At 37.3% G+C, this 144,179-nt stretch overlaps 1 non-coding gene across 1 annotated transcript; it reads left to right on the top strand.

Annotated features, from left to right (window-relative positions):
• The first annotated feature begins 56,612 nt into the window (after positions 1-56,612).
• On the top strand, positions 56,613-56,718 carry LOC114676506 (U6 spliceosomal RNA). Its single transcript, XR_003727577.1, has one exon. It is a non-coding gene; the product is annotated as a U6 spliceosomal RNA (small nuclear RNA).
• Positions 56,719-144,179: the final 87,461 nt, after the last annotated feature.

Below are 144,179 nucleotides of genomic sequence, written 5' to 3' on the forward strand. Positions count from 1 at the left end.
ATAAAATGTTCATATAAGGCAATCTTTGGCATTTACGCCAACTGCTGTGACACATTTTTATGGTAAGACTGAGTAACACAAGTAACAATAGAGTAAGCTGGCTATTCTGATGTCACTGGAGATTTTCTAACTTAAAGTTTAAAAAACAAGCTCAAACTTTAAATCTTTAGCATAAATAATAATTAAGAACAAGAAAGCCCCGAAGTTTATCCTTAAAAAAATCTTAATGTCTCTTGTAGATTCAGGGTGGGGCTGCTGAAACTGCAAAGCAGAAGTGGAAACTTCTAGGGGTTGCAAAATTATAACATAAACTGACTTTTTAAACATAAACTGATTTATTAGCCTTGGCATATCTCAAAAAAATTAGGAGATTAACTAGGACCCTGAAAAGTGTAATGGGGCATTAGGATGATGAATTATGATGAATCTGAGCACTTACACGCACAAATCATAGTCTTTTTTTTAAGAGCAGAAAAAGTACTTCCTCACTTCTCTGGTACAGAAGCTCTGCTTTGCCTAACGACCTGTAATGACCTCATCTAGGGCAGTTGCCTTGCAAGTGAAGAGCAATTGTCTTTATCCCCCACCTTTGTCATCCCACGCTGTCTCTAGGCTTCTAAGCAGATTGAGATCCCAGCATCCTCAAGGTAGCAAGTGTAAACTTTGAGCTAGGAGGACATAGTTTGTATCATAAGAATTACATAATTTTGCTGATTTATAAACACAGAGAGCAGGGTATATATGAAGACATGAATTTGATTGACTTCATGAATTAAAGCAGTATGAATATAAGAGAAAGTGAAACCCTTCTCCAAATATTCATTCAGAAATAGCTCATTTATGTCTTTTATTGCAATATATCTATTTTTTGATAATTAAGACTTTCCAGATATATGCTAAACATTGTAAAGCAAAATTCTAGGGGAAAAACATATAAATTATATGAAATAGTCATTTTGAGTAAAATATCATGAATACCACAAAATAAAGGAGCCCTCGTTTCTGACTTTGTTGATACAAATAGCAAATCTCTTAAATACTAACAAATAGTATTAAATCATCAGATGATATAACTATAAATGCTAACTGAGAACTGAAATAATTAACTCAAAGAACATCTGACAGACAATGGTTCTTTAAATTTTATAGACTACAATTCATTCTGAAAATGGTATATAGGGTAAATGCACAAAAGTACATGTGATATTTTACATATAATTTTTGGTGGTTCACAAGAATCCCTGCATCTGTCACTGTCACTCCCTATAGTGATATGTACCTTGGAGTAAGAAGCCCTGTTAAGACAGTCTAAATTATTTCCTTGGATTAAGTCATGTTATCAAAGATGAGTGTATATATTTTACTGATTAATTTTGCAACACTTCTCCAAAAAATTTTCATTATAGAATTTTACATACACACACACACACACACACACACACACACACACACACACAATCGGTGTAGAGATATTATTGACTATATTGTCCTTTTTTAGAGGTTATGACCCTATCAGGTCTTAATATCAAGAAAAGTTGTGTAATTAGAGACTAAACGTAAAGATGTTTTTCTATTTCAGTGAACAAAAATCTGATACACTTCCTCTTACTGTAACAATTAATCAGAGAGTCATTCTGAGCTGCATCCGTAGCAATTATACAAATATGGTTTAGATTAACCAGGTTTTAGTACTTTTTATCTCTATTTTGCTTTTACCTAAAATTGTATTCTGTTCTTTATTACATACAGTTTGCAAGATATTGTAAACACTTGGTGAAACAAGAAAATAAGAAAAAGCATGTAAACCTATAAATAAATCTAATAATTATATATTGTGTTTCAGATCACAGAGAAATGCTTTACAAAAATCTTTACTCTAGACATCTTTTTAAATGGACATTCCAGAGTGCAAGATCAAATATGGAGTGTTTATTATTACATATTATTTGAAATACAAATTAAGGATCATATGCATTATATCAACAGCATGTTTTTTTAATAGCTAATCTAAAGGAGCAAATTAAACCAAATTGATATTCTTCACTGCATTATATAAATGATAAGAGACAAGGTCTTCTATTTGATGTTTGGCCAAAATAGTATAGCATAGTCACATTTTTCCTGTACCTTGATCTTAGCCACCTGGTCAAAAATAAAACATCTTTATAGATGTCATCAATGCTTCAAGTACCACTATTTTAAAAAATTAGCTACAGCCTCTCCTGACACTTACCCTCACCTCACGCAACTTATTTCTGGCAGTAACTTCAAATTACAAGAGCAGTACTGCAAAGCTCCCAGCTTTTATCGTCTTTTTCCTTTATTCCATTACTTCTCTTTTAGGAAATATGTTGATCCTAAAGTTCCAGATTTTCAATAAGTTTCTAAACTTTATATGAGTTGATGGCTAAAATGTTAATCTGTATTATTTCCTAGTACCAATGCAGCCTAGATTCTTCCACTTTTATTTTGTATATATATATACACACACATATATATATGTCTATATAAGTAGTCATGCCTTCTACCTGCAATAATTCTAATTTATTTGTTTTCATAATTTTATCTATCTATTGTTCTTTCATATATTCATTCTTTTATACAATAAAATAAAATATATACTTTGAAGAAATCTTGAAATCCTAGTAAAAAACATAGTCCAACAAACCAGGAACCAGATGACTGCACTACTGCACAATAAGCATTATTATAGATCATCGGTCATCTTTGAATTTAGGTTAATATTAGCCCTAAAAATATAGTAACTATTTTGTCTTAGAGTATACCCAATATGTCATGTCTTTTGATAGGTAATATTCACTTGGTCCAAAAAGATAGTTTTATGTAACCCATTTTCAACTGTATTCCCTGTCAAGCTCAATCAGTTTTCATTTATTGAAGTTTCTATATATCAGCTTGTATCTAGTCTTAGACAACTAGTTTTAGGTAGTGTTGAAAGTTCATAAATTGTTTTAAAATATTCGGCCTTAGCTTTTTACCAGCTGTATTTAAGGTTTTTTAATGCAGACTACCCCTGCATGGAGTCTTCTCAATGTCACCAAAGATACAACGTTTTCAACTCCATGTACCTATTTCTATTGTTTTGCAGTCACTAATAAATAAGATTTGGCTTCATGAAATTAAAGAAAACTTTTATTTTTAAAACTCAACTCTAAGCTTTAAGATTTCAAGATTTTAATATACTAATATTATGATGTATATTAGCTCGTAAATGCTTTAGGAACATAATTTGATCTCTTTATAAGATATTCTTATTAAAATTAAATTACTTGCTAAATACACCCATTTCCTATTTAGAAGTGCAAATGCCAATAGTATTTACTATTGTTCATGTATAAATACAGTAAAAAATAAACTAGATGGTAACATTTCACTCAAGCAAAACCTGCTTTTCATTGTATACCTGGTATAGGATGGCTACAATTCAACCTCTAATACATTCAGTGGCCAATACTGTTTACTCTCTTCCTCAGGTTAAGTATAACATTCAAAAGAAGTTCTGTGTTATAGTGTGTTATGTTGGTTACCCATCAGAAGCCATGGTACTTAAAATCACCAAAGTAATATAAGAATTAAATAGACCAATCTTAGCTTAACATTTTGGAAGATTTTTAATTTTTATAAAGTCAGTGAGGCTCATGAGAGCAACCAAATATTTTTAGACAAGACTTTTATAGATCACAGAAACTCTTCCTCTTTTTTCCAAAAACTCTCTCCAATTTCAGTGCCCCACCCTCCCACCATCCTAGTCTATCAACATATATTAAATGAAGACATAAGACCATGTACCATGAAGGTATTTCTGTTTGTTTGTTTCCTTTTTTGGAATGAAAATATAGTACACAGAATTGAGAAAATCATTCTTATCCTATAGTAGACTTGGGTAATGATCATCCACTTTTATTGTATTAAATAATACTTCCTTTTTTGTTTCCTTCCAAGATCCCACTCCCACAAAAGCATAACTTTAGTATATGTAATATAGGACTTTCCCACTATCTTCTAAGTGTTTGGATACAGTTATATACTTAAAATGATATTGCATTATTTCTTGTGGTTGTTTAATCCATTTAAATCATTTTGTGCTTTCAATATTCTAATTTTCTATTGATATGCAGTAATAGACACTATATGCCCTCTAAGCCTTGCTATCACCCAAGCATGAATATGCACAACTTACCACACCCAGAAGTGAGAATGCTAGATAGCATGGAACTTATTTTCACCAGATAGTAAAATTGTTTCCCAGAAAATTTTATACTCCCATCAACAATGCCCTTGGGTTTTCCAGTTTGCCATATCCTCACTAGGACCTTCCAAATTTTGCCATTCTGAAAAATGCAAAGTGTTCTTTAGCTTTAACTTGTATTTCCTTGATGCATAGTGAGAATAAATATCTCTTCAAATGCTTACTGGTCTTGCTGTTTTCCATCCTTCTGAATTATTAGTTGTTTTCTAATTTTGTTTCTTAAGTAACTTACTGCTAAAAGGGTTCCTTAAATATTCTAGATATCTGGCTGGGCTTGGTGGCTCACGCCTGTAATCCCAGCACTTTGGAAGGCCAAGGTGGACAGAACACGAGATTAGAAAATCGAGACCATCCTAGCTAACATGGTGAAATGCCATCTCTGCTAAAAATACAAAAAAAAAAAAAAAAAAAAAATCCAGGCATGGTGGCAGGTGCCTGTAGTCCCAGCTACTCGGGAGGCTGAGGCAGGAGAATTGCTTGAACCCAGGAGGCAGAGGTTGCAGTGAGCTGATATCACGCCACTGCACTCTAGCCTGGGTGACAGAGCGAGACTCCATCTCAAAAAAAAAAAAAAAAAAACATATATATATATCTTCTAGATATCTATCTATCTCATACCTTATTTAGAGATTACAGATATCTTCTTCCTATGTATTACCCTTCTGTATGCTTTTCTAAGGTTGTCTTTGTTAAACAAAAATCTTTGTTAAATAGCAATCAGAGCTTTCCATTTTTTAGTGGTGTCAGATTACAATCAGGAAATATGAAAGGAGTTAAGTCCTAAGCCTGATTTCAGAAGCATGGATACCCTTGAATCTCCTTTCATGTTCAGCATTTTTAAAGAAGATGAATACCAAAATCTGTAATTCTTATGTATCAGCTTGAAGGAAAATGAACAGCAATCTAAATAAATAAGTAAATTATTGTCTCATGACATCAACTGAAAAAGAAATGGATGGCTATAAAAATGTTTGATGCAGAGTGACAGGGCTTATCACAGGACAACAAACAAAAAAGACATTTTACTTGACTTTACAATTCCTGTATTTGAAACAGGAAGTTCCAGATCACTTCCTTAAATTTTAATAAATCTCTTTTTGTGTAGTTGCTGTTTTTGGTTTTTACCTATGAAAACTATGATGAATATCACACTAGACATAATCATGAAGGAGATGTTTCATTTAGTGTCCTGAGCAATGAAAAAGAACTTGGATCTTTAATTTTCAAAACTTAAAAAAATTATTTTGGGACAAGAGAGTTTTGAAATATATTAAGCACTTCTTTGTCTTAAAGCACACACCAAGTGGGTCCTTTGGTTTAGTGTGCTTTAGGATGAGCCCCACATATTATATTTGGCTGGCACACGATGTCATTTGAAGAAGTCACCAAAGGATGCCTTCGCCAACAGTAAATGATTGCACACCGCTGCTTTCTGAATTAATTCACAGGTTAGTTACAATTTTTCTGCCTCTATCCTCACTGCCAGACTGGGAAAAATCACTCCTTTCTCCCTCAGTTTCCTCATTTGTAAAGCAAAGATTACAGTAGTAGACTGGATTTATATATAAAGCGTTCAAGCAGGTCTGCTGATATTAAACACGATGTTAACCACTATATATGAACCAGCTATAAGCTATATTTTATTATTAATAATATAATTGTGTTTTTTTGGTATGCCTGTAATTGTGAGCATTCTATGTAAGATGAAACCAAGTCACCTGTGTGTCATTTGTGCACACTCTGTAATAGGGTGATGTTGGGCAGAATGTATATACATGTCTGTATGTGTGTATATGTATACCCAAACCCATTAGGAAGTGACTAGTATTATTATCTTTGTTTTACAGATGACGTAACTAAGGCAGAAAGAAGTAATTGCTCATGGTCTGACAGTGGGGGGAACTGGTGGGGGAGACATAAGAAAACTATAGCTATCAGGTATATAAATAAAGTAGTGGTCTGCTGTCATTTTCACCCTCACACATGTACACATACATAATACATATATGCATGTGTATGTGTAATTTTTTTTTTGTTTTAGTTTTAGGGTCTATGTTGGGTTCTGAACCATTGTGAAAGTTTGGTGAGAGCCTCCCATATAAGTGAGGTGTTAACATGGCTAATTAAGAAATGATGTTACTGAGATTGCACTTAGCCAGCCCCAAAGAATTTTAGCTCCAATAGCTTCCATTTCACTTATCCAATCAGTTCCACTACCCCAATATATGATTACCCATTTATGACATAATAAATTACAAACTTTCACTGTCCCATCTATTACAGATAATGGTTATAAAATATAATGCTCTCAAATCATTAAGTTCTCCTTTTGCTATTACATTGTCATTATAGAGAGACCCTTTTGGAGAGAGAACTTATTAAAGGCGTAGAATTTAGGGAGCTATACAATGCAATCTTAAGCTAATATAGTCAAACTGTATAATAAAACCATAAAATCTACCACGAACCAGAGTTTAATAAAGTTTTCACTCTAATCTTATTAGCAAACTTGTTTGAGTCCTGAGAGCCTAAAGTGATAAAAGGACACTCTGAGGACATTTATTCATCCTGCATTAAATGGCATATTTCTAGTCACACAGAAAAGATTTTTAGAAGCCCTTCATAAAACTAGCCAGTGATACCAGCTGACAAGGAATGAAATCTGAGTTTAAGTGTTCTCCTTCTTCTTAAATCAGTTGGTTGTATCTAGATATCACTGTCCATATGTTCAATAAGATTAAGTACTTTTATAAAATGTCTGAAAAGAAAACTATAGTCTGTCTGAGAAAAGAGGGTTCTGAAAAACAGATATGGTTATCTCCTTCTAAAGACAAAACAGCAAACCTATGAGCCATTAACAAAGCCAGTTTTCCAGACAGCTGTTGTGTCAACAATATTCGAACATTGCCCAAGGCTCTAATCTCAGCTCAAGCTACTTTTGGTATCTGGACTGAAAAAAAAAAAAAAATCCAAGGGTTAAATGAGCCTCCATTTCCTCTAGTAATATGTCCAACCTTAGTCTTCTTCCTGCGCCTGGGAGGCGGGATGATTCTAAGGTAGGCAGGGCTACATTAAGCATGTGTATGGTCAATCACATAGAAATGACAGTAAAGGAATCTCTCATCCACACACTGCACATACTAAATCTCTCATCCACACACTGCACATACTATAACCAAAACAAGTAGCCCCAGTGATTATTTCCCCATGCCTTCACCAAGAGGCAGGAAAAAAAAAAAAAAAAAAAAAAAAAAAAAGCTTAAAATTTTATTCTCCTTCCATGTAACGGATGAAGAAAATTTTAAGACAATAAATACACAAGAAATAGAAGCCAAAGCTACAAAGGATCTAGCATAATTCCCAGACTTCCAGTACAGAGTTTATTAGAGAAAAAAAAAAATACTTTATTCTAAGAGATTCTAATGTAGTGGGTCTTACTGGTAATCCTCCTGTAGGGAGTAGAAGAGCCATATTATGCAAAACACTTGTCTAGCAGACGTTCATTAGCATGGTCATTATATTTAGGGTCATATGGTTGTAAGTTAGAATGTTTAAAGTCAAGTATAGACTTTTAGTTCGCTTAAAATAAGCCAATACTCACTGAGATGAACATGAAGATGAACGATTTTAGGGAATTTGAAAAAAGAAGGTGGATCTATTTGAGCCATATCATGCTATAAAAGTGCTGGCCTTATATAATTCTGAGCAAAACCCCTTAAGCTCCATGCAGCAGATTCCTCTGCTTCCACATTTTGGAGTCCCTCAGTCAAGCTCTGGCCTCACCCACAGCTCAGACTCATCTGAAACTTGCTGCTGGCAATGCTCTGTCAAGGATGTTTGGAGGATCATCTCACTTTCTTTTAGGGACCTTATCCAAGATCATGGAGCTCCCTCAATCCATGTGTAAATTTAGCCCAGAAGTATGAATGAAGTCTCCGGGATAGTCCTCATCCTGCCAGTTCCTCTCTCAGCTGGTTTGTTGCTGAGGTAGTTCTCAATGCTTCTTCGGAGGTCCTGGAGATTTGGCCCTCAGCATCTACAGTGGCAACCTCGAAAACACACATGTATAATGTTTTCCCTGTATTATTCTCCCCGCTCCCTAATTTCTGTTTCCTAAGGAAGCCAAGGCATTGTTACAAGCTCTGATTTCAAGAGAAAACTACAATATCTCCCCAAGCCTTTGTTCTGCCTTCTGCCTCAGGTTATCCATGCGTGGTTGCAGTAGCAAAAAACAAGCAGGTTACAGCAATCTATGTCTGCATACTACTATCATTTCTGGGTTCCAAGTGATTGTTTATAATCTTGTTGAGATAGTACTCTGGTTATAAGCTGTTTTTAAATAAAATTTAACATCTATCATATGTCACCCATGTTGCTACCCATTTTGTATGTTATTATTATTCAGTTGTCATAATATCCCATGAGTTATATCTTAGTTTCATTTTATAGACAACAAAACTGTGATTCAGAGAGTGGAAATAACCTATCTGACATAACCAAACTCATAAACAGCATAGTCAGGATTCAAATTCAGGACTGTATAGCTCCAGACCCAATATTCTGTAGACTTCTTAGGAGAAAAACACAATGATTTTAAGTGAATGAGATGGCTTATGTTGTCTGTTAGGTTTCACCAGGAACCTGATAATTTTTTCTAATTGTCAAATGTCTCTTAAAAATCTGTTCTACCTTTGTCTGGATGTAGGGTGCTGATTTATCTCAGCATATGTGATATCAGAGCTAGCATAGCTGCCAACAGGTAGAATTAATCCTCGTGAAAGAGAGAGAAGTTTTCCTGGTAGACATGCTACAGGATGATCCAGATGGCTTCAAAGTGATTGCCTGATTTCTGTGATGTTTGGCACATACTTTCTATAGCTGCTGCTATAGCAGGTCCTGAGCAGAAGAGGTAATTCCTATCAAACAGGATTCTAAACAACCAATCTAATATGCCACACAAATTTGTATTTTATTTGTATTTCACACAAATTTGTATTTTACAGTGGCTGTTCGGGTTTATTCCATTATGTTACCTGAATAGTAAGAGAAAGAAATAAGGGTTTTTTTTTTTTCTTTCTTTCTCCTTTTAACACTATATCCTTCCAGAAATATTTGAGTAACTAAATATGATGCTAATTCCAGTTTAGCAAAAAGGGACCCGGGGCCTAGGAAAGTTGCAAAATTTGTTCAAGGTCTGAAGCCTAAATTCTGGCAAACTGAGGCTGAATCTGATTCCCAGGTCCGCGAGCTTATACATTGATTAAAATAGACACATAACTGCTTGTAAACAGCATAATCTGTATAAAGTCAGCAACCTCACCTGTGCACACTGTTGCATGTCAAACATCCATCACAGAACCTGGCAAATGAAGACTCTCAACAAATCAGTCTTCAATGACTGAATGAAGGTCAAATAGGAGCTGTACGCAAAATACCAACAGTGTTTCCAAGCTGTTCTGGAAAGAAAACTACATCTACATATGTCTTTAATCTCTGAGTCTGGAAGGGCAATATGTGGTTGTTTTTCAAGCAGATCCTCCAAGGGAGCAAGGCAGTACTTTTTATGAATACCAGATTCCCATTGAGCAGTACTCCTCAAAGTGTGATCCCCAAAAAAGCAGCCTTGGCATCATCTGAAAACTTGTTAGAAATGCAAATTATCAGGCTCCACCTAAGGTCTACTAAATCAGAAACTCTAGAAATGGGGATCCAACAATCTGTGTCTTAACAAGCCTCCGAGTGATTCTGATGCATGCCAAATATGAGACTCCTTGCCATAGATTACCGTTGTCCCATGTATCCTTGAGGGATTGGTTCCAGAAATTCCAGAGGACACCAACCTCTACCAATGCTCGAGTCCCTTACATAAAATGGTGAAATATTTGCAGATAACCTATGCCTATCCTCCAATATACTTTAAAAAATCTCTAGATTACTGATAATACCTAATACAATGCAAATGCTATGTTAATAGTAGTTATACTCAATTGTTTAGATAATAATGACAAGAAAAAGCATCTGTATATATTTAGCATAGATATTTTCCTTTCCAAAATTTTCTGTCAGAGGTTGGTTGAACCCACAGATGCAAAATCCACGGATTCAGAAGGCTGACTGTACTACAAAATCACTCTCTAAATTATAACTTGGAGTATGAAGCCACCAAAAATAAATCATGGTTAGGATATGGGAATCAAATTAGCACTGTAAGATTTAAAGGGATTTTAAGGTATGTGTGCAAATGCTCGTAGAACTCAAAAGGTTATTCATGGTAAAATTTTCAGGATACTTGAAATCCAAGAGTAACTTCTAGTTATATGATATCAAATTATGCAGACAGTAACAAACAAATGGAACCCTAGCCATCAATCAGCACACACAGTCTTCTACCCTAATCCAGCCACAGAAGGCTCAACCCCCTACACTCCTCCTAACACAACCTAGACTGTAACCTAGCTGCTGCCCAAGTTTGGAATGCATCCAATTTGGTAAAGATGAGATATACTATTGACTTTCATAATAAGAATTCTATCTTTCTTTTCAGTTTGCTGTCCTTCTTTCTAACTAGATTGCTATAGTGCAAGTGAATTTTTAATATATATCTCTAATATTTGCTAATTTTTTAACAATAAAGAGACACACCAGTTCACGTCTTTCCATAGACACCACTTTGGCTACTATTTAATAATATTATTGTATGTATTCCATATCTTTGTATGCACACTTTTTAAGAATATAAGCTTCCTTTTTATTTATAGTTGTAAACACATATATTTGAAAAAAATTGAACAGATTGATCAAAAATATTTTTTAAAGATTTTAATAACAGAGATGCTATCAAATGACTAGATTTAGGAAGCAATCTTCTGACTGCTGTTTCCTTTATTTTGACACTTCACACTTGTAATAAACTAAATAGTGTGCCCCTAAAATGTACATGTTGAAGGTCTAACCCTAATATTTTGGTGACAGGGTCTTTAGGGAGGTAATTAAGGTTAAATGAGATCATAAGAGTGGGGCCCTAATCCAATAGGATTGATGTCCTTATTAGAAGACAAAGAGATACAGGAACTCATGTGCACAGTGGAAAGGCCATGTGAGGACATAACAAAAAGGAGGCCACCTGCAAGCCAAGGAGAGAGGCCACAGGAGAACTGATAAGGTTTAGCTCTGTGTCCCCATCCAAATTTCACGTTGAATTGTAATTCCCAATGTTGGGGGAAGGTCCTGGTGGGAGGTGATTGGATCATGGGGGTGGACTTCCCCCGTGCTGTTCTCATGACAGTGAATGCATTTTCATGAGATCTGGTTGTTTATAAGTGTGTAGCACTTCCCCCTTCACTCTTTCTCTCCTGCTCCTCCATGGTAAGATATGTCTGCTTCCCCTTTGCCTTCCACCTTGAGTATAAGTTACCTGAGGCCTCCCAGCCAGGCTTACTGTATAGACTGCAGAACTGACTCAATTAAACCTCTTTTCTTCATAAATTACCAAGTCTCAGGTAGTTTTTAATAGTAGTGTGAGAACAGAGTAATACAAAAACCAAGCCTGCTAACACCTTGATCTAGGACTTTTTGTGTCCAGAACTATGAGAAATAAATTTCTCTTGTTTAAGCCACCTAGTCTGTGGAATTCTGTCATGGCTGCCTAAGAAAACAACTATTTTTATTTATTAATTCATTCAACTAAGATTACTGAATGTATCTGTGCCAGAAATCACATCCTACTAGGTTCTCATGCCACTTACATAAGTCTGCTAGTCTCAGCTCCCTTCCAAAGTCATGGGAAAAAAGAGCAAAGAAAGAGTTAATGAATGTTTAGCATCTTTTTATTATTATTATTATTATACTTTACGTTCTAGGGTACATGTGCACAATGTGCAGGTTTATTACATATGTATATATGTGCCATGTTGGTGTGCTGTACCCATTAACTCGTCATTTACATTAGGTATATCTCCTAATGCAATCCCTCCCCCCTCCCCCCTCCCCACAATAGGCCCTGGTGTGTGATGTTCCCTTCTTGTGTCCAAGTGATCTCATTGTTCAATTCCCACCTATGAGTGAGAACATGCAGTGTTTGGTTTTCCGTTCTTGCGATAGTTTGCTGGGAATGATGGTTTCCAGCTGCATCCATGTCCCTACAAAGGACAGGAACTCATCCTTTTTTATGACTGCATAGTATTCCATGGTGTATATGTGCCACATTTTCTTAATCCATCTGTCACTGATGGACATTTGGGTTGATTCCAAGTCTTCACTATCATGAATAGTGCTGCAATAAACATATGTGTGCATGTGTCTTTATAGCAGCATGATTTATAATCCTTTGAGTATATACCCAGTAATGGGATGACTGGGTCAAATGGTATTTCTAGTTCTAGATCTTTGAGGAATCGCCACACTGTTTTCCACAATGGTTAAACTAGTTTACAGTCCCACCGACAGTGTAAAAGTGTTCGTATTTCTCCACATCCTCTCCAGCACCTGTTGTTTCCTGAATTTTTTTTTTTTTTCTTTTTTTTTTTTTTTGAGATGGAGTCTTGCTCTGTCACCCAGGCTGGAGTGCAGTGGTGCGATCTCGGCTCATTGCAAACTCCACCTCCCGGATTCACGCTATTCTCCTGCCTCAGCCTCCTGAGTAGCTGGAACTACAGGCATCCACCACAACGTCCGGCTAATATTTTGTATTTTTAGTACAGATGGGGTTTCCCCGTGCTGGCCAGGATTGTCTCGATCTCCTGACCTCATGATCCGCCCACCTTGGCCTCTCAAAGTGCTGAGATTACAAGCATGAGCCACCACACCTGGCGTTTCCTGATTTTTTAATGATTGTCATTCTAACTGGTGTGAGATGGTATCTCATTGTGGTTTTGATTTGCATTTCTCTGATGGCCAGTGATGATGAACTTTTCATGTGTCTGTTGGTTGTACGAATGTCTTCTTTTGAGAAGTGTCTGTTCATATACTTTGCCCACTTTTTGATGGAGTTGTTTTTTTCTTGTAAATTTGCTTGAGTTCTTTGTAGATTCTGGATATTAGCCCTTTGTCAGGTGAGTAGATTGCAAAAATTTTCTCCCATTCTGTAGGTTGCCTGTTCACTCTGATGGTAGTTTCTTTTGCTGTGCAGAAGCTCTTTAGTTTAATTAGATCCCATTTGTCAATTTTGGCTTTTGTTGCCATTGCTTTTGGTGTTTTAGACATGAAGTCCTTGCCCATGCCTATGTCCTGAATGGTATTACCTAGGGTTTTTATGGCTTTAGGTCTAACATTTAAGTCTCTAATCCATCTTGAATTAATTTTCATATAAGGAGTAAGGAAAGAATCCAGTTTCAGCTCTCTATTTATGGCTAGTCAATTTTCCCAGCACCATTTATTAAATAGGGAATCCTTTCCCCATTTCTTGTTTTTCTCAGGTTTGTCAAAGATCAGATGGCTGTAGATGTGTGATATTATTTCTGAGGGCTCTGTTCTGTTCCATTGGTCTATATCTCTGTTTTGGTACCAGTACCATGCTGTTTTGGTTACTGTAGCCTTGTAGTATAGTTTGAAATCAGGTAGAGTCTTAAGTGTGACTCTTCACAAGTCCAGAGAGTAATTTGAAGTGATTGTAAGAGGGCATGTCACCCACACTGGTGTTTAAGGACAAGTTTCATGAATAATAGTGGCCTAAGCTAAGACTCAAAGAATGAGTAAATGGGAATTGTTGTGAGTGAAAGGATAGGTGTTGAGAATAAATACTCACAGTGTTAAGAAACAGCACTGTGAATACACCTTGTAATCCTAAATACTAGGAGGAATGGATGAGCATGATGGGAAAAAGCTGGGTAGGAAAACACTTTGTCATGTCAGCAATCTTTGACTTAATCCTGTTATAATGGAGCAGGCCTACACCAGGGTTTCCCAACCTCAGCACTATTGACATTTTGAGTTTCATAATTCTTTGAGGTGGGAGTCAAAGAATTAGAATGTTTAGCAGCATCTATGACTTCTTCTTACTGGAGGCCAATAGCATTCTCAAGTTATGACAAACAACAAAAAAAATCTCCAAATACTTCTAGATGGGGGACCATGGAGAAAGGAGAATTAACTCTGGTTGAGAACCACCGCCCTAGATAACCCATAAAACACGGACTAGAAATAAAATGGGGAAATCTGCATTTTATCTAGATTGAGGAGTTCTATAACATAATAGTTTACAAACAAAAACTCTGAAGCCAGTATGCCTGGGCTCAACCCTGGATGTGACACTTACTAGTTGTGCAAACTTGTAAAAGCTACTTAACTTTTGTGCCTGGGTATTTTCACCTATACAATGAGATTTTTTTTTTATTTTATTGTTATTTTTTTATTTTTTGAGACAGTCTTGATCTGTTGCCCAGGTTGGAGTGCAGTGGCACAGTCTTGGCTCACTGCAACCTCTGCCTCCTGAGTTCAAGCAATTCACATGCCTCAGCCTCCCAAGAAGCTGGGATCACAGGTGCATACCACCATGCCTGGCTAATTTTTGCATTTTTAGTAGAGACAGGATTTCACCATGTTGGTCAGGCTGGTCTCTAACTCCTGGTCTCAAGCAATCCACCCGCCCACACCTCCTAGACTACTGGGATTACAAGCGTGAGCCACCTCACTCTGCCTTTGAAATGAGATCCTAACAGTATAGCTAGTTCACAGAGTTGTTTTGAGGTAAAATGAGTTAAGATATGTAAAGGGTTTATAAGAGTGCTTGAGAGTAAGTGCTATGCAAATGTCTGTTAAATTAATAAAAGAGGTTTGTGAAGAGACTGGAAATAAGGAGAACAGACCAGAGGCAAAGACGTATGTTAAATTTATAATAGTCAAACATTGAAGCCTTCTTCAACACTCTTAGCAGAATGTAGTTTTACTCTCCTTTGAATTCACATTGGCTTCTGATTACTATGTTGTTATAGTTTACCTTGCACTGTAGGTTATTATGCAATTGTCACATAACCTTTGCATCCATCCATAGTGATTTATTTATAGCATATACCCAATAAATGTATCTTAAAGAATAGAGAAAAATAGTATGCCCAATAGCAGGCTTCTCTACTAAACGTAGGTTTCAATTTTTCAAGATGTATGAATGCCCCAGCTCATTTTAAGTACAGCACCAGAGGGATGTAATGAGGCCTTGGATTCTAATTGTTCTTTTCTTCACTCCTGCAGCAAACAGAACTCTAAGATGCCCCAATGACTCTCACCTTATGAAAGCTCTTCCCCTTTCAGTGTGAGCAGAGTCTATAAATACGATGATGTATTATGCCTATGATTATGTTACATTATATGACCAAAGAAAAGAGATTTTTCAGTCAGACTTAATCTAATCACATGAATCTAATAACTTGAAAGCAGAGTTTTCTCCAGCTCGTGGCAGAAGAGGATGTCAGAGAGATTGAAAGCCTGAAATGTGATTTGTCCTGGCTGGCTTTGAGGATGTGCAGAGCCACATGGAAAAACCTGAGAGTAACTTCTAGGAACTGAGTTTGATCTTCTGCCAACAATCAGCAAGAAGATGGTACTTCAGTTCTACAATTGCAACAACAATTCTACAATTCTACAATTATGCCAACAACTTAAGTTAGCTTGGAAGTGAATTATTTCCCTAAACTCCAGATTAGAGACTAGTCTAGCTAACACCTTGATTTTGGCCTAGGGGACTGGGAGCAGAGAAACTAGTCAGGCTTACTCGTATGACCTCCAGAACTGTGAGACAGAAAATAGATGTTGTTTTAAGCTGCTGATTTTGTGGTAATTTGTTATGCAGCACTAGAAATTAATACAATTCCTTTAGGAACCGATGTGTTTTTATCTTAACTGGGATTATGTTCAGAAATATTATCTAAAATATAGATCCACTTGTTTACACATCTATTCTATGATGCATGTGTGTAATGTAATATCCATTCGAATGATTTCAAAAATAATTGCAAAAACCACCAGCAATACAACACTGTGGATGAATCTCATAAACATAACATTAATTAAAAAAAAATACAGGCACAGAATACTCATCATAGAATTCCATTGCTACAACACAAAGAAAACAAGCAAACCTATAGTATGGTGCTCATGGAATGTGTATATAGTTGCCAAATGTATAATAAAGAACAATAAAGTGATTACCAAAAACTCAGGATAGTGGTTACCTTTAGGAGAGAGAAAGCAATAATAATGGAATAGACACAGTCAAGGGTAGAGCCGCAGCCTCTGTGGTACTGGCAATGTGCTATGTTATGACTTTGGTAGTAGTTTTATGTGTATTTTCCTCGTGATTATTTACTAACAAAGTTTTTTATGCCCCTTTTATATATCATATTTTAAAAATATTTCAAATCCAATAAAAATCTGCAGGGCATCGTGCTGCTTCATTTTATTCTAATGCATATAGTTGGAGGCTCATGAAAGCATCAAGAAGAAAAATGCATGGGAATCACCATGCAATGACTGTTGCAAGCCCAGAGCCCTGGCGCTTCTGTAGACAGAAATGCACCTCTTCTGACACATCTGACATACCTTCTTTAAAACCTCTATATCTTTTCTTATGTACTCTGGAGTCATGAAATGGACTATTTTCTCCCACTTTTATTTATTTCATTAGTGCTTTTTAGGAAAGAGTCACCATCTTTTGAAGAATGTAAGTTACATGTGAGTAAGGCTCTGATTTACCATTTCTGCTATTTTCTTGAATCATCTCATTTGCTTCCTGTTCGTTGCTTCTACCCAGAAGTCAGGTAAAATTTTGTCAAGAATGGTGGTGCTAATGCATTCTGCACTATTACTTTACTGATGTGCTGGCCCCTTTTATATCAATGTGACTGGGCAGAGCAATAATAAAGACAAACTGCTGATTGCTTTGTTCCTTCCCTAAACCAGTCCCCTTGATACTTGAAACAGTCCTTCTCTACTCCGTATGCCTATCAGATATTTTTTCCTCTTAATAATGTCTACAGTTGGAACTTCATTGCTGTTAAAGACATTTACTATCAGAGGGTCCAAGCTATTTGGCAGGAGAGAGAGTAGCTATCATTAACTCTGACATCCCGAGCTGAGATTCAGGTTGGATGGATAAGAGCTTAGACTATTCCATATGATTTCAGCAATAGAAATGGAAAAAGATGACTTTATTTTAAACTTACAGATACATGGGTATGGGTTGCTAAGGAGGTTCTGAAATAAAACGAAAATAGTAGGATTTGCAATACCTGTAAAGCCTAAACACATTCTGATCCAACCTTAACTACACTCCAATATAAGCCAATACTGTACAATGCAAGCCCTGTTCATCTCTATCTCTAAGAGGACTCAATGAATTTCTTTGATGCCCCTCTAACTTACTGTACATCGCCTCATTCCCTTTGCCCATTTAAATTCTACCAACGCTTCAAATTCTAGCTCATGACTTACTCCCCAACCCAAACTCTTTTTCAAACATATCAACATACCGTTATTTCTTCTATAAACTCTTACCACTCTTTAATTGTACTCCATTTAATTGGCATCATACCATGTTACACTTGTTACAATAAATCATCACCTTCTCTAAAAGGAAAACATTTCTTTTTCTAATCGTGTGCATCATTTGAGGACATGATATGGGCTGAAAAGGGAAACAGTAGACAGTCAGGGGACCCTTCGACTTTTAAAAGCAGCTTTTTGTTGGAGGGAAAAATAACCTCATCCAACCTTAAAACTATAAATTATAAGAATGCAAGGGAAACATGATTGAGCCAAGTGATTCCTGGCACATGTATTAGTGGGTAGTTGGTAGATGGTCAAAAAGTGCTTGTGAATTTGATTGACTGATTTAATATGGGAACAGGAATATGACTGGCTTTCCTGGAAACACACAAAAGGCAGAAGGTTTATTATCTGGGGGACGTGAAAGTAGAAAATGATGAAAACAATGTAAAATCAAATGAGTTATAAATAATCCTCATTTTTAGCAGTGGTTAAGGTGCTTCCCAACTAGAAGTAAAGTCGTGTTATTGTGATAATCATCATCACTATCTTCATCAGCAGCATATATTTAATATATACTCATATGTTTTATATGGTATATCTCATTTGATCTACTCAAAAATCCTAAGAAATAAAAATCACAATTATTGTCATTTTTAAACAAATTGAGATCTGGAGAGGCAGTATACACTTCCTATTGATGCTCCAATGTATTATCACAAATATAGTGCTTAGAACAACATAAACATAAACATACATAAAAAACTTACTACCTTACACTTCTGAAAATTAGAAATACACACTAGTTTCACTAGCACAAAATAAAGATGTCTGAAGGTCAGTGTTCTGGGGGTTCCAGGGAAGAATTTGTTTCCCTGCCTTTTCTAGCCTCTAGAGGTCAATTACATTTTTGAGGTCCTGGTCCCTTTCTCCATTTTCAAGGTCAGCAGCCTCTCCTCTTGTCTTGTCTCCTCTCCTCTCCTCTCCTCTCCTCTCCTCTCCTGTCCCCTCCTCTCCTCTCCTGTCCCCTCCCCTCCCCTCCCCTCTCTCTCTCCCCCCATCCTTCTATTATCACATCCTTTTACTGACTCTAACACTGTAGTCATTCAGATAATTCAGAATATCTCCCCACCTCAATGTCCTTAACTCAATCACGTCAACAAAGTCCCTTTGCCATGTAAGGTAACATATTTACAGGTTCTGGGGATTCGAATATGGGAAAACTAGGGAAGCATGATCTGCCTACCAGTTTAAATAATTTGACCAGGGTCTCACAACTGGGAGATAGCAGTACTGAAATTTAAACATTTGAATCCAGCCAGGCACCATGGCTCACACCTGTAATCCCAGGTGTGATTTTGGGAGGTAGAGGCGGGTGGATCACCTGAGGTCAGGAGTTCGAGACTCACCTGATCAACATGGAGACACCTCATCTCTACTAAAAATACAAAAAATAAGCTGGGCATGGTGGTGCACACCTGTAATCCCAGCTACTTGGGAGGCTGAGACAGGAGAATTGCTTCACCCAGTAGGCAGAGGTTGCAGTGAGCAGAGATTGCACCACTGCACTCCAGCCTGGGTGACAGAGCAAGACTCTGTCTCAAAAAAAATAAATGAATAAAATAAAATAAAAACAAAAAGATTTAAATACCTTGGCAGTGTATACTACCCAATAAATGAGAATTCTTGTGAATCATTGGTGTTAAATACAGCCAAGAGGAACCTAAATAATGCCAACTCTTCTTCTGCAAAGTAGCATTGTTCACTGTGAAGCCTATGAACAAAAAATGCTCTTTTCTGATTATGACCACTCTGCTAAATAAATATTATGTGAACATAAAATGCTCTTTTCTGATTATGACCATGGTGCTAAATAAATGGATTAAAAATAACCTAGTTTTAACTTGCACCTTCCTCTGAAGAACTCAGTATATTAAAGGATACTATTGAGTTGCTTTCCTTTTAATTCCAAAGATTTAAATGGTAGACCTCAATATTACCATAGCTCCTTGAAATATGTTTATCGCTAGCAAATATTGTATACTCATACGTGCAATACTCATGACAACTTTACTCAATAATTAAGATTGACAGGCAACCTTCAAGAATAAGGCCTTAATTTCTTCTCTCATGTTAAAGGGCAACCCAGGTTTATTCAAGGGACAGTTGAAAGTCGTCAATTACATATTCTGAAAGAGGCATAAATAAATTCTTACATTTTAGGCTAAATGTGTCAGTTCAAGGGACTTTTTAGTATGTCATGTCCTTAAAGATGAACCTCATATATACAACCTCATAGCAGATTGGAAATTTGTTCTTCTTTAAATTTTCCAAGTTCTTACAAGCAAGGTTTCAAAACAAAGACAAATTCTTAATAATAGATGCATGGGGAGGGGGGAGGGGGGAGGGATTGCATTGGGAGTTATACCTGATGTAAATGACGAGTTGATGGGTGCTGACGAGTTGATGGGTGCAGCACAGCAACATGGCACAAGTATACATATGTAACAAACCTGCACGTTATGCACATGTACCCTAGAACTTAAAGTATAATAATAATAATAATAATAATAAAATAATAATAGATGCAGATTTTTATTAACTTTTTCTTCTTTCCTCCTCTTCCTTCTTTTTCTTTTTGGCTGCTGAAGAGATCTACTTAATTCCAAGTCACAGCAAGGTCTCTAAAAGCCATACTCAGACCTTTCCCTCAGAACCTCAGGGTTTCTCAATGTGGGTAACTGCCAAGGCCTATTAGGAGCTGAGCAAAAGAACAGGCACAGTGGTGGTTTGGCAATACATCCAGTAACAATTTGAGGGGGTTATGCCACTGTGATAGTGCTACAGAAAATTCCTTTTTTTGCTGTAGGAATTCCCTTTATCTATCAGCTGAAAGACAGAAGCAGAGATTAAGAGAGAACCAAAGATATTATATATATTGTGTCTCCAGTGATTTATTTTCAGATGTGTTCAAGATTCTATTATTTCTTAATGAGGTAAACACTTGCAAGAGCATCAGTGTGTTAATGGCTGTGTTATAACTTGATAACGTGGTACTGTCGTGTACCAACTAGGCCTATGTTGCTGATCTCAGCAGATATCATCACAAATTATGCCATTAAATAAGCCATCTATTATTGTTAGCTGTTCTGCTCACCAGTGAAATAGAATTCATATTCTAAATTTTGATATAACTTCCTCCTTAGTCCATACCAAGGAATGTAGCCCTACAGAAAGGGTCAAATGTGAAAAGACCTAAGATCCATATAAGCCATATAAGCCAAGTCAATTATGAAAACAAGTGGCAAAATCACGTGACTGCATTTGAATAAAGAGAGAGTATTCATCATGTGAGACGTCGATCTAAATTCTGAAAAGCAACAAAACAGTTCCCATACCTAGACCTCATAATTGCATAGCTGCATTTATAGATAAGGGGAATGGGAAATTACTAAGTGGTATGATTTGAGGACTCAGAAGCAAATAAGAAGAGATGACCCTCTACTTACCATGGGGTTACATCGAGATAAATCCATTATAAGTTGAGTACACCCCTTCATTTATGATGGTGGTGTCACCTCATTGTTAAGTCAAAAATTATAAGTCAAGCCACCATAAGTGGGGCGTCATCTGTACAACGGTGATTGAGTTTCTCCTATGTAAGAGTAATTGGACATTTGTTCATTCATTCATATAACACTGTTTGAGATTTACTAGCTGAAGTTCTCTTTTTAGACACATAGAATACTACGATGGGCAAAACCGGCACACTCCCTACCCTTAGATTCCTGGCTTTCCCAAGGCCTTAATAGCAACTATCTCTAGAAGAAGTGTGGTTTAAGTCATAGCCAAGTATTAATGAAAAGAATCGTTTCCCAATTGTATTTAAAAAATAATAACAACACAAAAACTTTTGGAGTAAGAACACTTAAGAAAGAGACATAAATGTGCAGGGATCTGGAGAATAATGAGCTAGATTTACAATGGTCTAGGCTGAGCTAAAGGCCTTGCACATTCCCTGCCAGCAGCACTTAATCAGCAAAGTCAAGCATAGATTTATATGGTAGAACATTTCTTTTAGACTTCCAATAAAGTAGATTGACTGTTAATACAATTCACCAGAAATAAATTAGGAGAATAAAAACAATTTTCTTGCCAAATGTTATGTGTAACCACCAATGGAGCTAAGCCTTCCTAACTGATGACTAAGTCAGGCTAAGAAGAAACCAGTTCACATACATGCAAGGCAATTCATCCCTTAAAAATGGGGCTTAAGTAAAGATTCATGCATTATAACAAATACCAGATTTAGTATAAGCCAGAAGATCATTAAATCATCTTTATCTTTTAGTTTTCTATAACATTAAGAAGTGCATTTCATATAGATCATAGTTGATGATCCCTCATTAACCTCATGTGTATGATTAGTATAAATATATTACATACCCTAATAAAATCACACAATCAGGTTATCCTACAGCAGTTTGTGGGTTTTAATAAATAAGAGAGAACTTCTGGGGGCCTTAGTGGCACAACAGGAAGGTGTGATTGGAGATTATTGTATCTATTTGCACTCTAAGCATTATATGTAGACTGAATAAAATATGCCTTACATTGTACACACTGTCATATATATGTGTGTGTGTGTATGTGTGTGTGTGTATGTGTGTGTGTGTGTATATATATATATATATATATAAATGACTTGGTGATTAATAAAACACATTCAAACTCTCTATTAGCAAATGTCATTGTACATTTTTTCAGTTAGCAAATGTTAAAAGCATAACTATTATACCAAGAAGGGAGAAATGTTGTTTGGAAATTTTATTCATTGAGATAAAGGACCTCATTTTTCAGAGCATAAAGAATGAATTACAAAGCTGTTTACACATTGAAACTCAACCATAGACATTTACACCATTCACTTAACTGTAGAAGAGAACCTACTAGAAAAGAGAGAATAAGGAAACAAATAAATATGCTAGGACTGCACAGTTAAACTTTGAAAAATTAAAAGACATTCCAGCGGAGTTTGTAATTGATTTTAAATATCTGGCACAGCAAATCAGAAAGACTTATCACCCTTTGCACTTGGATTCTTTGATATTTCAGATCGATATGGTTCTTGCGATCTCAAATTAAAGTACAGTCTGATACTGCCTGATAAGAACGGAGCCATCCCCACTTGCAAGTTTCTCCTCTCCTAGAATAAAGAAAAACAATGGAGAGGAGCTTCCGGCACCTGAAGTTTACTGAAGACGACTCTGCTTCAAGAAAAGCTACGTCTAATAAGGGATGGAAAAGAGGAAAAAATACAAATATTGCCAACCCAGGCACTCGGTGGTTAAATAATAAGAGGTCCACATCTGAAACTTCCCAACATTTACCAAGAGCCAATATTTGCAATATTTACTCATTTTTAAAGAAAAGTTGGTATAAAGTAAGGAAATAGAAAATGATAAGATTTGAGCAGAAAGGGGAGGGCCAATAGAGGTAGCAAAGTCTTGTTGAATTTTTTAAGAAAAAAATGTGACAGAAAAGTGTGAAAATGTTGTAAGGTCAGAAATCCAACTTTTTTGTTGCTGAGATTAAGTTTTGTCCAAAATAGCATTACAATAAGTGATACTTAGTGTTTCAATCCACATTCTAGATATCCTCATTTTCTTCATTCTAATCAGAAAGAAAACAAAGCATTAGAAACGTAAGGGAAAAATACGAAACCCTCTCCTCCTCCACAGGTGCCCAGGAAGAGAACCCATGTGGGTTTTTCAGCAGGGGAGATGCACACGTTAGTCTGACAGGAGCCAGCAGGAGACCAAGGGATGGTATGTGTGATGTTGCCCTGTGACACCAGGAATCTTACCTCTCCAGAAAATAGCACAGTAATTACTGCAAATAATTACTTTCAGAAACAAAGCTTTTTTGTCAAGGTGGACAAAGACTTGAAAAGTCTCTAAAAGTTTAAAAGTTTTTGCTGCCACAGTGCACATTACCAAAAAGCATGAAGTAGAAGGAAAATAAAACAATGGGTTGAATACAAAACAACTTGAAAATTTCAGGTTCAAGAAATACTGAAGTCGTTCAGTATAAAGTGGCTCCTCTAATTAAACGCAGCTCTCAAATTACCATAAAGCATGACACAAAATAGTATAATTTCTAAAATAAAATGAAAAAACAAATCAGAAGCCCAAAATACATAAATTAGGTAGTCCTCAGTATATCAACAATTGTGTCACAAAGCACTTCCATGTGAGGCTACAGCTTCATCTCCTCATAAGTAGAGTTATTTTATCTTTTGATTCTGAACAACTGGTGAGCGGTTGTCCTGAGACACCCTTTCTATCATGTAGATACAGAATTGGGTTGAGCAAAATAAGTTCCTTGATAGTTCCTGAGTACATCCACCAGCCTAGCCCCAGTGAAGCCTGGCTCTGCATCAATGCTGGGCATGGCTGCTACTATTGAGAGGGAAAGGCATAGAATTAAGAAAGCAATTATCTCTTAGAAATAATGGCACAGATGGTGGCTACATGTATTTTGAAACAATTCCAATACATTTAGGTACCTTATGTGTTAAAGTGACTTGCAAGACTGGTCAGGGTACATCATAATCGTTCCTTATGCTATTTGTATAGGAAATGTCTTCCAAGATATAGAGCAACTCACTTACAACTGATTTTTGGAATGGTACTCACTCATCACTTGAGAAGAGTCTATTTAGATAATAACAGAATGGCTTGGAACAAAAGAAATGATTTAGGATGCTTCCCTGCTGGCAAAGAGTTATACTAATATATCTCGATCATTCATCTTCATTTGAAATGTTCTAATTTCCTTTGAGGAAAACTTTGATATAGTTTCTTTCTTTCTCCTTTAGTTCTAAATATGTACCAAGTTTGTTTTAAAAAACGTAATGACAGATAAGCAAAGTGAGAGACAAAGCAAGTGGTATCATTAAGATGAATTTACATAGTGCAGGGGCTCTGCCCTAGAGACATCTCACTGGGCAAGTGCTGGGGCTTGATCCTCTTCATGTGTTAGCTGAATCATATAAACATGACATTTTAAAGGTCAAAACTGATCAAATATTGGCTATTTTATTCATTTCTGCACTAATGAATTAAGATTTTATTAGAAAGGCTCTATTATCCTTCCCAGCCCTGATATTCTGTAGTTCTGAGACCATTCATGGTGAACTCTAAGTAACTCAGAGAGCCATAGAGATTGTTTTGCACTTTCTGGGGAACAGGGTTAATCAATGCACAAACAACTTTTTCAGAATGCATTCTTTCCAATTGTTCTATACTTATTGATCTTCACTGATACTCAGGATAAGAAGATGAACCCCAGAAAAGTGATCTCTTAGCATGTTTGATTCATACAATAGTGTAATACGGATGTTAATAAACCATCTGCTGTTAAAAAAAAATAAAAAGATAACTGGGCCATAGCTTCAGTAGATCTAGAAAACTGTGAAAGAAGGTACTAGAAGTAAGTTTATCATGGAGCCCACGTAAATACATAAAAATTTAAACCCTGAACTAAGGCATGAATGCTTTATGATTAAAGGCAATAGGACTGCAATATTCCTACAACAATAAAGAAATAATAAGGCAGCTATTCTATTGCCAATTAGTAGGAAATACTGTAGATATCTTCCTGAAAAAGAGTGAATCAGCAACATTTTAATATAGGCCATATCTATAAGTGTGCTAAATCAAAAATTACGATGGTGCAGTTGTCATTTTTTTACTCTCATATTGTCCAAGCATGAAGCAATAGGTCATTTGCAGTTGACATATTTTAAGTCTATTAATCATCAAATTAAAGCAACTATTAAAGCAATAAAAATTAATAATTGGGCATTCAACATGAGCAATTGATTATCAAGATGCGGGCTCTAGTACAAAAAAATAAATAAAAGGGAGCAATGCCTATAAAATATAAACATTGGCCTTTTCATTTGGAAAAATCTACCAGAAAAATTACTGAGTTGGATGATCACTCACAGGGGTAAGTGAAAATCAAGGGGAGGCAAGTCTGTTAAGGATTAGTTAAAAATTAGCAGTAAAGTAGTAATTCTAAAACAAATGATCCTCTGGAGTCTGTGCACTGCCAAATACCAAGGGATAAAATAAGTAAGAAACAGGAAAGAAATAAGTGAGAAATAAAGTGAACCCAAATACCAGAGGGCAAGTATGGCCAAACCAAACCAAAGTCAAAAGTCAAGAGTTCAGGAGATGATCTTAAATTGAAACAGAAAAACAGTTCAGGTTGGTGGTAACACCAATGTTATGGACTTGAATCATCACAGAGAGAGGCTTTTTTGCTCTCTATGAACTAAGCTGAACAATAATGGAGAATAGCACCGGAAAGGGAGATGGAAGAACCTAGAGTAAGACATTTCCTGACTGTACGCTCACTTAAGAAAAACTCAAAGGAAATGTTGGATGCACTGGTTTCTATTCAAAATGAAGTTTAGGCATTTGTAAAAAAAGAAAGACATTACAAAGCTGATCTTTTTTTTTTTTTAAATTAAACTTTACTTCTCAACATAAACTTCATCTAAGTCAACACACTTTTGTAAGTGATCATCCCAGCCATTTAGGTCACCCCTAAAGAACTGAGGGTCCTGGGAATGTAACCATATCAATACAGTCTATTTTATGTTATTGACATAATTTACGTAATTATAAATGGGTGCCGTCTAAAGATTTTTTTAAAGATTTTTAAGATTAGGAAACAAAAAAAAGTCAGAAGGAGCTGAATCAGGTCATTGAGAATCATGTAAGCTGAACCAATTGAGATGTCTATGGTGTTGGCTATTGTTTGTTCTGTTAATCACCAATCCTCTTAAATTAGGACATGAAGAGGATTAATTTTTTTCTTGCAAATTGATGTGGATGGTCAGTAAAAAGCTGATCTTAACATAAACTTGTTTTATTTATTTTAGAAATTAAATAACTGTTAGAATCACCAAACCAAGAATAATGGTGTAGGAGAATAAACAATTAACATGGGTATTCCAGGCCCATCTCTCAAAGAACATATACTTTTCTGGTCAACTAAGATAGAGACCCTAAATAAGTTTACAAACATGGATCCAGTGAAAACAGAAAGTGATTGATGGATTAAAACAGAGACATTCTGTTATTTTCAACTACAGGAATAAGCACTGTTACTACATAACAAATCTCTGCAAATCTCAATGGTTTAAAATAGTAAATATTTATTAACACATATATGTCTTTGCAGTTCTTTAAAAGTATAACTGCTAGGACAGAAATAAGTAGGAAAAACAGGACAAAGAAAAATAAATTGTGTTGTGTTCATGCAATGGAATCTGTGTACAGTGAACATGAATGCATTATACTTACAAGTATTAATAAGAAAAAACTTCAAAAAATAACATGAAAAAATTGTTTCAAAGAAACAAATATATTGTGATTGTATTTATATGCTTTAACAACATAAAAAATAAATATTATTTCAGAATACATATATATGTGATAAAAGTATAAATATCATTTTGATAAATAACAAAGATGTCAGTTACTTTTAGAAGAAGAAGAAAATGGAAGAGGCAATAATTGAGCAGAGGGAGTTAAATGAATCTTTGTTTAATTAAAATATCAGAAGTGTATATGACAAACTATTATGACTCGACAAAGTTGGGTGGTGGTAGGTATTATTATTTTCAGTATACTTTTCTCTATGCTTAAAACACTTCTTGGCTATGCACAGTGGCTCACGCCTGTAATGCCAGCACTTTGGGAGGCCGAGGCTGTTGGACCACGAGGTCAAGAGATCAAGACCATGCTGGCTAATATGGTGAAACCCCATCTCTACTAAAAATACAAAAAAGCCGGGTGTGGTGGTGGGCGCCTGCAGAGCCAAGATCACGCCACTGCACTCCAGCCGGAGCAACAGAGCAACACTACGTCCAAAACAAACAAACAAACAAACAAACAAACAAAAAAAACACTTCTTAATAAATAAGATGTTAAGTATACAGAAACATTTTTATTCAAAGAACAGTATTATTGACAGAATAAGAAATTTAATTAAAACCGTTAAAGGTGCTGTTAATGAAACTATTTTTTCACTTAGACTGGCACTGCTCTCTATGTAGGCATAGCTATTGTTTGTTCTGTGGTAATCAAACACGTCACAGAGTTTTTTTGGGGAGAGAATTCTAAGATGTATAGAGAGCTTAAAATCAAGTACTGAAGAAAATAAATTCCAAGCTGCTGCAGATGTCCTCAGTTTGAATAACATTTTAATGAAAAATTGTGTGTTGGCGAGAGCCTGAAGCAAGAAAGGATGGTTGAATGGATTTGCATCATGACTTTAAATAAATAAATAAATCGGTGCAGTGGTGTCTGTCCCCGTGCTTTTATTTTAACAGATATTTTAAATTTAAATATAACTATAAACTAAACAGGATGTTTCAGATGAGGCAAAACTCTGTCATCTGTACAATTTACTATGAATATTGAGAAAATACAATGGCTATCAGGCTATTAAAGAAACAAGGAAACAAGATTATGTTCTTTTTTTTTTTTTTTTTTTTTTCTGAGACGGAGTCTTACTCTGTCGCCCAGGCTGGAGTGCAGTGGCGCGATCTCGGCTCACTGCAACCTCCACCTCCTGGGTTGAAGAGATTCTCCTCCCTCAGCCTCTAGAGTAGCTGGGATTACAGGCACCCAGCACTGTGCTCGGCTAATTTTTTTGTATTTTTAGTAGAGACTGGGTTTCACCATGTTGGTCAGGCTGGTCTCAAATGATCCGCCCATCTCAGCCTCCCAAAGTGCTGGGGTTACAGACGTGAGCCAACGCACCCGGCCGAGATTATATTCTAAATTCTTAGCTTTGAGAAAACACCACATTCTAATATATGCTTTATGTCAAATAAAAACTTTAAATATAGTATACTCTACTTATTCTCAAAAGTGTTTGGATCTCTAAGGCAGGCCTTAAAACATGAGTGAAATATCATAAATATAAGGCATAATATGAGCAGCATTCTCTGAAGAGGTCCTGTACAAAATCTTCTCCTCTATTGGCTGGTCTCAGCTCTGAAAATCCCTTCAAGCTATCAGTACCTTCGGGATTGGTGGTGGTAGAGTGAGGAGACCCCTGAGAGGAAATCTCTGTTCTACAAAAAAAAAAAAAAAAAGCAAAGTCTAATGCAAGTAGGAAAAAGAGAAATACTTGGAAAGGGTGCTAGAGAAGGGGAATAAAAACAAAGGTGCTCTTGTAATGATGAGGTCAGAACATTTCAGAGGGGAAAGATAGCACAAGTATTTAACTCACTCAAGGAGTACAGCAACCATCTATAGTTACTTCTGCCACTAAGGAAGAGGGTTAATTTCCTGCAGGATGGATGACCCTATATCCAGCACAACAGGTTACTTTAAATGAGAAATTACAAGGTTTTAGCTGGAGATGTGAAAATTGCTAAATTGCTTTCCATAAGAAAAAAACAAATAAATAAGGAATTTATGGGTGGAGAAAGTCTAGTCGAGACTGGAGTTCAGGGGTTGGGAGGCCCAGAGGCTTGCAGAATCATGAGGAATTTGGAAGCAAGATCTAAAACAGGACTATGAAAGCTCTTCGTCTCATTATTTTGACACCAACAGGTTTGCCCTGGAGGAATCTGTGTGTTTCATAAGAGCTACTTAGCCAGAGAAGTAGCAAGTCTTTATTCCTCAGTGATCCTATTTGTGTACCTCACTTTTTGCCACCCAGCTGCTGGTTCTGTATCCATGTGTGCACGTTCTCTTTCATTTGAAACCACAATAAACAGTGAGAATATTCCAGCCAAAGGCTTATATTGTTTACATATGTAAAAAAAAATGTTGTGAATTATTAAAATTGATAACTATTTTAATGTTAAATGCAAGCCCTTACTCAAATTAAAATAAACATTCTGCATAAACAATCAATAAAAAGCTTGACAATGACCAACAGTGCACATATCAAAACATGTCATTCATTAAAAACTTTTGAAAAACTCAATTTTTGAACACATTTAAATTTGGAAAATTTGGCTTGGGAAAACTGACATTATTGTTAAACATAAAGAGCCACAAAACAAAAAACAAGAGCTGAAATTGATGAAATTTGATATGAATAGAAGTACTAATTTCTGAGATAATTTTTTCTATTAAAGATTAGCCTGTAAAAATCTACCAGTTTTTTAAAAACTCAATAAAAAAATAAAAATGATCAAAATAGGCTGTATAGAAAAGAGATCAATTATAAATACATTTTATTAATTATTTTCTCTATTTTACTGCAGAAAAATACTAAGTAAAAATCCATTAGCATTAAAATAATTCTGATTAAATAATTTTATTCAAAAGGTCTTCAAAAACAGTGAAGTCAAAATATTCTATGCCCAAAGGAAGCCATGAAGGAACATTGCCAATTGGAAATTTCTAGGTGTTGGCACAAAGAATGGAGTGATAAGAAAAGAACTTCAAAGGATAGGCATATTTACCACTCACTTTTAAAATGAATTGCTATATATTACTGCAATGAACCCTCTACCACCCCTATCACTTTAAATCTTCAGTATAACATACTATGTCTACAAACGCTTTGCATGAGTGGTATATGAGAGAACTTAAACACGTGAAGAATGTTCCTTATTTGAGTAGCTGATGGACAAAGAAGTTAGAAGTAACCTATAGGTAGGTTAAAGTCAAAGTAAACCAGAAATTGAAATTAGAAGTGACTGTGAGAAGGAACACTCCTGGGAATTCACAGAAATGTTGGAGAAAGCATTGGATTTCTTATTGGACATAAAATAGGAGATGCAAATCAATTTTACATGCATCTCAAAGGAGAGAGTAATCTCTAATGATGTCATAATTATAGTCGGGACCAAGAAAATCTATCTACTTCCCAAAGTAGACCTAATGGGCTCCAAAAATATAACTATAAAAATAAATAATAGTCCTATTTTGCAAATGTTGCTTATAGCATAGCTACTTTTGGAAGGAAAAATTATAAATTTCTCCACATAACTAAGTCTTTTTCCATATCCCAATAGGAAAACATCATAAATATGTAAGAGTTCTACATTTCTGAAATAATTAAAACTTTACTACTGAGACCACAGCCCATATGAGGATCATAAATAAGCAAAGTAGCTATACAATCTTTGTGTTCAGGAAGAGAACTAAACCCAACAGAGGGTCTTATTAATTTGGTATTTCCTCTTAAACAAAAGAGTGACCTCAGTTTTACCAATATTCAATATCCAGTCCTTTAACAGTGTTATAAGAACACATTTTATGGAGAATGTCTCTTTCGATTTTAAGGTTGGAAGGCTGATATTTTAAGATTTACAAATCTTACATCATATTCTCAAATAAAAATGGTTTTTGTTCTTAGGAAAGATCTCCCTTTGATCTGCTTAGGGGTTCACTTAATTGAACCCTTTAGTTTATACATATATGTAAGAAATATCTCTTTCAAATTGCTTTTGTTGTTCTTAAAAAACAAATTGAAATAGAGGGACTTGATCTTGGTCTATTAACTTAAGTAGATATCCTCAGCAGAACACTACTTATAAAACTACTTCAAGAAATGTTTTTGTTATTGTTGTTTTTTAACTTTTATTTTAGGTTCAGGGGTATATGTGAAGGTTTGCTATATATGTAAATTGTGTGTCACGATGGTTTGGTGTACAGATTATTTTGTCACCCAGGTAATAAGCATAGTACCCAATAGGTAGTTTTTGAATCCTCACCTTTCTTCCTCCCTCCACCCTCAAGTAGGCCCAGTGTCTGTTGTTCCCTATACTCAATGTTTAGCTCCCACTTTTAAGTTAGAACATGCGGTATTTAATTTGTGTTCCTGTGTTACTTCGCTTCGGATAATAGATTCCAGCTCCATCCATGTTGCTGCAAAGGACATGAACTCATTCTTTTTTGTGCCTACATAGTATTCCATGACGTATATATCACATTTCCTTTATCCAGTCTATCACTGATATGCATTTTAGGTTGAGTCCATGTCTTTGTTATTGCGAATAGTGCTGCAATGAGCGTACACATGCATGTATCTTTCTATTCCTCTGGGTATATAATCTGTCATGAGATTGCTGGATCTAATGATTATTCTGCTTTGAGTTCTTTGAAAAATCATGAAACTGCTTTCCACAATGGCTGAACTAGTTACGCACCCACCAGCAGTATATAAGCATTTTCCTTTTTCCACAACCTAGTGAGCATCTCTTCTTTTCTGACTTTTTAGTAATAGCCATTCTGACTGGCAGGAGATGTTATCTCACTGTAATTTTGACTTCCATTTCTGTAATGATTAGTGATGTTGAACATTTTTTCATACACGTGTTGGCCATGTGTATGTCTTCTTTAGAAAAGTGATTGCAACAAAAGCAAAAATTGACAAATGGGACCTAATTAAACTAAAGAGCTTCCACACAGAAAAATAAACTATCAGCAGAGTAAACAAACAACCTACAGAATGGGAGAAAATATTTGCAAACTATGTATCTAACAAAGATCTAATATCCAGAAACTACACGGAACTTAAGCAGCAAACAACAACCTCATTAAAAAGTGGGCAAAATCCTGAGGCAAAACAAAAGGAGACATGTTTTATTAAATTATTAATTTATTTTGTGATTCCCTCTCAAAGAAATCTGGATCTTGTAAAGCATCTCTACATGGGGTATACCTGTGTCTTTTGGAGGAAGAATATGTATGCATATTAGCACCCAAGATTAGATTTTTTCCAAAGACATAATCCTGATGATACTTTCATCTCATGTAATGGAAAAAGTTGTGTGAAGGAATAGGCACAAGCTTGGCACAGATGCAAACTAGACTAAGACACAATGAATAACATAATTTAGGGTCCTATAACTCAACTTTCTAAATATACTATAGAAAAGGATGCTTAGTTTATCTGATGAATAAAACCCAATCCACATATTTGTACTAAAAGGCAATAAGGGGCATGAAGAAATTGGGGAAATTTCTCCAGAAGAATATGTCAGTTTCCTGTGACTGGAGAGGAAATGGAGCTTAGACTAGAGGAGGAAAGAACTTCTGTGTTTCTCAGAAACACAGAAAGCGAGTATATACAAGAACTGAGATGTATGAGTCTCAGAAGACTCCCATTGTGGGGGTTGAGCTTGTCCCCACTAGCACAAGGAAACACTGTAAGAGCTGAGCAGAGATCCTGACAACAGATTTGAACAGGTGAGTTATTATGAGTAATTATGTCTAGGACAAATTTCTAGTTACTCTGTTCATTGTCCAGTACTGCAGCTTTCGTAGTCTTGCTGAAATTCTTATCCTAGTCACATTTGTGCTGTAGTAAAAGAAAGGGAATGAAATTACCTTCCTCGAGATCAGGCAATGTCTGAGGTAAAGAGACAGGATTGAAGGAGTCAAATAACCCAGAAGGCTATCTCATATATCAAATTGGGTGGAACAGGTGAGGATAATGCAAATCGTAGGTCATGTGTCATCAAAGGCAGCATATCAGAATAACTACCAACGGAGTAGCTTTGCTCACACAAAAGCTTACTCACAGAATCAGCAGCAGTTGAAGCCACTGGTCAGTGACACAGTTAGAAGATGTAAGACCAGATCAGAGGAAATGGATGGTCTTTTTCAGAGCATAGTAGGGTCATTACTCCAGGAAACTTCTAGAAATAAAATAACAATATCATTAAAAGGTGCCACTTTCCCAGAAAGAGATCAAGGATGAATCATTCCCTAACCATTTGGTGGAAAAGAGAAACATAATCTCATTTTTTTTTTTTTGAGATGGAGTCTTGCTCTGTTGCCCAGGCTGGAGGGCAGTGGCGCAATCTCGGCTCACTGCAAGCTCCGCCTCCCAGTTTCATGCCATTCTCCTGCCTCAGCCTCCTGAGTAGCTGGGACTACAGGCACCTACCACAGCGCCCGGCTAATTTTTTGTATTTATAGTAGAGACGGGGTTTCACCATGATCTCGATCACCTGACCTTGTGATCCACCCACCTCGGCCTCCCAAAGTGCGGGGATTACAGGTGTGAGCCACCATGCCCAGCCAACATAATCTCATTTTATAATACCAGGCTGGTGAAACAGAAGCAGATGGCTAAACAAGGAAAGGTAAATACAAGCTATCCCTGGATGTGCATTTGCTTTTAACTGACACATCACTCCCACAACAGAACTGAGTACTTCTACAAGGAATGGTCACATTTTACTCTTATCTGACAACTCTCCATACCTCCCCCTTCCCTACCCTATGGGTAATCCTCCTGGATCAGGCATCCATCCCCAAGTGGCCCTTTATACTCAAAACATGAGTTTACTTGCAGCTTTCTCGGTTTTCCAATTATGCTACTCCTTCCTGGGTATTCTTCCAGAGTGCCTTCCCTTTGCTTCAAACTCCAGGGATCCTTGGATGTAAATAATATCCCTAACAGTAGGGACCCAGCCCAAAGAGAAGAACCCAAACCAAAATCATAACTGACCCATACCAGAGCTTTCCAAATAAAAAATCTGTGTAATTCCGGTTTTATTATAAATTCATTACTAAACAAATACAATGAATAGAAATTCATTACTAAATGTACTGATATAACTAGATGTTTTCCATAAAAATCAATTCCAATGACTGTATCTTTAGGAGGTCAGATAGAAAGAAAGTCAGGCAATAGGGCAAGAAGCCCACCAGCACACTGCCATCCATAAAACAGTCTCTTTAAATGGTGATTTCATTCATGAAGAGGGGGTATTTCTACAACTTCTGACGGAAATCTCATTGAATCCCTGACTGAATTCTCAGATTAATTCTAATGCTTAACTTCACAAATATTCTGAGGCAATGTTTTACTCTATATGTTTGTATTTAATTTTGGAGTTTAAAAATCTGATACTTTTTCCTGGATATTGTTTGCACTGGGTTTGCTTTCATTCCTCTTTTCTTTAGCCTAAATGCTCTTGGCTCATTTCCCTCGTCTTTATAGTTATTATTTTTAATGTTCAATCATCCTTATGTCTCTTTTTCTGCGCTCAAATACATTTAGCCACTTTTCAAAGGATGTTATCCATAATTGAATGTATTATTTTTTGTTAGATCGGTGATAAATAATCCTCACCTCAATTATTTAGTTAAGTTCTATGACTCAAAGGGTACAGCATTAAATCAATTTGGTCTTAGAATGAATTTTTTTTAAAGAAATCTACTGATATCTAGTATACAAGAAATACTTTTATAGAATACCACTTCTAAGAAAGTGTTAGCAACAAACACCAATGCCTTACTGTTTGACTTTATTTGTTCTTACTAAATCCATGTTGTTTCTTGGTTGACTTTTCAACACCATTAGATAATCAGAGATTTTCTCTTATGTGCAGCCCAAATGGGATGGCGGGAGAGCCTCAGGAAGTATATGGACTCGTGGAAGGGAGCAGGAAGTAAGAGGAATTGTGCAAAGAAATTATTGGTAAGAAAAGTAGGAGGAATCCTTCTGTCAAAGGGAATTTATTGAGCAATTTATTGGCAAGATTTGATTTGAGTCATTTAAGAGTTAGACCCAAAAAATGTTTCAGAGACAAATTCAATAAAGGTGAACAATATGAGGAGAGGGCCAAAACAAAAGTCTAACTCAATCTTAGGCTACACTAATTTAAGGACAGTGTCAAGTACAGAAAGGTGACAGCCCTAATGGCTCTTGCCACAGGTAGATCCTACTTGAAGTATCTTCAGTCCCAAGTCTCTAAGTCATTTTATAAGGGTGAGATAGGGTGGGGAAAGAATTAAAGTTTATTTCTTACTATGCACCGGCCACTAAGCTAGATATTTGCACAAACTACCACATGGAATATAATACTTATATTAACCATTTGACATAGGTTTTACTTTTTAGGGTATAAGTAAATTCAAAGAGGTTAGGTACAGAGCTTGTAACTGAACTAAAATCTAATGATCAAATCCATGTTATTCCTTTTTTTCTAGAAGTACAGGAAAATTAAAGCAACTCACATGTCCAAAAATGAATAAGTAAAACAATTATTATAAATGTGTTCAATCGACAAATTAACAGATCCCCCTTTTCAAGAATTCCTCTTCTCTAATATCCATTACAAAACAAAAGCAAATTCTCATGTCCCTCTTAATTGGTGGATTTGGAAGTCATTAGGTGTCCTCATGGTACATCCTAGCCCTGTAGTCACTTTCTGTGTGATAGTCAGCCATCAACCTGGTTCTTCTAAACTTCTACCCACTGGTCCTTTCTCTCAATGGGTAACAGCAGAGGATAGGTGAAGAGCAAGCTGCACACTACTAAGAAGAAATGAGCCACTTTAATAAAACATTGATCAATGGAACTCTAAGAGGAAAACATTAAAGGTATTTGTTCAGTATTACTATTTCTATATTATAAAGGAAAAGAACCTCATAAGTTAAACATATTTCACTATATATTCAAGCATGAGCAACCCTTCCTGGGAAGGGTGTATGGGTACAACAGCTAAACTTCAGAAGTAAATTTATTTTGGCAACTCAGTTGACTAATGTATTCGGGACACAATATAGTTTGTTATACTTCTATCATAGTAATAGTGAATAAAAGCTTATGATATAAAGATTTCTAAGGCAGCCCTAAATATAATGAATATTTCTATTTAAATATTCTATTTAAATATTTCTATTTAATTTGTTGTTAGCTTTAAAAAAGAAGGTGATTTTCAAATAAGTCTTTTATTGAGGCAGAGAGCATTGAAATAATATTTTATGTCATCTTTTTAGTTCTTTTTTCCTTTAGATTTACTTTTTCTGAATTTATATTACTTCTCAGTTTTATAATTCATAAGACCTGATGATAGTTTATAAAATTTCAATATTCTCTCTACTATAAATTACAACTGCTTCCATTTCTAATTATTATTTATCAATTTCTATGGCTTCCATATCCAACTTCATCTAAAAAGATCTATTTCATCTTTCTCATATCTTGTTCCTCTTAAACTACTTTAAAATGCCCTTCACATTCTCTTTAACCTCTTTCCTGGCATTTTCTTTTTCCTACCACTTATAAAGAATGTCAGCTATTTTTAAATTACCTACATAGCTTTCCTATCTTCTGTCATCACCATTCAGGTTAATCCTATATATTTTTGTCAATGCAGATATTTATTCTCCTGTTGATTTCTGATAATTTCATGGTGAAGACATATTGGAAGTTTTCGGTCCTTTATTGGCAGAATTGTAATCTGTTCTGCTTTAGTTATGGTGTCCTTTAGCATACTCATGAATTTTAATATTTCGTCTCAGTGAAACATAATAACTTGATGCTTTAATTCCTGCAAATTTGATTTATTGGAAGCTAATGGCATTGAAATGCTGCTGTATGTGATCTTATTATTTAATATCCTACATTTTAATATCTTGTAGGCTCCAAGAGCAAAGCTTGCCTGATTGCAATAAAAGTATCCTGACGTGAGAGGCTTTAGAGGTCATCTGTTCTCTTTTCCTGCTTTGGTAGGATGATGATGATGCCATACTGGACAAACAAAAGCTACCTTATCCCTTCAGCTCTCCAAAGGACATCCAAATTATAACTGGGTAGTTTAAAATCTCTGTGTGTGCTGCTGAATTATTTAGAATTTGACACAATAATCCCTAACATTCTTTCACACTAAAATATCTAGTTAATTCAGATGGCACCTTGTTATATCAATATTGACATTCTAAATAGAAAATAGCCAAGTCGTGTACTTTTTCATTTATATCCACTCGAATTTTCTTGTGTCTGTTCAATCCATACAACTTGAATTTTTGTGTCTATATTAGACATAATATGCGTCTTTCTCACTTCTATTTGGTACATCTTGAAATCCTTCTGAAGTCCTCTGCTGAAGAAACATCAACATTCAAAATGAGTGAAGTAAGATATTTACTTTCATTATATTGATGAACAGTATTTCCTCCTTCACTGCACCTCCAAAAGCTGACACATGATGTATTAATCAGGCTTCTCCACAGAAACAGAACTAACAGGATGTGTGTCTATGTATATAGGAGATTTATTATTAGGAATTGGCTCACGCAATTCTGGAAGCTGGCTAATTCAAATCTACAGTGTGGCCTAGCAGATTGGAGACCCAGGAGAGCCAATGGTGCAGATGGAAGTCCAAAGGCAGTCTGCTGGATAGTCTCCCGCTTGCCTGGAATAAACAGTCTTTTTATTCTATTCAGGCTTTCAATTCATTGAATGAGGCCCACTTATATTCTGGAGGATAACCGCTTACTCAAAATTCTCCAATTTAAATGTTAATCTAATCTACAAACACCTTTCAGGTCAACACATAAGTTAGCCATCATACATACACTAAGATATTAATGACAGATGGTATCTATCTCAGATGTGATTTATCTCAATGTTATCTCAGATGATAAAGATAAAATTGCAGATATGATCTATAATTTTCCATCGTGGCATCATTTTTTGTGGTAATCTGGGACAATTTCCCAGTCCAGACAATGTCATAGTACACAATCCAACCATTCTATCACATTATCATCAGTTCAGATTTCAGACTGACATTAGTGCCTTACTCCAGAAGTAAGTAAAATTGATCCATATAGAACTTTGGAACAAAGAATATTCTTACAAAAGCATACTTTTTAAATTAGTCTATAGAAAACTTTATTCTTACTGTTAAAAATTGTTTATAATTTTTTTGTTATATTTGTAACAAATGTTACCTCATTTTGTTACTTTGTACTCAAACCTGAATATTCACATTGCCTCATTTGGTTTTCACAGCAATTACATAAGGTGAGCAAGAAAAAAAAATGGGATTATGACTGCTTTAGTTTGTAGAAAATGGAAACATAGAAAGTCTAATAATTTTCTCAATTTTATGTATCTGGTGACAGAAGCATAACTAGAACCAATGGCCTTGACTATTAGTTTACTTATCCCTTTTGACTACATTATACAGAATGTCAACTGATCAGTTGAGTTTTAATACATTGATCAGGTGGACTTGCTTTTTTACCTTGTACTCTATATGAAAAATAAATGGTTTAAGAAACTGAGTTTCCATCTTACCTTCTAATCATCAATCAAAAACAATTTAATATATTAAGCATCTACCATGCACAAAGCATTAGGTTATAACAACTATTTAATGGCCACCCCAAAATATTTTGAACTTCTGATGAAATTCCAGCAGTCAGGTCTCTACTGATAAGTGGGAAGCTAAATTGGAAATACAGAAGTGATTACCACTAGAAAGTAAGTCTGCCTGGCTCAGCTTTCTCAGTATTGTTCCAGAATTTTCAGTGAAATGCTCAGTCAGAAGAATTTATCTACAGTAGCATATTCCTTTCCAATTTTTAGAAGGTGAGTTGTTGATATAGTAATTGTGTATGTGTATCTGTGCATTTCACCCACCCACACATTCCAACAAGTCGTCATATATTATATTTCCTGGCTTCAAGAAGTTTCTGAAGGACTGAAAAAGCAGAGGCTGTCTCATGGCATAATTAATTTCTGTATTTAGTTAAAGACTATTCTCATTAAAAAGAGGATGCTGGGTTTTGAGGAGGGGAGCAAAGAGTGAAAATTGTCTCTAAGGGTAGCAATGTGGAAACAAGGCTTCCTAGAATGGAAATAAAGGAGGGAGATTCTCATCATAGTGAAGAACTCTCTAGGTCAACTCCCTCAGAATGTGAGCAAACCTCCACAAGAACTGAGTCCATAGTGAGGCAAGGGAGTTTGGAGCCTAAAAGTCTGATTCATCTGCTCTGTGCATATGAACAGCAGAAAAGCAAAAGCTGTTGAACTGTAAGGGACTCTGTGGCCATGCACTGAGCTGCAGTTGATGCCACAGTGCATGGAGTAGATCATACAGACCATATGAGCTCTCCATAATCAATACCAAAGTTGAGAAAGAAAGGAGACCCAAATATTAACTGAGATTGAAGGTACATCCAGCATCAAATCAATTTAGACCAAATAAGCCTATATTTCCTGCAGATCTGAGTGGAACAGTTACAATTCAGTCCCATTCTACAAATTGGACTCTGGGTAATACTGCAATTCCATAGAATGAGAATAAAAAACCGGGTGAGTGTCTCTAGTTTTCTTTATTTTTAGCTTAACTGTCTGAGAATGGGAAATGAATATTAGGTTTCTGGGCTTGTACTATGTATTTCACTCTTAGTTATTCCATTTGGTATACACAGAGGAACTCTGAGGTGTCTGTTGGTGTTTCAGTTTTACAAATGAAGAAAGGGGCTTAGAGTAGATAATTAAGTAATAGAGCTTGTAAGTGACTGAGATGTGATGTGAAGTCAGACCCAAGTGCCCAATCTGGAGTCCAGATTCCCTTCATAAAGCTCTGTTGCCTCATTCTGAGACTTTTAAACAACCAATGCCTGTGTTCCAACAAGGTCTGGCCTTGACTGAGGCTGAGCTTTCATGGCGTGGCTTGACACGATCTCTTTTGATTCTTTTTAAAAACCAAAATTTTCCAAGCACTGTGAACGCATGCATACCTCATGCCCATGAACACAGCTCCTTACTATCTATCTGGCTATCTGCTTTGTAGACTATTTCCACTTTTTCCATTTTCCCTCAAAATTTGTGTCACTCACAATATCATCTGTAAATATAAAAGAATGGCATTGTCTATCTACAGAGATAGAAATAACGAAGCTATTTGGTGAACCTGGATTGGATTAAATAGCCACTTTTTAAATAATATTTATTGATATATAATTCACATACAGTAAAACCTATTGTTATTTTCCAAAGTTTTTATAAAATCAATTTTGGCAAATTTTGCTAGTGTCTTCATTGCTTTTATGGAGGCATGAATTTTCGGAGTTCCTTACTTTGCATGCCTGACACTTTGTTTTGAAATGGACAGTTTTAGGTATTTATTTTCCTGTCTGCTTTTCCTTAGTAGATTGGAGGGGTAAAAAGGCATTCCTAATCTCAAAGAGCTAATGATACAACCTACTTTTTAATCACTAAGGAATGTAATATTTAAATTCCCTGAGACTCAGACAGGAAAAGTATAGCACAAAATGTTGATAATTGTATAATTATAATATTACATAATTATAATACTGTAATTAATTTGTTATTCACTATGTAGATATGTAAATAACTTATCAAATAGTATTAATAATATAAAATGCCAAGTAGTGAAAAATTTAACACCACTTTGTATAGCTTATTTTTTTTAGTTTAAATTTACAAAATAGTTAAATTATGCAATGGGCACATAAACTAAAATTTCTGATTGCCTTGTCATCTTATTCTAATGTTCTGTATAGATAGCAAGTGTTATAAGATGGCTGCCTTCTCTGAATCATGCAGACAGATGGGATACCTTATTATGACCAATGAATGAGAACTGAAAACCTGTGGCCCTAACCACAACCTATAAAAATTTTATCCTAATACCTTCTGCATAAGTTAAAGTTATTAAAACCTCATTTTCCTAAATACTAAAAAAGATCTGAAATTTTTGAATATTATTATCATTTAAAAATTGAGTTCACCAAATATAATGGGATTAAAAATGGGAACCGTTTTAATCTTTTTTAACTTTCACTTTAGGTTGAGGGGTACATGTGCAGGTATATTATATAGAAAAACTGAGGGGAACACTTCTTCATTGTTTCTTTCCAATATCAGCAGCCCCAGGAAAATAAGCTTATGACAAAATCAGTAAAATTGTCACATGCTAAATCCTAACATAAAACTAGGTAGCATGAAATCTCTTGATGCGGAAGCTATAATGCACTCAACAGGTTTTAGTTTTGACCTCAAATATAATGTTTCTTACTTAAAGTTAAAATGAATGTAGACGTACCTCATTGTATTGTGCTTCATTTTATTACATACTTGCAGATACTGCATTTTTTTTCACCAATTAAAGGTTTTGAAGGTTTGTAGCAACTTTGCATCAAGCAAGCCTATTAACATAATGTCAACAGCATGTGCTCACTCATGTTTCTGTATCACATGTTAGTCATTCTTGCAATATTTCAAATGCTTTTGTTATTAGACCTGTTATGATGATATACAATCAGTGATCTTTGATGTTATTAATACTATTGTAACTGTTTTGGGGCACTGCAAACATCACTCATCTAAGATAGCAAACTTAATAAGTGCTGTGTACATTCTCACTGATACACTGACTGGTCTTTTCGCTGTTTCTTTTCTTCTTCTAGGGCCTCCATATTTCCTAAAACACAACAATACTGAAATTAGACCGTTACAATACCATTTAGGATGTAGTCATGGGCAATGATTTCATGATGAAAATGCCGAAAGCAATGGGAACAAAAGCAAAACTTGACCAATGATATCTAATTAAACTAATGAACTTCTGCACAGCAAAAGAAACTATCAGAATGAACAAACAACCTACTGAATGGGAGATAATTTTTGCAATCTATCCATGTGACAAAGGTCTAATTTCCAGAGTCTGCAAGCAACTTAAACAAATTTACAAGAAAAAAAAAAAATTAAAAAGTGAGCAAAGGACATGAACAGACACTTCTCAAAAGAAGACATTCATGCAGCCAACAAACATAAGAAAGCTCAATATCACTGATCATTAGAGAAATACAAATCAAAGTGACAATGAGATACCATCTCACACCAGTCAGAATAGCAATTACTAAAATGTCAAGAAACAACAGATGCTGGCAAAGTTGCAGAAAAAAAAAAGGAATGATTTTACACTATTGGTGGGAATGTAAAGTAGTTTAACCATTGTGGAAGACAGCATGGTGATTCCTCAAAGATTTGGAAGCAGAAATACCATTTGACCCAGCCACCCTATTATAGGATATATACCCAAAGGAATATAAATCATTCTGTTATAAAGATATATGCACATGGATGTTCATTGTAGTACTATTGACAACAGTAAAGACATAGAATCAACCCAAATGCCCCTCAGTGATAGACTAGATGAAGAAAATATGGTACTATACACCATGGAATACTATGCAGCCATAAAAATGAATGGAATAATGTCTTTTGCAGGGACAAGGATGGAGCTGGAAGCCATGATCCTCAGCAAACTAATGCAGGAACAGAACACCAAACACTGCATGTTCTCACTTATGAGGGGGAGCTGAATGATGAGAACATGTGGACATGTGGTGGGAAACTACACACACTGAGGCCTATCCGGGGTACAGGGTGAGGGAGAACATCAGCAAGAATAGCTAATGGATGCTGGGCTTAACACCTAGGTGATGGGTTGATCTACTGCGGCAAATCAACATGGCACACTTTTACCTGTGTAACAAACCTGCACATCCTGCACATGTACCGCAGAATTTAAAATAAAAAAGATGGTCACGCCTGTAATCCCAGAACTTTGGGAGGCCGAAGTGGGCAGATCAGGAGGTCAGGAGATCAAGACTATCCTAGCTAACACAGTGAAATCCCGTCTCTACTAAAAATATAAAAAAATTAGCTGGGCACGGTGGCAGGAGCCTTTAGTTCCATCTACTCGGGAGGCCGAGGCAGGAGAATGGCATGAACTCGGAAGGCAGAGCTTGCAGTGAGCTGAGATCACGCCACTGCACTCCAGCCTGGGTGACAGAGTGAGACTCCGTCTCAAAAATAAATAAATAAATAAATAAGATGGAAAATAAAAGACTGAGAAGGAAAAAATAATATAAAGAATTCAAGAAAGGAGAGGATTCTCATAGGAATGCAGGTTTACAATGTATTAAACATTACAGAGCCTTAAGAGTGTATAATTATTTTGTTATATGTTATTTCTTAAATGTATTATACTTTTATGTAACTTGTAAGAAGATGAGATGAAAAAGAGTTATTATTTAAAAACAAAAATAAAATAAGAGAAAGTAGGCCATTATTTAATAGCACTACAATGGCATCTAAGTGTTCAAGTGAAAGGAAGAGTTACAAGTGTCTCACTTTAAATCAAAAGCTAGAAATGCTCAGGATTAGTAAGGGAAGGCGTGCCAAAAGTCAAGAGAGACCAAAAGCTATGCCTCTTGCACCAAACAGCCAAGTTGTGAAAGCCAAGAAAAAGTTCTTAAAGGAAATTAAAAGTGCTACTCCAGTAAACAGACAAATAAGAAAGCAAAATAGCCTTAATACTGATGTAAAGAAAGTTTCAGTATCTGGATAGCAGATCAAACCAGCCACAACATTACCTTAAGCCAAAGCCTAATCCAGAGCAAGATCCTAACTCCCTTCAATTCTATGAAGGTTGAGAGAGGTAAATAATGATAATAATAATAAACTACAGAACAAAAATTTGAAGTTGGATCTTGGTAGGGATTGGTTCATGAGGCTTAAGGAAAGAAACCATCCCTATAACCTAAAAATACAAGGTGAAGCAGCGAGTGCTGATATAGAAGTTGAAGTGAGTTTCCCAGAAAATCTAAGATGAAATGCTAAAATTGGCTACTTACACAGCAGATTTTCAATGTAAGCAAAACAACATTTTATTGAAAGAAGATGCCATTTAGGACTTTCAGAGTTGGGATAACGAAGCCAATGTCTGCCTTAAAAACTTCAAAGGACAGCCTGACCTTCTTGTTGGGGGGGTGACACCTGGTGATTTTAGGTTGAAGTCAATGCACATTTGCCATTCCAAAAATCTTAGAGTCCTCAAGAATTACCAGAAATCTACTCTTCCTTTGCTCTAGAAATAAAGCAACAAAGCCTGGATGACAATACATCTGTTTACACATGCTTTACTGAATATTTTAAACCCACTCTTGAGACCTGGTGCTCAGCAAAAGAGATTCCTTTCAAAATATTACTGTTCATTGACAACGCACCTGGTTACCCAAAAGCTCTGATGAAGATGTGCCAGGAAATTAACGTTCTTTTATGCCTACTAACACAGCATCCATTCTGCAGCCCATGGGTCAAGAAGTCATTTTAATTTTCAAGTTTTATTATTTAAGAAATACATTTTATAAGGGTATACCTGTCATAGATGGTGATTCCTCTAATAGATGTGGGCAAAGTCCATTGAAAACCTTCTAGAAAGAATTCACCACTCTAGATGCCATGAAGAACATGTGTGATTCAGGGGAGGAAGTCAAAATGTCAACATTAACAGGAGTTTGGAAGCAATTGATTCCAACCCTCCTGAGTGATTTTGAGGGGTCCAAGACTTCAGTGGAGGAAGTAACTGCAGATGTGGTAGAGATTACAAGAAAATGGAATCAGAAGTGGGGCCTGAAAATGTGACTGAATTGCTGCAATCTCATGACAAAACTTTAGTGGATAAGGAGCAGCTTCTAAATGAGCAAAGATGGTGGTTTCTGGAGATAGACTCTTACTCCTGGTGAAGATGCTATAAGCATTTGTAAGACGACAGGAAGAGATTTAGAATATTGCATAAACTTAATTGATAAAGAAGCAGCAGGGTTACAGATGACTGACTCCAATTTAGAAAGAAGTTCTACTGTGGGTAATACGCTATCAAATAGCATCACATGCTACAGAGAATTCTTCTTTCATGAAAGGAAGAGTCAGTTGATACCACAAACTTCAATGTTATCTTATTTTAAGAAATTGTCGCATCCATTCTAACCATCAGCAACCACCACGTCAGTCGGGAGCCACAGACATTGAGGCAAGCCCCTCTACCAGCTAAAAGATTATGACTCGCTAAAGGTTGAGATGATAGTTAGCATTTTTTAGCAATATTTTAAATAAGGGAGGTATATTGATATTTTTAGACACAATGCTATTGCCCACTGACTAGACTACAGCATAATGTAAACACAACTTTTACATGCACTGGGAAACAAATAAAAAATTTATGTGACTCACTTTACTGTGGTGGTCTGGTACCAACCCCACAATATCTCTGAGGTATACCTGTATAAGAGAATATAACTTAGCTATGTTAATACAGTATAGTCTCCCTGCTCAAAGAAACTGGGCAAATCAACAAATATCATTTCACCTCAGCACCCTAATTTAGACTCAGTTTGTGCGAATTATTTCTCATTTTTAATAACACAGAATGGTGAAGCTAAGATAATGGAAAGAAAATTGCTCTAATAGTAATAAAATATCTGTAAACTAAAAAACATTCATTTTGACTGCAGAAGAGACATTTAAATAGTTTAACTGCTGTGAGTAAAATTGAAATGGGGCTGTAATTACTCAGATTTTCAACATCCCTTCCTTTATGAAGAGAAAGAACTGCTGCTGGTTTCCCCGTCACAAAGACTTCTATCCTGCCAAATACAAAGATTAGAAATATGTGCCAGCTGTAGGGAGAGTGAGTCTGCAGCAAATTAACAAAATACAGGTGACACTTTTCCCAATCGCTCTTTCTTATTAATGCGGTGTCTTGCAAATATGTATTTCATTAACGCTATAAGTATATACAGGAGGAATACATCAGCCTTAGGTGAAACCTGGAAAACAGCTAATATTTTTCAATTTTGAAAATCCTTCTTCATTGGCTTGCTAGAAAATACTAAAAATAATTTTAAATAAACTCTACAAGCACATGGTCCCAAAGTTACCTGACTAGTTTTCCTACTTTTCACTGGGACACCTCCCAATCATCTGGGATCCATGAATATCAAACTCTAGGGTCTAGATAGGCAAACAAAGTGAATAATAATAAAAACTATTATTATTTTTGAGACAGGGTCTCATTCTGTTGCCTACGCTGGAGTGTGGTGGCATAATCTATGCTTACTGTAGCCTCAAAAACCTGGGCTCAAGCAATTCTCCCTCTTCAGCCTCCTGAGGAGCTGGGACCACAGGCATGTGCTACCACAACTGGCTAATTTTCATACTTTTTGTAGAGGCAGGGTTTTGCCATGTTGCCCAGGCTAATCCCAAACTCCTGAGCTCAAGCAATCCACCCTCCTTGGCCTCCGAAAGTGCTAGGATTAAAGGCATAAGCCACCACACTCAGCCAAATAATTTTAAGTATCATTGTAATGCTTTTTTCTGATATTTCCACTCTTCTGATCACAAAAACAGTTTTTCCTTAAAATATACTTTCTATGAATGACTATTATCCTGTAGTCTTTATTCTGTATCCTCCCTCTAGCCATTGATATTTTCTTTCCTTTCTTCATGTTAAAGGCAAGTCTGTCTCCCAAATATTTGCCACATGCAAGCAGCAAAGGATGAGTGTTATTTTAATAGCCACTGTTTGATCTCTCTTAAATTCAGGTGGCTAACTTAAACCTCAGAAAGAAATATAAGAATGTATACATTACTCAGCCTCCCATAGATTTACTGAGGGAGTTCGCCAAAGCTGATCCAAATCAGGAAAAATGTCTATCATCATCATTATCTATTCACAAGTTGGTGGGGTCCAGATGTCAGTCTCCCAGATATCAGACAGGTCAGGGATAAAACTGGGAGATCCTGAGCTACACTCCACTAGCAACAATTCATAACCTGCAATATCAATACGAATACTCTTATCTTGTCAGTACATATAACTAGATTTCTGACTCAATTTTCCAAACTTGCTGCTGATACAGAACTGATTCTGATCCATTTTGCTGGTACCTGACCTCTAGCTCTTGCCAACTCCTCCTCCTAGGTGATCTATCCACTACTTTCCTCCCCTTAACCAAACACTGCCTTATGGAAACTCATCATAAAGAATTAAAGGGCCAAAGCTCCTTCATTTTAAATAGCACATAAATTCTTTGTCCTTCCCAGTATTCCACTTATTTTGGGGGGGAAATAAACACTTCCCTCTGATGAATGGCTTTTTCTCTTCTAATACAATTATGTGGCTCCAGTGGTGGCTTCCAATTATTATGTTTTTCTATGATCCAGCCATGACGTTCCTACATATCCCATGCTGACCTAATTATAATTACACTAAAGCCTACAGCATTAGTCAAATAGGTGAACACTTCCTTAAGCTGATGCAATCAGAGCCATTTTTGAAGGTTTATTTTGTTGCAATATTTATTGTGCTTGTTTTGTTTGTGTGAGTTTTGCATTTGCAAATAAATCTCTAGGCAGATCACTTAGTCACAAAGCCATGAGGTTTGACCTCAGGAACCACCAGTTGACACAATTCTGTTTTGTGTAGTTTAGTGTCAAGAGGTGTTGAAGCCACTATGGAAAGAAACAGAAAAGAGATAGAGGAGATACTGACTATTGTCCCTGAGGTCCTTAGATATATCATGGCACTTACCTACCTTAAAAATATATGGAATGGTCACCTGTATAACTCCAACAGTGACAGTCATGCAATATTCAGTTTAGAGACAAATTGGTCGTTCCCAATATTTAAATAGGGCTAATACCAGGTACTGTTTGCTTTCAAGTATCAAAATTAGTCCAATTCAAATCATTGGTGTTAGTCATAGAATAATATTTAAATACTTAAAGCCATACTGAGAAATTATTAAACTTATATATATATATATATAATGCCTCAACTAGGGATTAAAAATCCCTCAACTGGATTAAAAATCCATTGTCAACTCTGACTCATTCCTAAAATAGTTGTATAATGAGGGTTTCTATACAGTTAATTCATATTATGAGACAGGCTTACTAATATTATACAAATGAATCCATAGTCAATTTACTTTAAAACATAGTATTTCACCAATTATATCTTAGGCATAATTTAAGCCTTTCACAAGAAACTATAATATAAATGAGATTTTAAAAATGAGCATTAGTTTGCATTTGTCTTTGCCAGTTTCTATAATAACTATTGCTTAAAGCCCCTACAACTAGCAAAGTCTTTTCAAAATCTTTTGTTAGTGTTTATAATTTTAGATAAACAATACTAACTACCAAAATGTTTGCAAATAAAGGGTTTTTTTGACAGTGTTAGTGACCTTCCCATAAGGATAGATATAAATAGCTAAGAAATTTTATTTTCATTTTATTTGGCATTTGTTTTAATTGTCTACATGTAATACCATGTATACTAAGTACTGCATAAATTCAAAGAATCCGAGATGAGTTCATGGAATAAGGGGAATATTAAATTTGAGATTTACCATGTGGGTAGAATCCTTTTGGATATACTTTAGAAATGGCATGGACAAAGATACAAAAGCCAAGTTCAATGAATTGTAAGCACATGAGTTTGGTTGGAATGGATCAATTTGTTATACACGGACATCCTGAAAAAATAAGGCTAAAAAGATTAGAACAATTCAAATTGTGTTGAGAGCAGCATACCAGAGGTCAATCATTCTATTAGTCGATCAAAGTCAATCTTCAACACGTGTCTACTGAGTATAACCATGTGCCAGATGTTGTGTTTAACACTGATAATATAAAGCTAAATATGGTTTCTCACACTATTAGTAGAATTACAAGTAGCTATCATGTGATTAAGTATACTGAGGACTGGAAAGGTTTTCTGGAGGAACCCTTGACTGAGATGAGTATTGAAAAATGATAACTATTAACCAAGTAAATAAGAGGCAAGATTAGAAGTGAGAGAGATGTGTATGATAACTGAGTATCAGGAAAAGGACAAAAGGAAAGACTCAGAGAGAACATGACATAAAGAGAAGTGCTAACCCTTCCATAAGCTTGAAGTTTAAGTGTAGAAACAAAATTCAAGAGCTACATTTAGAAATTAAATTATTATACACCACTATTAATAGAAAATCAAAACATAAATATCAGCTCACAATATTTTATTCTTACAAAAATTGAAATCATTCTGTGGATTTTCTTTATGTAATTATTTTGCATAAGCAACACATTCTTCATGATACTCTTGAGTCTAGTTCATAGTCACATTATCACAAATTGTTAATTAACCTAGTTTATGTGGTACGTAAGCATCACGAGGGCAAAATCTTTATCGCTTCTGCTCACTAATGTATCTCAAGATCCTAGAACAGCACCTGGTACAGATAGAGTATTTACAAAATATTTAGTAAATAAAATTAATGATATATTAATATATTATCAGAAATAATTGTTTTATGTACTAAGTGCAGAGAACTAAAAGAAAGCCTATCATTGATTCTCTAAGTTCTGAGATTCATAAGTATGAACTCTGTGGGAGAATAATGGTTTCATATGTCCTTCTGAAATTACCTTTTGGAAATGATTCCAGGGAGCAAAACTCCTTCCCACTCTGAGTGTTCCATATTGTCTGGGAAAGGCTTCTTACAGAAACACACTGAATAAAAATCTGGATTGCATAAGAGCTCAGCCATCTCTCAGCTTTGAACGTATTTAAATGAGTCAAACGCTTCCTCTGAAAAGCCCTAATGTGGGAGTACTCAACTTCTGATACATTTTGGTTGAGCGCTATCAGCTGCTAGTCTTTTGCTACTAGTGCTCTTTCGTTTTTCATAGAAATACAAGCTTGAAATTTGTATAAGTTCAAATATCAAATTTCTGCAGTTATCTTAGCCTCAAACTCAATATTTTTAAACTCTGAGAGTGGGGAAAATAAAACAATAACTTTTTGCATTTGTTCCTGAAAAATTAAATCATCACAATATTTATGATGGGTGACAGAGCTGTACAATGTGTATAATTGCCAAACAACCGAAGTCCTATAGTATACATTGTAACATTTTCTGAGAAATATAATGAATACATTCAAGACTAAACTATCTGAAAGGTCAAAATAAACTTTACTGTAGCAAGGATATATCTTTTACAAGAAAAATCAATCTCTGTACTTCTGGTCCTCTTTTCTTTAGTTAACTAAAACACTTCAAGCACTTATTATGAGTAAAGTACTATTCATTTTCTCTTTCTCAAATATAGAAGAAATTCTTTCACAAATAGCATGTCAATCAAGGGACATCCCTTTGAAGAATAGATTGTGATAGCTGTTGTTTTCCATTTATTTTCTTTTCCTAAATCAGTCAATAGAATCTAACCTATCCTCTGCCTCTATTTAACCTATGATTATATTATACTTGGTTTTCAATATCCATTTGTTTATCATAACATAACTATGACTTTTTTTTTTTTTTTTTTTTGATACGGAGTCTCACTCTGTCACCCAGGCTGGAGTGCAATGGCACAATCTCGGCTCACTACAACCTCGGCTTCCCGGGTTCAAATGATTCTCCTGCCTCAACCTCCTGAGTAGCTGGAATTACAGGTGCCTGCCACCACGCCAAGCTAATTTTTGTATTTATAGAGAGACAAGGTTTCACCATGTTGGCCAGACTGATCTCAGACTCGTGACCTCAAGTGATCCACCCACCTCAGCCTCCTAAAGTGCTGGGATTACAGGCCTGAGCTACCATGCCCGGCCCAACTTAATAAACCCTTAGATGTAGGATCCATATATATACCTTCTGCACTGAGCCTTAACGGTCTCTAGGTAAGTACGTTGATATTTACTGATTCCCTACTATGTGATCCAAACTGGAAAATAGCATTTAATAACTGATTTATAAAGCCTCTGTGCATAGCTCCAAATTTTATAGGTGAGATGAGATAAGACGAAATGAGGAGATGAAATAGGATACCAAATAAATGTCTTTTAATTGTGGACAATATTATGTTGTGATCAAACTAGATTGTGTGAGCTTGAATAACTCTTAGACTTACTGTCTGTCTTTGGACAAGTTTTTTAAGTATCTTAGAGTCTCCCAGTATCTCAGCTTTCTCATCTGTAAAATGGAGTTAATAAAAGTAAAGAGTTAATACATTAACCAGCTGATTTAGTCAGTTTAGGCTTTTATAAGAAAATACTACATATTTGGTAATTAATCAACAATATAAATTTATTTCTCATAGTTCTGTAAGCTGGGAAGTCTAAGGTCAAGCTATGGCATGTTCAATGCCTGGTAAGGGCTGTTCTCTACTTCCAAGGTGACATATTGTAGCTGTATACTCCAGAGGAGAGAAAGCTATGTCTTCACATAGCAGAAAGGACAACAGGGTGAAAAGGGACCTATCTCATTCTCTCCAGACCTTTTACAAGTGACTAATCCCATCCATGAGGGTACAGCAATCATGACCTCATCAACTCCTAAAGACCCCACCTCTTAATACTATCACATTGGCGATTAAGTTTCAAGCCATGAATTTTGGAAGACGGTCAAATGATAGCATTTCATCCCTGGCCCTCAAAATGCATGTTCTTCTCACATTCAAAATACATTCAAGCCATCCCAATAGCCCCCAAAGTCTTAACTTGTTCCAGCATCAACTCAAAATCTACAGATCTGAGTCTCATCTAAATCCAATATGGGTGAGATTCAAGGTATACTTCATCCTGAGATGAGTTCTCCTCCTGCTGTGAGCTTGTGAAATCAAACAAATTATGTAATTTGAAAATACAATTGTGGGACAGGCATAGGATAGACATTCTCATTACAGGAAGGGAAAAATAGACAAGAGAAAAGAGGTAACAGGTCCCAAGGAAGTCCAAGACACAAGTTGAACAACCTCAAATCTTTAAGCGTGAGAATAATCTTCCATATCTGGCTTTTCATACACACTGGGGCATGGGTTGGGCCTCCAGCACTTTGGGAGGCCCCACTTTCACAGCTTTACTGTGGGTACAGCTCACACAGCCACTCTTCAGGAGTTGGAGTCGAGTGCCTGTGGCTGTCCTGGGCTGGTTTTACACTACACACTGGTGGCTCTACAGGTCTAGGGTCCTGGAAGTTGCCCTGTCCCCATGGCTTCACTAAGTACTGTCCTAGTAGAGGCTCTCTGAGGTGGCCTGTCCTATGGCAGCTCTATGCCTGGACCTGGAGGCTATCTGGGACATCATTTGGAATCTGGGTGGATATAACCATGCTTCCACAGCTTGTACACTGTGTATCCCTGTAGAGTTAGCAGAACACACCAAGGTTTTCCAGAATCCTCTCTGGAGTGGAGGCCTGAGCCATACCTGAGCCCAGCTGAGCCACAGCTGAGGTGACCAACGAGCACTGCAGAGGGATGCAGGGAATGGAAGCTCGGGGTGGCCCTTCCAAGAAAGTGCATTGCTGCTGCATCCTCCAGAGAGAACCAATAATATGCCCTCACATGAGAGAAGGGAAGAAAGGGGTGAACTCATCTCCTCAAAGTCTTTTACAAGGTCACTAATCCTATTCAAGAGGGCTCCTCCCTCATGACTTAATCACATCCTAAAGACCTCACTTCTTAATACTATTGATATGGACAGGAGACAAGTAAATACTGGGTAGAAGAAGGCAGTTCCCAGCAAAGGCCCCACCCTCAAGCATGGATACCCACAGCCCTACATGGGAACAGGCATTCCTGTTTTCACACCCAGAAAGTTGCCTTTTGGCCCACCACGCCCACCTATCCTGTACCCATATAAACCCCAAACCCCCAGCTCCAGGTGAGTAGAAGAGCGGAAGAGAGGCAGAAAAGGAGAGAAAAGTAGGAATGTCAGGAGCCGTTCAGCTGGGGACCACTGGCAAATCAGCCACTGGATGGCCAAACTCCAGGGGAAGATCATCTTGCCTCTCCATCCCGTTTCCAGCTCTCCCCATCCCTCTCACTGAGAGCTAACTCACCAACCAATAAAACCCCTGCATTCACCATCCTTCAAGTTCCTGTGTGACCTAATTATTCCAGGATGCTGGACAAGAGCTGGGGATACAGACAGCTGTCACATTGGCACCCTGCCCTTGCAGAAAGGCAGAGGGTCCACTGAGGTGGTTAAGACTTAAGTCATCCACGCACATCAAGGCTAAAAGAGCACACTGTAACACACGCCCACTAGGGCTCTGCAAGTTGTAGGCTCCTACCACTGGACGCTCCTGTGGGGACGGAGCCCAGGGGTGCTCGCCCCAGCTCCTGCACCTGTTCATCTGCATGTTCCCCCTCCCATAATGGGTTTGAGTATCAGCAGCAACTGAACAGATGAGCCACACCCATGTCACATCCAGTGAGGGGGATCAGGGAACTCTCCTGTTTCCCTATCACATTGGTGATTAAGTTTCAACACATGAATCTGGGGAGACATTCAGACCATAGCACTTGCTTAGAACATTGCTGCCACATAGGAAGGAATTAATAAGTAGCTATTATTAACAAGATTATTCCCACTGAAAAACCACAGAGCTCCTCATTGAACTTTGCTCCTGGTACGTAACAAAAATTTGGGGAGAAAAACAATCAATCCTTTCTCAGGTGATACAATTATCAGTTAAGCAATTCACAATTTTAAATAGATAAAATAAAGCAATTGCTCAGAATATGAACAATTCATCTTGGTGGTCAGATCAGATGACAATTTCTTTTAAGGCTCCTGATATTATATGACCACTGTATGATGCAATAAAAGTATTCTCCACAATAGCCAAATAGTAAATATAATGACAGCTTCAATTCTCAATATAGGATGATGGCATCATACCAGGGCCCAATTCAGAAAAGCAATTCAGAAGGAGCAATTTTGCAAAGGGTGCTAATGATCTAGATGACCTGCTTTCTGCTGCTTTGGCTTCTTCTAGGCACATAATTTATATTTTCTGTAAAGAGGAGAGGGAGTGCTTGACCTTAAGCAATCCTCCTTGAATATTCCTTCCTTCAAATTATGTTGTGAAAAATGAGTGTCAGAATTCCATTTCACTCTTGGCAAAGAAACCTAGTGGGGAAGTATTCTGTGAGACCATATGAGCATAATTTTTTTTTTAACCAAACAAAATTGTGAAGTAAAATTAGTTGGTAGAAACTAGGGTGTCTAATAGGGATAGCTACATAAATATAAGGCCGTCCCATCCTTATTCTGTTGTAGTAATGACAAGTGTCCCTTACAGAAATATAAATTAAATACAGCCCAATTCATAGGCAAATTGGAGGTCAAGTGTCCAAGATTCTACTCCATAAACATAAAGAAAGCTTTTTTAAAAATGAGGTAATTATAAACAGAACTGCCTCAGGCAAAATAAACTCTCAGTAGTACATCCATAGAATGCCTGCTTTTGAGCAAAATCACTTTAGATAAACTGCTTATGAAAGAAAACCAGAATAACCAAAGGAGGCAATTTATTTTACAACTTTGTATTTTACAAACCTGTTAAAAGCAGGGGACAGTCTATCAAAGATAATTGGCTCTGTTTTAAAATCAGGTGTGTGTTTTTCCCGAAAAAAAAAAGAAGAAGAAGCAGGGTAGACTACTTCTGAACAAATAAAATTCAATCTGATAAAGTTATAATAGACATTTATGTGCCCACTGATCAAAAAGTGTGTCAGATCACAAAGAAACACAATTTTAAGAAGGGAAAACAGAACATACGTTTTACCCCTTTGAAAACTTAACTAGTTTATAGGATATCAGAGGACTGGTTCCTTGAACTCTAACTATTGCATTACCCCTGAAGTACAACTTACCATGAGAAGCAATTAAGTCTACAACTATAACCGCAGCCAACCTACAACTAAGTGTTGGCTGCAGAGGTAAAGGTTTAAAAAAAAAAAAAGATTTCATTTTCTGGTAGATGTTCCCATGAGGTGATAAGGAATGCAATGAGAGTAAAAGTTGTCACTAAAGCCTGCCTACTACTTGGATAAATATTAATGTGAATATTTAAGATTAGACTAGTATTATGCAAGTAGAATCGTCTGTTGGGGATATCCAATCAATTGCTCTGTACTTTATTTGGAGCAGAAGGCTGCCCTTTTGAAGGACATGCTTTTTGAAATAACTATACTCTTGTATAGTCAATCAGACCATGACTGTTGAGTTAATAAATATAACACAATTAATAATGATCTGCAAAATTATTTTTCAGTCTTGTAGGGATAGAATGAGTTTTACTTGGATGCTTTAGTCGGCCAAGTATTTTAAGATCAGAATGAGGACATTAATGGGATCCATTGGAAATTGCTATTGAATTTATGAAAATGTATACCCCTTTATCTTGTTTTGCAAACTATAAAGAGTAAAAGTCTTCACGGTATAATTAGAAATGTAAAATTCCATACTCTCAACTTCTAGTTTTAATGCCAGGTTTAAAATCTCTAATCATATTATACAAAAAATAATTTGTTCTAGATAAATTTTTGAAGCACTCTGATACATGCAACACACATTAAGTGTTATAAGGCCACATTTTAATTTTATTTTTTGCATGATGCTTCACTAACCTCACTAAAATATTTTGGCCATCTGGTTGTCCTTGTCAAATTAAACATCCATTAAAGCCTTGAAGGAAAGCCTATGTATTGTTCAGTGTTTCATCTCCAACACATTGGCTAACAATGGTAGAGTCTCTATCTATCTATTCCTTTGGGAACAAAAACTACAATAATGGGATTTATGCTTGTCTTCAACTTTTGGGATTAAGAATTGTTTCAGTGTATATGACATTTAAAGTAAAGAAACTTCATTGTCATGTCACCCAAGTAGAGTTTTATGTTATCTTTAATCCAACAAAGCAGTCAGAAACCTGCAGGACATTATGCCAAATGAAATAAGCCAGCCACCAAAGGACAGACACTACATTTTTCCACTTACATAAAGAATTTATAATAGTCAATCTAGCATAGAGCATAATAGTGGTTTCCAGGGCCTGAGAAGTGAAGGAAAAGGGAAATTGTTCGATGGGTATAATGTTTCAGTTGTGCTAGATAAATATCTTGTAAAGATCTGCTGTACAACGTAATGTCTATAGTTAACAATACAGAATCGTGCACCACAAATTTTTAAGTTAAGTGTTCTTATCAAAGAAAAGCCAAACATACAAACAAAGGGTCGTAGAGAAACTTTGGTAGATGTTGAATATGCCTATTACCTTGATTGGAATGATGGTATCACAGGTGCTTGCCTATGTTGAAACTCAGAAGTGTACATTTTAGACATGTGCAGTCCATTGTATATCAATGATACCTCAATAAAGCTGTTTTCCAAAAAAAGAAAAACACTGCTTTGTTCGTTTGGCAGCAGATATACCAAAATTGGAAGGATACTGAGAAGATTAGCATGGCTCCTGTGCAAGGATGACAGGCAAATTCATAAAGCATTACATATAAAAATTTCTTATTTTAAAAAATGTAAAAAGAAAAATGATAATTAATTGAAAAAATTATGATAATTCCATGACCTTTAAAAAATTTTGTCAAAGTATTAAAAATTATCTTACTGTTGATTATAAATGTATATTAGATAAAAATTAGTAAAACTAATATACATTTAATATGTTATAATTTAAGACATTATAAACATGAAAAGTTTTAATGCTTTATTTCTCTGTTTAAAAAAATAGTCCAGCCTGGGCAACATGGTGGCATCCCATCTCTACAAAGCATACAAAAACTAGCTGGGTGTGGTGGCACATACCTCTAGTCCCAGCTACTCAGGAGGCTGAGGTGGGAGCATTGCTAAAGCCCAGGAGGTGAAGGTTGAAGTGAGCCAAGATCATGACACTGCACTGCAGTCTGGGCAACAGGGGGAGACCCTATCTCAACAACAACAACAACAACAAAAAACAAAAAAGGAGTCACCAATAGAGGTGAATACTACTTCTAATTCTAATTTATTTTAATCATTATTTTTCCTAGCTTCTATCATTTATTGATTTGTCCTGGTAGTACTCTGACACAGAAATGAGCAAGCTTAAAATAAGGGTAAAATAATCTTTTTTAAACTCAATACAATATGCCTTTTAAAAGTGGCATGGAGTAATAATGCACAGGATGGCTGTCTATAATAGAATCTATAAGGCTGCCTTTCTAAGTCAATATGTGGGTAACATTTCCCTTACATCTATCCTATAGAATATTTTATACCACCGCCAGTACTAATAAAAAATGAACTTGCTGAGAAGTTCCCTATTGATAATAATATATACGCTTCTCTGAATGTATGCCTTACAGTGAAGCAATACTTCCATTCCTGCCCAAAGCAGAGCACTTTCAAACCTGACACCAATCCTGGTACTTAGAAACCTATAAATGATTATCTCAGCCACGGGCTACATAAAATAAATTAAGTTTTAAAGATCATAAAAGTAAAACCATGTGTCTAAACATATGGCATGTTCATTGGCAGTGTGAATGCTCATTATATGAGAAATCTCATCCAGTTTGTCAGGAAACTGAATCAAATATTTCCTGCCATGTAAGCCAAAGAGCTCAAAGCAGTCCCCCTAAGGTTTATGGTGAATTCACCTACTGAAAATACTTACTATTAAGGGTAACACAGAGGTAAGAAGCTAAAACCATAAATGAGGAAAAACAAAAATTCTAAAATCAGTATTTATAAGTCCAAACTTCAAACGATGCTCTTACCCTACTAGGAAAAAAACTGAACAATCCTGGTAATTAGCAGGTTGGACGAAGACTAGAATAAAAATGGTACCAGGCATTTAGCCACAGAACATCTGTACAGTCTCCTATTAATGTTTCTTGGATGTTTTAAAACCATCTGGTTCCACAGCGAGGTCAATCCAGGAGGGAAGAAGCTTGGACTTCTACTTGCCACTTCTAAAATGTTTCTACCCTAGAAGTGATATATCACATTTTCCATTTATAGTTTATTAGGCACGTCAAGTCACCTGTGATTATCATCTTCCCACGTGTGTGAAGTAGAGTGGAACTCGATATTGGTGCACAGTTTGATGCAACGACTAGATAGGAATTTGAGACAGTGGGATTAGATAAATCCACCTCCTCCCCCTCAAAGTACTTAGCTACACCCTTGATTTATAAGAAAATGGAGTAGTCTCTTTGGGAAAATATTCAAACTATGTCCACAATTGTATATGAACTCAGTGGACTTAAAAATACTTAAATCGTGTAGATTGGGAAGGACTCAACTTGTGGTGAGGGACAATGAAAGGGGAATAAAGCACATGGCATGTTTGAGTAAATCTCAATAGTCAGGCCTAATGAATGGGGGCAAGTGATGGCTCCACAAATCGCTTATGGTTATCCGATAATGAACATGATTTTCTTCTATAATAAAAATGGTTTTCTTTAAGTTTCCTAGTAGCATAAATTTCTGTGGAGACAAATATCAGTGTTTCCCATCCTATATCAAAAAGTCTTTAAAGATACTGCCTTCTATAACTTCAGCGCAGTCAATAAGTATTTGCCCTTCCTTATCAAGAATTCAATGACAGCGGCTTATCAGTACTGATCTAGCATGCTCTCAAATACAAGAAAACATGTTAAAATCCCCTTCAGCTCATGTTTCTTCAAAATAGACACCAAGGTATCTTTATTTTTTAATTTATTTATAGTTCTTTTCAAATTGAAAACTAATAGAATATAATTCTGAGTATAAAATAGAATATGATTTTTCTAAGTGTGAAAACCATGGTAAACTTAACACAGAATAGACTTATTTTCTCAAACTGCTCTGAAGTTTACATTACTGTTTTTTTCTTTTAAAAGCCAATATAAGAATCCTAAAAGAATTAAAATAATCAAATAAGTAGATAACTATTTTAATCCTCTTAGGGGAATTTTATGTCCAGCCTTCTCTAAAATGTAATTTCATGAGAAAATAGCTCAAATTCTAACCTACTGCAAGAAAGTTGTAGCATAGTTGTTTACATCACAAGAAATCAACCTAATCAGTCTCAAAAGATAAGAAGATTTGTAAATCTCTTAGTTCCTGTTTAAAATTCCATCCCTGATATTTTAATGACCTTAAGTTTTCAAATGCAAAAGATAAAATTAAGCTGTTTGAAACTTCACACAAATAACTAAACAAATAAACAGAATAAACAATAAATGCTAAATTTCTGCAAAGTACTGCAGCCTTTAGGGTTGAATCTAAGTTCTCATCTCATAAAATTCAAGTAATGCAAGCAGAATTAAAATCATTTCTCTCATGCATGCAATCATAAATAGTATGATAAATATGCTACTTTATTCCTTTTTTTTTTTTCTCTTAAAGACTTAGTTCAGAAAATAGTTGGGAACTGAAACAAAATGATAGTGTCTCAGCAGGAAAAAGATGGAGAAAGGAAGAAAGGAAGGAAGATGGCAATAGCTAACAGTCCAGCAAGTGACTCTTAAATGGCCTCATTTATAATTCATTTAAGATCATCTTGATAGCCATACTATGCTGAAACAAGTATATTTGTTCTCTTTTCTATGATGCTACCACCCTCAAAAATCTTTACTGCAGCCTTTAAAATTCTGTCCTTTTAAAAAAGATGGTGGAGGTCCATAATTTAGTGGTACATTTACAAAAAGGGTTAACAATCAAACAGCAAAAACTTCTATAGATTTAAGAGAGGGATAGTTCCAGTTTGTGAACATTACTTGTCATTCGTTCTTCCTCGAAATTGTACTACTTTTTTTTTTTTATTAAAAGTCATTATAAAAAGTTATTTTCTCTATGTTCAAACTGGAACAAATGAGCTTACATTAAAGCTTATGGGATTTAAGTTAGATATCTGGAAGGAGCTGCTGACAGAGGAATCTGTTAAGCTCTGAACTGTAAACTTGGAAAATCTTTTTATTTGCTAGCCTTTAAAAGAAATATAGGGTGGTTTTGTCAACTAAGTTTGTTGAAAGACAGAATCTAGACGAGCTAACATTTCTTGGAACATTTTCAGCACTAATTTTCTCTGATTTGGTGATTATGTAATGAGAGCCTCATCATAAATATTTCCTTTCGTGCCCTTCCTATATTTTCACCCATCACCACCATTATTCCCCACCTCTGCCAAGTCTTGGATTTTTTTTTCCCCAAAAACAGCTCCAGTGTAGAAAAGATGACAAATTTCAATTATTCTGATAGAGAATGTATTATAGAAGGTATACATATTTTCAGTAAGGGAAATTAATGAGATTTTCTATGACTATCAATATTTAGAGACATATAAATTAATAATCTCCAATGATGAAAATAATTGAGGAGCCTCATTCATTTTTTGTAACTGTAGATTTTTTTTTTTTATTACTCTTTGCCCCACTTGGCCATCCTATCCATATTTTTTAAATAATACATGTATGAATTGGGAGATTTTGCTTTGCACTTCACAGCAACTGATTTCCAAATGCACCTGAGTGATTTTGTATACAAACAAAGTTGCTGCCTGTGTATTTCACTTGAGGAGTATTTTGGAAAATCTTTTATAATGCTGAGTTGAGTTGGGCCTATTTAATTTGGTCTGGTCTCAACTTTCATGAATTTTCTATTTGAGTCGGTGATTTTCAAAGCCCTTTTAGGGTTTCTGTAACCTTCTCATCAACCTTGGAAAGAAATCTTGTTTACTAAAGCTTTATATATTACTTTATTTCACACTCAGAGTGCTGAGGATTTTTACCAGGCAGAAAGATCAAACTTATAGTCACTCAGACTACATTTGATTTCAACAAGAAAAGAAATTTTAACTTTTATTTTGTACATGGTTGACTAAGTGTAAATTATCTTTTCCAAAGAGTTCTCAGGTAGCCAGTTGCAATGCAGTTTGTGATGGGATGTTATATTATTTCAAATATCTTATATAATCCTTTAACATGATTAAGTGCTTATTTCTGATCTAGGTAAATAAATCTATTCCACAAATTTCTGCCGTAATCTAGAAGGTAGTGATATTTCTTTTTCTTCTAAAATTTGATAAAGCTGACACATCATATTTAAACTCAAAATCTACTGTCTTCTCTCACTCTTGATAAAATAATAATACCCTCAAATGATATTTCTCAGTTTCTTTTTCATAATCCACAGTGAATCTTTTTGTGTACTTCCTATTTAACAAATTTGCATCAAACAGGTTCAACTCATCATTATTTAAATCCAGTGAGCTGCATTTACACTTACGTGGATTTACCTGCACTGACTATTCCCAACCTGAATTCTACATCTATCTTTAATTTAGTTTTAAACTTCAATTTTTGGTGTCCTTGCTGTAATTCTAAAAGTGAATGCTAGTTTTTGGTGCACTGTTTACATTTAGGTTCGTTCAATTTGTCAGTCATTGTATATTTTCATGTGTAAATTTGAACCCGAGCAAATCACAAGGCCCAGATGTCAGCTATAGAATGGTCCCCAAGCAGAAGGGGAAAATAAAGAATGGTTTATCTCTTTCACCTCTTTCTGAAAACCCTGTACATTGCCATCAAATGCAACTCTTCAGTCTAGAATGTTACTCCTGAGACCATATAGCCCTGATAATGTTAGGGACAAATTGGATTGGAGAAGCCTAGAAAAGGAAGGGGAGAAGAAGCCAAAGATACTGAGTCTGTTATAACATGCCTCTTTGGCCTCCTCTCCTGCCATAGACTTCAACTGGTATTTCATCAGTTAGCCTAAGTACACAGAGGGAAAATACAAATCTGGGCACAGCAAAAAAAAAAATGCAGTCATGGGGATAACTGAGTAATTCCCTGAGTGTCAAATGACTTTAGGCAACAGAGGAGGCTGTTAAAAGTAACTCTGCCCCACATCCTCTCCCAGGTGCTCTAGCTGTGGATGAAGTCCGCACTCAGTGCTACAACACAGTATTAGGTGCATTATGTGTGCTTCTACATTCCTTAGGACATCAGAAGAATCTTGACTCTATCCTAATCTCTAGTTAGTTAAAATAATTAATCTTTTTATTTATAGCAAACATATTCTGTGAATGTCAAAATTAATAACAAATTGAATCACTGAATGGCTGGTAAAAACTTGAAATAGATTTCATAGTGAATTTTTTATTTGTCTGCTTGACCAGGTACTACCTGATGTTTTCAATTAATCAAATAAATTGCATACCTGCAGACACCATTAAAAAACAGAGGGCCTTGAATATTTCCCCAGTATCAATTAAATAATGCCTATGTGACTTTTGTTTGGTATAAGAAAGACAAAGGTATCTTGGTTATACCAGATATCTAATAGGAAAGGTTATAAATTTAATTACTTTATGGAACTAATGAACAGATATGTATTCATCTTCAGTTCATCATTTTGGTTTGGGTTATAAATGAAATAAATTTATTGCAACTCTAATTTGAATGGCTAATCTTAGTCAACCCAGAGAATCTGTTCTTTCCCTTAGCATCTGACTCTTAAGGGAAAAAAAATTGTTATATGCAAGGTTGACAAACTTTTTCAGTGAAGAACCAGAGAGCACACGTTTAACTGTATAGAACACCTGTGGATTCTATCAGTGATGCTGCTCATCTTCTTCATCTTCCTTCTTATCCTCCTCCTCCTTCTTTTCTCAGCAACTCTCTCAAAACATAAAATCCATGCTTAGCTTGTTAGCCATATGAAAACAAGACTCAGGCCACATTTGTCTTGCCAGCACAGCTGAAACTTGCTGACCCCTGTATCAGGCAGAACATGATTGTTTCTATTCAGTTTGCCTCCCTTCCTCCTTAAGAAGCTTATAGATACTTAACTGGAGAAGCTAATACTATTTCTTATTATCATAGAGTAAGTAATTTCTCACATTTTGGGAGAGCAGGAAAATATTTTTAACAGTTTTAACTCATGAATATGTCCAGAGAATGAACGGTTCCTTCCTCATTTACCACATAAAACATTCTTACATTACTTCCCTGTTAATTAAGAATCCTATTAAAAACTTTTGTGTTAATTTGATCATTCCATAAAAAGCTTACATACACTGACAAGGGGATTCGCAAAGGGACTATGAAATATATTAGTTTCTAATATCTGATCCTTCACTCAGCACAGTGAAAGTACTAGAAATACTAGAAAAAATATATATATAACCTGGTTTATGCTTCAGTAGAGTTAATAGATTAGTAGAAAGGACGGGCAGGTAAATAATTTAAATATTTAAGCCAAAGAATTTAAAATTTGAGCAGAACTTGGATGCATTTCCAAGTCACAAATTTCAGAAAACAGAAACAGTTGTCAAAGACCCAGGAAACTGATGTGGTCTGGAGAGATGTATTTGAGACTCATCAGTATGTAACTGTGCTGAAAATTTAGGTCTACACAAGACCTTTCAAAAACAGCACAGAGAGACAAAGAGTGGCTGGAAGAACAGCAATAAAAGAAATAGAGGAAAAATATTGAAAGAAATAATGATCCCAGCCTGGCCAACTTGGTGAAACCCTGTCTCTACCAAAAACAAAAAACAACAACAACAACAAAAATTAGCCGGGTGTAGTGGCACGCACCTGCAGACCCAGCTTCTCTGGAAGCTGAGACCGGAGAATCGGCGGTTGAACCTGGGAGGCGGAAGTTGCAGTGACCCAAGATCCCGCCACTGCACTCCTGCAGGGGCAACAGAGTGAGACTCTGTCAAAAAAAAAAAACCCAGAGAGAGAAAGAGAGCCAACATGGTCAACAAATTCAAAGGCTTCAGGGAACTCAGCTAAGATAAGCCTGAAAAGTAGCATTAGAGTTTGCCGATTGGAAGCCGTTCAGTGAAAGGACTCTGAGAGAATTATATTAGCTGGGAGGCATTGACAAAGATAGTGATTCTCATATGATAATCAGGTCAGAGGTATTTTTCAAAATTAAAGTACCTCTTTCCCAAAGGAAATGTCAAAGTAGATTATGGTAAAGGAAGTGTGTGCTTTGAAATAAGGTTTTTGTTTTTCTAATACCTATCCTCCTCACAAGCTGAAAATTAATGGAAAGTGAAAGATTTGAGACAGAAAGGGTATTTTATTTTTCAAGAACAATGGTTTTGTTAGAAAGGAGAATAAACAACATTATGAAAACAAAGATGGGGTTTGGGAAGAGCTTGTTTTTGTTGTTGTTTAGGATAAGAAAAGATTGGAGAAAGTAATAGACCAAGAGCTAATACAAGAACAGGAGTTAAAGATAATGGCAGAGAAAAGAGACTGAATGTCTTGCCCTGTCCCAGGGGCAGTGAGATATGATAGGACCCAGAGAAAATGTGGAAGACCAAGTAAAGAGGTTTTCATATAAGAGAAGGCAGGCAAGCAAAGTGGCCCAGACACCTCCTTTCTTTCCTTCTTTTTTTTTTCTTTCTCTTTCTCTCTCCTTCCTTCCTTCCTTCTTTCCTTCCTTCCTTCTTTCCTTCCTTCCTTCTTTCCTTCCTTCCTTCCTTCTTTCTCTCTCTCTCTCTCTCTCTCTCTCTCTCTCTCTCTTTCCTGAGACAGGATCTCACTCTACCTCTCAAGCTGGAGTACAACAGTGCAATCATGGCTCACTGCAGCCTTGCCCTCTTCAGCTCAAGCAATCCTCCCACCCCAGCTTCCCAAGTAGTAGGGACCATAGGCATGCATCACAGCACCCAACTAAACTTTTAAACTTTTCGTAGAAACAGGGTCTCACTATGTTTGCCAGGCTGGTCTTGGATATTTGGGCTCAAGGGAGACTTCCGCCTCAGCCTCCCCGCAGGCATGAGCCACCACGCCCAGACCCAAACACCTTCTATACAGCTTCAATACTAACCAATTTCCTCCACTTTGTCGTACCTGTACTTGAGGGAGAAAAATAAAAGGGAGTAGTGGAAGGGACCAAAAGCTAATTACCAGCTGGTCTGTATAAAGTATTTCTACCCATTATTTTTCACTGAATAGCAGCCTTTTAGGATTTTGAGATGTTATTATGATTCTAATTCTTCGTTGCATTTGAAAGCCGAAACAGAGAAAAGGCAGAGATGAAGTTCACAGTATGGATACCAATAATAAAATTAATAGGAGCATCTCATATGTGTAATCTAAATATTTAATTAACCAAATGAAAGGAAAGCTGCAAGTCCTGATGCAGCAGGCTTGGTGACAAGTGTGGCACTCTGCTGTGCCACTGAATGTGTATAAACAGGAAGATGCTGATAGAAGTTTTCTAACCAAAGAAAATAGAAATTTTTTTTGTTCATTTGTTTCATTTGTTTCTCGTTGACTGAGAATCGAAACTTTTACATGGAAAGCGGAATGGCAAGTGTTAACACTTAATAGTTTTCTCATTCTAAATGTTTGTCCTTGGGATGAAAAACTCACTTTAAATGAAATTTCAAGATCTACCATATATTTGAGGTACGTGTATTCACCTATCAACTGTCGATACACTTGAAAAAAATGGTATACCTGTTTTTATGTCACCCACAAGTATATTTACAGAAAAAACAAGCCATTAATACAATGATCAAGAATGTAAAAGTGCCATCTAGAGGCTGGAGGAGCACCTTATAGGTCTATGACCCTTAAAATTAATGTGGGTTGGAGTTATAAGGAAGATGCAAGAAGGGCCTTCCCCTGATTTAAGTCATTTAACATATGTGCTTATTCAACGCTCCCACACTGCAATTCAACAAACTACTTGAAAGTAGAGATGCTACTCCAGTTCTACTTACTTTGAAACATTAACTCATGTTTTCAGCCAAGTGGCAGCACTGAATCTGCTTGTGATTATGGACATTCAACATTTTATGTGCCATTTAAGTACCTTCAGCATCAATTTTGCAGCTGGCAAACTATTGCTATTTATGTTTTCAGTGCATTTGAAATAATCTAGAAGTTATTTTACCGCCATCAGACATTAAGAAAAGAACCAAATGTAAAATCATTACTTTGCCAATTTACTGCAAAACCCAAAGGAAATATCTCAAATGTATCATTTATTAAATGTAAAAATGAAAATAAAAAGCAGTTCTTGGAACTTGTTAACAACATTTCGGTCAAGTAGATTTATCTAGAATATATTAAAGATTTTCAGACTTTTCCCATTTATAATACTATAAAAATAATATAAAATAGCTGATTAAATATCTCCTATATGGCAAGTACTAGCAGTAATGTTATATGTCTTTGAATTCTAATTACCCAATAAGTTGATCATAAACTCTCTTTTACACATAAGGAAACTAAGGTTGCAATTTTTTTTAAGTTACATGACTGACTAATTAGTGATAGCCAGAATTCCAATACAGGAATGTCTTCCATCAAAGAGAGAATTCACAGTCAATACTCTTATAGTCTCAAATTATCGAGCCCTTTTAGAAATTCAGATATATATTTGTAAAACTCTGGAGCTAATAGATCTGTATATACAAAGTATAATTATAAAATAGAGCTGCAATCCTCTAATTGAACTGCTAAATTTTCTTAACTCCTAATGTGTGAGGACCTGACGAAGAACAGTATGTAAAACTTCAGTACTCTAATTATCAGCATATTATAAGGTACTTAGGCCACTCATCAAAGCACTTCAAATCGGTTCGCATCCCTCCATCTCTCCTGAGTGCTCTTTTCCTATTTTCTCCTTGAGCTGAGCATCGTTGAGGGAGTATTTTGAACCATGAAGATCTGACCCACTACACACTGATGCTATTATCATCAGGATGCTGAGTATTATTAGTCATCCCCTTATGCATCTTTTTAAAAATTCTCTAAGCCCCCAAATGCTATTGAAGACTGCCTGCCACCCGGAGCCTCCCACCCCACACCTCTTCCCCCTACACTGGCTCCTTCAGTGATGGGACATTCCGAGCTTCAATTTGTACCTTTACTTTCCATTTTAATAATTCAGCATCTATGTTTTGCCTTCCTTCCTTCCATTTGCAGAAAAGATGACCTACTGCTTCTGAGTCAAGTTAACTTATCCTTCTTGACTGCTGAAGCCACTTGTTGCTATACTTAAATTTCCCCTGTTCAGCAATTCAGTCTGTTTGTCTTTGCCAAATTCTTCTGCCTCAGTTTACATACTGCTGTAGGTATTGTTAAACAGACAGAATAATGGCTTCCATAAGATGTCCACATCTCAATCCCACAACCTGTCAGTGTTACCTTGCACAGCAGAAGAGACTTTATAGATGTGATTTAATTAAGAACCTTGAGATGAGAAGTTTATCCTGGATCATCCAGGCAGTCCAGGTGTGCCCAACATAATCACAAGGGTCCTTAAAAGTGACAGAAGGAGATGGAAGGGGAGGCCCAGAGAAGAAGACGTGACAACACAAGCAAGGTCAGAGCAATACCACATGAAAGAGACTTGACTTGCCTTTGCTAGCTCTGAAGCTAAAGGAAGGGTGCCACAAGCGAGGAAATGCCATGGCCTCTAGAAACTGGAAAAGGCAAGGAAATTAATCCTTCCTAGAGCCTATAGAAAGGAATACAGCCCTACCTACACCTTAATTTTAGCCCATTGGAATCTACGTTAGACTTCTGACCTACAGACCTATTTTAAGTCACGAAGTTTATGGTAATTTGTTATGGCAGCAATAGAAAGTATAGAGTCTTTATCGATAAAGATTACTATTTTATTATTTTAAGGCTACTATTTTATTTCTCTAATTCATTTTGTATTTCAGAGTATCAAATTCGTAGGCTATATCTACTACTTCTATTAATTTTTAATTTATCTTCTCCCTTCTTAATGTGAACTTTTTATTTTCACACTCAATAAAAATTCTTCTCTTATACGCCTTTAAGGACAGTTTTCTTACCAATCTGATGGAAGCTTCTCTCTATTTATTCCTTTGACATCTTCAGAATATTTTATTATGTTGACTTCCCCTTACGTGTAGCAATTACTTCAATCCTTGGTTTCTCTGATCTTCCATAGGCTCCTCATTTTTCCCTTGCCTACTGAGGCTCACCCCATTTAGATTATTCAGGACATGTGTGGCTATCTTGGGCTGTTGCCTCAGCAAAAGCCAACATCCTCCCAGAAACATTGGGAATAACAGCTTCTTGTTTTTCTTATTATTTATTTATTTATTTATTTATTTATTTATTTATTTGAGGTGGAGTCTCACTCTGTCACCCAGGCATGAGTGCAGTGGTGTGATCTCGGCTCACTGCAAGCTCCACCTTCCAGGTTCATGCCATTCTCCTGCCTCAGCCTCCCAAGTAGCTGGGACTACAGGCACCCGCCACCACACCTGGCTAATTTTGTGTAGTTTTAGTAGAGATGAGGTTTCACCGTGTTAGCCAGGATGGTCTCGATCTCCTGACCTTGTGATCTGCCCGCCTCAGTCTCCCAAAGTGCTGGCATTACAGGCGTGAGCCACCACGTCCGGCCTGTTTCTCTTTCCGAGCACTGCTTCACTCTTCAGGAGGGTGAGATATGCTCTCCATCCTCTGTCTCCATGGCTTAATACCTTTGGCTTGCTGGCATCTGACCTTCTCAGGTGCTTCCTATTTGCTTCAAGACTTCTGGCTAAAGCTGTAATCTGGGAACACTCTACAATAAGTAAGAGTCTGAGAATTTAAGCATGGTTTCCTAAGTTAGTTGTATTTTTCTAAAAAAAAAAGAGAGAGAGAGAGAGAGAAGGAAGGAAGGATGGAAGGAAGGAAGGAAGGAAGGAAGGAAGGAAGGAAGGAAGGAAGGAAGGAAGGAAGGAAGGAAGGGAGGGAGGGAGGGAGGGAGGGAGGGAGGGAGGGAGGGAGGGAGGGAGGGAGGAAGAAGGAAGGAAGGAAGGAAGGGAGGGAGGGAGGAGAGAGAAAGAAAGAGAGAGAAAGAGAGAACGAAAGAAAAAGAAGAGACAGAGAGAGAGAGAAAGAAAGAAAAAGAAAGAGAGAAAGAAAGAAAGAGAAAGAAAGAAAGAAAAGAAAGAAAGAAAGAAGGAAAGAAAAGAAAGAAAAAGAAAGAGAGAGAGAAAGAAAGAAAGAAAAAGAAAGAAAGAAAGAAAGAAAGAAAGAAAGAAAGAAAGAAAGAAAAAAAGAAAGAGAGAGAGAGAGAGAGAGAAAGAAAGAAAGAAAGAAAGAAAGAAAGAAAGAAAGAAAGAAAGAAAGAAAGAAAGAAAGAAAGAAAGAAAGAAAGAAAGAAAGAAAGCTAGAAGACCGGGCATGGTGGCTCACACCTGTAATCCTTTGGGAGCACCTTGGGAGGCTGAGGCAGGCAGATTACCTGAGGTCAGGTGTTGGAGACCAGCCTAGCCAATATGGAAAAACCCCATCTCTACTAAAAATACAAAAATTAGGAGGTGCAGTGGTGTGCACCTGTAATCTCAGCTACTTGGGAGGCCGAGGCAGAATTGCTTGAACCCAGGAGGCGGAGGTTGCAGTGAGCCAAGATCACACCACTACACTCCATCCTGAGTGACAGAGTGAGACTCTGTCTGTCTCTCAATACATAAATAAATAAATAAGCTGAATCAGCTAGATTATATATAAGGAGGAACTTTTACTGATTTAAATTAATCTTTGTCTTAACTATACTACTGAAGATTATAAAAAGCAGGTGAATTTCAAATGTTAAGAGTTCTGAATAATCTACAAACTAGATAACAATTCATTGAATCTTTGCATTAGTCAAATAGTCTTAATGGATTTTGTTGATAAGTATATAGTCAATAAAAAAATGTTTCTAAAGATTATAAAGCAATTGGAAGCATACTAGTCTCCTAATGCCAAGTGAAACAACAATATTGAAACTGTATGATTGCTATTTAAATAAGCCTAAAATTACAAAAAGTTCTTAAAATAAATTGTCAGGTTCAGGGTTAGGTTCCAGGCCAAGCTGAGGGCTGAGGGGAATGGGTGGACGTGAGGCGGGGAGCTGGAAGAACACTTGAGAGACAGCAGGTAAATGAGATATGGCTTTATTCAGCAGTCCCTCACAGGGTCAGTGTTACATTTATACTCTACACAAAAATAGTGACTGAGAGCCAGGTGGGGAGGTTCTGTGTGTTGTGTCTACATGGCTATGATTACATAAGACATGGGACTGTGCGCCTGCACCCCGATCCCGCTGAATCATCCAGGCTGTTTACCCTGGCCTATGCCTGCTGCCCAGTGCCTGTTTGGCTGCAGCACAGCCATGTTCCTTCCACCCTGCCCCCTAGGCCAAGCGGATCCTCTTGTTGGGGACCTGTGCACATTCAGCAGCACCTTGGACCCATAGGTCACAGCGACAATACAGAGAACAACAACCCACCACTAATATTCCTGCTATGCTACCTATGATTATAAGAGCCCAACATAGGCCAGAGCCCAGAGACACCCACCATCTTTGCAGGGGGTCATCAGTAAGGTGTTCAATCACCTTAATCTCCTGTGACACCCCCTTGGAAAGCTGTCATTATATTCCCGTGGTTGTCAGGGGTAAATGTACAACATTGTATCCCTACAAGGGCACAGGCATCACCTTGGGCAGCTATGACTATGTCTAAGGCCATCCAGTTTTGCAGCACCACCTTCCTGATCTGGTCAACTTCCTCAGTGAACAAAAGGAGAGCAACTTGGGTGTAATTCAGAGCCCGAGCTGCATGCTCTACAAAGGCTACAGCCTGCTTTTCCACAGTAATGACACCTGCCCCAGGGATAGTCATAGCCAAGGGATAAAACAACCAGGGGGCAAGCTGCACTCGCAAAAAGCAGGAACAAGTGCCTCCCAGTTATGCGGGTGACCAGGAAACGTGGGAAGCACAGTGGAAGGGACATAGGGCCTCTCCCAAGAACAACGTCCAGTCCAATTGGCTGGCAGATATGGCCATTCTGTGTCCCCACAGACCCATAAACTCCCAGGGGGCACAAAATCCGTGGGGCCCCAGCCTTGGAAAATCTGCTTCTTCCACCACACCCTTGTTGTGGTGACACGTGTTGTGTTTGCACAAACCTCAGCAGGCAACCATCTGACAGTGACTTTACCCCAATGTGCTCTATACATCATGGTATCTGCCCATTGGCCAATCTCATCCATCATGGACACTATGAATCAGCCAGGGGGCAGGCTTGCCATGGGTTCTGTGACGCCCCTTGTTCAAAGCCCACTGTGTTGCATCCTACCTATTGTCTACGGGACCCCAAGTCACTAGCCATGTCCACTTCTGCACAGAAGCTGGATGCACGTGCCAGAGCAAGGTGTTCGCAGCCGCTGCTGGAAGAGTTGTGCAGATGCAACAGTTGGAGACATTGGTCACCTCGGTGTAGGTATGGGCCCCATCCATGATGCTGTTGGAGCATACCAACCTACAGCTGGAATGACAAAGCAGGCACACGTACTAACAAGGGCAAATCACATCCCTCAGGCAAAATACAGGCTAACTTTTCATGCCTGGATAACAATGCAGCTGCCAATGGCTTTTGCCCTGGGTGATGATACCAAACATCTTCAGCTCCCTATGGTTCTTTTGGGTCTTGTACCCATTACAAAGTCACAGGAGAGCTCATAATAGGCCACACAGACAGTACATATGTCTCCCAGAGGAGGGTTCCTTCCCTGGCCGTTCCTCTATGAACAGTCAATCATGGAGGCCACACATTAAATACCCAAGGAGTAACATGTAAGTCATACAGCAGGCCCTCCCCTCAGGGGGCCAAAATAGCCAACCATTGGCAATGAGGGGTTTGGAGCGTCCATGGCCAACACCAGGTTTTCTGTTTCCCTGCCTTCAGAGGCATTGGGGCAGGCAACAATAGATTACTGTTTGTCCCCATACCTGATTGGAGGAGCTCATCGTTGGTGTGTATCTGTAGCTGGGTGGGCATGGAGGACTAGTGTAACAAAGCTTCCACTGGGGCTGGGTCACCTTTCCGTGGCTGCTCATTCAAAATTTGAAGCACCAGGTCCAACCTGGAACTCCATCCCTGCCAAGAAGGGGGAGTAACATGCAACTGTGACCCATTCTTCAATAGTCTGTTATATCGCTCAATCATGCCAGCAACTTGTGGGTTATAAAGAACATGAAACCCCCATCATATGTCCATCTGCTGTGCCCACTGTTGTACCTGCTGTCCAGTGAAATGTGTTCCCCTATCACTTTCAACAGCCAAGGGATGGCCACAAAAGGCACGTAAGTGTTGCAGGGCTCGAATGCTGTGTTGCTGCTGGTTGGCCACCCTGCAAGGGTAGGTGAACAACAAGTCAGTGACTGTGTCTATGCCTATCAGTGCATATGTGTAGCCCTGTGATTTTGGCAGTGGTTCAATGTAATCTATTTGCCATGTGGTTAAGGGCGTCTGCCCTACCGTCGTTCGCTGTGTTACACTGGGCAGTTGTCTCTGGGGTATGCCTGAGCACATGCCGGACGCTTCCCACAGGCCTCTAAAATGTCCTGCGAAGGCAAAGACAGACCCCGGGGCTTATTGACCTGCCTGTTGCATCAGTTTACTCCCTGCATGTCTCAGTTTCCTGTGTAGCCACAAAGCTACATCTTGGGTAGGTGCCGACTCTAACCATTGGAACTTGGCTAAGGCATCTGCCTCATCATTACCGGGGGTGGCCAAAGGCACATGACCTGACACATGATAGACAGTTACATCTTTCTGGTGACCTATTTCCCAGAGGTCATGCCACATGGTTTGGCCCCAAATGGGCTGATGGCCTACATGCCAATTGTGTAATTTCCAAGTAGTCAACCACAAAGTTAAACCTCGATAGGCTGCCCAGCTCTCTGTGCAAAGTACCATAGGTGACTCCTCCTTAGTAATCACCATCCACACGGCTCTAAGTTTAGCCCATTGGCTGCTTTGTCTGCACCCAGTATCAAACCATGTGGTGTAAGTGCTAGGCTGGACTGCTACAACAGTCCAGGCAACAGTAGCACCCTGGTTGGACCCATCTGTATACCATGCCCCATCAGGAATTGGAAGGTGCCCTTCTTTAAATGGTGTCTAGGGCTGCCTCAGGCCCCATGGCCTTATCTTGCATTAGGACTACAGGCCCCAAAACTTCTTGTAACTCTGCTGCTAAGGGACTTGTACTCAGCATACTCCATTGTTCTAAGTAGGCACCCCACATCACTAACGTGGATGTCTGTGCTGTCCCAGTCAGGGGGGTTGTTACCCATGAATGCACCCATGCTGCTGTTGGGTAAGTTGTCCGCAATATGACTGTAGCCTGTCCTGTCATACTGTCACAGGCCTGAAGAGCAGCACATATGGCAGCTAATTGCTTCCCTATCAGTGAATACCGAAGCTCAGCTCCCAGTAGGACCAAAAGCCTGCTGGCATACTCAGGTGTTCCGTGCACTGCTATAGGCCCTAACTAAAACTATCTATGGTCACATGCACATCCACTTTAAATGGGCACCCCTCGTCAACTATCCATAGGGCTTGTGCGCATTGAATAGCCTGCTTGGCTACCAGAAGGGCTCTTTCAGCCTCCTCAACCCAATCCCAGGCAACAGGGGCATTGCTACCTCTAAACCTGTAAGACAATCAGAGGTTAACATAGAATCATCAACGTAATGAAACAGGCAGACCCCTTTTGGACATTTCCAGGCACTTAAGTCCATGGCAGCAAGACCGTGACAAATGGTGTGGCTACGCACATAGCCCGGCAGCAACACTGTGAAAGTCCATTGTCATCCTGCCCACGTGAAGGTGAACAGTTCCTGGCTCTCTGGAGCAATGTCTATGGAGAAGAATGCATTAGCTAAGTCCACTACAAAGTGGTACTGTCCCATTCTGCTGCCAAACAGTCCATAAATCCGTGATGGAGGGTACAGTCACATGCAGAGGGGTGTTACCTTATTCAGATCCCAATAATCCACTGTCATTCACCAAGTTCCGTCAGGCTTCTGACTGGCCCTATGGGGGAATTTAGGGGCTATGGGTGCCATGCACTATTTGCACCTCCTCTCATTTCTTAATAGTCTCAGTTATCTCTGTATGCCCCACTGGCAAACGGTATTGATGAGTGGATGTAACTGGTCAAGGTTGTGGCAGAACTTGGAGCTGGTGATGTGTATGTCCACACAGTACCAGATTTACTACATGAACCCGGAGACTGAATTCTCCAGCCATGGTGTGCAAGTCCGGACCATGCAAAATGTCCACCCCCAGAATATGTTCAGGTATAGGAGAAATATACACCGTATACAGGCGGGGAGCCAAGCGGCCAATAGCAAGATGCAGAGACACAGGTTTCACTTTCACCGACTGGCCCCCCAACCATCAGTGAATGCAGCTTTGCCTAGAAACTTATCCGTGTTGCTATAAGCGAAACTGCTATTTTGCCCCATCCTGGACATTCTCTGAAATTGCTGCTCCAGGCCGGGCGAGGTGGCTCAAGCCTGTAATCCCAGCACTTTGGGAGGCTGAAACGGGCGGATCACGAGGTCAGGAGATCGAGACCATCCTGGCTAACACGGTGAAACCCTGTCTCTACTAAAAAATAGAAAAAAACTAGCCGGGCGAGGTGGCGGGTGCCTGTAGTCCCAGCTACTCGGGAGGCTGAGGCAGGAGAATGGCGTAAACCCAGGAGGCGGAGCTTGCAGTGAGCTGAGATCCGGCCACTGCACTCCAGCCTGGGCAACAGAGCCAGACTCCGTCTCAAAAAAAAAAAAAAAAAAAAAAAAAAAAAAGAAATTGCTGCTCCAGGAATGATTGCCTCCACAGAGCCAACCGGCACCTACCAATGCTAGGACCTGCTGTACATCGGTGGGGGACCAGTTGCCAGTTCCACATAAGGCCTCCAGTCATCCACTCCCCGCCCCCACCCTAAGCCAGGCACCTCGGCCAGTTCCCTAATCAAACAGGAAGGTCTCTTCACCCACCTGCAAATAGTCCTTGAGCTGTAACATCTGGGCTGGGCTGGATTGAACAACAGTATTTGGCCCATCTTGGACATTCTCTGGAGTTGCTGCTCCAGGGACAATTGCCTCCACAGAGCCAACAGCATTCCATTGGGTTGCCTGTCAGTTTTCTCCCGAGCAACCCCAGCTGTAATTAAATCAATCCACATCTGCATGCGAGTCACCCACTGGGGCTCCTTTTTATCTCATGGGGTGGTTACCTACAGAAGGGGCACCTTCTTTTCTTTATGGCATGGATTCCCCAGTCCCACTGATGGCCTTCTGCCTCCTCCAGGGCTGCCATAGCGGTAGTCACTTCATGTATATGGCACCCCACATACGGGATGAGAACAGCAGTCAGAGAGCCAAAAGCACTTGGGGGCACTGGGCCCAGTGCAAGATCCCTCATGTGGGAGGTAAAACGTTCATTATCTGGCCCCCGTGTATTCAGATCAAACACAGCCTGCTGCATAGCCATCTCCCAGAGTACCTGCACCAAATCAGTATATGACTGCCATTTACTCACAATTTCTGGTTTCTCGCCAACATCATTCTAAACAGTTCATATGGCTGCCATCAGCCACTTGATTAACATGTGGTCACCTTGCCCTTGCGCCAACCGTCAGCACAGCTGCAGCCGCTGATGAAGGGAGGGGTGAGATGTGATAGAAACCAGCCTCTCCATCACCCAGGCAGAGTAAGAAATGCTGTCAGTCCCCTCATCCCAAAGATGGAGTAGCCAGACTGGGAGGGCCTCCCCTGGGTGCTGCCAACACTGTTTACCCGACTCCTGCAACTCAGTGAGGGTATAAGCACAATAAGAGGTGTGGTCCACCACTGTGGGGCGTCTCTGGGCTCTCCCATGGGGTCCCATCGGCTGCTCATGTTCTATCTTCTGATTGATCACAGGACGAGTCCACAGCAGAAGAGCCTCCTCCTCCTCAGGATCAGGCCATGCAGGAGTGTCCGGCCTGGAGGACAGGCTCAAGGTCACACCGACAGCTGTTTCCAACTCCTGCTCCAGGCTGTTTCTCTGAGCCTCTAAGTGCCTGGCTTGTGACTGGAGGTCCTTCACCCCCAGGTTTTGCTCCAAGCTGTGCATTTGAACCCCCAGACACCCAGCTTGCACCTGAAGCTCCTGCACCTGTGCCGTGCCTGCAGGGACTGAGCAAGTACTTCACGCATTGCAATCAGAAGCGCCCATCCGATTCTGCCTGCGAAGGTGAGGTCTTTCTTGGTGCTGTGAGCTTCCATCTGCTTCGGTGCCTTCTCACACTCACAGGAGACCCATCCACTACCTCCCATGTTTCCACTGGGGCCCATTCAAGCAGCACCTCTGCCACCAGATACCACAGCCCATGCTGCGGCCACATAACCAACCGAGAGTCCCGAGGACTGACAACCCATTCAACCTCATCATGCCGACTATGCCAAGTGTCAGGTTCAGGGTTTGGTTCCAGGCCAAGCTGAGGGCTGAGGGGAGTGGGTAGACATGGTCCATGAGGCAGGGAGCCGGAAGAACACTCAAGAGACAGTAGGTAAATGAGACATGGCTTTATTCAGCAGCCCCTCACAGAGTCAGTGTTACATTTATACCCTACACAAATAATAGTGGCTGGGAGCCGGGTGGGGAGCTTCTCCATGTGTCTACATGGCTATGATCACATAAGACATGGGACTGTGCAGCCGTGCCCCAATCCCACTGAATCATCAAGGCTGTTTACCCTGGCCTACGCCTGCTGCCCAGTGTCTACATGGCTGCAGCACAGCCATGTTCCTTAACATACATTTACCAAAATATTAGCGATTTATATTTTAATACAGTACGATAGTTTCCTTTAATATTCATGTGTTACTTTGTTAAAAAAATTGAAAAGCAAAGATTGGTTTTAGCACACAAGTAAAGTTTAAATGGAATCTACAATCAGGTACCTTGCTCTCAGCTTGGAAAACCCTGGTGTTCCTTCTCCATGGCATCTAATATTGATCATGTGTCGCTTATTTTATTCCATAGGCTAAGTTAAGATGGAATTCTGATCCTACATCATGGCTATCCCCATGTTATTTATACTTTAGGAAGCAAGGTACATGTGGAATTGTTTTCAAACTAATGCAGACCAATTTTGTGTGTTCTTAGGATATGCCAAGTGCACTTTTATGAATGAGAATTTCTTATAATTAATGATTCAAACAACACTAAGACATCACCAATATGTAATAAAGTATAACTTGGCACAAGCTCCTTTTTTTCTCCTTTGGAGACAGAAATGCATATTGACAGGTTCATCTTTTTTAAAAAGACCAGCATTTAAATTTCTAAAGACACCAAATAATCTCTACACAATAAAAAATAAGTTGTAAGAATTGCATGTGAAAGAAAGTCATCTTCTAAACAAAAAGCCCACCATTGTAACTGCCCAGCAGGTTCACTTTGCTTGCTGCCTAGACAGAGCCAATTTGTCAAGACAGGGGAATTCCAATAGAGAAAGAGTTATTTATGCAGAGCTGTCTGTGTGGGAGACCAGAGTATTATTATTACTCAAATCGATCTCTGAGAACTCAGGTATCAGAGTTTTTAAGGATAATTTGGTAGGTAGGGTGCCAGTGAAGTGGGAGTTTAATGGGTAAGGTTGAAGATGAAATCACAGGTAGTTGAAAGTGTCCTCTTGCACTCAGTCAGTTCCTAGGTAGGGCCACAAGACCAGATGAGTCAGTTTATCAATCTGGGTGGTGCCAGCTGATCCATTAGGTGCAGGGTCTGCAAAATATCTCAAACACTGACCTTAGGTTTTACAATAGTGATGTTATCTCTGGGAGGAATTTGGGACATTTAGAATCTTCAGCCTCCAGCCACATGACTCCTAAACCGTAATTTCTAATCTGGTGGCTAATTTGTTCCTACAAAGACAATCTAATCCCCAGGCAAGAAGGGGTTCATTTTGGGAGGGCTGTTATCTCTTTGTTTCAAACTATAAAGTAAGTTTATCCCAAAATTAGTTTTGCCTACACCCAGGAATAAACAAGAACAGCTTGGAGGTCAGAAGAAAGAGGGAGTTGGTTAGGTCAGATTTCTCTCACTGTCTCAGTTATAATTTTGCAATGGCGATTTCACAATCACCACTGAAATATCATGATAAATACGTGCTAAATAGCAATGACAGATGCAGACACTTTCTAAAATAATACAAAACAAGGATTTCAGGAATGTACAATTTAATTTGCATCTTGGGGGATATATTATCTTCTTCTCAAGAAATTTACATTCATAACTTGCCATGCACAGTTACAATATAGAGAGGTCTTGGATGTTTTGTAACTGCCCAACAGGTTCACCTTGGGGTCTGGATTGGAGCCCCCTTTCTGGTAACATAAGGATTTTTAAAGAAATCCTTACAATATTTCTTTAAAAAAAAAAAAATAGAACAATAACTTCAGAATGCTGACCACAGTAAGCAAATCATTTGTAATACCTCTCTTGTCATGCTAGCAAAGTAAATAGTGAATTTGCAAATTCCAGAGGTTTCTGGGATTACAGCGGTACTAATGTTTTGGCCCATGGTCGCTGCTGGCTCATACCTTTTCAAATCAGTGTTTTTGTAGTCACTATTCCTTCCCACACAAATACTTGCACACAGTGAAACAATGAGACCCCTGACACACCGATAGGTTTTCTTAATTCTTTTTTTGTTCTGTTTCTGCTTTCCAGCTAAATGACCGAAAAGGAGATGTTTTACTGTGGATTCTTGGCTCCCCTACCTTTTAAATATTTTTTTTCTTCTTTCTTTATTTTAACATAGATGTTTTTAAAGCTAAACATTTATCTTTTCTTTGAAATTACCTTTTCAGTTCATTTCCTTGCTGTACATTGATTTCCATTCTCACGTCTGTTTGCAGACTAAACATGGTACACAATTTTTTGCTAGAAGAGTGGGGTACAATATTATTCAAACTTGATCCTTCATCATGTATTATAACTAAATGGGCTGATTTCTTTAATTAAGCCCTCCCCAGTGGATCACATAGTTCACAATCTTCTAGAGCTGTACTGTTCAATATGGTAGCCACTAGCCCCATGTGGCTCATATCTAGATAATTTAAATGTAAAGTAATTATGTTACCAGAAAAGGAGTTCCAATCCAGACCCCAAGGAAGGTGGTTCTTGGATCTCATGCAAGAAAGAATTCTGGGTAAGTCCATAGAGTAAAGTGAAAGCAAGTTCATTAAGAAAGTAAAGGGATAAAGAATGGCTACTGCATAGGCAGAGCAGCCCTGAGGGCTGCTGGTTGCCTACTTTCATGGTTTTTTTCTTGATTATGTGCTAAAAAGGGCCAGATTATTCATGGATTTTCTGGTAGAGGGGTGGGCAATTCCAGGAGCTGAGGCTTCTTCCCCTTTTTAGACCATATAGGGTAACTTCCAGACTTTGCCATGGCATTTGTAAACTATCATGGTGCTCGTGCCTGTGACTCTTAGTATGCTAATACCTTATAATTAGCATATAAGGAACAGTGCGGAAGACCAGAGTTCACTCTCCTGGCAATCTTGGTTTTGATGGGATTTAGTCAGCTTCTTTACTGCATAGTGTTTTATCAATAAGGTCTTTATGACGTGATTCTTGTGTCTATCTCCTATCTCATCCTGTGACTAAGAATGCCTAACTTAGTGGGCATGCAGCCCAGCACGTCTCAGCCTTATTTTACCCAGCCCCTGTTTAAGATGGGGGCACTCTAGTTCAAACGCCTCTGACAATTACATTTAAATACAATTGAAAATTTAGTTTCACAGCCACACTAGCTACATTTGAAGAGCTCAGTCACTATATGTGGCTAGTGGCTATGATCTGGGACAGCATAGATGATCTAGCAAATTCCCATCATTGCATAAAGGTCTATTGAATGGCACTTATTTAGATGAAGCCACATAGTCTGAGGAGCTGGAAATCTAATCTGGCCTTCTTTAAGTGTAACATGTAGAAGGTAATACAGTTCTCCCTCAGTGTCAGTGAGGAATTGGTTTCAGGACGCCCATAGATACTCAAATTTGTGGATGCCAAAATTTAAGTCCCCTATATAAAATAGTGTAATATTTGCATACAAGCTATGTACATCTTGTAGAGTACTTTCAATATATAATATAAATGATGTGTAAATAGTTGTTATACTGTATTTTTTATTTGTATTATGTTTATTGGGTTTTTAAAAAATATTTTTGATTCTCGGTTGAATGAAAAGATGGGGAGACTGTGGATACTGAAGGCCAACTGTACTACAGGTCAGAAATTCTTTGTTCCTTAATCAATGTAGCAAATGTGAAATACATTAGGTAGAATATGTTGATTAATGTGCAGGTGAAAACTAGAATAACATATTAAGATTATTCATCAATAAGACCACATTACACAAAAGGGAAAATAAAGCATCTATGTGATATACTTACATTTCCTGCTTGTGATTAAAACTCTACTTGTTTCTTGTAAACAATCCTGCACTACTGAAGCTCACTTAGTCCGAAATTTGTCACACACTGTGATGATTTTGATATGATTTGCTTGTCCCCATCAAGTCTCATATTAAAATTTGATCCCCAATGTGGTGGTATTGGAGGCGGGGCCTAGTGGGAGGTATTTGGGTCTTAAGGGCAGATCCCGCATGAATGGCTTGGTGCCTTTCTTGAGGTAGTGAGCTCTCACTGTCTTGACACTGGATTAGTTCTCCCGGCAATAAATTAGTTACTGAGTGAATGGGTTGTTATAAACCCAGGGGGTCCCTCAGATTTGGTCTCTCCGCACACATGTTTTTTCCTTTAATCTTCTCTGCCATGTTTGGACACAGCACAAAAAGCCTTATCCAGAAGCCAAGCCTATGCCAGTGCCATGCTTTCTGTACAGCCTAAAGCACCATGAGCTAAATAATCCTCTTTTCTTTATAAATGACTCAGTCTCAGGGACTCCTTTAGAGCAAAGCAAACCCATCAGATGCACACCTGCTATGTGCAAGTTGATGATTTATACATTTTGTTGTAGGAGGGGTATTTTCAGGTTTTGTGGGGTCTTGAAACTTAGGCAATTTGCAAAGTACTTAAAAAAAGAAAACCCAAATTGCAAACACATAAAACAATGATCATGTGAATACTTTGGCAAGACATCTTACAGAATTTTGGAAGGAGCCTGTGCAAGCAAGGAATCCTGAAGTTTTTATTATTCTTTTTTTTTTCTGATGGTTCATTCTGAAAAGCCCTGAAGTTTAAGCTTTACTAGTTTATTGTAAAGCCACATATGAATATAAGACAGAATGTAACAAAGTGCTATGTTGACACAGCAGGAGGAAATAACAATTAGTGGAAGGACTGGAAATGGCATTTTCATAGAAAAAGGACTAGAAAGAAATACTTCATATTGTTAAAATAATAGCACTTACTCCTTTTTTGTTGTTTTTTGAGACAAAGTCTTGCTCTATCACCTATAGTGCATGGCATGATCAAAGCTCACTGCAGGCTTGAACTCCTGGGCTCAAGTGATCCTCTCACCTCAGCCTCCTAAGTAACTGGGAGCCCAGTAATAAGCTGCCATTCCTGGCTAATTTTTTGTTTGTTTGTTTGTTTATTTTTGGTAGAGACAGGGTCTCCCTGTATTACCCGGGCTGGTCTCAAACCCCTGGACTCAAGCAATCCTTCCACTTTGGTCTCTCAAAATGCTGGGATTACTGACTGGGGTGAACCACCACACCTGGCCAATGCTTACTCTTTATTTGTTTATTTGTTTGCTTTCTTTCTTTCTTTCTTCTTTTTCTCTCTTTCTTTTTTTTTTTTTTTTTTTTTTTTTTTTTTTTTTTTTTTTTTAGACAGAGTCTTGTTCTGTTGCCCAGGCTGGAGTACAGTGGTCTGATCTCAACTTACAGTAAACCTCAGCTTCCCAGGCTCAAGTGATCCCCCCACCTCAGCCGTCCAAGTAGCTGAGATTACAGGTATGTGTCACCATGTCCAGCTAATTTTTTAAGAAAAATGTCTGTAGAGACAGAGTCTCACTATATTGCCCAGGCTGGTTTCAAACTCCAGGACTCAAGCGATCCTCCCACTTTGGCCTTCCAAAGTGCCAGGATTACAGGTGAGCAGTGTTACTCTTGACGTGAGAAATTTGTTAGGGCAAGGAAGTTGTTTTCATATTTTACTTTTCATATTTCTCACAACTTTTATAGTGAAAATATGCTGTATAACTTGTGTTTAAAAATAGTCTGCCTATTTTTTTAATACACCCACATACATACACACAATGCAGGGGTGGGGAGTGGTGATGCTTAAACTAAACATTTAAGACTGGCTTGAGAGTAAAAGATGAGAAAGTGTTTTAGTCAGTCTGAGATGCCATAACAAAATGCCACAGAATGGGTGGCTTAAAATCAGACATTTATTTTCCACAATTCTGAAAACTGGGAAGTGCTAGGTCAGGGTGCCAGCCTGGTGGGCTTCTGGTGAGAGCTCTTCACCTGGTGTGTGGACGGCGGCCTTCTGGCTGTATCCTCACTTGACTGGGGTGAGGAGCAAGTTCTCTGGTCTCTTTTTCTAGGGCACTAATCCCATCATGAGGACGGTACTTTTGTGGCCTCCTCTAAACCTAATTACCTCCCAAAGACCCCATCTCTTAATACCATCACATTGAGGGTTATAGTCTCAACACGTGGATTTTAGGGAGAACACAAACATTTAGTCCCTAATAGTGAGGTCCAATCTTGAAGGGGAAAATAGAAGGTGCAAGTATATGGAAGTGAAAGGTGAATCAAATGTTTGACATCTGTTATTAATAGAAGGCAGTCTGTTTTCATGTCTGAGCGGTTTCACATAACAACGCTTTCCACACAGTATAATGTAACCCACATCTACAAGCTCATATCTTGGTATTCTAGGAAGAAAAGAAGTTGTGATCACCCAAAATATACTAAAACTTAAAATGTAATTTAATAATTACTTTATGTAAGATGTAAAATACAAGTCCTCAAGCTGGAACCAAATAAAAGAAAATCACTACGTGTTCTTATAGATATAGCCTTCAGTCCCTGTGTCAGGGTGAAACCTTTTCAGGTGTTTATTTTTCTTTCATTAACATTAAATAAAGAAGATGAAAAATGCAAGCTCTAGAGTTTAGGTGAATGGATATTTTGGATAATGCATATCGAGTATCTTTTGTTAAATTTACAGGACTCCTTCCGTATACCTTGTGAATTCTAAGATTTTCTCTAGAGATGTTTGCTTTGTAGTTCGCATGGTTCTAGAACCAAAACAAGCATTGTAAATCAAGATAATGTATTTCAGCCTGACAGATCTTCCAGAGAGTTCCTGCTGAAAGAGCTTATCAATGAATAAATCAATATGCCACTGTCATCATAGGAATGGCCTCCCTGAGCCTCTCGATTAAAGGTTTAACAGCTTCTGTTGTCTTTGTTCTGGAACACTGATATTCCACAAGCAGAATCAAGATTTCAACTCTAAATACTAATTTTACTAACATTTGCAAAACATTTACTTTGTAAAAGATACTTTACTACATTGATAATACAAAATAATAAAATAGAGCCTTCAAGAATAGACTTCTCCAAGAAGTCAGTCTTAGTTGAGAAACAGAATAAGTAGAGAGTTACCGAATAGTGTAAGAAGTTCTGTGGTAGAAATTAGCACTCTGTGTTTCTACAACCAGGTATACAAGTGAGCTCTGTCAGGCAAAGAAATATGTAAAGTAAGTGTAAAAATCTAAAGAGAAAATTATAAATAAAATGAGTTTATCATATTTTTAAAATATTACTCCTGACAATCATGGTTTCATGTAACATATTCATTGTATATTCATATTTTTGCAGGAAGTTGTTCCTAGTGCAAAAAATACAATCAACCATTTTAACACATTTCAGTACTCACTAAAGAACATAGTGTTCCACTGAAAACATCACTAACTCTAGTTGTTCCCACCAATTATATTCAAACTTGGAATTGTAAAACTCGTTTACTAACTTACAGGTTTCCAAAAATGTATATGTAATCCAAATAGCATATATTTTGCTTTATGCTTTTCCCTGCTTCCATTAGAAATTCTTTTTCACCAAATAAATTATGATATTTATCATTTTATTGAAAACACTTGTGATCAAGGACAAATCCCACAGTCCATGAGCCACGATATTTCACTAAAAAAAATTCCACTGGATATGAGTCTTCCCCTAAGACACTTATGTTGAGCACCAATCAGTGTGTCTCCACTTTCATCAAACTCACCATGCAGCAGAGCATAGTTCAGTCTTACTCTTTTCTTTCTCCTTTTCCATGCAAAGTAGGTTTCTTTTTATGCTGAAATGTAGAAGGCCAGAACAGGGAATACCCATTTATACCACCGAGAGAGCTTATTAAATATCTTCCCAAATATTATCGTTAGGATAATAACTTCTTCCTATATCATTATACAATGATGAAGCCTAATTTAATTAAACTCTCTAAATATATAGAACTATATAAGCCTACAGCTCTAATAGTATTAAAGGAAAGCAATAATAATAGCTAATAGTTAATGAATATTTATTATGTGCCAGGTGTTGTATTAATAGCTTTATATATATAATGCCATGTAGTCCTAAAAATAATCTTATAAGTTACCTAAGAAGGAGGTGAAGATGAAATTTTAACCAGAAGCTCTGGTTCCAAAGCACAATTAATCACTTTACTACAGTGTCTCAGCCAGTAACTGGACCCTCAGTTGTCTTCTAATTTAGTAGGTGATACTAGCACAAAATTACATGGATTCACAAGGTAAATGTTTAATATCTAGCACTTCTACATAAGTTCTCTACACCCTTGTACAGAAAGGTTGTTGAACTAGATAAGCAGTTGGGTTAGAGAAGTACCGAAAAAGAAAATATGAGAATTCATGTTATCTACAATATTTGTCATTAAAGATAGGTGTTGTTTTTTTTTTTTCTCACTGTCCTTACGCCATTTAACTAATATGTGACATCTTCCAGTTAACACAAGGACATGCTTTTAAATTGTCTTCTGTCTTTCAATTTCTGAAACATAATTCTTCACAAATAAAAACATCTGTAACTATCAGAGAAGGAAAAGGAGGGATGAAGACAAAAGTGGAGGAATGAAGACAAATGTGGAGTCATATGAGAAAGAAATAATAGTAAACATAAGCATAGTTAGCATTTGTTCAATCATTTTCCTTAGACCATGCCCCTCCAGACCTTTATAATTTAGTTCTAGTCAAGCAAAGCAGTGCTTACAATTTACAATAGAAGACATCATAATATCCAAAGGATATTTGAAAAAAAAAGTTTATTCTCAGTTGTAATCAAGGGAATGAAATAACACATGAGATCCATTTTATATGAACCAGACTGTCCAAAAAAATGATAAATATTTAATAAGGCAAGGGTGTAGAGAAAACAGAAATTCTTAAAAGTTGGTAGGAACATAAATTAACATACTTATTATGGAGAACAATTTACGATTATCTAAAATTGAAAAGGCATAAACCCCATGACCCAACATTTCCATGCTTAATATACTAATGAGCAATATTCCCACAAAGAAACAAAGGTATGTGTATGATACATTTTTGAAAAAATTGTTAGTAATAGTAAAACATTAAAAACAAAGTATTCAACAGTTGTTTCCTTCGATTTAGCAAATAGATATATTGTTCCTATGTGCTGGCTATATTCTAAAGGGTTGGTAACTTCTTTGATCCTCATAGCAACTCCATGATGTAAGTACAATTATCATCTCCATTTTATAGATGAGGAAGCTGAGATGCAGAGAGATTTCCTGAAGGTCCAACAGCAATAAATGCCATAGCAATAGCAAGCACTATGCTATGCTGCTTCCCATGCATTAGAGAATTAAATAACTTGTAAGATGTTATATATTATCAAGAATAGATCTTGAGAACTGTGCAGAGATAAAAGGCAAGTATATTCGTCCATTTTCATGCTGCTAATAAAGACATACCCAAGACTGGGAAGGAAAAAAAGCTTAATTGGACTTACAGTTCCACATGGCTGAGGAGGCCTCAGAATCATGTCAGGAGGCACAAGGCACTTCTTACATGGTGGCAGCAAGAGAAAAACAAGGAAGAAGCAAAAGTGGAAACCCTGATAAACCCATCAGATCTCTTGAGACTTATTCACTATCATGAGAATAGGACAGGAAAGACGGACCCCCATAATTCAACTATCTCTCACTGGATCCCTCCCACAACATGTGGGAATTCTGAGAGTCACAATTCAAGTTGAGATTTCGGTGGGGACACAGTCAAACCATATCATTCCTCCCCTGGTCCCTCCCAAATCTCATATTTTCACATTTCAAAACCAATCATGCCTTCCCAACAGTCTCCCAAAATCTTAACTCATTTCAACATTAACCCAAAGTCTACAGTCCATAGTCTCATCTGAGATAAGACAAGTCCCTTCCGCCTACAAGCTCGTAAAATCAAAAGCAAGTTAGTTACTTCCTAGATACAAAGGGACTATAGGTATTGGGTAAATACAGCCATTCCAAATGGGATAAATTGGCCAAAACAAAGGGGTTACAGAGCCCATGCAAGTCCAAAACCCAGCAGGGCAGTCAAATTTTAAAGCTCCAAAATGATCTCCTTTGACTCCAGGTCTCACATCCAGTTTACGCTGATGCAAGAGGTGGGTTCCCATGGGCAGCTCCACCCCTGTGACTTTACAGGGTATAGCACCCCTCCTGGCTGCTTTCATAGGCTGGCGTTGAGTGTCTGTGGCTTTTCCTAGTGCATGGAACAAACTGTAGGTGGATCTACCATTCTGGTATCTGGAGGATGATAGCCCTCTTCTCACAGCTCCACTAGGTAGTGTCCCAGTGGGGACTCTGTGTGGGAGCTCTGACTCCACATTTCACTTCTGCACTGCCCTAGCAGAGGTTTTCCACGAGAGCCCCACCCCTCTAGCAAAACTTTGCCCAGGCATCCAGGAGTTTCCGTACATCTTCTGAAATCTAGGTGGAGGTTCCCAAACCTCAATTCTTGACTTTTGTGCATCCACAGTCTCAACAGCGTGTGAAAGCTGCCAAGGCTTGGGGCTCCCACCCTCTGAAGCCACATCCCGAGCTGTACATTGACTCATTTCAACCATGGCTAGAGGGGTTGGGACACAGAGCACTAAGTCCGTAGGCTGCACACAGCACAGGGATGCTGGGCCCAGCCCAGGAAATCACCTTTCCCTCTTGGGACACTGCATCTGTGAGGGAGGGGCAGCCGTGAAGATCTCTGACATGACCTGAAGACATTTTCCCCTTGGTCTTGGTGATTAACATTAGGCTCCTTGATAGTTATACAAATTTCTGCAGCCAGCTTGAATTTCTCCTCAGAAAATGGGTTTTTCTTTTCTATCACATTGTCAGGCTGCAAATTTTTCAAACTTTCATGCTCTGCTTCCCTTATAAAACTGATTGTCTTTAACAGTACCCAAGTTACCTCTTGAATGCTTTGCTGCTTAGAAATGTCTTCCACCAGATGCCCTAAATCGTCTCTTTCAGGTTCAAAGTTCCACAAATCTCTAAGGCGGGGGCAAAATGCCACCAGTCTCTTTGCTAACACCTAATAAGAGTCACCTTTGCTGCACTTCCCAACAAGTTCCTCATCTCCATCTGAGACCACCTCAGCCTTATCCTTATTGTCCAGATCGCTATCAGCATTTTGGGCAAAGCCATTCAACAAGTTTCTGGGAAGTTCCAAACTTTCCCACATTTTCCTGTCTTATTCTGAGCCCTCCAAACTGTTCCAACCTCTGCCTGTTACCCAGTTTCAGAGCCGCTTCCACATGTTCTGGTATCCTTTCACCAGTGCCCCCTCTACTGGTACCAATTTACTGTAGTCCATTTTCATGCTGCTGATAAAGACATATCCGAGACCGGGAAGAAAAAGAGGTTTAATTGGACTTACATTTCCACACATCAGGGGAGGCCTCAGAATCATGGCCGGAGGCAAAAGGCACTTTTTACATGACAGCAGCAAGAGAAAAATGAGGAAGAAGCAAAAACAGAAACCCCAGATAAGCCCATCAGATCTGGTAGGACATATTCACTATTATGAGAAAAGCACAGGAAAGACCTGTCCCCATAATTCAATTACCTCTCACTGGGTCCTTCCCACAACACGTGGGAATTCTGGGAGATGCAATCCAAGTAGATTTGAGTGGGGACACAGCCTAATCATATCAGCAAGTTTCAGTGTAACATGCACTTTGACAACATCTGTGTAACAACCGTATAAGTTTTAAAAAATTTTAGGTACATAAAATGTTTTGTTGACACGTACATTCATACATATAACTGCAAGAATTCATATTAAATTCATTAAATGACTGATTCTGAAGAGGTGAGAATGGAAACAAGATTGGGGCTAGAAGACTAAGAAGCTTTCAAGTTTACATTTAATGTTGCACTAAAGAAAATGTTTAATGATGTGTATGTTCTTGTGTACTCCAATTTATTGATGAATATGAGACTCAGAACTTGTGACTTGCTCAAATACATAGAGTTACAAAACAGTAGAACTAGAAACCACACTCATATTCTAAAGTGTTTTATTTAACTTCGGCCAACCAAGAATTTGCTGTATAGATATAAGCTATGTAAAAGTAGTTAGAAAAGAAGATTAATTATATGAAAATATAATCTTCATTTACTTCAAAAATTTTGCCTATCAATTTTTCTATTAGGTCATGCAACAATATGTATAGAACAATGATTTCATACCAGCCATTATGTTTAAATACTAGAAGTAGGTTGAGACTCTAGTGAAGTCTGAGCTCATGACTCCTGGTTTACAAAACCAGGGCTCTAACCACCATCAGCAAAGGGAGCTTTGAAAGCTAATGAATTGTTCATTGTTTGAGCTTCTGGAAGAAAAGTTTTATAAATCTGACAAGAAATTATATTTACACATATCATTCCTTTTAATAGTGTAATAATAATTTCAAGCATTATTATTGCTATTATTCTCTGTAATTATGTAATAATTGCGATGCCTCATTTCTAACTCTCCAGAGAGAAGAGAAAAAAAAAATCCACTGGGAAGATGATGAGAGAGATTAAACCAAATGGTCTTGATAAATTTTCTATTGTAATTTTAAACAAAGCCCTAGATACCATCTGACTAATTGCAGATATTTCTGGAAAGCTTGAAGGTCTCCGAATAATTAGGTTGGGAAGAGGGAGGAAATCAGTTAGGAAGCTGGTATCTCCCTGGACACTGTTAAAAACTGGCAACTGGCCTGCAGACCATGGTGGTGCTGACAGTGTGAGCACCAGGCAGCCCATCTTGGAGGCTAATTTGGTCTCAGAAGCAATGGCGTGTCCGTTCAATTTGGGAAAGCATTTTGGCTGTGAGAAGCATTCTGAAATAAAAGGTTCATAGGGAGAGAAAAAAGGAAACTTGAAATTAAGTTTAAATATATTTGTTATCATCTGTACAAACAACAGTTTTATGTGCACTAACCAAAATGCTCTGTCATTCTTCATCAGCAACCATTACACTCAGATTCCATGCTAAAGAGTAAAAAAGTATCTGGGGGAACTGATAAATCTTTATTTGCCTCATTAAGTCTGCTCAAAACAAAACAAAACCAAAGTTGATAAAGGCATCCTAAGAAGATCTGGCTATTACTATGATTTTCATCCAACAAAACAAATCTGATATAGTGAAAGGAGCATTAATAGAAGTGTTTTAAAATTTAAGAAATTTAAAATGATGAGATGATAATATCTATATTGGCAGCAGGCAAGATGTATTTTAGCTGTAAGATCTAACAGGAAAACTGTTCTCCATCACCAAAATGCTTCATTTCTTTATTTGAAATTCTGAATTTCTTGCTTGGATCTATTTTTTTTTAATTCCTGATGAGAATATTGATATCAGCTTTTATAACAGCCATAGAAGAATGATATAAAAATCTGGCTTTTATACTCAAAAGATTTCAATATGTGCTCTAGCCTACATTCTAGTCTGCATGTTTCAATGCAGATGTATTCGTTTTCTAGGGCTGCCATAGCCAACTGTCACAAACTGGGTGGCTTAAAACAACAGAAATGTATTCTGTCACAATTCTGGGGCCAGATGTCTGAAATCAAGATATTGGTAGGGCCTCACTTCACTTCCTCTGGAGTCTTCAGGAAAGACCCCTCCGAAGCCTTTCCCAGCAGCTGGTAGCTGCCGGCAATCCTTGGCATCCCTTGGCTTACTGTCACATCACTCCAGGCTCTGCCTCCATCCTGGCATGGCCTTCCTACCTCTGTGTATTTCCAAGTCTCCCTATCCTTAGAAGGACACTAATCATTGGATTTAGAGCCCACCCTAATCCATTATAACCTCATTTTAACTTGATTATATCTGTAAATACCCCATTTCCAAATAAAGGCACATGCGCAAATACCAGGGGTTATGACTTGAATGTGTCTTTTTAGGGGACACAACTCAACCCATTACAGTAGATTAAGTGCACATCTGATTCTCTGAATCTAGAAGGCAGAAACAGATGGGAAATTAGCTGTCAGAACAATAGTTACCTATTCAACTTAAAAATAATAATAGGGTTACAAGAAAGAAAATCCTTCCATGTGGTCACGCAAAATAAGAAGAGACATACAATCCCATGAACCCTGGCATCTTACCTCTAATAAAGGTGAATAGAAGTGTATATGTGCAGGTCAAGCAGCAAGGTCCTAGCAGGTCTGAAACAGTATACTTAGACTATGGAAATTAGTGTGGGGTATGTCAGTGGGGAATAGGAAGGAGACTGGATGCTTCTCTTCACCTCCATCTTTCTTAGTAACATCACCAAAGAGGATATAACATTAAATTGTCTTCCTGTCTTTGGAAGCCTATTCTCCCTCTGTCACTCTTCAATGTCTTCTTTTATAGAATCCTACCCACACTCACAACTGGTGCAGTGAGAAAACCCCTTTCCTTCTTTCAGAGGAGGCAACTTGCTACTCACTTCTACCCAGCCAGACCCACATCTATGCATACCCACAAATCTGTACCTTACAATACTAAACTACTGCCAGTTTGAAATAAGAGAGTATCTGGCTGTCTGCTCTAAGTCTTATAAGAAAATTATTCTTTTCTTTCTTCATTCTGTTTTTTCTTGCATTCAAAATTGTAGATTAAAGGAAAAAGACACTGGACGGCTGCTTTGCCTACTTCTAGTGTTCTAAGGTTTGGCTCCACCAAAAGCTGAAGAAGCTATAATGCCACTTGCCAATGTTTACATAATGCTCATATGGTGCTTGCAAACTTTAGCAGGTAATCTTCTGAGTGTTTTAATATGTGGTAACTCATTTAGTCTGCTAAAAGACTTTGAGGTGAAGGCTATATTATACCCATTTCACAGAAAAAGAAACTGAAGAACACAGAGGTTACATACACTGATCAAAGTCAAGCAACTAACAAGTGGCAGGATTGGGATTCAAGGTCTTTCACTTTGGCTTCAGAATTCTTAAGTTCTTCTGAATTTTATTTTGTACTAAAGAAATAGTTCAGAGGAAATTCTTCAAATTCTGCATGGCAATACAATATCAGCTATCATTAATAAACTAATAAACATAACTGCCTTTGCCTGGATCTTTCCAGGGTGTTTATTTCCTATGAGAGGAGATCTCATAGAAGATGCTATGGTAGCTGAAATTCAGTATTCCTGTTTCTGGATAATTCTCAACCTCTTTACATGAGTGATACAGCCAATAAGCTCCTTCATGTCACATTGTAAATATCTGGGCACAGTTCTGCTCCAGACAATCTTACTTACTTGCATTTCCCCCAAAGCCCCAAGATCCACAGACTACTGCTCTTTGCCCCAGCTGTCCTCTTCCCTTATAAGGTTCATCACACTTTTCTACTAAGGTTTCTCAGCTAAATCTTACTCAGAATTCCAAGCTACATCTGAAGTGTTACTTCCACATAAATTCATTTCCTGATCCCTTTCACAAGACTCAGGTTCAGTATAATTCTTCTCTCCTGTGACTCCGTTTGGACCTACAGCAGTGAGCATTCTTACCAGCCAAACATTAATTCCTTCTAACAGAATCTGGAAATTATTAAAATAACCAACTCTATCCAAAAATCTAGATACATAGGGAAACTAACCCACCTCCAGCTCAAGAGATGTACTTGATTTTTCTAGAGTCAATCGCAGTTCTGCAAAGGCATGTGACTCAATTAAAGTCAAGCAGATGTTAGAATAAATTTTCTGGGACTTCTCCTATGAGTGCTTCTGGAACCAACATATTTTTTCTCCCTCTGGACATTGTTAGGCATAAAAGCAAATTCTAGAGCTAATGTAACCATTTCATTACCAACTTAACGATAGCGCTAAATCACAGAGAAAAGAGACCAGAGAAATAGAGTTAAGGCCATGGATTAAGTCAACCCTGAAGCTGCTCAATTTCTGAACCTCCTACTATAAATGGCAATATGTATTTTTTATTGCTTACTCTAGTTTTAAATGTGTTTTTCTGTTATTTCCATCTAAAAGCACTTGAAGGAGTACATTTACCAAACATTTTTTGCATACCTCTTTAAAATTAATTTTTCAATTGTTGAGCAATCAACCATGAGCTCCTTGAGATTAGGAATTATGTTTTTGTTCTTTCTATATCCCCAGTACTTAATTCAGGTTTGGTACATGGTAAGAATTTAGTAAAAATTTAATAAATGAATGGCTAAGTGAAATTACCACTAACTATTCAATAAATAAGAATTAACCTCAAAAGCATAGACAGCAAAACCAAAAATAGACCAATGAGACTATATTAAACGAAAATGCTTCTACACAGCAAAGGAAACAACTGAGTGAAGATACAACCTCTTAAATGGGAGAAAATATTCAAAATGATTAATCTGACATGGGACTAATATGAATATGCAAGGAACTTAAACAACAGTTAAAAACCAAAGAAAGAAACATACAATCCCATTAAAAATGGACAAAAGACATGAATAGATGTTTCTCGAAAGAAGACACACAAATGGCCAAAAAGTATATAAATGCCCAACATTACTAATCATCAGAGAAATTCAAATCAAAACTGTGATATTATTTTACCCCAATTGAAATAGCTATTATTAAAAATACAAAATGTAACAGATGTTGGTGAGGATGAAAGAAAAGGGAAGTCAAACGCTATTGGTGGGAATGTAAATTGGTACAGCTACTATAAAAAACATTATGGATATTTCTCAAAAAACTAAAAATACAACTGTCATATAATCCATCAATTTCACTACTATTTATCCAAAGGAAAAGAAATCAGTGCATCAGAGAAACACCTGCACTTGCATATTTATTGCAGCACTATCCACAATGGCGAAGATGTAAAATCAATCTAAGTGTCCACGAAAGGATGAATGTACTTTTTTAAAAATGTGGTATATATACACAATGGAATACTATTCAGCCAAAGAAAAGAATGAAATCTTGTCATCTGCAGCAACATAGATGGAACTGGAGGTCATTATGTTAAGACCAAGAATAAAAAGATAAATTTTGTATGTTCTCATTTATACATAGAAGCTTAAAAATTTGATCTTATGGAGGTAAAGAGTGGATACAGAGGCCTAGAAGGGTGTGTGAGTGGTAGCAAGGAATGAAATGAAGTTGGTTAATGGGTACAAACATACAGTTTGATAGGTTATAAGTCCTAATGTACAATAGCAAAGTAGAGTGAGTATAGTTAGCAACAATGTGTTGTGTATTACAAAGTAGCTAGAAGAGAGGACTCAAAATGTTCCCAACACGTATAAATGATAAATGCTGGAGGTGATAGATATACTTAAATGCCCTGACTTAATCATTACACATTCTGCATGTAACACTCACATGTACCCCATCAATGTATAAAATACGATGTATCAATAAAAAAAGATTATAATGAATTCTGTAAGAGAAACAGAGCCAAATTATAAGAAATAGTATGTTAATTAAATAATTTTGAAGACAAGTTTTAAAAATAGGCCTTCTTCTACCTTAGTCACAGAAAATTCAACCTCTATCTCAGATCATTGTTCTAGCAGTATGTTGAAAGGCACATAAGTTAGCTGTAATTGCAGGTGCAACTGATAAGACAACTGATAAAATAACAGATGTCCCACAATAAACTAAGGTGCAATACAAACATTTAGAACTTACAAAAGCAAATTGTAGAAACAGTTTTGTGATCTTAGATGACCATTGCCTTAGCATAAATGGAGATTGGGGAGACAAATAAAATAACTAGAAATTTCAGGAGAACTTTTCAAAAGAGTTGTTGAGTATTTATTATGCACTGGATATGCCAGCATTTATTACTAAGTTTAGTGAGGGCGGGGGTAGGTTACTGAGGGATTTAGGGTCATTTGATTATGAGGTGAGATGGTCACATGGAGATGAAGTAATTCTTTAACATAACATCTGTTTGCAGAACTACAGTATATAGAGGTAAGAATTTACAATATAGTGTGTGCATCAGTAATTTCTAACAGAGCCTTAAAACAGAAACACAGTCTTTCCATAACCTATGATTAGCAAGATATTAATCAGCAGTAACAGTTGCAGCAAAAGCTGGTTACAAACAATCCATAGAAACAGGACGTGAAGCTAGACAACCAGTTAGACCAGAAATTCTCAGAAGGGAGTATGTCTTAACCCTAAAGAGACCTAGAAGAGCCGTGGCAAGATGAGGGCATTTACAGCCCTATCTTATCCATATGGACAGGCGCCCCACCCCATGCATCCATTTATAGGCTCTCCACGAGGGTCACATTCCATTCCCAGAGCTATGAACATCTGCTTCTCTGGAATAGGAATCTTGGTGATTTGAAACCTCCCTGACTGCACGTCCATTCATAGGCTCTCTGCACGGGGAAGCACATCACGCGCTGTTGGCTCATTCTGGCAGTCCAACCTGGCATTGTCTTTACACAATCCTGCATGCAATTTTGTATTTACAATAATCAGGAGCATTTCATCTTTTATTCTGTAGCAATAGTTTCAGGTGATCTCCCTACAGAATCTCATTCTTTTCTAAGGGTAAAGACAATAGAGTGCATTTCATCCCTTTACCTAAACTCTAGAGAGAGCTTTGCGGGGTATGGATGGTCAAGCTTATTATACTTCACCTGCACTTTGGAAGATGTTGAAGACTGGTGATGAGCTCATACTTTCCAGGTCTGAGGAGTGAGATGCACTTGGATAGCTAACTAGCTGAGTAAGGAGTACAGAGCTAGCTGCTGCAACTGAAATTAGTCTGCACTTTCAGGGTTTATCCAGGCAAAGAATGAGCCATACAAGAGAAGGAAATTTACATGGGTCTGCCTGGAGAAGTAATTGCAATTCAAGTGTGAAATTCCCATTTCACCCAAAGTAAAAGCTAAATTATTTACAATAGTATACAGAATCTGGGTTTTGCCTTCCACAACCCTCCCTTTTCTCCTAGTCATCCTACTCCTCTCCCTTCCTCAACCCTATAGTCTCCCTTCTGCTTTAGGGGATTTTCACAGGCTATTTACTGTATCAGCCATCCACAAGGCACACACAGTGACTTCCTCCAAGCCTTTTAAAAATGTCAGTGTATCAGTTAGCTATGGATAACCACAAATTTTGGTGGTTTAAAGCAATGACAGTTTGTTTTTGATCATGATTATGTGGGTTGGCTACTTCTCTTCTTATCCATGACTGCTCAACTAAAGCTGGGTGGTCTACAATGACTCTTAGTTGGAAGTCTTTAGCCTCAGCTAGAACCTCAGCTGAATGGGTTTGGAAAGCCGAAAGTTTTACCTCCAGTTGGGCTGTCATCTTCCAGAATGCAAAATGAGATTTCTTTACTTGGTGGCAGAAAATTCCCTAGCAGCAAGAGAGGATGAAACCCCAATGCAAAAGCAATTTGTATGCCTTTGCTTTGTTTTAATTTAATTTTTTTTTTTTTTTTTTTTTTTTTTTGAGACAGAGTCTCACTCTTTCGCCCAGGCTGGAGTGCAGTGGTGTGATCTCGGCTCACTGCAAGCTCCACCTTCCGGGTTCACGCCATTCTCCTGCCTCAGCCTCCCAAGTGACTGGGACTACAAGAGGCTAATTTTTTGTATTTTTAGTAGAGATGGGGTTTCACCATGTTAGCCAGGATGGTTGTTTTAATTTTTAATGTGTGTTACCATAAGCTGATCACATGTCCAAGTCCATATTCAGGGGATGGAAAGTGAGTTTCCACCCTTTGAGAAGCAAACCAACATTGCAAAGGGTGAGCATGTAGGAATGGAGAACCTGCAACCTACCTTCTCAATAAGAACTACAGTGATCACCCCACTTAAAATTTTGACTTAGTCCCACAAAAGCACTCCCAGTCCTCTTTAATCTACTTTACTAATTCTTCTTTCCATAGTATATGTCACTTTCTAACATACTATGTTACTTATTATGTCTATCGTTTATTGTTTTGTTTCCTCCTTTAAAATATATATTTCCAAATTGGAAATCCGCTTAGAAGAGTTTCTGACACATAATGGGTGCTCAATAAATATTATTTGAAATATAAATGAAATACTCATTAACAATTTGAAGCCAATGAGAACCTCATATTCAGCCAGAGAGAGTACTTCATTCACATCAAAGAGACTGAAGATATAACATTTCCAACAATGGGACTGGGTGGGAATGATTCCTGAAGAGTCCATTAAAACTATTCTAAGAGATAAAATTGCATCCTAAAATAAGTAAAACAAAACAACAATAATAATGTGTGAGTCAGGCACCAATTCATGATAGTATTAGTCACCTGATAATTTTTCTGTCTCTAGGGTTAGAAGCATAAGTCAGTGGAAGAGAGAAAAGGCCAATCTGCTTCTCCACCACTCCATTAGGAAATGACAAAACTGCAACTATACTGAGCTGAGAAAAGGGAAGTAGCTGAGACTTATATAATGTTTGAACTTTTAATTCTTACATGAAATGAGACCTATAAACTGCTGACCAGAGAACTTTGATTGTGTTGAAATGACAAGAAATACGGAGTTTTCCTTAAATTTCACCTAGGAGAAGGGGAAATACTGATCCCACTGAATAAATTTTAAAAAACAGTATTGGGGGGATGGGGATAAACTGCTTTATGATTATAACCACAAGCCATACCAAACATTATAGTTATATTGCCTTTTCAGAAGTGATAGTTGCAGTTGCAAAATGAGTGACTCATTGTGTGTTCTTGGGAACACCTTTTACGTGGCGGAAAGGAATGTTTATCAGAGATATGAAAGAAAAGAGCTGAGGTTTATTGAATATATGCGAGGGGATGGGAACAGTTAATGAATTATTTCCTAAAATCTTTCCCAGATGATACGAGCTAAGTATGATTATTATTCCTTTATATATAAGGAAGTCAAAGCACAAAGAAAATTAATGACTTGCTGCAGTTCAAATGGTTAGGAAGTGGCAGAGCTTGGCTTGAAACCGGGTTCTCACTGATTCTAAACTCCACGCTCTTCTATTTTAAACTACTGCTTCCAGACTGAAGCAGGATCAGATATAAATCCTCTACTCAATTACTTTATAATTTTGCAATACCGTAAGACCCTAGAGAACATTTGTAAATCACGACAATACAAGGCCTTAAGTGCTTTAGGAGAGGCACTGGAAAGTCAGAGGAGGAAGAAATTACTTCCAGCTGAGGATCGGGGAAATCTTCCCGGAGGAAATTGAATTCTAATTTAATCTCATAATTATGACAGAGCTGAAGCTCTGGTTGGTGTTCCTAGTCTTCCTTCCTATCTTTGAGAATGAGCCATGTTTAAATTTTTTTTAATATTTAAATAATTGATAAGTGTTCAGATCAAAAGTAACTCAAGTCTTCTTTCTCTTTCTCTTCCTAAATTTATCTTTCACACACGGAAAAACAAATGTAAGTGAAAAAAGAAGTAAGTACACTCCCTACCCCCTATATCTTTGTATGTAAGACACATCCATTCTTAAAGCAGTTTGGTCTCTCATTTACTGTTGAAATTATCTAAAAATGAGCATGTGGACCTAAATCATTATAAATTGTATTAATTTATGTTTACCTATGTTTTGACAAATATATTTGTTATTTCTAGTATTTTCTTCATTCTAAATCTGTAAGCTGTTTAACACGCTAAATTGCCTATATTAATTATATTCTTGCAAGCTAGAGAAAAAAGTAAACATATAATAAACTTCACTGCACATATCATAAACTATGATATTCAGAGTCCAAACGCCAAAAAGCATATAGTTAAACATGAAATTTGAAATTATTAAAAATTATACAGTAAAACAAACATTTTATTTTGCCTAAAAATACATATTTAATGATACAAATGACAATAATCATTTTTATAATTATATACTACACCATTATAAGTTAATACACAAGAATAGTGGTGCAAATTTATGTCGCGTCAAAAATAACTTTGTAACTTGCATCACTTTTTATTAACCAAGAACCTCAAAGCCCACTATGGAATACTAGATCAACTCTGTTCTATGTAAATTGATTAAACACAGAATCCAGAATTCTGTTTAGCCAACCTAACTCTCCTCAAGAGGCTAATGCATCTGGGTCTTAAATTGAGTCCAGCTGAGCAGCGAGAATCAGATGAATTCAACACTTTAGCTTTGCCCAATTCGGATCCAGTCCATAAATGTGATTTATAAATCACATTAATGAAGATTTACTTCTTCAACCAGATTAATTAAGTAGAATAAGGAAAACATTTGTTTGACAGTTACTGTGTACGGACATTTTACATATATTATTTCATTAAAATTATGCACGATAAAGCTGGGCTTTGAACACACATAGTCAGTCCTAGAGCTAAGCACTTAACTACCATCCTATGGGTCTAATACTAGATGGTAGCTAAACCTTTACACGAATTTAAAAAATGATTGATTCTACAATTTGCAAGATTTTGGAGTTGTTATTTTACTGTTTGTAACATAGTTTGAAAATGTACAAAAAGTGATAGAGGAGTTTGAACCAGAGCTGTGATTCACCCTGGATCCCTTTGAATTTCAACATTGCTTCATTTTTAAGAGCCTTTCCAATAGTTTACATTAAACCTATTGCCTTAATTCATGTAGTGATAAAACCAGACTTTTCTTTCTCACTTTCCCTTCTATTGTTCTTTTGTAGATCCACAGTTGCCAGTGCAAGACTGAGAACAACGTGATATTCAGAGTCCACAAAATTGCATCTCCCCACTCCAACCACAGGGCTCCAACTTAAGCAAAGATCCTCCTCCCAGTCTTGTCAACGTCCCATTCATGCCCATAATGACTTCCTCTCTCCGTCTCTGCCAATACTTCTAGAAACTCAACTTTCTTCAACACCCGCAACCAGCCCCTTCCCCATATTACATGAGTCGCAATGACAGTTCAGTGATATCACTGTCCCTGTCATGTGCAGTTTGTGGGCTGCCACTGGAGTAACTGTTGCTGCCACTTTGCTAACTTAACTCATCCATTCACCCAGTGTTGTACACCTCCAGGACATCCCAACTACAGTTTCAACAAACATTCTCATACTTGTCCCTGTATGAACCTTGGTAGTAATTTCTTTGAGATGCAGACCCCAGAATGAAGTTGCAGGGCCATAGTATATGTGCCTATGTAGTCTGACTAAGCACTAGAATGCAAGCAGTACATGAAAATTCTTACTGTCTACTTTTATTCTTGCTTCTAACTTAATATCTAGACTTACTAGTTTCCTCTTGTTTTTCATTGGTTTCTTAAATATAGCAATATTTGTACTTTGCAAGTTCACACCATTTTGACCTTTTGTTGTCTCCCAGCTTCAAAACAGTGTTGATGCTATTTAGAATGTACATATTTCGCTTCATCCATGCTTTTAAAAATAATTATAATATCCTCAAAATGTGGGGACCAACATCATATATTCCTTATATATTTATGTATCTTCTTATTTCACAACATTCCTCAAGAGTTTCTCAAAGTGATTCTTTGTATGGTCAATATTCTGAAGGCTGATTGCATCTAATGTCCTTAGTTTTCAAATGTAATTACGATGTTAAGAAGCCTGGGATCAATATAAATATTTTTCCTTGGCAGGTGATATGCTCATTCTCTAGAAGCATTTCCATTTCTCTTCATTGTTCTAGAATTTAATTGTAATATGTCTAAGTAATAATAATAATAGCTAATAATTAAAGAGTGATTATGTGAAAGGCACTATTCTAAGGGTTTTCTTATATTAACTTACTTAATCCTCTCAATAATACTTTAAGATAGGCATTTTATTATCCCAATTTTAGTGATGAAAAAACTGTAGTACCAAAAGTTTATCTTATATGTCATTTCAAAAAAGAGATCTGGTATTTTTCTTTATTTCTGGGATATTAATAATCTTCATTTATTTAATATGTCTTTTCTTTGCCCCTCTGCTCACCAACACCACCACAATCTTTTTTCTGAGAATCCAAGTAACTTGATGTTGGCATTTTTTATTTCTATTTTCCAAGTCTCTTAGTTTATTGTAATATTTTCTCTAGTTTTATGTTTTTCTGTTATCTTCTGAAAGTGTTCAATATAATCTTCTGACAAACTAATTCTTTCTTCAGCTGAATCATTTGGGTCTTCAGATCTTTATGTTTTTTAACTATTATAGTTTTCATACTTACTATTTCCACTTGATTCATTCTTATGACTTCTTCCACATTTTAACCTTTTTTTTTTTTTTTTTTTTTTTTAATGATGGAGTTTCACTTTACTGCCCAGGCTGCAGTGCAGTGGTGTGATCTCAGCTCACTGCAACCTCAGCCTCCTGGGTTCAAGTGATTCTCCTGCCTCAGCTTCCCAAGTAGCTGGGATTACAGGCATGCACCACCACGCCTGGCTAATTTTTGTATTTTTAGTGAGACAGGGTTTCACCATGTTGGCCAGGCTGGTCTCAAACTCCGGACCTCAGGTGATCCATCCACCTTGGCTTCCCAAGTGTTGCGATTATAGGCGTGAGCCACTGCACTCAGCCATTACTAACTTTCTTGTTCCTTAGAATATTTCGGTTAAACTTATTTTAAATTCTTAGTCCATCTTTTCCAATAATTCTCTTTCATATGATATTATTTTTAGCTTGCCACCTTCCTTTTAAAGAGTATTGACCCTAGTATCTAGATGTTTTATCCCTCATGAGCTCATGACACTGCCTGATAATATAAATTAGGGAAGAGCCTACATTGTATTTCTGCTGGTGAGTTTAATCACAAAAAGGATGAGACTAAGTGGGGAGCCTTGAAGTACCAAAACCTGTTCCTATTACGTCTGCTGCCACTCCACCATCAAATCTCCTGAATCATTTTTTTCAAGATGGTGCCATCTTTTTAAAACAAAATCTATTAGTTCTAGCATTTGAAGAGAATTTTTACAGTGAAGTAAGATCCCTGACAGCTGGCATCTGTTTTATTAGTGTCTCACACTAGCAGAGATTTTGCAGACCCAAATATTACGCTCTTGGGATTTCGAGGTCCAGGTTATTGCTACAGAATTCTGTGACAATTGTGAGGTAAGAACAGTCCCAAAGTGATGGACCAACTAGTAAGAGGGAAGAGAACTGAAAGCCTCTCTCCCTACTGTCTTCTGAGAGCTGTGGTTCGACCAGGCAGCCCCCTAAGCCACTTACAGACCCAGGCTTCTCTCTGCTTCTAGATTTGAGGGGGCAGAGACTTAGGAACGAACTAGCAGTGTATTCTAGTTCAATCTCTCATTTTAACCTTCCAGCTTTCTGACTCTCTAAGCAGTCAGAGTTTCCTTTCCAGCTGTAACAGTCTTCATAACCTTCAAGCCCTTTTTCTCTAATCATTGAAACTTCTGGAACCGTAGACAATAATATATAGATACATTATTTAAATTATTCTAAGTAGATGACTAAAACATCACAATCTGGAACTTAGATCCCAAATTCCCCATTTTGCAAGTTGTTTTCGGAGCTACTTTGGATCTGACATGCTTAACTGGTTCTTCAATAACAGGGCTCCATAGCTTATATAGTACCCAAAATAGTGTCCTAATATCTTAAAAATAAAAAATAAATAAATAAAATAAGAAAGCCCCTTATAAAATCTGCCAGACTCTTAAGGTTGCTTCTGATAGGCACAAAAGGATTTTCTCACATTTTAAATTTGTTTTGGGAAACCGCAAAAGTCTTACCACAACTTTGGCTATTACAAGTTGGAGCTCAGAATAATCTAAATTCAGCAGTTCTTCCTTCAGAACAGTATTACTGTTAATGAATTACGTGGGTATTGTACCTTCTGTGCCTTTCTGTTCAAAAGGAACAAAGCTGCGCTTTTCATTTGGAGCAGAGTCTGTGATTATGGACCAACTAATTAACTTGTCTGATATAGGAGGGATGATGCAATTTTCACTTCTAGCTTTTCTCTCTTCCATATTGATGGGGTTGCTGCTTATAAATGCTGTGATGACAGTTGTGCAAAAGCTCGTTCTAAGAACTTGCTTTAAGGCCATTTTTATATCTATCATTAAGCTCCCTTAGCAACAGAGAAAATTTTAAAAGCTAGTCAAACTAAGGTTACCAAGTTGAATTTCCACATATTCTTATTTACAAAAGGCAAGATTTTCTCTCAGCATTTTCTGAGCTTCCTTTCAGCCCTTAATATTTTAATAAAAGATCACTGTTACTTAATAAAGAAATTATGGCATAGGAAAGAGGTGCTACCTATTCTTTCTTACCACAGCTGTACATGGCACAACCACAGGAGAAAACTAAGTCCTCCAAAAGTCTCGGGTGCTGTAAGGGGACAAGGGGTAACTTACTTTGCCATTTTAGTTAATAGTTGATTTCTGTCTTGCAAAGGAACAATTCCTATTATTTTATTGATTAGATATGTCCATTAGTCAAAGTACAAAATAAATTAAAATTATAACCACTTAGTGACACTTAGTTTAAAAAAAAAAAAAAAAAAACCTTAGCAATAAACATTCAAACATTTTGCAGAGAAAGAAAAAGCCAGCAGTATGCTTCTCATTGATCTGAGAGAAACTTGTCCAAGCCAGATACGGCTAGACACATATACTTCATCTAAAAAAAAAATAATAATGGCAATTACATTAATATTGATAAAAATAATAAATTGCTTTTCAAGGAGGAAAGCATAGGCTGCAAAGATATCTGTGATATATGGCTCACAAACTCAAAATTTAGATTCAGTACACGAGGGTGGTTGGCTGATTTATAAAATACCTTCACTACATTGGGTTCAAGTGCCAGTAAGTATTTTAGATCATCAATACCATCTTCCTTAATATATGCTTTTTAGAACATTTAAATAGTTGATGCAATATTTCATTTATGTCCATCCTGAGTAGGGTTGCTTTATAGAGTTTATAGACTCGAAGGAGGGAGGAAGTCTGGTTGGTTGGTTAAATTCATGTGGGAAATGGGCAGTGTTTCTGACAATGCCTATACCTGTACTGAGACCTTGAGGAACTGTCATGAAATCCTAATACCTAGCATAGACCTTAGAAAAGTCTAATTTAGTCCCCTCCAGAATTATCTCCCTCCACCAGGGAGTGAACTGTTGTAGGGCTTTGGCTTTTATATCAGGCTTGGCCAATAATTCTAATAGCCAACTTATTAAGCGCTTACAGTATGCCAAGAACTGTCCTAAATGGTTTATGTGAATCTGCTCATTTCATGTTCAACATAGTCCAATGAGGAAAGTACTATTTCTGTTCTTTCATAGATGAGAAAGTCAATTCTGAAACGTTTATTTAGTTACTCAAATTTATACCATAACTCCAGGCCTTGAACCTTAACCTATTAACTCTACATTGGTAGAGTTACTCTTTCCAAAAACTAAGTTCATGGAGGGCCAATATTGCTTTTCACATTTGAAATACCCCATTGCACTTAACACAGGGTTAGGTAGGCATACAAAAATACTAGTTAATACATTCATTTATAAAATGTGAATGTACTAGGTATTCTCTGACCCAGATATTCTTTGACCTACCAGATTTTCTTTCTACCATTTTCTACCCTGCTTTGGGCACCAGGAAGTTGATCCCTATAGATTGTTTCATCCAGGTCCCTCGGGCCACTCTGACTTCTAGTTGGGTTTGGCCAATGGAGAGAAGAGAAGACTGAAGGGAGAGCGAAGAGCGAGATCTGGGTTATTTTCCCAGCTCCGTCACTGGGGTTGAGGGTTGGCAGTGTCTGTGATGCCCAATGACAAGCTGCGGCTTCTGACTGGTCATCATAGCTATGGCTCCAGCTCCAGCTCCAGCTCTTTTTGGGTTCCAGTAAGCTACTCATTGCCCTGGCCCTTCAGACCAAGTGGTGATAATGGGGTTCAGCCCATATCTTTTTAATATCCTTTCATCTTGTTTAGGGGTACCATGAGAAGTTATTCTCCTACCCTTGGTGTGTTTAAATGATATATGAGAGAGTGTTAAGATGAAACAAAATATTGTAGCATCATAATACAAAATCTACCTAGTCTGCATCTTTAACTTTATTCTGACACCATTAAAGTAGTTCATCTCTGGCCTCCTTGTTGTTCCTGTAGAATAACAAGCATATCTCTTCCCAAGGGTTTTGTATCTGCTCATCCCTCTGCTTGAAACACACTTTTCCACATAGAGCTACAAGATGTATTCAGGTTTTGAATGTCATCTTAGAAGTTTTTAAAGTAACAGCTCCCATTGTGCTGTACACACAGCCTGCTTTATATTTCTTCAAAGTATGTATTCTCTGACATGATATTATAAATACATTATTTGTTTATCAATGTCATTTCTATAATACATGCTCAAAGCTTGGGCACTCCTAATTCAAAAATCTTGAAATCCAAAATGCTCCAAAATCCAAAACTTTTTGAGTGCTGACCTGACGTCACAAGTGGAAAATTCACACGTGACCTCATGTGAGAGCTGGCAGTCAAAACATGGATGCAATACACACAGTTGATTTAACATATCCAAGGCAAAAAAAGACCCTCCCAGCCCTGTTCATCTTGATATATCTTTTAACACAAGCCCATATTCCCCCACACAAGCATGCCCACAATAAAATGTAATAAAATGGCATGTGTGCAGGCCAGACACGCCAACAGCAGGTTACCCATGTTGCTCTACATGTGGCGAAGGCCTACATGCATTACCCACTATGCTTTTTTTTTTTTTTTTCCTTATTCTCTGTTCTATGGTATAAAGATATTGCTGGAAAATGTCACCAAAAAAAAAAAAAAAAAAAAAAGTCCTGCAAATATTCCCATGACTAACAGTGGAAAGAGAGAAGATGGTAAACTGGACATGGTCACGGACACCTGTAGTACTCAAGAGGCTGAGTCAAGACAATCGCCTGAGCCTAGGAATTTCAGTAAAACCTGGGCAACCTCATGAGACTCGGTCTCAAGAAAAAAAAAAAAAAAAGAAAAAGAAAGAAGAAGTAGGAAGTATTTAAATGGTGCTTGAGATAGCCATGCTTTTGCTTTCGGGTGGTTCAATCTATGAAAACTTTGTATTTCGTGCAAATTATTTCTTAAATTGTATAAAATTACATTCAGGCTATGTGTATAAGGAATACATGAACCATAAATGAGTGTTGTGTTTAGACTTGGGTCCCATCCTCAAGATATCTCCCCTTAGGTGTATGCAAATATTCCAAAATCAGGAAAAAAAAAACAGAAATGTGAAATACATCCGGTCCAAAGCATTTTGGATAAGGGATATTCTACCTATACATTGTAAGATCTGGGAGGGCGTAACTTTTGTTGATTTTGCTTTTCGTTATATTGTCTGTGTCTGCACTAGTACCTGGAACACAGTGGGGACTCAGCAAATATTTGATGACTGACTGACTGAAGGGATGATTCATAACTGCCTTACATTTTGAGAGTTCTATGTCGCCCAGGCTGGAGTGCAGTGGCGTGATCTCTGCTCACCGCAAGCTCCGCCTCCCAGATTCAGGCCATTCTCCTGCCTCACCCTCCGGAGTAGCTGGGACTTGACAGGCACCCTCCACCACGCCCGGTTAATTTTTTTGTATTTTTAGTAGAGACGGGGTTTCACTGCCTTAGCCAGGATGGTCTCAATTTCCTGACCTCGTGATCCACCTGCCTCAACCTTCCAAAGTGCTGGGATTACAGGTGTGAGCCACCGCGCCCAGCCTTATTCATTATCTTAATAGCATTGGGTAGAAGAATACCAATTATATACTTACATAAGGAATAATTCCTAGATATTATAACAAGGCAATGGGCCAAATTCTTTATATCTCCCAGACCTCATCAGATCATTCAGTTCCTCTTAGATCACTAAAAAGGTGAGTTTTAGGCCAGGCGCGGTGGCTCACGCCTGTAATCCCAGCACTTTGGGAGGCGGAGGCAGGCAGATCACAAGGTCAGGAGATCAAGACCATCCTGGCTAACATGGTGAAACTCTGTCTCTACTAAAAATACAAAAAATTACCTGGGTGTGGTGGTGCACTCCTGTAATCCCAGCTACTTGGGAGGCTGAGGCAGGAAAATAACTTGAACCCGGGAGGCAGAGGTGGCAATGAGCTGAGATCGGGACACTGCACTCCAGCCTGGGTGACAGAGTGAGACTCCGTCTCAAAAACAAAAATTTAAAAAAAGCTTAGTATTGCGTGAGCTCTTAGATGAAAGAGCTATTTAACAGTGCAGAGGAAGATGCTTATGTGACTCTGTCTTCTTTCAGGACTCTTCCTGTTCTCCCTCATTGACAAAGGGCAGTGGATTTCTGGAAATCTATTTTCAGTAGACTTCAGTAACTCAATTTTACCTCTCCACACTGTATGATATAGTATCATCATGTAAAACTCAGAAACATCAAAAATCAGACAAACCTGGACTCACTCCTCAATTCTTTTACCATGTAACCTTGAGTTAATTACTAATCCGTTTTAAGTTTCAGCTTCTAAGAGTAGTATTGGAATTTATCAAAGGGTTATTATGAAGATTAAAGATATAACGTGTGAAGTGACACATGGTAGGTACTCTAAAACCCTTTTATTGTTATTATTACTTCTTAGAAACCACCTGCTATGCATGCGGTAAATCAGTGATGCTCACACTGTGGACCACAAATCCCTCAGGTTCTGTGAAGCAGCCTAACTGTTGAAAAATGGGGAGAGGGGTTGAAGTTGATGCCAAGTGGGAATGGGGTGAGGATCAGTGCTGAGGAAGAGGCCCTGTGGATGGGGCCCTCAGTCAGAGTTCCTCCAATGTTACAATTGTTTTTGTATTTTGAAGTGCTGAATGTAATTCTCTTTTCACAAATGAAACAGTTTTAGATTTATCTGATTATAAAAAATGCATAATCATTTAAATTCTCTTTAACCACGCATAAAAGCAGACCTGTACTTAACTCATTGAAAGAACTCAGTTAATTCATTCAAAGAGCTAGACTCAGTGAAGTACAAACAGAAAACGTTGTTAGCAATTTTTTTTTTTTTTTTAAGACAGAGTCTTGCTCTTTCATCCAGGTTGGAGTGCAGTGGCATGATCTCAGCTCACTGCAACCTCAGCCCCTAGGTTCAAGCAATTCTCCTGCTTCAGCCTCCTGAGTAGCTGGGATTACAGGAACCCACCACACACCTGGCTAATTTTTGTATTTTTAGTAGAAATGGGGTTTCATCATGTTGGCCAGGCTGGTCTCGAACTCCTGACCTCAAGTGATCCACCTACCTTGGCTTCCCAAAGTGCTGGGATTACAGGTGTGAGCCACCACATCAGCCTGTTAGCATTTCTTTAAATCTCCCTTTTTGATTTGTTTTCCCCTATCTCTGAATGAGATTTCAAGCGGGTCCTATAATTTTCTTGGTCATTTGCATGAATTAACAAATGATTTCCATATTCAGAGAAGACCTTTGTAGTGCAGTCTACTAACAACCTTTCAGCATCTCATTCAATTTAAGGCTTCGCTCTTCCAGGCTCAGGCTTGGAAGTCTGCTGTGCGAGAAGGAGTCGGTTTTGTACATTTTTCTTACATTGTTTTTGTACAGAGTTGCAGGTGAGTGCGGGGGAACAGTAGTGAGGGGGAGCTGTTGGGAAGAGAGGAAGGTAAGAGAAAAAAGTCTTACATGACTAGCATAGTTGCAATTTGACAAGAGTACTCTCTCGCTGTGACAGATGTTCAATCTGACTTCTTCCTCTCAAGCAACACTTTTGATGGTTGCAGGAAGATACTTGATGCTGAAACTCCTTCATGATATGGGCAATGCCTCCTCTGGTCATCAATTACAAATATGCCCCGTGAGACGACCCTTTACAGCATGTGCCATTCAGACACCCTCTGTCTTAGTCCATTGAGGCTTCTATAACAAACATACTGTAGACTGGTGACTTTGACAACAAACATATTTGTCAACAGTTCTCTAGGCTGGGAAGTGCAAAATCAAGGTGTCTGGTGAGGGCTGGATCATCAATTCAAAGATGGTGCCCTCTCCCGGTATCCTCACATAGTACAAAGGATGAGGGAGCTCTCTCAGGTCTCTTTTATAAGGATACTAATTATATTCATGAGGGCTCCACCTTCATGACCTAATCACCTCCCAAAGCCTCACTTCCTAATATCATCACACTAGCGGTTAGGATTTCAATGTATGAATTTTAGGGGAATGCAGTTATCATCTGCAGCACCCTCCTTTGGGGTCAGTTAATCATCTGGGTGGAACTCTTGCACAAAGCACTCCTCAAGAGGACCCCAGTCTGGATTCCTTGAGTGGAATCTACTTCCTACCCACCAGAAACATGCAGGCATCCTTTCTCCACCAAACTCCAGGAGCCTTTTCCAACACAGCACAGCCTTTCCTGCAGAGACTGCCCTAGCAGGACTCTCATTTAACATTTTTTGAGTTCCCAAGTCCCTTATACTCTGGAGGACTGAAGCGTAGACACGTAATTGAAGAGTTGGGGGAAACCTGTTCTCCAAATGGAAAGTAGAGAGAATGCCTCAGTAATCTTATTTGTAGGGAAAAACACAATTCCCACAATATTCAAATCTTTTAGGTAGCTCAGAACTATTTATAGTTACTTGATCCATCTTATTCTCAACGTTAGGTTCTCAGCTATGACTATAGGATCTAAATCTCCTGAAAATTGGCCAGGCATGGTGTCTCATGCCAGCAATCTCAGCACTTTGGGAGGCTGAGGCAGGTAGATCACTGGAGGCCAGGAGTTTGAGGCCAGCTGGGCAACATGGTGAAATCCCTTCTTTACCAAAAATACAAGAATTAGCTGGGTGTTTGATGGGCACCTGTAATCCCAGCTATTTGGGAGACTGAGGCATGAGAATCTCTTGAGCCCAAGAGGCAGAGGTTGCAGTGAGCCAAGATCATGCCACTGCTCCAGTCTGGGTGACAGAGAGAAACTCTGTCTCAAAAAATAAAACTAAAAACAAATCCCCTGAAATTTCACCACTTTGAAATTACCACGAACAAAATGTTAGTAAGTATTTGCATAATTGAGATGATAGCAAACATTATTTTCATTATTGACTTCTTTCCATTTTCTTGTACACTTTTGCTTATCTTCTCTTCCCCCTTTACCTGTATAACCAGTATTGACAATCTGGTGGGTTCCCTTTCATAACTCATAATTATGAATACATAACAATAAACAGTTTCTTATTTTTATTTTAAAAATTTTTCCTTTTTTCTATTTTTTTCTTCCTTTTTATTCTCAAATCATGCAGAAGAGGTTGTTACTGTTTGTTTTACTGACAATGATTGGAGTCTATGTGCTTATCAGTCTTCAGTTTATATCATTTAATACCAGATCTTGAAAATGTCTCCTGCCCCAGAGGTCAACTGCCCCAGAGAAAATTTTACATTTTCCCTAAATTATTACATGTTATGGATTAACACTAATTTATTCAAACATTCTCCTTTTGATGGACATCCACTTTGTTTTCAGTTTTCATATGAGCTAGTGTTTTCTTTTTCCATAGAACAGATTCCCAGCTGAGGCTATGCTGAGTTGAAGAGTGTGTACATTTAAAATTTTAATAGCTGTTGCCAGATTTCTTTCTAAGAAAGCTTTAAAAAATATCATTTCTATGAACAAAGTGTGAGCCTATCCTTTATTCTATGACCCCTACAAGAAGTGTTATTCCTTCTTGTAATTTTTATTTCTAAGTGTAAGGTGTATGTCATTTTTTAAAGTAAGCATTTCCCGATTACCAGTGAGACTGAGCTGCTGTCAGTATGTTTATTGGCTCTCTGAATTTATTCTTTGGTGAACTACCTATTCATGCACTCTGTTTATTTTTCTGTTGTTTCATTTTGTCATTTTCATATCAATTCATAACTAATAGCTCATTTTATTCTATAATTGTTGATCTCTCATAAGCATTGTGAATATTTCTCTCAATCATTTGCTATCAACTTTGTGTATATTATATTTTACCATAGAAATACTTTTTCTAAACATTGATACAGTTAAATGTAGTTTTTAATTTGTTTTAGTTGGGATTTTTGTTTTTACAGCAGAGAATTTTGTCTTTATTATACAATCCATCCAAACTGCTGGATTATACATAGATTTATATATTATATATATATTTGTAGTATGTATAATTTATATATATATATTTAAATTTAAATATTTAGTGCATCTATAGTTTAGTTTTTTTGGGGGGGTGGGGGGGTTGGGTTTTTGTTTGTTTGTTTCTTGTTTTTTTCTTTGAGACAGAGTTTCACTCTTGTTACCTAGGCTGGAGTGCAATGGCATAATCTTGGCTCACTGCAACTTCTGCCTCCTGGGTTCAAGAGATTCTCCTGCCTCAACCTTCCGAGTAGCTGAGATTGCAAGCATGCGCCATCATACTCGGTTAATTTTTTTTTTTTTTTTTTTTTTTTTTAAGTAGAGACAGGGTTTCTCCATGTTGATCAGGCTGGTCTTGGACTCCCAACCTCAGGTGATCTGCTGGCCTTGGCTTTCCAAAGTTCTGGGATTACAGGTATGAGCCACTGTGCCCGGCCCATAGTGTAGTTTTTAGTGTGAAATAAAATCCAGTTTTACTTTCTTTCTTAAAGATTGACAATTGTGCTGATTAATTAAAAACCATTTTCTACCACTCCAGGTGAATGAGAAAGTGATTATTTTATGAAAGTAAGTCAATGGCTCCTACCTTGGGCGAAATGACCAGTAATTAAACAGGATTTTTTAGAAGTACTATTACATTTGTTTATTATAACTTATAAAGAAGATTTAAATCTTTGCATTTTATCAGTAATTTCACAAGTACCTGTTTATTCTGATGTTTCCTTTATCTGCTCAGAGTCTACTTTAGAAATTTAAGATATTTTGGAAGCATTGATTGCTACTGAGCATGGGAATTGAGAAAGTGTCTCAAGAACCTAATTTCTGTACACTTCTAAATACTTTCATTAAATACAAGTATGTATGTATGTGTGAGTCTATATGTGTGTGCACATTTGTGTGATGGGGGTAGGAGGTGAGGAGTCAGTGGACCAAAAGAGAATGGAAGATTGAAGCAGAGGAAAAAACAGTTGCACTTGGCAAGAAAATTGCCTTAATTTTCCTCCTCTATTTTCTTACATTCAACAGCTCTATGAACTTTATTTCAGTACATACAATTGACATTCCACTTTTACCTTTCCCTTTGGCATCACTTGTTCATAAACATGTCCCTAAGCACTGTAGAAGTCGTCTGTGAAGAAAAGTACTAAATGTTGCTCCTTGACAATTTCTTGTTTTAGGAGTCTAATTTCTTGGAAACAACATCAAGACAAAGCCATTCAATTTTTAATCACAGGTGATATAAATCATTATGTCAGTTAACTCTAGGGTCCATAAATCTCTAAAATGCAAATTTATGACATAGGGGTGTAATTTACCAGTATTGGCTTTTTAAATTCAATTAGCATGATGAGATATGATAGAACTGATCTTTGCAATGCTGCTTGCAACCATACCAAAAATAGAGGCTTTCAAGCTCGCAGTCTGTTAGTATATTAAGTATCAGCTTCACGTTTTTCCTGTTCAGACTAATTGCTTCCTTAATCTGTGATTGCTGACACATGTGCAGTTGTGCAAGTTAATGGGAAGAAAAATGGTTCTGATACTCTTTGGTTTTATTATATTCTGTTTTTAATTGTCTTCACAACTAAAGTTTCACCATTTTATTTGATGTTCTAATACGTAGGAAATTCAACAATAAAAGTTTAGTGTATAAGACAGTTATGGATAAACACTCAAAGTGTAACATACTCAAACAGACGCAAGGCCAAATAGATTGATTTAAAACACAAATAATGTTATGAGGGGTGGTAGAGATTCACCCCCATTGGAACTTGCTCTGGTTTGCTTTGCTTGTTGAGATCACCTATCACTGTGAACTTTCAAAATCTGAGTTCTAAAGTTCCAATACACTTACCTTAATCTCATAGCAGGCACGCACACTGAGTCAAGTGCCCTGCAGCTGACTGATATGCTGATGCATTTTTAGAATGGAACAGGGTGAAGTTGAACCAATGCAGTGGCTAAAATAAGAAACCAATTAACTCCATTGTGAAGACAGCCACCCAAATCATTCCCCAAATAATTCAAAATGTTGGGCTGCAATACTGAAAACACATATTTGTTCTTTTTTTGGCATGCGTTTTTTATGTACATCTCAGTCTTTTCCTCCTACTCACAGAGGATCTCATCGTCCTCTTGTTCTGGAAGTTTCAGAGCTGTTATTATATCCACACTCTCACATGATGCCTCTGTTAAGTTTGGTTCAGCATGTCCATTATAAAACCCATAAGCCTCCAGAACAAACTTATTATAACTGTCTATGAGGAAAAAAATTGCTTCCAGGGGAAACTTTGTATATATTATATTCCTTTTCAGTCCAGAAGGCACTCATCTTCTTTAACATATTATAGAACTTCATACCATCGCTTTTCCTTTCCTTAGCTTTTGTCAGTATGATGACATGAAAAAATAAAATAGGGAAGCAAAGAGCCATTCATTCCACATTTTGCCCATTTTCTCCAAGACACTGTTCCATTTACATTTCCAGCCTGGAGTCAAAGTCTCAGGTCTGAATCACAATGACCTGAGGATCCCTTTTACCAAAACTAGTTCTGGTCATTCCTAGACAGTCAGATTACAGGGATATGGGCAATCAGCCTTCCACACAGGAGGGATTTTATTTTTCCGTACTCAAAAGCAATCACGAATGAAAATATATAAAATGGAAAACACTGAGAACTTTCTAAAAACAGCTTTAGAATAGATGGTTAAAAGAGATATTGTGCCAATTCAAGCTATCCCATTTCTAGATTAAGTTTTTAAATTGTACGGAATATTTCTTCAAATTGTTGTACCATTTGATGTTAGAGGAAAAAAGACTTTAACTACCGAATATTGATATAATTATCTTTCTTTAGTAATATAAAATTAGTAGTTAGGAAAACTATTTTTTTTTTAGCACACATTGAATCTGAGAGATATTTTTCCATTGGTTGGGTAAACATTTGTATCTAGTACATCTTCATAATTAACACAGAGCAATGGAATGGATGACAAATTCCCAACTCCTCTGACTGGGTCTGAGAAGGAAATAAGTGACTTCTGTAGATACCTTTAAGAGGTGAGATACCAGGGAAGGCTTGCTCAGGAAAGCAGTTTGTGGGGAGTCAGGGACTAGTCGGAAAAACTGTAAACCATTTGATCCCTGATTCCATACCAAAATTGCTATGTTTGGCTCTCATCTTCTTCTGGTGTAATCCTGAGGTCCATTCCTATTTCTATGACTCCTCACTGAACAGACGGTCTGTAGAGGGTCCATGCAGGTGCTTCATATCCTAGAACTGCCTGTCGCTCTGCCTTTGTCATAAAGCCACTTTGACCCTGAGGCAAAAGATGTTGTTTCTGTTGATATTCTCTTCTCTGCTCTTAACCCTTTGGCTGGGTGAAGGGGTTTTCTACCGTAGCTCTTCTTTGAGCTCATCCAGAAGCTTGTGTGTAAGAGAAACCAACAGATAATCCAAGCATTTTCCTGGGACAGGCAAGTTAACTCAAACACAAGTTCTGAAAACTGCCTTTGTAAAGATCATGACAGTGAGAGAAATTTAACATGGCTGACTCATCTTGCTTCTAGCCTCACAGGCTGACTGTCCTCTCATTCCTGAGCATAGGCCAGGTTAACCATGGGAGGAATTTAGATTATAGTTTAACCTGAAAGCAAGGACGATAATAGTACCCCCTTAAAATTAACCCCCTCCTTATTCAAGGACCAAAAACTGCCTTTGTACGATTAATGAAAGGCTGCAAGAGTAGGATTATAGAAGGGGCCTGAAATCTACTAAAATGTAGATGTAGTTTTTATAAATTCTTATTGCTTAGGAGTCATGTGGCCGAGGACTTCCCTAGTTGTTTCTGTAGACAACATCACTATTGTAGAACCTTGGATTGGTCTTTTAAAATGTTTTTCAGACTGACCCCATCCAGACTTGTGATTCATGACTTAACCATTCTCTGACTCCCAGCCTAGAGGTGAATAAGGACCTTGTATTTATTTATTTATTTATTTATTTATTTATTTATTTATTTGAAGGAGTCTTGCTCTGTTGCCCAGGATGGAGTGCAGTGGCACAATCTCAGCACACTGTAACCTCTGCTTCCCAGGTTCAAGCAATTCTCATGCATCAATATCCCAAGTAGCTGGGACTACATGTGTGCACTACCACGTCCAGCTAATTTTTGTGATTTTAGGAGAGATGGGGTTTCATCATATTGGCCAGTCTGGTCTCGAACTCCTCACCTCATGATTCACCTGCCTTGGCCTCCCAAAGAGCTGGAATTACAGGTGTGAGCCACCGTGCCTTTTTTTTTTTTTTTTTTTTTTTTTTTTTTTTTTTTTTGAGATAGAGTCTTGCTTTGTTGCCCAGGCTGGAGTGCAGTGGCATGATCTCAGCTTGCTACAACCTCTGCCTCCCAGGTTCAAGTGATTTTCCTGACTCAGCCTCCTGAGTAGCTGGGACTACAGGTGCATGCCACCATGCCTGGCTAATTTTTGGATTTTTTTTGTAGAGACGTGGTTTTGTCATGTTGGCCAGGCTGGTCTCAAACTCTTAACCTCAGGTAGTCCACCCACCTCAGCTTTCCAGAGAGCTAGGATTACAAGCATAAGCCACCATGCCTGGCCCACAAGGACCATTTCACACACCCCTACGATTGCATCCCCAAACAATCAACAGCACCCATTCCTTAGTCCCCTGACCATCAAATTATCCTTGAAAAGCCCTAAACTCCAAGACTTTGCAGAGATTGATTTGAGCGATAACTCTCTTCTCCCACATGGCGGGCCTCACATTAGTTAACTCTTTCCTTACTGCAATAACAGGGTCTCAGTGAATTGGTTTTGTCTGTGCAGCAAGCAGGAAGAACCCGTTGGGTGATTACAGTACCAAACCAAAACACAGGCATCCCCAGCATCCTACAGTAAAATAAAATAAAGAGAGCTGGTATTTCATTGTAGATATAAAAGAAGCGACATAAACGTCCATATCTTTACGGATGTTTAAATGCTATTAGATGACATTTAGATATATCAGAAACTTTCTTTGAGAACCTACTTCAAGCCCAGCAATGTGCTGAGAATTGAGGATAGAAGTGTTACTAGGAAAAAGTAGAAGATAATGTTTTTGCCCTGATGCATTTAACAATCTCATTTGTCAAACAACATGAGTGTCATGAGTCTCAACTTTGGAATTTACAAAGCTGCTTTGTAAAACCTTAAGTGTTGTGCATTGATTAGTATATGCTAATGGATAACAACTGAAATATGAATCATCAGAGTATTTTAATTTTTTGAGAAAATTACTAATCCTAAAAATAACACATCAGATCAACACTTTCTATGGAATGTGATATGCTTTCGCAGAAAGAGAATTGACTTGATGCCAGAAAGACTCATCTCTGTGGTGGGGCTTAGAAACTGATACCCCAAATGATGGTACTTTGACACACTGAACTGAAGAAGCTTCAAAGTCTCTCTGACCACCCACCCCATCTCCCACCATCTCTTAATTGTCTGTCTCCCCCAAACCACAGGATGAAGTATTCTCTGAAGTTCCTTTATCTGCCTAAAGTATGGACCCACCAAAGAGAAAAATGTAACCACACCTGAAAAGACTCTTATAACATAATGTCTGTCTCTCAGGCTCATTCGAATTCCAAAGATAACTATTTATAAGTTAATCTTTGTTCCCAGTTCCATTCATTCTCCTTAGTCATCATTTATTGCCCCTCAACAGGATTCCTCTTCTCTCCTTACCATAACCTGTTCTGCCACCATAACTTGTTTGCCAGGAACCAAGACCCTATTCTTCCTGTAAGCTCATGAGGGTATATAATGTTCTGAGCTTCATTGGAAGTGGTGGGTAATTGCTCTGTGGCTGTCCTCATGCACTCATGTTAATACGCTCGTACGCTTTTTCTTCAATTAATCTGCCTTTTGTGAGTTGATTTTTCAGTGAATCATCAGAGAGAGGAGGGGAAGTTTTTCCCTTGGCCCCTACAGTTTTGACCCCAAGAGTGAGATACCAAAGCTCTACTCTTTTGGAAGCCAAAGTTAAGGGAACCCAGGACTTGACAAGCTGGCAGAAGGTTAAAAAACTCTTATCAGACAGGCTCCTAGCCTCTCTTTCCAGATGGAACCCAGTCAAGCAGATGGCAAAAATCACTGTTGACTTCTTTTTCCTCTCCAAAATTTTGATTAATGAGAGAAAAGAATTTGTGTTACTAATCTGGGGTGTAGCAACTCTGGTGCACTTTTTGGTACTATTTGGTATGCATATTCATATTGTTGATTGCTTTACTCCTATAAATGGTCTTTTCCTTTGTCATTGTCTTTCTTTGTGGTTGTATCATGACGAAGGGTGCCAGATAAAGTTCTCTCACGTCTTGTTTTATGTCTTTGAGAATTTGACTTGTCACCAAGTGAGAACATTCACTCTTGAGACTCCTCCATCCAAAGGGAGTGATTTTTCGGTCATTCAGGTGGCCAGTTTGAAAATGGCTGGTAACCTAATAATTTTTGTTCCTAATCTGTCAAGCTTTCAGGAAAGTTTCTCTTAATAAGTCCCATCCATAAGAGGCTTCTGTCATTTCAACCCCTGTTGCTTGGTTGGTGCTGGGAAAGTCCCATCCCAGAAGGGCCTACCCGGCGTCACAGATTAATGGGTCTGATGGTCCCTACAAATTTGTGAGTAACCAGAGGCAAACACCACCTTCAACCATCTGTGACAACAAGATTCTTTTGCTGTCTTAGCTTATTTGTGGAGGTGAAGTCTGTGTGAGTACCTGGGCTTTCTATGAAGAGGCTATTGGATTGAGTCGAGTCACTATTGTAATGAGTAGACCATGGAAAATTCTAATCAATGGGCAAAGATAGATCCTTTAAATTAAAAACACTTCTAGATTTTTTTTTAATTGTAATTTTAGAGTAGCTTATTCTAAGCAATGGCCTTATTTGTATTTATGGAAAAAATCAAAACTTAAAAAGAAAGACACGTAATAGTGTCATGACTAGCCTTTAAAGTTCTCTTGACTAAATTAAAATGCAAAAAATTTGACCTAAAACACATTTAAATTATTTTTTATACTCAAACTGCCTTTCTTTAGATTCCCTGCAGGATTAACAATAAAGGCTGTAGTCCAAGGACCACAATTCTGCAACTTATAGTCTGATAGTTAAAACTCTGCACTTTCACTGTTACAGCTTGGGTTTGACTCCCACCCAGGAAATTGTAACTGCCCAACAGGTTCACCTTGCCCATGGCCTAGAAAGAGTCGATTTATCAAGACAGAGGAATTGCAATAGAGAGAGTTATTCACACAGAGCCAGGCGTGCAGGAGACCAGAGCTTTATTATTACTCAAATCAATATCCCCGAGAATTCAAGGATCTGAGTTTCTAAGGATATTTTGGTAAGTAGGTACCAGTGAGTTGAGAGGGCTGCTTGGTTGGACTGGAGATCAGGGAGTTGAAGCTGTTCTCTTGTGCTGAGTTAGTTCCTAGGTGGGGCCACAAGATCAGATGAACCAGTTTATCCATCTGGGTGGTGCCAGTTGATCCATCAAGTGTAGGATCTGCAAAATGTCTCAAGCACTGATCCTAGGTTTTACAATAAAGATGTTATCCCCAGGAACAATTTGGGAAGGGTCGGAATCTTATAGCTTCCAGCTGCATGACTCCTACACTATAATTTCTAATATTGCGGCTAATTTGTTAGTCCTACAAAGGCAGTCTAGTCTGGTTTTGATTTGGAAAAAGGCTGTTACTGTCTTTGTTTCAGAGTTAAACCATAAACTTTAAGTTCCTCCCAAAGTTAGTTTGGCCTATGCCCTGGAATGAACAAAGACAGCTTGGAGGTTAGAAGCAAGATGGAGTTGGTTAGGTCAGATCTCCTTCACTGACCCAGTTATAATTTTTCAGTGGCCATTTCACAATCAATCCCTTTTCATTTGTGACTTTTGGGGATTCCCATTCATTGGACCTTTTCCCTTTCTTGGGCAGCTTTTGATTTCCTGTATTCTTTAGTCTGTGGGGGCATTTGGGGCTTTTGGGCCTTGGTGTGTAAACCACTGAAAAGCTGAGACCCTAGAAAATCTGGCTGGACAGATGTGGGTTGTATCTTATTTGCAACTAGTGAAACATTGCTTTCTCTGAGCTGTCTTTGAGGCGATTCTGAATCTTATGAGGTGGGAGAGTACTTTTGGTTAAAAAAAAAATCAAAAGCTGGAAATAGCTGTTTGTCCTAGCTAATCTGATAAGAAATTTAAAAGGATTTTTTTCAAAGAGGTACATGGTTAAAAGCCAGCTTAATTAAGAGCTGATAATCAAGATGTACATATATTTTAAAGGCCTTTCTGCTTCTTCTCTTCTATCCTGTTTTTGAGAAATGTTTTCTAATGGACTGAAAATTTTTTTTGAAATTATGTAAGTGACCACTCTGTTCATTTCATTTCTTAAAAATTGTCCTCTCCTTTGCTTCTACTTTGTCCTACTCCTTCTTCCTCTTTGCCATCTTTGGTACCACATGAAAGGATCTAGAAGGGACTTACAATGACTTAGGCACTTTAAGAAACATAGAAAAAGGCATCACTCACCCCTTTTTTGGGGTCTCCCATCTTCCCGTGGGGCCTGAAGAGTCACTGACAAATCCTTCTCAGGTCTAAAATTCTGCCCTCTTTTATGCTATGTTACCTGATCACTTTGTCTTTCGGGGGGTACCAGCAATTACTTTGTACTATGAGAGAAGACTTGATTTCTGAGTACGAATGGCCATTGAGTCACTGGTGAGGGTACAGTTTTGGAGGTTGCTGACAGTGGTTGCAATAAATGGTTACTATTACAGGGGGCTGGCTAATCATTTTCTTGACTTTTGAAGACCTAGGTGCTTCATATCTTCCAACTGCACCTGCTTTTCACATATTGAAATTATTATGCCCTAACAACTACAAATGTTTTGTCAGCCTTGTTCTTAATGGACTGCTCTGAGCTTAGTGTTCCAAATGGAAAACAAAGAGTAAATTAAAAACTACCTCTCTAAATGAAATTTGTTTCCTTGGCATCGATTTTTAATCTTTTTCTAACCAACACACTCAAACTCCTTTAAAAAACAAGCTCAAATTCTCTTTGTGCTTTGAGATATAAATTTGCTAACCTGTTTTCTTTGAAAGTTAGCAAGGCCTTTGGCCTTGTGAGACACATAAACTTTAACCTTTTCCATTTAGAAAGGCACAGTTTGAATCCAATTGTCCTTTTGTCAGAGGCATTTAAACAAGAGCGACTCCATCTTGAACAGGAACTGAGTAAAATGAGGATGAGACTTGCTGAGCCACATTTCCAGGAGATTAAGCATTCTTAGCCACAGACTTAGATAGGAGGTTGGCAGGACTAGTATCACAGGTCACAAAGACCCGGTTAGTAAGGGGATGCGGTAAAGAAACAGGATGCGGTAAAGAAACTGGCCAAAACCCACCCAAATCAAGATGGCAACAAAAGTGATCTCTGGTCCTCCTCACTGCTCATTATATGCTAATTATAATGCATTAGCATGCTAAAAGGCACCCCACTAGCAACATAACAATTAACAAACGTCATGGCAATGTCCAGAGTTATCCTGCATAGCATAAAAGCGGAGGAATTCTCAAGTTCTGGGAATGGCCCGCACTTTTCCCAGAAAACTCATGAATAATCCGCCTCTTGTTTAGCATATAATCAAGAAATAACTATAAGTATACTCGGTCAAGGAGCCCATGCTGCTGCTCTGTCTATAAAGTAGCCTTTCTTTTGTTTCTTTACTTTTCTAATAAACTTACTTTCACTTTATTCTATTAACTCACCCTGAATTCTTTGATGTGTGAGATCCAAGCACCCTCTCTTGGGGTCTGGATTGGGACCCCTTTCCAGGAACCCTTTTACAAAAACAAATAACTTTTACCAGTCTTGTGGCTAAAATATTAAAAAACAAAGTTATAAAATCTTAATCTGTGTTTGTCTATATTTTTATGTCTACATATGTACATCGCTATAATTTTATATTGTCTATATATCAAATTGACTTATAAATAAATTAGTACTCATAAATTAAGTAAATAAGCCCAAATGATTTTTCAGTTTATGTGACTTTAATAATTTTTGGTAAATAAAGCTAATAGTTAAATTTTGGCAACATAACATAAAAAATTTTCAAAATTTAATTTACACATTGTTTTTTTCCTCAGTCTATTGATCAGTCAGGTTTATATTGCCTCTGCTAGTATTTTAAGACCATAAGTGTTGCTTCTGTGATATAGTTGCTTGTTTATGTCTTGGTTTAGAGCTTTTAGATTCTGGAGTTTTAGACAAGTGGCATGGTGAGGCCTGAGCAAAGCCAAACTCAACATGTCTTCCTTGATCCAGCTGTGTCTTTTGGTCATGCTGGGAAGGGTTAAATTATCTGGGCATTGTTTTCACAGCTCTGTCCTTTGTCTGGGCTCTGAATTTGGTACATAATTAAAATTCCTTGCTTCCTAGGTTTTTCACTAAAAATAAGTGTTACTAAGAGGTAACATTATAATTAACATATGTAATTTAAACTGCCAGATAGAAAAGCACCAATGCTTATGCAAAGTATATTTTTATAATAATTTTTTTTTGCAAAAAAAGGGTTATAAAAAAGAATATGTGTTTTTTCTTAAAAGGAAAGTGATTGTTCCTAGTTTAGATGTTTTAAAAGTTGTTTTTAAATTAAAGGAGAAAGGTAGTAGACAAAACTGAATGAATATTAAAAGTTAGAAAAAAATTTAAAATTTCAAGAGATTTTAGAATGGTTTATGAAAATTTTATCCTGTTGGACAGGTGGAGTGACTCATGCCTGTAATCTCAGCACTTTGGGAGGCCAAGGCAGGTGGATCACTAGGTCAGGAGTTCAAGACCAGCCTGACTAACATGGTGAAACCTCATCTCTACTACTGTTTGGGCAAAACTGGTTGACATTGAATTAATCTGTTTATATGATTCTATTATTAGTAGTAGCTTTAATATGAATAATAAAGTGATACAAAGGTAAAGCTTAGTTTTCTTTCGGAACAAGGCTTTGTGTAATATTAACTAGAGATAGAAATAATTAAGAATTGTTCCCCTTTGAGTAGACTAAAAAAAAAAAAAAAGAAAAAGAAAAAAGAAGAAGGGAGAGTGAGACAGATTTTGTTTTCCCCATGCTATCTTTAGTAGGTCTTACGACTATTTAGAAAACTAAATATGCTCTCATCAAAAAGTAAAAGTATTTGCTTTGTTAGAATCTGTGAATTATCACTTTGGCTAAATGAATAACTATTATTTTACACTGAACTGTACTTCTACCTTGATATCAAGTGTTTTAAGTCTTTGATATTTGACCTACTCCTGAAAATAAAATTTTAAACTCTAAATTCTGTCCTTTTGATGGCAAATTAACTTTATGGATGTTAGGGGCCTTGAAAGTCCAGGAAAAAAACATATTAGACTTATTTGGTATATAAAAATCTTACAGGAAGCATGTCAAATAAAAAATGGTTTAACTTTTCCTTAGATTATATTTATATAAATGTGTTATTAATATATGTTCTAAAATTGTGTGAGATTCCTAAAATCCCGTAATAGCTTACTATACGTTCTCAGCAATAATTTTAATTATGTTAAATTGTTGTATGTCACAGAAATAATCAAATTTTCTTGTTAATTGTGTCTTTAACCATGACTATTCAAAGTTTGTTTGCATCCACAAGCATTGTTTTACTTTGATTACTCTCAAAAACCCATTTTGTAATTGGCTACAATTCAAAATTTGCTGCTTCTTCAAGGAAATTCAAAGAAAGGTCCCTGACAAGAACTCTTGAATACAGGTTTCTTCTAACTTTGGAGACCATACCACTGGACTAGGTAAAAACTTCCAGGACTAATTACAACGCTGATGCATTTAGGACAATTGCTAACCAAACACAAACCAGAAAAAGAGTTAAATATATGGGACTAAACTGATAAGAGAACTAATTTTTTTATTACTCTTTTTCTTTGACATATTGCTGCTCTATTTATATTTTGTTTTCCAGAGTCAAAAAATGTTTTTTCTTTTGAATTATTTATACCTTTAACAATTGAGTAAAGTATACTTTTGTGATCAAAATTGAAACATTCATCTTTTTCTCTACCTGATTTCTCCAGAATGTAGAAACTCTTAGTGAGTATTCTCAATTTATGGTAATATAGTTATTTGCATAATTCAATATGAATCTGTGTTCTTTTATTGCAGGACACAATTGAAGACATTGGCTATTTTTGCAAGGCTTTGACTGGAATGGCATATTTTTAGATATGACCAGAGTAATTTGAAGAATTAAAATTGATTTTATAGAACTAATAAAAAGCCCCCTGAAAATGCTGGTCTGGTACCTTGTCTACATAGTTCCTGACCTGTGGTAAGTAAAGAATGTCTCTTTCCAACAGGCTCAGGAAACTCAGGATATTTTGAGACCTTGAGAAAAGAGGAATTCACCTAATTCATATAGGTATTCCAGGCTCAGTCTAATGACAATTTTTGGGGGCTTGGCTTCATAGCCTTGAGGTTTTTTAGTCTAATCTAAGATTCTTTATTAAAAAGTTTCAGCAAAGTCAACTTAAAAAGAGCCTATATGGCCAATCACTATCCTGGCTGAACTGTATACGAATAATCAGGCCTAGTATAATGAAATTAAAATTTATTTTGCTGATAAACTGGTCTTACTATGATTTATCCTTAACAGAAATAGGGAACTAGAGAGAGAAAAATTATATTTCAGAAGAATTCTAGTATACTTGTTACTTTTGTTTGTTATTTTTGAGTTTTTATTATTTTTCTATAATCTGGACTGAATCCTGAATTATTTCCTGGCTACAAGTCTCCAAACTAACCTTTCCAAATTTGCCTTTCGTTTATCTCACCTGGACTCAATAAACTCGCTAATACCTTTTACCTAGGTCCTGCAAGCTGAAGCTCATACCTTGTAACATACAGATTACAGATGAGAAAAATCTGTCATATTCCCACTGCCTATTTCCATTTTAACTGAAGATGCTTTGAGTCTAACATCTAGACATCTCAGCTGACTGCTTCTTTGAGTCTAAGAAAACCAATTTTTAGGTATTTCCAAAATCAATCTTTACTTTTCTTCCGTTTGAAACTCTATCTACAACAACATATCCTGAAATGAAACATGTCTCGTTAATGGGACTGGCCTATTCCCAGAAATGAAAGATCCTCTAAGGGGATACATTGCACTCAACTATTAACTCAACTTTTCTCTTCATCGCTACCAACTCCACTTTTAGTGTGTGAAACTTCTAGAAAAATTCAGACAGAAGAATGTTGGGGATCACAAATGGGTAACCCAAAATGTGAAACTTTGACATGCAGAACTGAAGATGCCTCTAAGGTCTGGCTGACCTCCCTCTCTCCCACCATCATTCAAACCTCTGTCTTCCCTAAACTACAGGATAAAGTCATTCTCTTAAGTCCTTTATCTGCCTAAAGTCTGGACCCACCAAAGACAAAAATGTAATCTGAACAAACCCTTTTATAAGATAATGTCTGTCTCTCCGGGTCATTCAAATTCCAAAGGGAACTATTTACAAGTTAATCTCTGTTCCCAATTCCATTCATTCTCCCTAGAAATCATTTAACAGAATTCTCAACAGAATTCTTCTTCTCCTCCCTCCAATAGCCCATTTTGTCACCATAACCTGTTTTGCCAGGATCCAAGCCTTTATTCTTTCTGTAAACTTAAAATTGTATATAAGGTTCTGAAATCCACTGAGGGAGTAGGAAATCACTCTATGATTCTCTCCATGTACACATTAATAAACGTTTGTGAATTTTTTTAATGAATTTGCCTTTTGTGATTTGATTATTTAGCAAATCTTCAGAGAGCAAAGATGGATTTTTTCTCTTGATGCCTACTTCTGATAATTTATTACTCATGTGAACCTGGCAGGCAATTTTGATCTTTTTGAGTTTAACCTTTCTAATCTATATAAAAGGAGAAATAATTCCTTCTTCAGATAGATGCTACATGAATAATTAAATGAACTAATACACAAAATGCCCAGTATGATAGTAGGCGCTCCCTCTACCTACTTTTGAGAAGAGAACATAAAGTTTCTCCACTCCGTTTTTATTTGCATTTTGGTGATGAGACTGATAGAGGCAGGAGGCAAACAAATGCCTAGGAAGATAAGGAAGGGTCCCTGGAGAATCTCCAATCCCTCCAACAAGTTTTTACACCAGATATTTTTGTGCAGATTTGGGAGCCTCCACAGGGTCTTGCCTGGGCACGCCCACAACAAACTGGAGGCCCACATCCGCCTTCAAAATGGTGTGAAGCCACCAGGAATTCATGTCTTTTGCAGGGGAGGAGCCTGGCATGTTTAGCTCATGTGTAGTGGCCTAGTATTTATCCATGATGGGGAAGCCTGCTTGGAGAATCCCTCTCTTTGCTGAGAGCTTTCCTTTCACCTTATAAATTCTGTCCTCCTCACCCTTCAATGTAACTACGTGCCTAAATTTTCCTGGTCGTGGGACAAGAACCCAGATTTAGCCGAACTCAAGACCAACAAACCACTATGATTATGTCATATTTTTGTTTGCTGAAAGGGAAATACATTCTTAAATTCATTTTCTAAAACACCAACGTGTTGTATTTTCAGTCTTATGCTGAAAGAAAAATTGACTAAATATGACTCCCTAATCTCTGAATAGAAAGGTACAAAATTCTTTTAAAAGTCAGAAGTCATTAAAAATTCCATTCTCCACTAGGAAACTTACCTGTGACACTCTCATTCAGTTTTATTTTGCTCAATCCTGGTAAGAAATGCTCTGTGACCTTAACTTGAAAGTTGCTGATTTTATTATATTAAGTTCCCTGAAAACACAAGTCATGATCTTTCTTTTCCTCTCACAACCACAGAATCACATCAGACCCAAACTCTAATATGTTACCTTCAGATTTCAATCCAAAACAAACCAGAAGTGGTAAGAGCTGTCTGATTGCACCTGTGAAATGACCAACCTGCACTCCAATTTAGCTCTCAGACCCTCCTATTCAGCTTCACCAATCATTTGGCCTTTAATGGGTCTCTTTTGCTGTTTATCACTCTCTATCCCCATCAATTTTCATTGCTCTCTACAGCTTCTTTATCACTTTTTGTTGTCAAGAACATAACTACTTTTGGATCAGATGTTTGCCATAAATTCCTGAAATAGACATCTAGCCCATAAAGAATAGAAATGAATAGGCTAGTTTTAAATGTCACTGGTAGATAGTTCATCTCAGTAGGCATGATTGTTAATACTTTCATATATCCAGTTCAAAACTGAAATTTTTCCAGTGCCCCAGGCATAATTATTTTCCTCCAAATGACTTGGAAGCCAGTATTACAGCATCCACCTACACATTATGTTTCACCAAAACACTGATATAAAGCAGAATCACAAAAATCTAATTATGTATGCTCCTTAGTGTTGGCAGCCTTGGTTTCTTAAAAAAGATTGTCTTATTGAGATGGAATAAAATTTGATAGCATTGGCAATTACTGACTTATACTTTAGATTAATGTCCACATGTGAAAAAAAGTGAGGTTTTATAATTTCAAATGTTTAAAAAAATGGTAATGACACTGGAAGTTTATATGGCATATTTCAGCTGACAGCACAATTCAGGATTGAGTTACACATTCTTAGAATGTAAACTTCCAATAGCAATGCTGACAGGCCCTTTACGTACAGGGAAGTATTTGCCTTTAGCATAATAGCAATATACTATATTTAAATAGACCCTTTTATAAAGCACTTTAAAAACTGTCAACCTGTATCTCTACTTCCTATACACACATCTCTCATGAAAGTCAATAGTAAAGCTATATATCTATTATTTATTTAGTTAGTTATTATGTATTCATTATATTTATGAGATTCGCCCATCATTTATTAGCCTCTGGGCACCTTTGCAAGTTTCAGAGCTAAAAAAATAAAAAGACAGCCTATGTCATTATGATTTGCAAGTTATTCCAGACATCATGAAAGCAAGACATACTGCTTCCAGCTTTCCTATCTTAGTAGATGAACACACCTTCAAAAGTGTACATTCATCAGAAGAAAAACACTTAGACAGATGCAGCTCAGAATTATTCCATAGGTTCAAGAACCAAAGAAGAAGCAATAAAATAGAATCAAAGGTGTTTGGTAGGTTGTTGTTGCCTTATATTTATGTGTTATGAAGCATTGTTATACAGTAGAGGTTGGTAGATATGAGATACTATAAAGATACATTTGCATAAATAATTTATTAAATTCTGTCAAATTTACATTGCATCACCACTATGTGCTTAGCATCGTCCACAGTAATAAAGCTTCAATCTTTATAAATGAAATATTGAGCTAACCTCTCTAGCAGAGCTAGATAAGTAGAAAGAGTCCTCCAGCTCCAAGACTTTTGATAATCAAGTTACAATCAGAGTATCATCAGAGAACATCGTGTTCTCCATATTAAATACTTCAATCCCAACAGAATGCATGGATAGCTTACATGGCTTAAAAATGAATTAAAAAAAAAAAAGAACCCCAGACATTGCCTTTCACCTATAGCTCTCAGCATCTATTTGCATATCCAGAAGAGATTCCAGATCTGAGTTCTTACTCCAGTGTCTTCTTGGTTCTCTCATTGAGAAAATTCTAGGTTCTGGGTGTAGGGAGAATGGAATGGCAGTATTTTAGTCAATGTGGCCTGTAGAGTCTGTATATTATATATTTATTTTATATTTTTTTCCAGCTAGCTAGATAGATAGTTGTCTACCTATAGGTCTGTGTAGATATATATATAGAGATAGACATAGCTAATTATATATATATGGAGAGAGAGTTCCACGCCCTGGACCTTCACATCAATGTAGTGAGTGACCTTGAGTTAGTTATAAATCTAGTGAGTTAGTATCCTAATGTCTTTAGCACAGAAGTAGCCTCCTTCCAACTGATAACTATGTTTGAAATTATTTTGAGATGTTGAAATGAAAAATGTTCTATAAATACAAAATACATGCATAGTATAAAAATCCACCATATGTGTTTGTCTCTCTTTACTGGTAGAGCTCGTTCACCAGGACCTACGCTAGCACCTATTGGGGTTCAGAAAATGATTCCCCCAAATAACCATCAGAGTGCAAAGGAAAAATTTTCCCTTCACCCTATACACCTTTGCTTTTCCATTGACATTCTGGAACTCTGTTGAGAAAAGCATGTCAATATATTTAACTGTCTAGTGCTTTAACTAACTAGTATATCCCAAACTAACCCTGGTAAAAGTTCCTGCACTTCTGACCACTAGCCAATTATGGTTCAAATGCAGCTCCTCAGGGGCAGAGAACCAAAGCATTAATTTCCTCTACTCTTGAAAGTTCATATCAATTCCCTTGTTCAATTTCTTCAGCTTCAGTACAAAGGAAGTCCTCCGGTATAAATTTATGAAATGCATGTGCAACTAAACCTATCCCAAAACATTTATGAAATACATTTATATATTTGATTTTTAGATGGTGGAAAGACAGATAAGTGGGGGTAGTTATGTAATATAAAATGAAATAACCTGTAGGAAACTAAAGATTTTTCTTAGATTTTTCCCACAAAGTTCACATCGTGGGAAGATCAGGTACAAATGTAAAGGCATATTCAACTTTAATATCTAAAGATGCAGGCTCACGCCTGTAATCCCAGGACTTTGGGAGGCCGAGATGGGTGGATCATGAGGTCAGGAGATTGAGACCATCCTGGCTAACACAGTGAAACTGCATCTCCATTAAAAATACTAAAAATTAGCTGGGCATGGTGGTGCGCTCCTGTAGTTCCAGCTACTTGGGATGGTGAGGCATGAGAATCGCTTGAACCCAGGAGGCGGAGGTTGCAGTGAGCCGAGATTGCACCATTGCACTCCAGCCTGGCAACAAAGCAAGACTCTGTCTCAATAATAATAATAAGTAAATAAATAAAACATGTGTGCACATATGTGATGTATTTCTATAACTTTCTAGTGATTTGTTAAAAATGATACTTCAAGGGCCATGCAATAGTTTGTATTTATCTCTGAAATTCTATTCTAATTCAGAATAATTTATAAATAGCAACATTAAACAGTTTTAGAGCACTGAAAATGTACAAATACCAAAATACAGATCTAACCACTCCCTCACCATCATCCCTATCTTGACTTAAAATTGGCTTCTGATTAACTCAGAAAATTTCAGTTTACGATCAGATGCCTTCAATTCTCAGACAAGGTAATTCACCTTTCTTTCTTCTCACATAGCATGTACCTTCAACCCTCTGATTTTTGAAGTCTGCAAGCATAGTACAGTGTAGTGATGTTAGAGGAGAGATTTACATATCTTCTTCTTTCTTCCCTTTTTAAAACATTCTTTCGCTTTATCAGTGTCAGTCATTCAGGCACCCCTTTGACAAGGGACTTGAAGGAAGGTGACAGTACCAGAGTAGAAGATGCTATATCAAAAAGAGACTGATGTTTTATGAATACTTCCTGTGATTGCAGATGTTCATTTAAAAATAGAAGCGCTATAATTGTTGGAGGACTGCTTAAGTTATTTGAATTTTATTAGGGGAAAAAATGATAAATAAAGCCTAAAAGCCAAGTAGGGAGGAAGAATGTAAAGGCTGGTAAAGGCAGACCAGGTTGTTGTGGGATTTTATCCTTTAGGGGGCTTCATTTTGCACCACAGGTGGCCAAGAGGAATTTCATCCCATTATCTTACAAGTGCAGAAAGCTTTGCATTTTGGCCCCCTAGGGTGCTCTCGCAGGCCTCCTGCTATTCCCTCTATTATTTTTGCAAGCATTACTGCCAAAGATGCTATTATTCTGGTTTACAACAGTTGATCACTGCTGTGAATTTCAGGCTGTAGACAAAATGGATTCCTGAAAGAAAAAAAAAAAAAAAAAACAGGATAAGGGAGCCCAGCAGCCCTCACACCTACCTGCTCTTGGACAAGCTTTGCCAAATGCTCCACTTTAGAAGGTCATTAAGGCTTTCCAAATTTCCATTTCTATTATTGTTTACTGTTGATTACTGCTGATTTCCAGGAATCATTAGCGGTTCCTGGTATCTAAACTGAGAAGCTGTTTCCCTTTGTTTCTTTAGGGAATGCTAGTTAGCATTCCTGGGGGAAGTGAGTCTGTATGGCTTGCCCTTTTGAAACTGGTTTCCAAACAAAATGCGTACTCATGGATATTTGTTGATTATAAAAGTTTGGCAGATTAGAGAAGAAGGGTAGCATGAGGAGTACCAACTTTCAAACCTGAGGGGAGTAGAGATGGTTCTCGTTCCTTTGATTTGTGTGTAGTGCCCATTCCTCATTATACCAAAGCATTGTTGGATGCTTTCACTACGGGATCCCATATGACCCATCAACCCCAGCCAGAGAATGCTTATCATGTTACTTATCAGACCATGTTTAATTGGTAGTGCTCATTTACTTATCTGTCTTTTCTCTAAGACTATGAAATCAAGGAAAGGGGAGAACATATCAATCTTGCTGATTATTTTCTTGTCTTTGTCTAACAGAGGACCTGGTACAGGTAGCAATAAATTCATTTTTGCTGTACAAATGAATAATAGACCTGTTTTTGTTGATGTGATTGTCTTTGGTATGTACCATTGAAATAGAACAATAACAAGAAAAAGAAGTTGTCTACAATGAACAACGAAACAAAGGTTCAAGGCGTAGATCTAACTTAGTATCCATGAATCTGAAATTTTACCTGTGGAATTAAAATTCTGTTTCCTTTATTCTATGGTAAATGTGATTGAAAAGCTAACAGTTTGAAGAAGATTTTATTAATCATCATGTTCAGTTAGAGCAAGCATCTGCTGAAACCAAGGCGAATAAATTATAGACATAGCTAATAAGGTCAGGAAGCTACTAGTACCAAAATCCTGGGAATATACCTTAAGTCTTCAAATTACTCTTAAACAGATTAAGTAAGTCCTTTAAAAAAGAATAGCAACCTACAAATAGTTATTTCAGAGTAAGTGTTTCTTTTCCCCTCTGTGAATACAAGCTGGGATTTGTTTCTTGACTTTCTTTATCCTCCCCTATAGGACTCATGTCTGCACTACACCTTATACAACAGTGTCTGTGAAATGGTTAAAGAGTAAAAACCCAATCTGTTGCAGCCAGAAAGCAGTACTCCGCCTATTACACAGCAAGGTCAATAGATTGCTTGTTATTTTAAGTGTTATTTAAATTATCTCCCTAGGGAAGATAATTTTCAGCTGCCTCTCCATCTTCTTAAAGAAGCAGAATTTAACACATCTCGTTGCCAATGCATTGTGAAAAAACAAAGACATTGAAGCAATGGTCAGAAAGAAAAGGAATAAAGACAAAGTAAAGAGCTATACAAGCACAATTAGCCTAAGATAGTTGTTCTCAATGTAGGCTATCCAGAACAGCACCGTCAACCTCACCAGGGAACTTGAAAAAAGTGCAAATCCTTGAGACCTGCTCCAAGTCTGCTGAATCAGAAATTCTGGGGGTGGGGTCCACCAATCTTTGGTTGAACAAAACACAACTGACACCACATTTATGGAAGTTTCATATATGAAGTCATAAAAGTCACTAGAAAGGTATTAACTAAAGAATTACGGTGTTTATAAATTTGAAAAGGACAGCTTTACTTTTCATAAAGAATTGCAGCCTGTAGACTGGCCATTCTGTGTGCTGGGAACTGTAGCCTCCAGTAGATACTGGAAGCAGGCACTTTGAGGGAGGGAAGAATGAGACAGAAACTTATGTCAAATGGATTGGCTAGGTATATCTATTTCACAGATTATAGGAGGAGCTATAAATATCTATGGCGGGGATGTCTGCATGCACAGTAAGTAAACATGCATGTTGCATTCATCCCATGTTTACTTTGGAATGGAGAGTTAAGACTTAAATGCATTAAATTAGGTTGTATATGTCGAAAGGTGAAACAGAGGACACAGAGGCATCCTGTGCACAGTCTCTATAAACCAGCCAGAACCAGTTGCTTGTCTGTGGTCTCTTATCAGAAATGAATGCTGGTCAGTTACACTGGAAATGCAAAAAAGGAGGGGAGTCTGGCAGTGTCAGGTGATCCATTGAAATCAGTGGTGGAACAAGTCTCTCCAAAGGGCTGGTTTCTGTTCAACCCTTAGGAAAGAAAGTTGGCAGCTAACAAGAAACAGTGTATATAACAAGGCACGACTGACCTCCCATTCCATCATGACGAGGACCTCAGTTTTTAAGGCTTCTCTGGGGTCCCCTTGGCCAAGAGGGGGTTCATTTGGTCAGTGAGGGTACTTAGGATTTTACTTTACTTCTCAAAAGGCAAAAGGAGGAAATAATTTGATAAGTAAAACTTTGAAATATATTTCATAATGGTGAAATAAAAATCCATGTCAAATCAGTAATAAAAATTAATGCCCAGACCAGACACAATAGTTGAAGCCTATAATCCCAGCACTTTGGGAGGCTGTGGTTGGAGGATTTCTTGAGCCCAGGAGTTCAAGACTAGCCTGGGCAACATATTGAGACACTATCTCTACAAAAAGTAGAAAACTTAGCCAGGCATGGTGGTTCATGCCTGTAGTCCCAGTAACTCAGGAGGCTGAGACGGGAGGACCATTTGAGCCAGGAGGTTGAGAATGCAGTGAGCAATGATCACGCCACAGAACTCAAGCCTTGGTGACAGAGTGAGATCCTACCTCAAAAACATAATAATAATAATAATAATAATAATAATAATAATAATAATAAATACCAGGTAGGTTGAAGCTTTAAAATCTAAAAAGCAAAACTAAAATGTGAAAAGCAAAAAGAGTTTAAATAATCTTTTTCTGACTTTGGGGTATAAGGGGAAAAATAAGTTTTTCTTAACACTTCTAAGTGCTCAACTGGGGCCCCCTTTAAGAAGAGACAGATTAACAAGAGAAAAACAAACAAATGTTTATTAACATGTATATATCATATATACATAGGAGAAAACTCAGGAAAAAAGTAACTCTGCCAGAAGTGGCTTAGAATTCAGGCTTCAGCGCCATTGAGGGGAAAGAAATATCTACTCTTCCCATCTCAGGTTCACAGCTGAGGCCCCTGTAACAAATGACGTAGTAACAAGAGAAAAGCATACAAATTTAACACAACTTTTTAGTGTCCTGGGAGTCTTTAGAAATGAAGATCAGAAGAAACAGGTAAACCCATATGTTTTTAGGCTTAGATTTGATGAAGATGGACAGTTGTGGAGAAATATGATTGGAGAACAAGAGTATGATCTAATGGCAATCAACTGAGGTAACCTGAGTAAGGCCTATTTGTTTAGTTTCTTCTTGATGTCTGTGTCTTCAGCTCCTTCTCTCTGGATGTAGGGAGGGTACTCCTCTAATGAGGGTCTATGTATGACCTGCTTCAGGGGAGAAGGGCGAGGGGAAAGTGAGAATGGCCTTTCTGCTTCTGCTGCTTTCTCAAATGCCGAGTTGGCATATTTTGGGGTAGTTTATCCTCAGCCCCATCACTATCTTAATAGGGGAAGGAAACAGGGATGTAGGCCACTTTGGGGAGGGTAAGTGATTTTCAGCGAAGATGGACGGGCTCATAGAAGAACAGATGGGAAAGATGATAGTTTAGGTATTAGTCTCTTCTCCTGTGATAAGAGTCAGTCTTCCCTGGTTGATGAAACTCCTGGGGAAGGGATTTATGACAATTAAGTTCCTTTGGAATGACCAATCTTTGGGTAGATAAGGGGAGTTCAGAGAAATCCTATACCTGCACTTGCTGTTTTCCAAATGCCTTCAGCTCAAAATAGTCAATATATGAAAGTAGCATGATGGGGTGGCATATTTGTTCCTTCCATGATAAGAAAACTTTACAGGGGACAAAAGTTACTAATCAGAAAAAAAAGTTGAAAATTATATGTGTATTAAATAAATTCTCTTAACTAAAAGACATATTTTAAAAGAAAAAAAAACAAGACACACAAAATAGATGTTAATAACACATACAATTGACAAAGGATTAACATCAAGAACATGAAAAGAACTACAAATCCCTTTAAAGAAGAAGAACACAACTCAATAAAAACATTGGGCAAAATAGATGAAGCCCTTTTGGCCAATAAATATATGAGGAAATAATCTCACTTGAAATTAGTAAAGTATACATTAAGACTTCAATGAGATACCATTTTAACCCTGTTCAATTGGCTAAAGTTAAGAAGTTTGACAAAATTGTGTGTTAAAGGAGAAAGAGACTAAGAGGATCTTTTTATACAATGCTGGTATGTGATAGTTCTTTGGAAAATAAGTTGAGATTATCTTTACAAGTTAAATAGTGACAAACCAGGGCTCCATAATGTCACTTCTGAGGAAATATACAAGAATTCTTACATACGAGTATCATGAGATAATGACAAAAATATTCACTGTATCGCTGATTATAATTACTAAAAACTGGAAGCAATACAAACTCCCATCAACAGGAAGATTAATAATTATATTGTAGCAATTTAGCACAATTAAATGCTTTAACATGGGATAATACAGACAAATCTTAGTAAAAAGTTGAATAAAGTTCCAAAACACGACAACAGCGTGAGACATTTCTTATGAAGTTCAAAAACAAGTAAAACTAACAGTATATCCTTTATGAATACAAACATGTTCGAGTGAATGATGAACATTAAATGAAGGGGTGTAGGGTAGTGGTGATCTATGTGAGGAAGTTGGGGGTTGGGATCATGGAGGACAGGTTTTATATGAGTTATTGGTTGTGTTTTAGATAGTTGAACATTCATGATATTAGTATATTATTTAAAAATCAATAAAATTATATTAAAATAAGAGAATACATGCAAGAAAGATAATGTTGCAGAATAAACTAAAGATCATGATTAATTCTAAATTTCTATAGTCTTTAAACTTAAAAAAAAAAAAGAAGAAGAAAAGAAAAAAGAAAAACGACAGAGAAAGGAAAGTGTAACTGCTCAACAGCTTCACCTTTCCCACTGCCTAGACAGAGCTGATTTATCAAGACGGGGTAATTGCAATAGAGAAAGGGTTATTCATGCAAAGACAGGTATGCAGGAGGCCAGAGTTTTATTATTATTCAAATCCATCTTCCTGAGAATTCAGGGATCTGAGTTTTTAAGGACAATTTAGTCGGCAGGGGCAGTAAGTTGGGAGTGTTGCTTGGTTGGGTTGGAGATCAGAGAGTTGAAGCTGTCCTCCTGCACTGAGTTAGTTCCTAGGTGGGGCCACAAGATCATATGAGACAGTTTATCCATCTGGGTGGTGCCAGTTGATCCATCAAGTGCAAGGTCTGCAAAATATCTCAAATACTAATCTTAGGTTTTACAATAGTGATGTTATCTCCAGCAACAATTTGGGGAGGGTCAGAATCTTGTAGCCTCTACCCGCATGACTCCTAAACCATAATTTCCAACTTGTGGCTAATTTGTTAGTCCTACAATGGTAGTCTAGTACCCACTCAGGGAGGGGTTTTGTTTTGGGAAAAGGCTGTTACTGTCTTGGTTTCAAAGATAAATCATAAGCTAAGTTCCTCCCAAAGTCAGTTTGGCCTGTGCCCAAGAATCTACAATGACAAGTAGGAGGTTATAAGCAAAATGGAGTTGCTTAGTTCAGATCTCCATCAGTGTAACAATTTTCTCAGTTATAATTTTGCAATGGTGGTTTCAAAGCAAAGAAGGAAGGGTAGAGAAGTTTAAATTTTTCCCCTTCAGATTTGGTAATTTGAGTGTATAAAATAAACTGATACTAGATAGACGAACAGGACAAAAAAACAAAAAACACTAATTTTATTAATGTGCATTCAGGCACAGGAGTCATGTGAATATTAAAAACTCAAAGAAATGGCCAGATAGTTGATGCTTTTATACCATCTTGAGGTAACAGAAGGAATAGGGGTTTGGAGCATGGCGTGACAGGTTACGGTGCTAAGACAGGATATAAGAGGGAGAGAAGAGAAAAAGCATGGGGCAAATGTGGCCTCGTGATGCAGATGAAACCTCACAGGTATCGGCCCTCAAAAGGAATAGCTAGTAGCCTATAGGTAAATGCTTCTCCATCAGCTTTTGCAAAGGTGTCAGATTCTCAGTTAATCTTTCCTACACGAGGATAGGGAGGGTAGCCTTTGAGAAAGCCAGGCTGTTTATTTTATTGATGTATATTTTTTTCTAAAAATGCAAGTCTCCTCCACAAAAGACAATTTTCAGGACTATTTCTGTCTCCAGACCCTCTAATTTGCTATATCAAAATATGACAAAGAAGTATATTTTGGGGTAAAATATTTTTAGGGTTTATTTTAGAAAAACAGAGAAAGGAGAAAAATAAATACATAAAATGTCAAAATAAAAATGTAGTTTTTGCTGAATTTTCATAAACATCTCGCGTTAAGAATTTAATTTCTAGACAAAAGTTGGAAATTTGTATTAACACTTCATTAAGTTTATTTTACCAGCTTACCTTAAATCTAGTCTATGTTAAATCTACAACAAATTACATATAAATCTCATTCATTAAAAATGTCAATTTGCCATTTTTAGGCAGATTTACCATAAAGCTACCAAAACTTCAGTCTCAAGACTTATCACTTGCACAGGCTACCAGCATTGTGATCACATGATCCGATGTTGTAAACTTTGCAAAACTAAGGTATTTAAACCATAGTCTATTAAAGCAGTTATTCTTTCCACCCTGAATTGCCCCTATCATATATCCCATTGAAATGGTCTGCAGCAGCTATAGCCATTTGGGGATCCAGCAAAAGAGAAATTTGGTTGAGTATATAGTTAGTGTAAATTCGGAGGAATTTATTTATGTGGTTTCATAGTCATTTCCCTTCATGGTAAGTTGTTGCTAGCTATCCCAGTGTGGGAATGGCTTCCAGGAACACTCTTATTACCTCTTGTATTGATTCCCTAGCACATATTGCTACATGAATGTTTTCCCCTGTGCTATGTACCAAAAATAAATGATGAATATGAGAGAAAAAATATTTGAAAGGTATTGTGTCAGCAGCTAGTGCATGGACAATTCTTTCAATCATCAGAAATGTCAACTTATAAGCAAAAAACTCAGTTCTCATTAACCTCTAGTCCAAATGAAAGTTCTATTCTCTTATGAATATATTTAATAATGCATTATATACAAGTACAAACGGGCAAAACATTTTAATGGGAGCCACATAAAATGAATTGTATAGAATCCTTGTGTTTGAAGTCACAAACCCATAACAGCATTATAAACGACAGCACGTCTGTGTGAAATTGCATGTTAGTGTGCCCCAAATATTAATTCAAAAAGTTTTTATCAATAATTATAGAGGAAATATTAAATTATCTTTTTATTCTTGATTTTTTTAAAAGCGATGTTATAAAACCATTGTCATACAAAATGCTGTAGGGTCCAAGGGAAAACCTCCCCTTTGCCTTTTAAACATTAGCTGAAAATCAACTGACAAAAGGCAGATTAATAGGAGAGAAAGCACACAAAATTTATTAATATGCACGTGTGCACAGGAGGCACACAAAACACGAACTCAAAGAGAAGCCAGATGGTTGATGGTTAAGTAGTCTCTTCATAGGGGACAGATGCACAAAGGCAAAAGCAGACATTATGGAAAGGTGAGGAACAGAACTGCACAGGAGCAAAGGTTGTCTTATTATGCAGATAAAGTGCCCCAGGTAGTCTCTTGGAGCTGCAGCAGAAGAATAGAGAAAAAGTTTGTCTGGGTGTACTGATGACTCCCAGTCTCTTCTTTTCTCCAGCGGTTGATTTTTTTTTTTTCTAGTTATTCAACAAGATCCCTAGAGAGGACCTTCAAGACAATTGCATTTCTGTTGGAAAGAAGTTTTCTTAGTCAGATAAGGAAATTCCAAAGAGAGCCCCTCCCCACATTTGGCAAGGAGGAATATGGAGGGTAGATAAAAAGGTTGAAGGAACCTTGATTCTGAGGCAGTTTATAAGACTTCCCAGCACATGGAAGCAACAGTCTAGTTATGCCAATGTACTAATTTATAAAAATTTGAGGGTTTTTTGTGGGGGGCAGGATTTGTGGTGTTCGTGGTATTTCTCAGCTTTTAAAAATCTATAATTTGCTTTTTTCTCATTTTAAATATGTAATTTTAAATCTAATTTTGCATGAATACAAAATTTTTTGTGTTTCTTTTAAAAAGTTTTAAAAAATTGTTTGTATTTCTTTTAAAAAGAGAACCCTCCAATATGTATAAGCTTCAAGCCTTTCAAACTTTGGGCAAATCCCTTCCTGGGCCTCTAGAACACAGGTGACATAACCCCGCTTTCCACTGATCCCAATCTAAAGCCCCATGCTTTCCCTTCACCACACCCTCTTTGACTCTATGTTAGAGGCAGGATGAAGCCACAGTACCTGAAAAACGCTTAGGGGAAAAAATGTAAGAATAGGATGGGAGTAAAGAATAAATATGCTCAATTGTGTCCCAAGGAATATATTACAGACTACATTGTATATCGTTTTATCCCTGAAGGAAACGAGAATATGTCACCCCCATAGGGTACAAGAGAAAACTTCCCCTTTGCTCTCAGAAGGTTTGCCAAAAAAATAAACAGAGGAAAGGCAGATTCGTAGGAAAAATAGCAAACAAATTTATCAGCATGCACAGAGGAGAATCCCAAAGTGATTGCCTTGTATTCCAGTGTCTATATAACATATGCTCTAAGTCTTAGAGGAAAGGGAGATGGAAAAATGTGGGTAATTTTAGGGGGATGGTAAATAATTTTTAGGGGAATTCAGTGGGCTTGAAGAACATACAATGGCCTGGGACAAAGCCTACTGGGCCTGTAGGGCAGGCAATGATTTATGACAAAAGTCTGTCCCGATGTGTTGACAAACTTCAGTCTTTCTTCCTGCAATGTGAGTTCTGTTAATGAAAACTCAGGGAAAGGATCAGAGATAATGGTTTTATTTTTTGATGGGTCCAGACTTTAGGCGGATAAGGGCATTTCACCGAACAACTTCATCCTGTGCTTTGGAAAAGAGAGGACCAAGAGACGGGAAGGGGGAGAAGGTCGGAGAGAATTGAAAGGTTTCAGTTTTGTATGTCAAAGTTCCACACTTAGGGTATGAGTTTCTGAGCTCCAACAACCCCAAAATATGCTTCTTGGACATAAAAATTATTTTTGAACTGAAGGCAGTTAGGAAACGGCAAAGGAAAATCTCCCCCTAACCTCTCATCCTCCTCACTTTCTGCCTAAAGACCGGATATAAATTATTTTTTACCGGAGACAATATTAGACTCTTATCATCCCAGAGACAGTACGAGATGAATCTGCAAACAAATCTTACTCCATTCATTTCTTCCACTGTATTTGCTGTTGAACCATTTTGTACCCTTGGAAGCTCAAAACTTCTTTTGTCCTGTCATTTTTTTTTCAAATCTATTGCTGTCTATTTAAGAAGCTACATGTGTGGAGTTCTAAGCCATCATTCTGAGGTACTTTTCATCAAAGCTTCTTCTGTGTCACACGTGCTGCCCACGTTAATAAACTATTTTTTTTTTTTTTTTTTTTATTAATCTGTCTTTTGCTACAGGGGTCTGTTCCAACTAAAAGCTCATGGTCATTTAGGAAAAAACTGTTTTCCTCCCCTATAGACCTATAAACAATATTCTGTGCACCCAGTTTCACCTCATGATGGAACTCAGAACTCAGTTTCCCCTTAGAAGTGTTATTAAAGATGACATGTATGTATTCTACATTGGTCTTCATTCAGAGCTACATTCTGATACAAGCTATATAAAATAAATTTTTTGAATGCTTTCCCTAGGAACTCAACCATTATGTATAACTTCACTTTTCTATGGAGAAATAAATTGTGAGATGCAAACAACAGATTTACAAAGGACCTTTACAGACAAAGTTTTTCCTTAATCAGAGGTTAAATGTTGCATTGTATTTCTTAACTCTTTTCTTTGTAACTCAATTTCCTCGTCAGTAATAGAGAAATGATAATCCAACTTGTCTCCCAGGAAGAGGAGAAATGAATGGGATAATTAAGATCTAAAACTCTAAAACCTGCTCTTATTTTTTTTTTTTTTTTGAGTGCTCAAGGCCATGAATATGTGAGTAAAATCTTAGGGAGCAGAAATCATATCTCTGGGTTGATATTGTACAGTAAGAAGCCACTTTAAAAAATATTAAAAAGCCATTGGTCACTGAAGATTAGACTTTGAATTTTAGACCTGGTTTTTTCCCTCACGAGTTCTGAGAGGTGGAGAAAGTCCCTCAACCTCTCCAGTCCACAAGACCAGCACCAAAATAATGGAAGTTTGGACCATGTGGTCTCCAAAATCCACCTTGGTTCTCACAATCTCTTCTTTTGTGACCAGAAAACACTCTTTAAAAAACAAAACAAAAAAAAGATTTTAAAGAAAATTATTCTTTTGCCAACCCCATAAAGCAAATTTCTGCGACATATTAGACTGTTTAAACCCAATTGTCCTTGGGAAAAAGATTTCCATATTATAGGGAGATTACTAAAATATCCATCTTTAAAAGTTTCAGGACTTTTGAAAAACCAAAATGCCATTTCAGATATCCACCATTACATGATTATATGATGAAAAGAGAGGTAGATATTAATAACAAAGTAACTTTTTGTTGATATTATCTACTTTTTAAAAGTTAAGATTAAGGAGAGGCATACAGGAAATAAAAACAATTTGCAAAAGACTAGCTGTATTATAAAAAATAAAATAAATAGAGAAACAATTATTAGAAAATTAAGCCTAATGCAAAAAAAGAAAGACACTGAAATAAATTTTTGAAAAAGGCCTAAGAGAAGGCTCATATTTCTGAGGGATGACTATTTGAATTTGAAATGTAGTTATTTTCCTGCTATCTGCACAAATGTTTCATTTTCAGTGAGGGCAAGGAAAATTAAAAATATCCAGGCAGTATGTATGTCATAAATGTAACTACTGTTTATTTTAAATTATTTCGTTCCCTGTTCTGCTTTTTTTTTTTTTTTTTTTTTTTTTTTACAGCTGTTGCCATTGCTACATGTTTATTCCAATCAATCAACCCCTTGCTCCAACATTTGTAACAAATTCCAGAAACCAAAAATGCAATGTATCTATCAACTCATGTTGGCAGCAATCAAGAGAAAATCAAATAAAAAGCATTTTATGTTAAGAAGTAAAAGTTCCATCTACATTTACATTTATATTTAGCTGTATTGAGTTGGCAAACTCAAGTCTGGGGATGAAATAGGAGCAAAGTTTTTTGAAGAGTTGGCCTGAGAGACAATTGAAACCCCGTATGGCTTCAGAAATCCATAAAAACTGCAGCCCCATCATGCTTTGCCTATAAAGAAAATTGCCCATCCGCATTTTAGTTGAATTTTGAAAGGAAGGCTTATGCCAACCTCCTTGTGGGAACTTTTTGTCACCGTATGTAGCTAAGCAATGTATAGTATTTGATGCTTGATTGTGTCTCTGGATCCCAGAAGATTTTTAACAGTCTTAGGTAATCATCTTCCAAATTTAGAAAGACGATAGATAGCTATAGATAGATAGATAGATAGATAGATAGATAGATAGATAGATAGATAGATAGATAGATAACAGACACATAGATTGATAGATAATAGAAAAGAGTTAGTCTCGATAGAAGCAAATGAGAATATAGATGATCTGATAGTCCACTAAATACATAGAATGTCAAAATGATTATTATTCTTCACTCAAAATATTATACCAAATATTTTCCAACACTTGGAGAAGGGAGTAGAAAAATATCTGTTTATTTATGTAAATTCTGTTTTCTGTTTTGATATTATGCTTATTATAAAATGAGGTACAGGAGTAGGGAAGATTTTGTCTTGGATATAAGACCCTGAGTCTGTACTTCCCTTGGAAACTTGTATGTAGGCAGAGCTTACTGTCTCCAATTACCCTCCACACTGATTCTTTTGGTTCTATGGAGTAGGTCTCATTGATTTATAGAATTTAGATATAAGAACTATTTGTTCACAGAAGAAAGGATATCCCTTTTTCCCTAGCGATTAATACTAAAGTAGTAAAATTCATAGTTCTAATTTGTAATTGTTATAACCTCTCAAATATAATCTCCATGAGAGTGGGGACATTGTCCATCTGCTATTCTACCCACCGTATCTACAACACATCTGGCACTGAATAATCTTCCAATAACTGTCATTGAATAAGTGTATGGAGAAAGTGTATGATTAGGAGATATGTTGACATTTTTTTTCTACCAAATAATTTACAAGTAGTTGTTTGAAAGTGGTAAACATTTGTCTATCTATGCATTCATGACATACGTGAGTGAAAAGTGAGAAATGAGATAGTGTATGAATTTAATAGGAGGCATTTATTAAATGTTAGTTTCCCCGTTCCAGAGGGACACGAAAACAACATTACGTTGCCTCTAATTTTAAAATCCCTAAGTTCATATATAGCTTTCATTAAGACAAATCATCAAATGTACTATAAATCATATGAAGCCTGGGCAATATCCATTTTTCTGTTTTTGTTTTGTTTTGTTTCCCCAGCCTTTAGCACACTGCCTGGAATATAGAAGACAAATATTTGTGAAATACATAAAAAAATATGTATAAATGAATGAACAAATGAATTATAAATGCATGAATGAATGATCGTTCCAAATTATACATTAATCAATGGAAAATATTATTGAAATGTAATTTGTGTTTATTTGTCTCCTTCAAGGAAAACTATTTGCTTATGAATTACCAGTGCAGGATAAAGTGAATAATTTACAGAGAATTACAAAGTAGAATTTTACATATGAAATTCCTTTTTAAAAATGTTCCAAGACTAGAACCAGGGAACTGACATGTTCCTAGATCCGGGAGCTACCCAGTGGATCGACGATTCTTATCATAATTAGACTTCCTTGAACTATGCCCCACCCAATCCTTTTCTAGAAAGAGTTGAAGACAAATCTACAGTGAATGGGAGGCTGAGGCCACCACAGTAAGTTCCAAGAGTATGCACCACAGTGCCCCCTTTTATTCAATCCCAATTATTGCTAAGCAGCTAACTGGTTGTCAGATGGCAACAGAGATAAGGCCCATTCTGCTTTGAGAAGAATCCCTTGGCAGAAGTTACTGTTTTCAAGCTCAAAAAATAAATCAGGCAATCTATATCTAACATATTAAGAGAAGTATTAAACTTGATATTTTTCTGCTAAATGAGAGAACAAAGATGAGGAGAAATACCCAGCTAAAGAATATATAATAATGCAGTTTTAGGTTGACAATGAAGAACAATGAAGGGGTGCAAACAGAATCCAAACCTGGCTTATAACCTGTTTTGAAATGTTTAAATACAAGAGGTTATATTGCCGGAAAAAAGCTGAAGTGTGAATTCTGGAACAAGGGTACCAGTCAACATCGATAGCAAGGTCTTCTGCACATGTACCTTCTTTACCACTGCAGTGGCTGGGGCAGGCAGAAGGGAAGGGGAACAGCGAGGAAAGGGTAGGACTGCCTTCGCCCTATGGATACCATGTTCTTGGTGACAGGAAGATTTGAATTCATCTAACCCATTTGCTTCACAGTATTCTCCATTCCTCTACTTTTTCGGAGTAAGAATTTTAGCAGATCCTGTTTTCAATCAAATAGATTTTAACAAAACGTCAAGTTCTTCTCTCACGTACCAACTTTAAAAATCTGTAAGGAGCACTCTCTAAACTGAAGATCAATTCCTGATACCTCCGTGTGAATAGTTTTGTAACTCAATGTGGTTTTTTGGTTTTCTTGTTTTTGTTTTCCTGAAAACAAAATTCATGTCTTGAAAAGGAACAGTAGAATTCCAACTCCACGACCCGTGGCAAGTCCCCCATGAGTTGCTTGTTCACAGAGTCGCACCTAGCTGCAGCTGAGAGAGACTCTCAAATGCAGGAGGATCAGACTTGTGTCCTGGACTTAGCAAAGCATGATCACACTCTTTGTCCTCATCTACCCAGCCACAGCTTCCTGTGCAAGTGTCCATGTGCCCTGGTGCCTGATATCCAGCTCCAGCAGCCTAGAAAATCAGTTAGGCTTTTCAGTCACAGCACCCCCTGTGATAAACGTGTGGAGCACCGCATGACTTCTTCAACCAGCTGGTTTTTCTGGCATTTGAATAAAAGTAAAAATAGAAAACAAAGAGGGAGAAGAAAAGTGACAAGCTGAAACCTGCGAAGAGAAAGAGGACAAGGTACAGAAAATTGGCTCCAGGACGCCAGGGAGGGGGCGGGGGATGATGGGCTGCTACTGCCATCTAGTGGCTGCATGACACTCGGGGAAAACTCATACATCAGGCTCCAAGCGGCTTTGATTTTTCAGTTCTAGGGGAAAAGAAAATGCCTTCATAAGTGAGCTGGGACAGTAGTGAGGACTTTTATTTTTCCCCCCCTAGTCAATGAGTTCCACCTCGTTTGGTAAACTGGGGAGAGATAGAGGAAACTT

This window comes from Macaca mulatta, chromosome 2 (genome assembly GCF_049350105.2).
Source record: "Macaca mulatta isolate MMU2019108-1 chromosome 2, T2T-MMU8v2.0, whole genome shotgun sequence".
Taxonomy (NCBI): Eukaryota; Metazoa; Chordata; class Mammalia; order Primates; family Cercopithecidae; genus Macaca; species Macaca mulatta.